Source organism: Ovis aries, chromosome 17 (assembly GCF_016772045.2).
Source record: "Ovis aries strain OAR_USU_Benz2616 breed Rambouillet chromosome 17, ARS-UI_Ramb_v3.0, whole genome shotgun sequence".
Classification (NCBI taxonomy): Eukaryota; Metazoa; Chordata; class Mammalia; order Artiodactyla; family Bovidae; genus Ovis; species Ovis aries.
The window spans coordinates 60,284,163-60,428,341 of record NC_056070.1 but is presented as its reverse complement, the minus strand read 5'-3'; the positions used below and the strand labels follow the sequence as shown (position 1 = coordinate 60,428,341).

The 144,179-nt window shown below is 47.4% G+C and overlaps 1 protein-coding gene, 1 long non-coding RNA gene and 1 other non-coding gene across 4 annotated transcripts; 2 read left to right on the top strand and 1 right to left on the bottom strand.

The window, feature by feature from the left end:
* Nucleotides 1–33,553: 33,553 nt before the first annotated feature.
* TBX5 (T-box transcription factor 5) lies at nucleotides 33,554–122,921 on the bottom strand. Its single transcript, XM_042234655.2, has 9 exons — nucleotides 122,799–122,921; nucleotides 81,175–81,359; nucleotides 79,411–79,505; nucleotides 77,163–77,282; nucleotides 76,174–76,321; nucleotides 72,169–72,321; nucleotides 63,668–63,759; nucleotides 45,685–45,911; nucleotides 33,554–34,586 (listed from the first exon to the last, which is right to left on the bottom strand). Exons 1-9 carry the CDS (start codon nucleotides 122,884–122,886, stop codon nucleotides 34,009–34,011), a joined length of 1,686 nt encoding a protein of 561 aa, XP_042090589.1. The 5' UTR covers nucleotides 122,887–122,921; the 3' UTR covers nucleotides 33,554–34,008.
* LOC132658009 (uncharacterized) lies at nucleotides 82,513–90,408 on the top strand. 2 transcript variants are annotated; one of them, XR_009596903.1, is made up of 3 exons: nucleotides 82,513–82,603; nucleotides 83,398–88,349; nucleotides 89,546–90,408. It is a non-coding gene; the product is annotated as an uncharacterized LOC132658009 (long non-coding RNA). The 2 variants fall into 2 exon arrangements; XR_009596902.1 differs by lacking the exon at nucleotides 82,513–82,603 and having other exon boundaries at nucleotides 83,905–87,092; nucleotides 87,168–88,349; nucleotides 89,546–90,357.
* TRNAG-CCC (transfer RNA glycine (anticodon CCC)) lies at nucleotides 104,871–104,943 on the top strand. The gene has a single exon. It is a non-coding gene; the product is annotated as a tRNA-Gly (tRNA).
* Nucleotides 122,922–144,179: the final 21,258 nt, after the last annotated feature.

The following is a 144,179-nucleotide window of genomic DNA, read 5'->3' as shown; positions in this document are numbered from 1 at the left end:
CTCAGACGGTAAAGAATCTGCCTGCAATGCGGGAGACCCAGGTTTGATCCCTGGGTCAGGAAGTTCACTTGGGGAAGGGAATGGCAACCCACTCCAGTATTCTTGTCTGGGAAATCACATGGACAGAGGAGCCTGGTGGGGTACAGTCCATGGGGTTGCAAAGAGCTGGACACAACTAAAGTGACTTAGCATGCAGATTGTGGTATACAAAGTAGGGTGTCTAGAATAATTCTTTGGGACTTAGGGGAAATATCAGAACTTCTATTTATATTCATTTTTTAGCTCATCCTTCTTATTTCTAATTTTTGCAGATTCTTAGAATATTTATAATATGCTAACTAATATTACATGAATCTCCTGTATACAGATAAGTATGAATATAATCCATCCTCAATATTTTAGACTGGTAAGAATAATAATTTTAAAAGTTTGAAGATGCCTGGTCAGGTCCACAAAGAGTATACTTCTTTGAACATTTGGAGGAAATCTTTATAATGTAAGAACACCTCCTCCAAGCTGACCATTAGTTTTTCCTCTAGTCCCAGACCACCTTTATATGAAAGGGAACTAATCAATGAGCACCTGTTATGTACCAGACATTGTGCTGAGTGTCTTGCTCCTTTACTCTGTGAGGTAAATCATGAACACCCACTTAACAGATGAAGAGGCTGAGGTACAGATACGGAAAGGAACTTACTCAAGTTTCCTTATCTGGTAGAGCATCTGACTTAAACACTGGATTCAAACAGAGAAAACATGAGCTAAGGAAATAATGTCGTGGTCCCCAATTAGTCATTGCTAAGAAAGGCTGCTAGGATGTCTGAAATCGTGGTGTCTTAGCTTTTACCTGCTTTCCTGTCTCATTCCAATTAAACAGCTGGTATGCCCTGTCTTTTACACATGGATGGCAGCTTCTCAGAGGCAAATTCCCAGAATGCAAAATGCAGTCATGCTGGGAATCTCCTGGTAATCCAGTGGTTAGAACTCTGTGCTTCCATTGCAGGGGACATGGGTTCAAACCCTGGTCAGGGAACTAAGATCCCATAGGCTGTATGGTGCTACAGCAGGGAGGAGGTGGGGGGAAGAAAAAGCAACCATGCAGTGAGCTTTTTGTACTTTCTCATCCGTGTCTCGAGGCTTGGAGAAATTAAAGTTATATGCAATCTGTCCTCAACCTCCAGTTCTTCTTCTTGCCTATTTTCTTTTAGAAATAAACTCCCTCCTTCCCCTAAGAGCTAACTCTAGGACAGACACTGAGCTCAAGTTTTTATGTTATTGTTGTTGATTAGTCACTTTGTCCGATTGTTTGTGACCCCATGAGCTGCAGCATGCCAGGCTTCCCTGTCCTTTACCATCACCCAAAGTTTGCTCAAACTCATGTCCCTTGAGTCAGTGATGCCATCCAATCATCTCATCCTCTATTGCCCCCTTCCCCTCTTGCCCTCAATCTTTCCCAGCATCTCCACAGGTGACGAAACAAGTGTTCTGGCTTCCCCGGGCCCTGATAAAGTTTTCTTTGGAACCCATCAGAGTGTGAAGTTTCGGGAAACCAGTGGAGCCAAGGTGCCTAAAGCTGGTGCTGTTCTTTTTAAGTCATAAGTCAAAAGGAGCCTTGAGCAGAAATGTTCTCACCTGCCAGAGAATTGAGTTTGGTTGCCTTCCCCTGCCAAGGATACCTGGAAGCCATCTGGGACCTCTCCAGACGTGGAGAGGTGTGTGTGTGTGTGTGTGTGTGTGAGTGTGTGTGAATATAAGTGTGTGTGAGGGTGTATGTGACAGTGTGTGAACATGTTTGAGAGTATATATGAGGTGTGTGTGTGTATGAGTGTGAGAACATGTGGAGTGTGAGTGCTCATTTGGGTTTAAATGTGAGCGTGTTGAAGGGTTACCATTCACAGTTTGGGGCAGAAGAGATGCCAGAATGCTTGTGAGCACTTCAGAGATACTGTTGGTCTCCAGTGGGCACTAGAACATCTGAGAATATCCTAATGTATGCAGAGCTAGAAATGACAACTGTGGTCATGGTTATATTTTTTAGATGACTTTTAAAATATTTATTTATTTAAATATTTATTGATTTGTTGTGCCAGGCCTTAGCTGTGGCATGTGAAATCTTTTAGCTATAGCATTCAAACTCTTAGTAGCAGCACGTGGGACCTAGTTCCCTGACTAGGAATCGAACCCAGGCCCCCTACATTGGGAGCTCAGCATCTTAGCCACTGAACCACCGGGGAGGTCCATGGTTATCTTTATGCTCTAACCAGAGAAAGATAGCATCGTCCTTGTTGTGAACACCAGCACTGGAGCTGGATGACCCTGAGTTCAGATCCCAGCTCTTTCACTTCCTGAGCTGCAATGGTCTTGCGTAGGTCCCTTCACCTGGGCATTGAATGGACATAAGACCTACTTCACTGGTTGTTGTGGAGATTACATAAGGTCATATGCACAAAGTGCCCTGTGGGGTGCCTGGCATGTAGTAAATGCTCCTTGCATGAAGATTCTTAAAATAATAATAATAAACCTGGGCGCAGGTAAAAGTAGAAAAGGTGCTAGAATAGTAAGGGAAGGAAGAGTAAGGGCTCAGGGTCCACTTGCCAGAGTTAACCACGTGGCCAAGTCTTAAATCAGTGGGACAGGAAGTATACCCCTGACACAGTAAAGCATGGCAAGGGTGCTGTGCTTAGTCACTCAGTCATGTCCGGCTCTTTGTGACCCCATGGACTGTAGCCCACCAGGTTCCTCTGTCCATGGAGATTCTTCAGGCAGGAGTACTGGAGTGGGTTGCCATGCCCTTCTCCAGGGGATCTTCCCAACCCAGGGATCGAACCCAGGTCTCCTGCATTGCAGGCAGATTCTTTACTGTCTGAGCCACCAGGGAAGCCCTGGTTGGGGAAAGGGTGGGGGAAAAAAGAAAGGCTACTAAACAAATAACCTATAACCATGTCTGTAGGTACTACCTCCCTTAATTCTCATGATAGCTGCATGTGATTATATCATTTGATAGGTTTAAAAAAAAAAGACAAAAAGTGAAGCTCAGAGGTTAGCAGTTTGACTAAACCTTGACTAAAGCAATTTCACTGGACTTCACTGTTCCTTAATTTCACATTTCCTTTAGTCCTCCTGCCACGCTTGCACATATTTATTTTTCATGCAAAGAAATGTTTTATGATGCTTCCTCCCAGAAGCTCACCTATAAGCCCACAGCATTTATGTAAATACTTACATGATTAATATTACATGAGCCCTGCTCCTAATTTACTACAAAATCCAAGCTTGTCATCTTCAGAGCTGGGTCTCCCATAAGTAGAAAATTCCACTCAGCAATGAAACAAGTAAATATGAATTTATGTATGTAGTAGATACCGTGGGAAGTCCGCTCTCAGCCCACACCCTTTTTCTGCAAGCTGATGACTTCCTAGAGCAAGCATTTGCAACTCTCCACCCAATAGCTTCCCCTGCCTTAGCTCACAGGGTAGACCAGAAGTCCAGGAGTACCCCTCAGACAATGATAGGCTGGAGTTGCAAGTTACACATGCCAGCTTCTTATCCATCTGGAGAAATGACTCCAAAGCAAGTTCTCTATCACTTCTCAGAGATCCCCCCAGCAGGACTGAGCCTCAGTTTTCTGCAGCAGTAATCTGTTCATGAATGCATTTATATTGACCGCTTTCCTTCAAATTTTTCTACACCCTTACTGGTGCTTTCTGGAATCACCACCACCCCCCCCAAAGCAAAACAAAACAAAATACAAATTACTGGCACTTAGATCTTTATCTGAAGGTCTACTTTGGGACATCTCCACCTAAGTCAACAGATGAATGGTTGGATGGCATCAATGACTCAATAGACATGAATTTGAGCGAACCCAGGAGATAGTGAAGGACAGTGAAGCCTGGCATGCTGCAGTCCACCAGGTCCCAAAAAGTGGGACACAACTGAGCAACTGAACAACAACAACAAAAAAAAAATGTGTTTGGCATTCTCCATCTACTTGCTAACAGCTTGCACTTTTTCATTTATTTATTGCAAAATATTATTACCTTTCCCAGAAAGGGATTACTGAGGCTCTGTTGCAAGCTCTTGATACTGTCAAGAGAAAACTGCACCTTCCAGGACACTGTTCCAGGATACCAGGTTGATTTATTCAGTATGGAAACAAGAGAGAGAGAGGAAGCCATGGGGAAGAGAGTCCAGAACTCTAGCCACAGGGAAAGCTCCTGAACAACTCCTGAACAACTCCCTTCCATTTCTGGCTCAGCTGGGTTTGGGAACATCATCCTTCAGAGCTCTGAAAACTAGACTAAGCACAACCCAGGCGAGGACCCGCTGTCAGGAAATTCCTGGTTCTGCGACTGGGAGGGTGCTCGAGCTTGTTTAGGTTGCTTATCTGCTGGCCCCGTGTTCACCTCTTCCATGGTTCCCCCGACGCCTTTGCCTTCCACGGCGTCACCACCGACTTCAAAGGCTTCTCCACCCTTGGAAGTGACTCTCGGGTGCGTGGGTGGTGGGAAGAGAGAGAGGAAGCGAGACTGCAGCCGCTGGCGGCTTGGCAAGAGAGGAAGACTATTGCAGACGCCAGAACTGCTCCATCCCGCAAAGGGGGCCAAGACGTCAGGGTAAGTTAAGCAAGCACCACCTACCCCCCACCCCCCCGCCACAAGGCCAGGCCTCCCTTTCCTCCACGTAGATCTTAACACTCTGAATTCATCATCCTGACCTGGCAATTTGATAGCTGGAGGGGAAAGTGGGCTCTGAAAACAGCCAACCAGGCTCCAATTAGAATCTAGGGATCAATAGAGAATAACTTCTCTAGGACTCATTGGGATCATCCGTAAAATGGGAAAAGACCGTATGGGCTTCCCTGGTGATCCAGGGGGTGAGAATCCTCCTTAAAATGCAGGGGACATTGCTTTGATCCCTAGTCCAGGAAGATCCCACATGTGGTGGAGCAACTAAGCCCCGTGCACCACAACTACTGAGGCCACGTGCAGCAACTACTGAAGCCCGCAGGCCCTAAGTCTATGCTCCACAACAAGAGAAGCCGCCACAGTGAGAAGCCGGCGCACTGCAACTAGAGAGCGGCCCCAGCTCCCCGCAGCTAGAGAAAGTCCACGCACAGCAACAGAGACCCAGCGCAGCCGTAAATAAGGAAATAAATATTTAAAAAAAAAAACAAAAAACACCTAGGAAATGACTCTCTTTCTTGCCTGATGTTTCGAAGGGCCAAATGAGAAAATGAAAATCATCCAGTGTTCATGACAGGCTAGCACATAGTAGGTGCTGCCTAATTACCAAACTGCATCGCTGCTCCTGTTATTACTACCTCCCCCAAAAGGCCCTTGGCTTATTTCCCTTACTATGCTTAATTCCATTTTTATGTTTTCCTCTGCTTTCCTTGCAAACCAGAATAAGTCATTCATCTTGCTCCCCTCCCAAATCCTTCCTCGCTCAGATATTCTCCTGGGGTTTTCGTAGAGCTACCACCTGGAATTATCCCAGTGGCCCTTATGTGAGGCAATAAGATCTCTCTTTATGAAAAAGACAGCCCCAGGGAAAAAAAAAAAAAAAAAACAGTGGAAGCATTCTAGATGGGCCCCTCAGTCAGCCCAGAACAATATCCCCTCTATTGAGACTGTGTCGTAAATATCTTACTTGCTTATCCTAGACTAGAAAGTCGTGTCCCGGGCCAAGAGATTGCCTTTTTTTTTTCCCCCATTTATTTATGGGGAAGACTTAAAACCTCACTCTTTGGGTCTGTAAAGCCTATTATTGACAGGGAAGATGGGAAGGTTCAACTAAGTTACCTTATCACTCAGTGCCTCAGTTTCCTCATCTGAAAATCTGGCATGATCTACTGTTCCTAATTCTGAGCACTAATCATAAGACAATTAAGAATGATTAATAATTGTAGTAAGAGTAACCGTTCTCAGTTATGAAGGATTTTTTGTGTTCCAGAGAGCTGTGCTAAGTATTTTGCTTCATTCGTGTCCAACCACCCTCTGATTTGGAAGGTATTATTAGCATCCCCATTTCTCAGATGAGGAAATAGGTTCAGACAGGTCACATAACCCTAATCAAAGTAGTAAGAGCTGGAGTCCCTTGGACTGCAAGGAGATCAAACCAGTCAATCCTAAGGGAATTCAGTTCTGAATATTCACTGGAAGAACTGATGCTAAAGCTGAAACTCCAATACTTTGGCCACCCTGATGAGAACAGCCAACTCACTGGGAAAGACCCTGATGCTGGGCAAGATTGAAGGCAAAAGAAGAAGGGGACAGCTGAGGATGAAATGGTTTAGATAGCATCAGCAATTCAGTGGACATGAATCTGAGCAAACTCCGGGAGATCGTGAAGGACAGGGGAGCCTGGCGTGCTGCAGTTCATGGGGTCGCAAAGAGTGGGACACAACTTAGTGACTGAACGACAACAAACAAAGAGCTGGAGCCAGGACTTTAACCTACGTCAACGAGACTCAAACCCTTAATCACCCCCCAACAAGCCACCGCTCAGCACTGTTGCCATAGTGACCAAGGATCCAATAAGAAAACCCACAGAACATCAACAGCACCATTGGGTGGGATGGGGTTTGTCTTTCCCTTCTATTATTTTTATTATAAGATCAGCTTACCCTAGTAACTACCAGCGCCTGCAGCCCAAACAGGCGGTAACCAGGGCTCACTGTGTGTTATCATCAGCCTCACCCAAGAAATAATAATACAACATCTGCGCCTTTCCATGACCTTCCAGTCCCTTGGAGCTATGAGCAAGCTCATTCCTCTATAAAAAGAGAGAAGCCAAATTGGTTTTAAAGCAGCTGTCTTCATTATCTGGAGGCAAGGAAAAGCTTACGGTAGCCCCCTCGGCATCTGGCCCAGTTTGTCTGTTCCTCTGTGAACAACCCCAGAGTGGGTAACTGCCAAGTGAATTCTTTTAAGCCCAGTGGAAGGTGGACACAGGCTGACTCCAGCCTTGGTTTCATGATTGGCATGTCCCCCAAGGTCCGCTGAGCAGCTATAGGCTGACCTCTGGAAGGACCTGCAGACAGAGGTTCAAATACACAGCTGGAAAGAGCTCCCTGGGGCCCAGATTAGATAGATCCAATGCTTTTGATTCTCACTGACTTAGGTTCAAATCCTGGTTCCAGCTTTTACTACTACATAACCTTGATGAGGTTTTTTACAACCTGTCTGAAACTCAAGTTTTCTCATCAGAGAAATGGGGATGCTTACGGGGATGCTCTGCAAGTCAGAGAGTTGGAGGTGAATGAAGCAAATTGCCAAATGCTCTTGGGCTAAGTCAATAAAATTTCTCCGCTTAGTGTGCTCAGCTTGAAACTAGAAGCCTGACTCCTTCATCTTTCTCTCCTATAAGGAGACTGGCCCTTCACACCACTGCCTTCTTCTCAACCGTCAAATATGAACCTGGTTGCCACCTCCTCTGGGAAGCCTTCCCTGATTACCTGACCTAAAGAAGACTCCCCTGGGTGTGCTCTATTACATCACCCAGTTTATTTCTGTTCCACCATGAGAAATTACCTTTTTTGTTTAGTTTTTTGATGGCTTATTGCCAGTGTCCAATAGAGTAAAAGCCACAAGAGGGCAGGTTCCTTTTCTGTCTCATTGACTTCCATGTTTCCAGAATCTAGAACAACAGTTGGCTTGTAAACAAGATTTATTGAATGAATGAATTCAACAAATGAAAAACTGCCTAAATGAGAGATGGGAGATGAGCACTTGTTGCCATTAAGCTGGTGAAGGCAAAGAAAAATTGACAGACCAGCTGTCCTGTGAGTTTCCAGAACCTTCCTTGCTTCCTTACATCCCATCCCTGGCCCTTTTCTCTATCTCTCTGGGATGGTCACTCCTGCAGACTGTGAGCTTTTGGGAACAAGGGCTATTGTTTCCTTTGACTTTTTTAAAAATTTATATATATATATATATATAAGTATAGTAGATTTACAATGTTGTTAGTTTCAGGTGTACAACAAAGTGATTCAGTTGGTTGATGGTGGTGGTGGTTTTGTCGCTAAGTTGCGTCCAGCCCTTGCAACCCCATGGACTGTAGCCCGCCAGGCACCTCTGTCCATCGGACTTCCCAGGCAAGAATATTGGAGTGGGTTGTCATTTCTTTCTCCAGGGGATCTTCCCAACTCAGGGATCAAACCCACGTCTCCTGCACTGACAAGTGGATTCTTCACTGCTGAGCCACCAGGGAGCCCTAGTCAGTTAAACATACATACATATTTTTTTTCAGATTCTTTTCCTTTGTAGTTATTACAAAATATTGAGAGTAGTTCCCTGTGCTGTACAGTAGGTTCTTGTTGGTTATCTATTTTATATATGGTGGTGGTGGTGTTTAGTCATTTAAGTCATGTCTGACTCTTTGAGACCCCATGGACTGTACCCCACCAAGCTTCCTTGTCCATGGGATTTCCCAGGCAAGATTACAGGAATGGGTTGCCACCTCCTCCTCCAGGGATCTCCCTGATCTAGGATCAAATCTGCGTCTCCTGCATTGGCAGGCGGATTCTTTACTGCTGAGCCACCAGGGAAGTCCAATTATGGGGTCGCAAAGGGTCGGACGCGACTGAGTGACTTCACTTTCGCTTTTCAATTTCATGCATTGGAGAAGGACATGGCAACCCACTCCAGTGTTCTCGCCTGGAGAATCCCAAGGACGGTGGAGCCTGGTTGGCTGCCGTCTATGGGGTCACACAGAGTCGGCCATGACTGAAGCGACTTAGCAGCAGCAGCAGAGCATATACGGTCATCCTTTTGGCTTCAGTCCCTAATGCCATCACAAGGCCGGGCACCTCATGAGGTGAGAGCAGGGCTGGCACAACAGACTTTCTGGGTTTAAATCCCATTTCCTCATGCCCTGGAGACCCTGACTTTCTAGCCTGGAATAAGCAAGTAAGATATTTGACTATCTATTCATGCTGTCTAGAGCTCAGCTCTAGTTACAACCCTCTGGAATTTTTTCCTGGATCATTCCAGAAAGTGATTCACTAATCACTCTTTCCAGAGCCACTTCCAGTCTCCATTGTACTGACTCCATGAAGAGCCCTTATCAGGTTACAGTTTCATCCATTTGTTTGTTTAAACCTCTCCTCTACTGATCTATAAAGATATATACAATGCAGCTTTCCAGAAGACTATCCTCTAGATAATAGGAATTAAATATGGATTTATCCAGGCTCACTTCTCCCACTGGCTGATAGGAGCCTGGCCAAGTCGTGCAAAATCTGCTAAAGGAAGCCGTACATCTCTTGTGGAGATGCAAGAGCTTATCTCTTTCAATGGTAACAATGTGTTTGTAAACACTTTCTTATGTGTGCCCTTTGTTGTTGTTGTTGTTATTTAGTCACTAAGTTGTGACAAAGTCACCAGGCTCTTCTGTCCATGGGATTTCCCAGGCAAGAATCCTAGAGTGGGTGGCCATTTCCTTTCCAGGGGGATCTTCCCGACCCGGGGAGTAAACCCATATCTCCTGCATTGCAGGTGGATACCTCCTCGCTGAGCCACCTTAGCCATATTTGGTGTAAATATAATCAGTAGTCATTATTTTATGCCTCATTTGCTGAGTTCATGCTGTGTACCAGCTCCAAAGATGAGCACCTTACCTAGATCATCATCATAATTCCACATGTTATTCAGTTCAGTTCAGTTCAGTCGCTCAGTCGTGTCCAACTCTTTGCGACCCCATGAATCGCAGAACGCCAGGCCTCCCTGTCCATCACCATCTCCCGGAGTTCACTCAGACTCACGTCCATTGAGTCCGTGATGCCATCCAACCACCTCATCCTCTGTCGTCCCCTTCTCCTCCTGCCTCCAATCCCTCCCAACATCAGAGTCTTTTCCAATGAGTCAACTCTTCGCATGAGGTGGCCAAAGTACTGGAGCTTCAGCTTTAGCATCATTCCTTCCAAAGAAATCCCAGGGCTGATCTCCTTCAGAATGGACTGGTTGGATCTCCTTGCAGTCCAAGGGACTCTCAAGAGTCTTCTCCAACACCACAGTTCAAACGCATCAATTCTTCGGCACTCAGCCTTCTTCACAGTCCAACTCTCACATCCATACATGACTACTGGAAAAACCATAGCCTTGACTAGATGGACCTTTGTTGGAAAAGTAATGTCTCTGCTTTTGAATATGCTATCTAGGTTGGTCATAACTTTTCTTCCAAGGAGTAAGCGCCTTTTAATTTCATGGCGGCAGTCACCATCTGCAGTGATTTTGGAGCCCCCAGAAATAAAGTCTGACCCTGTTTCCACTGTTTCCCATCTATTTCCCATGAAGTGATGGGACTGGATGCCATGATCTTCGTTTTCTGAATGTTGAGCTTTAAGCTGACTTTTTCACTCTCCACTTTCACTTTCATCAAGAGGCTTTTTAGTTCCTCTTCACTTTCCGCCATATGATATTAAGATGTAGCTATTACTTATTTCATATGTGAGTGAGCCTAGACTCTCTCAGAGAGGTCAAGTAACTTTCTCAAGTTTACATAGTTCAAGTGGAGCCAGGGCTCTACTTATGTCTAAGACCCTTGACCTTAAGCATTAAACTAGTATTATGCTTATATTCTTGCAATTGAGACAAGCAAAGAAAACCTACTCCTCCCCAGATGGGTACTTGAGGTATAGACAATCACTAGGAAATTCACAAGAAGTCACCGATTTGCCCAAAAGGGCCTAAAGATCAGCTAAGCTCCTGGAAGAGAATATTCTTATTAATTCAGAAAAAGAGAAAGAGGTTTGGAGGGCAGCAAGCCCACAGAACACACAGTATTCCAGAGATGCCTGGCTTCAGACACGTGTGTGAATTAAGCACTTGGCACTGGGTAGACACTGGATGGACGTGAGCTGAAGCGATGGACACCAGTAAGTGCGGAGGGCTCCTGACAGATGTGATATTTCACTTGGGACCATTCGTCCACATGATGAATGTGAGGCAGCCAGGCTGAGCCCCAGGTCCCACTGAAACCAGCAGCCCTGGGAGAAGCGCTCAGCATCCCACAGCCCGCTCTGCATTTGGCTTGGGAGCCGGCTCTCCCAACAGTGACTGGCCCTCCCCCCTCCCTCCACCGCGAGCTCCACCGTGGAACGTTATCAAGTGTTTCCTGACCCAGCAGTAAGTACCTAACATCGCCTGTACTCACCCTGCCCACCCCCTGCCCGCACACCTTGGCTACAATATCCCCTCCTCATAAATCACACAGCCGTATTAACTGTCTCTCAATCAATCTCTTCCAGGTGTGGGCTCAGACAGTCTCTCAAGGCGAGTGTCTCTCCCCTTGAGGCTTAGGCACTAAGAGCCCCTTCGTCTGGGAATAGTTTAAAGCCAGATCGCTTTTCTTCCTTCCCAGGGTCTCTTGGTTCAGACCTGAGGCCCTCAGGATCCACAGACACTGCAGAGAGCCTCAAGAAACCTGGGAGAGGGTCAAATCAACTCATAAGGCATGAGACACTGATCCTTATCAATGCCCAAAGGCTTGGTAAATACAGGCCATTTGATTTTTTTTTTTTTCCACCAGCAAATATTCTACATAGGGAGCTTGAAGGGTAAAGGGATGGGCCTTCCAAACACAATTGTCAATATTAGCTAGTTTGAGAGAATTCACGTTTCCCATGGTCTGCTTCCTTTTGGGACACACAGATGGGTGTGGCAGAGATAATGCTGTGTGTTCAGAAGATGCCATGTCAATCTTTCATTTCCCAGGATCCCCTGTTAGGTTGAGGACATGACTAAGTCCCAGCCAATGGGAGGGAGGTACTGTGCCAGAGTCAGTCATGACACTTCCTGTGCTTTTAGAATCTGCTGCCGTTTCTGTGATCATCCAGGAGACTATATATTTAAGATGGAAAGAGGACTTCCCTGGTGGTCCAGTGGTTAAGAATCCACCTTCCAATGCAGGGGATGCCAGTTTGAGCCCTGGTCTGGGAACTAAGATCCCACAAGCCTTGGGGCAATGAAGCCCATGCGTCACAACTAGAGAGAAGCCCTTGAATTGCAATGAGGAGCCTGTGGGTGGCAACTAAGACCCAACACAGCCAAATAAATAAGTAAATGCTTAAAAAAAAAAAAAAATAAGGAGCCTGGATTCCTGAGTCACCACTCAGAGGAGAATGACCAAAGATGCCTGACCCATATTAGACTCTGATGAAAGTGGAAGTATTAAGCCACTGAGTTTGGAGGGTTTGTTATTGCAGCATTATTACTTAGCCTACCCTGACTAATGCAATTCGATTTAGAAAAGTCAATTAACTTTCAAAATACGAGCGCAACCCACTACGTGTCACCTTCCCTAACTCATCTTCACTTGTAAATGCCACCGATGCTGTGATTGGCAGTAAACCTGGTGGGAAAGGACATGAACTACTGGGGTTATACCCAGGGAACTGCAAGTCAGGCTATTAGCTTGTTACGCAATTAGACTTTAAATTCCATCAGGGAATAAACAATAAAACTGCTCCGGTATATGGACTCCTAGACATGAGTTAGAATGTGGTTTAATTACATGCTAATGTGTGGATCTAGTGAAGGCTTAGTTTTCACCTCCTCATTTGTGAATAGGGATGCTTGTAGCACATCTTGTTGGCTGTGTGCTGCTGTGGTTGCTGTCTATGCCCCCCTCTTCAAGACTATTCACTGGAAAGATTGCAAGCTGATAGCCCTCAGCTGTCAGAAATTGCCTTGTCATGGGACTTCCCTGGAGGTCCAGTGGTTAAGACTTCATCTTCCAATGAGGAGGATGTGGGTGGGGGCTAAGATCCCTCATGCCTTGCAGCCAAAAAATTGAAAACATAAACAACAGAAGCAATATTGTAAGAAATTCAATAAAGACTGGGAAAATGGTCCATATTAAAAAAAAAAAAATTGCCTCATCAGCAGAAAGTTATCTCATCCAAGGTCATAACCTCTTCCTGGGACAGCCCACATCCAATGACAAGTCCATGGAGAAACAGAAAGACCTGACCCCCTTGACCCAACTCAGGACAACTCTGAAGAGCCATCTCAGCTTCAGAGTTTGTGATGGACAAATTATAAGATGGTTTTCTCATCATTTCTGACCCCTGGATCCTCACTTTCTTGTATAATCCTCTCTCCATGAGCATGGGTAGAACATATAACTTGCTTCTAGCAATAGAACATAGCAAAGGTGCCATAAATGTCACTTGTGCGATTACATCACATAAGATTGCAATGTCTGTCTCACTAGCAGACTCACTCCCTTGCTGGCTTGAATGAAGCAAGTGGCCGTGGTGGCGGCGGGGGCGGGGGGGGGGGGGGGGCTCACACAGCCAAGAGCCAAAAGTGTCCTCCTGCCAACAGCCAACAAGAAACTGAAGCCCTCTGTCCTATGACTGCAAGAAACCAAATTCTGCCAGCAGCCACGAGACCTTAGAAATAGATCCTTTCCCAGTTGAGCCTTGAGATGAGAACCAACCCTGTCTGGCATCTTGATTGCAATCAGTTAAGAGACCTTGAATCAGAGGACAAGTGAGGTTGTGTGTGGACTCCTGGTCCATAGAAATGGTGAGATACTAAATGTGTGTTACATTAAGCTGCTAAGTTTGTATGAACACAGGGTTCCCTGTGGGGTTGGCTAAAACCTTCATTAAGACAGCATCACAGTCCAACTCCTCTTTCTGCCCGTCTTGCTTCCTCTCCTTCCTTTCCTCAACTGTCAATACCAAGAGCTCTCCCTCATCTATTTCTGCTTTATTGACTATGCCAAAGTCTTTGACTGTGTGGATCACAATAAACTATGGAAAATTCTGAAAGAGATGGGAATACCAGACCACCTAACCTGCCTCTTGAGAAATCTGTATGCAGGTCAGGAAGCAACAGTTAGAACTGGACATGGAACAACAGACTGGCTCCAAATAGGAAAAGGAGTCCGTCAAGGCTGTATATTGTCACCCTGCTTATTTAACTTCTATGCAGAGTACATCATGAGAAACGCTGGACTGGAAGAAACACAAGCTGGAATCAAGATTGCCGGGAGAAATATCAGTAACCTCAGATATGCAGATGACACTACCCTTATGGCAGAAAGTGAAGAGGAACTAAAAAGCCTCTTGATGGAAGTGAAAGTGGAGAGTGAAAAAGTCAGCTTAAAGCTCAACATTCAGAAAACGAAGATCATGGCATCCAGTCCCATCACTTCATGGGAAGTAGATGGGAAAACAGTGGAAACAGTGTCAGACTTTATTTTTGGGGGCTCCAAAATCACTGCAGATGGTGACTGCCGCCATGAAATTAAGAGACGCTTACTCCTTGGAAGAAAAGTTATGACCAACCTAGATAGTATATTGAAAAGCAGAGACATTACTTTGCCGACTAAGGCCCGTCTAGTCAAGGCTATGGTTTTTCCAGTGGTCATGTATGGATATGAGAGTTGGACTGTGAAGAAGGCTGAGCGTCGAAGAATTGATGCGTTTGAACTGTGGTGTTGGAGAAGACTCTTGAGAGTCCCTTGGACTGCAAAGAGATCCAACCAGTCCATTCTGAAGGAGACCAGCCCTGGGATTTCTTTGGAAGGAATGATGCTAAAGCTGAAGCTCCAGTACTTTGGCCACCTCATGCGAAGAGTTGACTCATTGGAAAAGACTCTGATGTTGGGAGGGTTTGGGGGCAGGAGGAGAAGGGGACGACAGAGGATGAGATGGCTGGATGGCATCACGGACTCAATGGACGTGAGTCTGAGTGAACTCCGGGAGATGGTGATGGACAGGGAGGCCTGGCGTGCTGCGATTCATGGGGTCGCAAAGAGTCGGACACAACTGAGCGACTGAACTGAACTGAATACATTCTAACTAAATCAGTTTAGCTTGCCACTTCATAGGGTAGATTAGAGAATTGAATTAAATTGATGGTGTGATAGCCATGGGAATATACCTCGCAGAGTCCCAACTACAAGGAGAGTAATTGGCCAAGGGTTCCAGCTGCCACACTTTGAAACCCATCACCAGCTGTGCACCAAAGTCACCTTGTCCTTGGGCTGCTTCTCCAAGGACTGAGCACAATGAGATACTAAGGCAGGTGTGTTCCCAGGAGACGTGGGAGTCCTCTGATGGATGACCTTCATTCACAGACTCCTCATTGACCTTGTGGAACCTCATTGGATGCATGGATGAATGTGTATCTACCTAGGTGGATGACTGACAACTTCCTTCCTTACTGCCTGATGTCTTTACACCCAGATCTAATGTCTCTCAAATCCTGGCCCATCGGCTTAAGCTAACACGTGTGGTTGTTTTAAAGACTTTTTATTTTCCCAATGTCAATGGCAACAAGAAACTTGAGACATTTCTGACTTCTTCCCTGATGTACCTGACCTCTCTGTACATGAGAAATGGAGTGAAAATGTACATTTCCTGAATGTTCTTGTTATCCACTGAGACCTTCTCATGGAAAGAATGTGGAAACAAGAGTGCCAGGCTGGGATTTCCTAGGTTTCCATTTAGACCAGTGAGGCAGAAGTTCTGGCCTTCAGCTCTGCTAGCAGTTTTCTTCATAACCTGCACCACCCCCTCCCCCTCTCTAAGGCATTGTTTTCTGTTCTGTCCATGACGAGAATTGAATGCGATTATCTCTGAGGCTCATATCTTTCCTATCATGCTCTGTCATTCACGATATGTTTAGCTGCAAATAACAGACAAACAGAGCTTCCCAGGTGGCTCAGTGGGTAAAGAATCTGCCCGCAATGCAGGAGATGCAGGAGACATGGGTTCGATCCGTGGGCCAGGAAGATCCCCTGGAAGAAAGCATGGCAACCCACTCTGGTATTCTTGCCTGGAACATCCCATGAATAGAGGAGCCTGGCGGGCCGAAGCCCACAGGGTCGCAAAGAGTCAGAAACAACGGAAGCAACTGAGCATGTGTGCCTGCAGCAGACAGATAAAGCATAAGGACATTAGAATATCTTGTGTATTACAATGTCACATAACAGGAAAGCTGAAGGTAAAAGTTTCCAGAGCTGCTGCAGCTGCTCAATAGTTCTATCACATTATTTCAGTTCTTTCTCTTCAGCATATTTGATGTGCTGGCTTTCAGTCTCATCCCTTTGGTCTCATGGTCACATGATAGCTGCCAGAGCACCAAATATCACACTTCACTCCAGTGTCCAAATCAGAGAAGAATGGGTCAACCGCAAGGTGTTTCCTTTTAAAGAGAAGGAAATTTTTTCCTTGAGTCACCCCCAACAGGATCCCTCCTTGATTCTTTAGCTAGAACTGAATCACGTGGCCACTTCTTACTGCAAAGGAAGCTGGGGAAACTAGTACTTGAGCCAAAAAAAAAAAGGGGATTGCCGTGGGCATTTTGCTCCCTTGATCAGGGTAAGAAAAAAAAGCAAGGAACTGACAGTGTCTGCTTGAGAGGCCTCAAAGGTGGGTATCCGGTCATCCATACCCCAATCTACTCATAGAGACAAGGCAGCCAGGCATGAAACAATTTGAGGCCACATGTGGGCACATATCAGAAAACGGGGAAAAACAGAACACCTGAGTGGCTGAATGTGTGTGGGTATTCTGGCAGCTGTTGAGAATGGTGGGGTATGGGGGCGGTTGGCGGGGGGGTCAGGGGTGGCAGTTGGAAGGGAAGGAGCAGGAGGAAAAAGGAGGGGTGAAGGGTACCCTCCTTCCGTAACCACTTTTGCATTTACTGTACTGAAATGCCCCACGCCCCTCTTCACTACAGCCAGAGCGAACTTGGCACAAACCTCCCTGGCTGGAAACCCTGCCATGTCTCTCCATGTTCAAAAGAGTAAAGACCAAATTTGTTAGTGGCATCTTCAAGGCCCCCTGTGACCTGGCCCCTGCTAATTCCCTAAAATTCTCCACCTCTCTTGCCCCCAGGCCCCCTTACTCCAGCCACACTGAATTTTTCTTCCTGTTCCGCGAATTAAGTTCAGTCCCACCTCAGGACCTTTGCACACACTGTTGTTCCCTCTGCCTAGAGAATCATTTCCCCTACTTTTGTTAGCTAACTCCTACCTCTGGAGAAGGAAATGGTAATGCATTCCAGTATTCTTGCCTGGAGAATCCCATGGACAGAGGAGTCTGGTTGTCTATAGTCCATGGGATGGCAAGAGTTGGACTCGACTGAGCAACAACACAACATCAACGACTCCTCCTTAGCTTTCAGACTGAACAAATACCTCCTCAGCACAGCCTTTGCTCCAGTCCCCACATCGTGACATAAATCAACCTCTTCCCCATGTGGTTAATCTGAGTCTGTCTAACTTTTCCACTTCCCAGCACACACTTTTAGCTCCAAGAGAGCAGACATGGTGTCCACATTCCTTAAAGCATTATTCCAAAAGCATAAGGGAGTGAGGAGCTACACTCCATGTGTTTAAATCTCAGCTATTCCACATATCAGCTGTGAGACCTTCCGCGAGTTCCTTAACCTCTCTGTGCCTCCAAATATTTCTTCATGTATATAAGGATAAGAATAAACTCTGCTTCATAAGATTGTCTTAAAGACTAAATGAGTGAATGTACATTAAAAGCTGAGCATGGTGCCTGGCATATTATGTATTAAGTATTGTATTGTATAAGTGTTGTTATTAGCATAACTGGAAATGGGCATCCCCAGTACCCACCTGTGTGCTAGCTGGTACATAGTTAGTGCACAACAAATACTTGTTAAGGAGGGAAATGAATGCTTTTTCATCTCCCTAAGTGAAGTGAGCCTGCCAGTCTCCTCTGTCCAGGGAATTCTCCAGGCAAGAATACTGGAGTGGGTTGCCATGCCCTCCTCCAGGGGATCTTCCCAACCGAGGGATGGAACCCGGATCGCTTGCCTTGCAGGCGGATTCTTTACTGTCTGAGCCACCAAGGAAGCCCTTGCCTCCCTAAAGGCAGAGATAATTATATACCTGTTCATTTCTTTATCTTCATCACTTGGCGCTGGACCGGGCACATAGTAAGTGTGCCAAGTTGTCCCTGCTGCCTCTGGCTGCTGGTTCAAGCCTTTCCCATCTTCCTTCTCGAATCGAGGGGAGGATTTTCAGCTCCTTGTGGTGGGACAGCCTCCCCAGCCCCCTCTCATCTCACCATTTTACCCAGAGATGCAGAACAGCTTTGATCACTGACAGGAGCCTTCTAGGAAGAAAGAGAGGGAAAGAGAGAAATCTGGCAATTTAAGCTCTCTGGACGTGACACTTATTAATAAAATGAGTGGCTGTCAGCCTCTGCTCCAATCTGCTGTCCATTCTCAGGAGGCTCTGGGCAGCCGCAAAGCTGGGAGTGTAGCAAAGGGAGCCAGGGAGAAGCCGCTGCCTCCAGATATAAATGCATAAATAAGCTCAGGCCACAAAAACATCAGACCTCACTGGATTTCAATGGTTTTAAGGGAACACACACCCAAGTTTCTCCTCTGATTTCCTACTGTAATGAAGTTTTACTCCTACAATCATGAATACGTTCTCCTTCTTTAAAAAAGTTAACCTGGTAGGTCAGATCACGTGGACCCTACCCTCATCTTAGTCCATTCGGCATGTCCCAGGAGCAATCCGGGGACTGCATTTAGTGATGTTTGTATCTTTCTAGAACCCATGTGATGCTTTACATACCCACACACTGGTGGTGGTGGTGGTTTAGTCGCTAAGTCGTGTCCAACTCTTGCAACCCCATGGACTATAGCCTGGCTCCTCTGTCCATGGGATTTTCCAGGCAAGAATACTGGAGTGGATTGCATTTCCTTCTCCAGGGAACTTCCCAAGCCGGGAATCGAACTTGGGTCTCCTTTACTGCAGGTGAACTTTTTACAGACTGAGCCACCAGGAAATCCCTTATTTTGCCTGTGTATGTATTATTGATATGTAGGCTTTTCTGGTGGGATAGGTTGATTTGTTTTGATTTGTTTTGTTTTCTGAATGGCACCACCTTGAACCTATGATTCTCCAATAGTTTTTTTTTTTTCATTCAGTGATGTGCCTGGAAATCTTGCCATAGAGGTGCATACATGTCAAGATCATTCTTTCTCACTGTCACATGGCACTTCTAAATGTAGAGAGAGCCCAGTTTATTAAACACTAACTGCATGTTAAAATACCAAGGTGTTTGTGTGTGTTGGTGCAGGGAGCAGGGGGCATCCTTTCTAATACGAATGCCCAGGCCCAGCCCTGGGCAAATGGAATGAGAGTTCTGAAGACAGGATCTAGGTAGCAGAATATTACAACTCCAGCAATTTTAACTTGCAGACAAAGTCAAGATTGATTCATTTGTCTAGTCCCCTATTCATGCATATTTAAGCTATTTCCAAGTCGTTGCTGATTAAAAAAAAAGAAAAAAGCCTGCTGGGCGCTTTGTACATTCCCCCTTATACATTGGTGCTGGTATTTCTCAAGGGCAGGGTTTTTCCACATGGTTGACGTTTGGGGGTGGGCAGTTCTTGGCTGGGGGGCAGGGGCATCTGTCCTGGGCAATGTAGGATGTTCAGCTGCATCCCTAGCCCCCACCCACTAGACGCTGAGGGCACACCCCACACACACATCACGCCAGTCAAACATGTCTCCAGACATTGCTAAATATCCCTCGAGGAGCCAGATCACCCCTGGCTGAGAACAGCTTCTCCAGGGTGGGGGCCCAGAAGGGACATGGCTGGATTTTACAGGACGTGTACCCTTTTTTCTTAGAGTCCATGTGGCTCTAAAATTCCTGCACTAATTCATCATTTCTCATTTTCCAGGAATATCCTGCTGGTCAACATCCTGTCCCCTCATTTCTGTGAGTCTGGACTTGGAATTTGGGCTTGAACCCTGAGCATCTTTCACTTCACACTGCCTTCTGCTGAAGCCCAGAGATCCTATCATGTCTGGAAGACAATTCCAGTGTCTAGAATATGAGCCCAGGAGTTTGGAGTCAAACAGACTATCCAACAAGGGCCAAAAGGAACTGATTTCTTTGTATCTCTCCTTTTCTTCCTTCCTTCCTTCCTCCTTCCCGCCCTTCTTTCCTGCCTTTCTCTTTCTCTTGCGCCCTCCTCCTCTGTCTTTCTTTCTTCTGTTTCTTTCTCCCCCTTCCTTCCTTCCTTTCTTTTTTCCTTTTCTCTTTTAAGGTCATTCTGCCGAGGGGAGGGGAAGACAGTCCGCTCATTCCTTCCCTCCGGCTCAAATTTCCAGCGTGTCCTTTCAGGCTTCTGAAGATCACGGTCTGTGTCCCGGTGGCTCTCTGAGTTTTCTAGGTGATGAAAAGAGTGGACAAGAGGGAGGAAGACATGGAAAGCGGTCCTAAGAAACAAAGAAGCTTCCCAGAGTCTGTGTGCACGTATGCTTGCGTGTGTGCGCACACGCGTATGCGTGTATGTGTGTGCACGCATGCGCGTGTGAGCAAACATTAAATTCACAGGCTGGGAAGGAAGAAGCGGGGGAGATGCAACAGACCCAGCCGGTCGTGTCTCTTTAAGCAAGATAAGCGGCCGGCCCCATCCGTCTCTTTGACACTATCAGCCTGTTGTCTAAAGTACTTACAGCTCGCTCCTTGAGAGGAGTCCTAACTGGGCGATGCTGGGGGAGGGGAGCAAGTGAGCGAGGCACCCTGGGGGCCCAACTTCCCCAAAGAGTACCACACGGCTTGCAAGGTGGGGGAGAGGTCACCCCACCCCACCCCCCACCCCAGGCCAGGCCTGTTTTTAGCTCAGCCCTGAGTGCTAGGGAGATGGTCCCGCCCCGTTCCCAGGGGAACCACTTGAAACTGAAACTTGTCTTTCTCAAGTGGCTGGGGGAGAGTGTGAAACCCAGGAAAGAGAGAGTGAGCAAAAGAGAAAGGCCTTCTGCAGCTGTTCAGAGGGGCCTCGGCCATCCTGCCCCAGGATCCTGTAACAACCCGCCATGGCCCTTACTGCGCTAGGAGGTGGGCGCCTACCTACAAATCTCCCCATCTCAGAGATAAGGAAACCAGGCCCAGAGAGGTTAAGGAACTCACCGAGGGTCACCCAGCTGCTCAGAGGTGTCGGGGGAATCTGAACCTGGATTTCTCTCCATTCCAAAGTTGACTTCTTACTTCTCTAACCAGGGTATTTCTTGCAACTCCTCTGTTATGAGACATCATAACCATGAAGGATTTGTTCTCTGTTCACTCAACAAATACTTTCATTGCCTCCATGTCAGGTTCTGCTGTGTGCTGGCGATAAAGACTTGACCCTGGGGGTCGGGGGGAGGAATCGGGAGGCTGACATATATACATTACTATGTATGAAGTGGTTCCCCAAGTGGCTCAGTAGTAAAGAATCCACCTGCCAGCGCAGGAGACGCAGGAGACTCGGGTTCAGTCCACGGGTTAGGAAGATTCCCGGGAGTGAGAGATGACAACCTGCTCCAGTATTCTTGCCTGGAAAATTCTGTGGACAGAGGAACGCATGAGCCATGTATAAAATAGGGGACTAATAAGAAATGACTGTCTGTGGCGGATTCATGTCAATGTAGGGCAAAACCAATACAGTATTGTAAAGTAAAAAAAATAAAATTAAAAAAAGAGATGCATGTATAACACAGGGCTTTATGTGTGTGCTCAGTTGTGTCCGACTCTTGGCGACCTCATGGACTGTAGTCCGCCAGGCTCCTCTGTCCATGGGATTCTCTGGGCAAGAATCCTGGAGGGGGTTGCCATTTCCTCCTTCAGGGGATCTTCCCGACCCAGGGATCGAACCCACATCTCTTTTGTCTCCCCATTGGCCAGTGGGTTCTTTGCCACTACCACCACCTGGGAAGCTCCGTAGCATAGGAAACTCTACCCAACGCTCTGTGGTGACCTAAATGAGAAGGAAATCCAAAAATACAAGGACATATGTATACATATAGCTGATCCACTTTGCTATGCAACAGAAACTAATATGTTGTAAAGCAACTATACTCCAACTTAAAAAAAAAAAAGACTCGACCCCAACTTACTGATTTCTACAATATATCCCTCAAAATTAAGCCACGTCCACAGAGACCTTAGGAAACGGATTTTACCATTTCAGCCTCTCTGCCACTTAATTTTGTCAAATTGTGATTTGTAGGTTCTGTGGCTCACCCAGGGAACCTAAGAGAGACAGTCCTATAATATTCTCTTGCGGCTCATTTGGTAAATAATCTGCCTGCAATGCAGGAGACCCGGGTTTGATCCTTGGGTCAGGAAGATCTCCTGGAGAAGGAAATGGCAACCCACTCCAGTATGTTTGCCTGAAGAATCCCATGGACAGAGGAGCCGGGTGGGCTACAGTCCATGAGGTCGCAAGAGTCAGACACGACTTGGCGACTAAACCAACCAACATAATATTTGCTATTGGGCTTCATTAATCTTAATGCAGACTCAAGAAAATCACCGAAACAAATTACACAGCATTATGCCATCTTTACAAGAACCCAAGGGAAAACTCCCTCCTGGTTTTTAGCAAACACCTCGATTTGTTTGTCTTTTATGAACTCCGTGGGCTCCTGTAACTAACTCCAGTTCTCTCCTTGTTGCGGCATTTGGAAGCCCGGAGCCAAATCTATTTCTATTAACTGCATGGGATGTTCCAGTTCCGAAAGCTGAGAAGCAAAATATCCTAAAACTTAGTGATGTAAAACAACCCTTACCGATGCTTCTGGATGCTGTGGGTCAGTGATTGAGCCGGGGGACGGCATGAGGCAATCGGCTGAATGACCTGAGGGCTCTTTACTCACATGTCTGGGGCTGGATGCTGGCTGCGGGCTGCCGGCTTCATCTTTCCTCCACGTGGGCTGCTCCTCACTCAGTGTTTCCCACTGAGGTCGTCTGGGCTTCCTCACAGCATGGCAGCTGAGTTTCAAGAGTGAGTGTCCCAGCGCAGGGGCAAGCTAGGCGAAAACCGTATCGCCTCTTATAAACTAGCCTTGGGAGGTCTTCCAGCTCAAGAGGTTATCACTTGTCCCCCTCCCTGGGGCCTGGCCTGTATTTAGCTCAGGCTGGGTGCTGCGGAGCATTTTTCCACTACCGTCACCATATTGTATTTGCCAAAAGTAAGTTCAGCCCGTAATCAAGGGGAGGATCAGATTCCATCTTTTGATGGGAGAGAAGCATCATGGCCCTGGAAGACAGTATGGGACAAAAAATATCGCTGTGGTCACCTTTGGAAAATACAGTCTGCCACGCACTTCCAAATGGAATTCACTGATGTGTGCAGATCACTCTTGGTTTTATTATTTTATTGACTGCCATTTCCTCCTTCAGGGGATCTTCCTGCCCCAGTGATCGAACCCATACCTCTTTTATCTCCTGCATTGGCAGGCAGATTCTTTGCCACTACCACCGCCTGGGAAGCCCCATAACACAGGAAGCTCTCCCACTGCTCTGTGGTGACCTAAATGAGAAGGAAATCCAAAAATAGAAGGAACATATGTATACACAGTCAAAGATCCTGCTTTATATATAATTGTATAATTTATTTACTTTTGGCTGTGCTGGGTCTCGGCCGCTGCGCGGGCTCTCTGGGCGTGGGCTGCCTTTGCTGCAGTGTGTGGTCTTCTCACTGCGGTGGCTTACTCTGGTTGCAATGCACACGCTCTAGATGCACGAGCTGCAGTAGCTGCAGCTCACGGGCTCTGTAGTTGCGGCTTCCAGGCTCTAGAGCACAGGCTCAGTCATTGTGGCTCATGGGCTTAGTTGCTCTATGGCACATGGGATCTTCCCGGATCAGGGATTGAACCGGTGTCTCTGGCACTGGCAGGTGGATTCTTTACCACTGAGCCAGCAGGGAAGCCCAGTCTAAGACTCTTGATGGAAACAGGCAGGAGACAGACAGTGTCTGTCATCAGTGCCAGTTTCTGAGTATTTGTTGTATGCTGAGAGCCATGCAAATAGGTCCTTCATTACGCCTTCACTGCCTTTATTCACAAACATCCTCTTATCAACATTTCACAAGCAGAGGGACTTCCCTGGTGGTCCAGCGGTTGGGAGTCTGCCTCGCAGTGCGGGGAAACTGGCTTGATCCCTGAGTGGGAGGCTAGGATCCCACTAATCCACGGGGTAACTGGGCCCCCCGCACGACCACGAAAGATCTAGAGTGCTGCAACTAAGACCCAGTGAGGCCAAATAAATATTTTAAAAATATTTTACAAGTAGAGAAACCAGAGCACAGGAAATGGAAGATGTTTACCAGATTTGGCATTGTGGAGAAATGCCAGAGGTGGGGTTCCCTTCTGGGCAGCTTGATCAGTGGTCCCATGGAGTCACCCCACCCCAAATGTCTCCATTCTTTAGCTTTGAACCTCATCCCAAGCAAGATCCTGAGATAATACTGGGACACGAGGGTTCTGCAGGATTCAGCTGCCTCCTTCCCGAAATGTCTCCTCCGACCACCAAGTCACCAAGTGTTCTTTTTTTAAAACATGGTCTTTTTTTTTTTTTTTTAATTTGTTTGGCTGCACCAGGTCTTAGATGTGGCGTTCAGGATCTAGTTCTCTGTGCGCATGCATGCTAAGTGTCTTCAGTCATGTCCATCTCTGTGTGACCCTATGGTCGGTAGCCCCCCCAAGCTCCTCTGTCCATGGAATTCTCCAGACAAGAATACTGGAGTGGGTTGCCATGCCCTCCTCCAGGAGATCTTCCCAACCCAGGGATCAAACCCTTGCCTCTTATGTCTCCTGCATTGGCAGGCGGGTTCTTTATCACTAGTGCTACCTGGGAAGCCCATCCAGTTCCCTGAGCAGGGGTCAGACCCAAGCCCCTGCATTGGGAGTGCGGAGTCTTAACCACTAGACCCCTGGGAAGACCCCCCAGGTGTTCTTAAGTGCAACTTTCTCTGAGAAGTAAAAAAGTGTTCATCGACTTCCATGTATATATCAAGATTAACATTCTCTCCAAGTTAGATCAGCCAGCCTGTTGTGAACTGGGGGATTTGACAGGAAGCTTCTGAGCACCCACTTCATGCCAGGCCCTGAGCTAACCCTCAGGAATCGAGACACAGGATGGACATGCAATGTCACACTGGACTGAGGTCCACTGGAGGGCAGGGACTGTGCTATTTTGACTTTGCAGTGAGTACACTGTAAGTGTCCAACATTGGGGATGGAGGAAGTAGAAGTGTTTGTCTATTTCAGCTATGAAAACTTGGCCGAGTGACAGACCCTCTGAGTCTCCATTTGCTCATCTGTAAAATGGGGACTAGAATGATCCCTGCACACCTCCCAGGTCCATTTTGGGAATCTTTTGTAGAGCTCCCTTTTAGCTTTGACTTCTAAAACACTCAACAGTAGGGACTTCCCTGGTGGTCCAGTGGTTAAAACTCTTTGGCTCTTCCAATGAAGGGGGTGCAGGTTCAATCCCTGGTCAGGGAACTAAGGTCCTGAACGCTGCATGCACGATAAAGCCAAAATGTAAAGAAATTAAAAAAACAAAAACAAAAAATACTCAATAGCAAGTGTGGGGCCTAGGCATAATAATCACATAAAATGCTTGAAAAGAAGTGAAAGTGTTAGTCGCTCAGCTATATCCAACTCTTTGAGATCCCAGGCTTCTCAGTCCATGAGATTCTCCAGGCAAGAATACTGGAGTGGGTAGCCATTCCCTTCTCCAGGGGATCTTCCCAACCCAGGGATCGAACCTGGGTATCCCACATTGCAGGCAGGTTCTTTACCATTTGAGCCACCAGAGTGCTTAGCATGTAACAAATCCTCAATAATCAGAGCTGTGAAGCACTCTGGAGCCTAAACTCCAAGCTTAACTGATGTTGATAAGGAGAGGGAAAAAGAGATTGGGTGAAATGAGCCTCCTCTCTTTCCCACCTCTGGAAGTGACAGCCTCGATATAATGCAATGAAGACTGGGCGGGGGGTAGGGGGTGGCAGGCAAAGGTGGGGAGACGGCCTGATGTTTAAAAAACAAATGGAAATCTAAAACTCTTTTTATAAACTCTTAATCCACCAAACCAAAGTTTTGGACCCCATGTCTGAGTCCGTCTACATTGATTGAACAAAACGCTGTCCGTGGCTTGGAGCTGGCAACTTCACTGGGGTGTATCTGGTTGAAGGTACCAGAGGAAAGGTTAAAGTGGAAGCCGGTTTGAAGGACACAAGCAATTAGCTCAACTGACTAGCTGTTGCTTTACCTCTCTCTGCCCACTTAGCCTTGATCGTGTATTTTGATTTTTCCATGTAGGATGTGGCTGGTGAGTCAGGAAGAAAGGAGAGCTTTCGTTATTTGCCCTTTGCTAAGTTCTTGGAAATATCAAGAATACTTGGCCCTCAAGACAAACCCCAGCTCTGGGCCTAAAAGCTCAGTCCAGATATGTTATATATTTATTCAAGGCAGCAATTGGCCAGGAAACGACTATAAAACACACATTTTGAATAAAAGAGGGAGATTTATGGTGCATTTTCGAATCTGAGTCATATCTCCCTGCCTCCCCCAGGCCTGGAGCCCTTAATCACTAACATACCCCCAGCTTGTACATTCGGTGGGCACAGAATTGCTTCCTTCTGGTCCTGTCCCAGTTAAAGATGTGATGGGGATCGTGCTACTTCATCTGACAGTCAGTAAATGAATTGCCAATTCATTCTGAACGGAGATGGGGGCTGGTTTTTACCTCGGGAAGCAAAAAAAAAAAAAAAAAAAAAGTGAGGTCTTTTCATACGTATCTTTGATCAGTCAGGACTTGACAAATTATTTTCCTAGGAATTTCTCTATCCTTAATGCCACAGGGGGGAAAATGGATTTACTCAAAAAGAATAGCTTTTATGTTTCAGAAATTAGAGCAATGTAAAAGCTTTTCTTAGGTTCCTTTATATATCTCTCTGCCCTCTCTTTCTCTCTCTCCCCTTCTTTTTCTGCAAATTTTTTTTTTCCAGGAAAAGAAGGCAGATACCAGATAGATTTGGGAAATGCCACTGGCAATAGCTAAGCTTTTGGCTAGTTATTTCAATTGCATGAAAGTAACAGAAATGAGGCTGACTCCCTGATTACAATTGGTATTAAGAAAGCAAAGTCAAAACTTCTGCCCCAAGTTCCCCTTCTGTACCTGTTTTTCGTTTTTTTTTTTTTTCCCTCCTCTGGATTCCTGTTTTAGGGACAAACTTCAACCTTCAGAATACCTGAAATGTGTTTCAACTATCTCATGCTCATGGTTTAAACATTCACTTACCTGACAGCAGAAGGCTATGTCTATATCAAGGTTTTTATCCACTATGGTACAATCTTTAAAAAAAAAAGTGTTGAAAATATCAGTGGTACAGGGCCGCCATGAACAGTTGGGCAGGCTGTGCACTGCACTACTTCAAATGGGCCCCATTTGGCCAGACTATCAATGTGAATGACCTGCTATGAGGACTGTGCTCTGCTCAGTCTTTATAAGTGGGGGTGGCAGCTTTGAAAAGGAATTCACATTACTGAAGGGAAGCCTGGAGAATCGTAATTATAATAAAGGGACAATCTGGGGGATGTAGATGGAAGAAGCTAAAAAAGAGTTTTATAAGGGACTAAACTGAATGTGCACTAGTAGTTTTGGTCTGTTTACCTCTCCACTCAAGATTCTCTCTTGGAGAGGGAAAGAAAGTGGTGCAATAAGCCTTTTTGGGTCGCATGCTCCCACCCTCTTGTCTAAGAAGAGGAAAGCTCTAGATTAACAGTGTTACTCTCCTAGTGCGGGTCTCCTCCGGGAAGACCCTAAAACAAGGATTTGGGTGCAGTGGTCTACTTGAGTGGAGTGAGACTCGAGATAAGGAAGGGAAAGAAACCAGTGAAGGGTGTGGTAACAAGCAGGTCGAGCTTCCCAGGGGTTGCAGTGGTAAAGAATTCGTCTGCTAGAATTCTTCTGCAAGAGATGCAGGGGACCTGGACTCGATCCTTGGGTCAGGAAGATCCCCTGCAGGAGGAAATGGCAACCCACTCCAGTACTCTTGCCTGAAAAGTCCCACGGACAGAAGAGCCTGGCAGGCCACAGTCCATGGGGTCACAAAGAGTCAGACACGGCTGAGCGACTAAACTATAGCAGGTCACCTCTGTGAGCAAGTGGGACTCAGTCCCCCTGGGGATCCCATAAGAGACTGTAAAAGAGACTCAACGTGGTCCCATCAAAGGGACAAAAAGCTGAGGTACTTACAAGGTAGTACTCTGGTGCTTCATTACTTTTCCCTGGCCAAGCACATGCCTAAGGCCAGAGAAAGACGTCAAAAACAGAGAGACTCAGATGCAGGAAGCTAGACCATCCACCCAATCTGCAAGTAACCGGAGGATGGACCCCGGAGACCGAGCTGGGCACTGACCCAGCCACTTGCTGTGCCCACCAAGACTACACACAGGGCGAATGATATAAACCCTCCCAAAGATTCAGGGTGCAGTCTCCCAAAGAAGGAAGAGCAGATGCAGGGAGGTCACAAAAATACCAAATACCCATCGCACAAGGAATCTAGAACAAATGCAGTGTGTCTGGGTGTTGGCCCCATCTCTGCCATTAAGTAGCCTCTTGGTCTTGGGCAAGTCACTGCCTCCACCCTGGAGATAGCCAGACCTTCGTTTCCTCTTCTCTAAAGATCAGTAGAGTATGAACATCTGACATTTCCAGGGATCTAAACCTCAGGATTAGAAATGGGGCTTCCTGGAAAAGAATCTGAAAGAATAAATACATATAAACTGAATCACGTTGCTATACACCTGAAACCAGCCCAGCATCGTAAAGCAAATTCAATTAAAAATAAATAGCTAAGGGATTTCTTCAGTGGTCTAGTTTGTGCGCTTATGTGTGTGTGTGTATGTGTGTGCTTGTGTATATGTGTTTTTGTCTTATGTGTGTGTGCTTGTGTCTTTGTATATGTGTATATGTGTATGCCCATGTGTGTGTGTGTATGTGTGTGCTTATGTCTGTGTGTGTATGTGCTTGTGTGTATTCATTAACAAGAGGCCAGTTCTCTCAGGACAATAGTTTGACCCAATAAGAGCACCAAGCCTCCAAAATTCAACCCCCAAAAAATGGAGCCAGAGAAATATCCAGATGCCTCCTCATTTCTGCCAAGGAGAACATCCCACACTCAGCAGGCAGCCGCCTTGGGCTGGTACCCAGCTCTGTCACTGCCCACTGTCACCCCTTACAGAATCTCCATCTCTTTATCCTCAAAGCAGATACTGGTGCCTCACCTTCCTCACAAATTCCATTTGGTCAATGACCAAAAAATAAATGTGATTTTGTTTCACTAATTCTATTCCTAATTATAAAGAGAATTCATCTTCATCTCAAAAAATAGAAAATGTCCAAATACACAGGGAAACTTCAAACACCCACAATTCTCATCAGTACCAACAATTCTCATCACTGTTATTATTGCGTTCTACATCCTGGTTTTTCTCCTCTGAGCATGAATGAATGCAGATGTATTTAATAAAACTGAGATGCTGGTGGGCTTGCTACTTGTGACCCATTCTTTCACTCACAATGGATACTGAGCATCTCCTTCAAGTTGTCTTCATAAATGTGCTTCTTAATGGAAAAGCGGTATTGCACTGTCTGCTTGGACATTAATTTATTTACCCAACTCCAGCTGTCTCCAGTTTTGTATGATTAAAGCAATCATAATGAACATCCCAGAAAATAAATATTTGAGCACACCCCAGATTATGACCTTAGGACCAATTCCTTAAAACAGAGTTGTCCAGGTAAATGATCAGCACATTTTTAAGGCTTTGGATATATTTTGCTTGACTCTTCTCCTAAACGGTTTATCTATCTTTGTTCCAGCCAGGAGTTTATGAAATTTCCTATTTTCTCATTAGCAGCGTTATTATTATTATTATTTGGCCATGGCAGGTGGTTTGTGGGATCTTAGTTCCCTGACCGGGGATTAAACACAGGCCCTCAGCAGTGAAAGCTCCATGTCCTAACCGCTGGACCACCAGGAAATTTCCTGTATTGTTATAATTATTATTAAAGTATGCATTTGCTAAGTCAATGAATAAAAAGTTATATATAACTTGCATTTCATGGATCAAAGTCTTTCTTTATTAAGCATGTACTGAGATAGGGACTTAACTGGACATGTCCAGAGATAATTATCTCAAACCTCACAACAGTCCTTTGAAGCAGGTAAAAGAGGTCCTTTTTGTGACCGAGGAAGCCAAGGCTTGGACAAACCTAGGTTCCATGCTGAACTCTGCCACACACACCAGCTGTGTGCTGTTGTGAGTGTTCCCAACCTCTCTGGGCTCATACGAATGGTCAGAGTTTCTGATGGCTCTGGTGCTCCTCTGCCTCATAACTTTAAGTCTCACACTTGAGTGCTCAGTGTCAGACAAGGAAGCCAGAAGGATGCTGTAATCTTTCTCTCCCAAGCACAAAGAAGCCCAACGGCTCACGAATCCTGTCTGTCCTCTGCATCTGCGGTGAGAAACTGGAAAAGACCTTACCACCACCAGTGGGTCCTCAACAGGTAAGAGTATCTATCACACGGGCTGGGACTCCAACACATGCTTGTTGAACAAATGAATAAATGTAGACTCGGTGATTACTATCCATTTATGAACCTGTAGCTCATTCCTCCACCTCCATTTCTGCCTCAGGACCTTTGCACAAGCTGTTCCCACTGCCTGAAAGGTTTCCTTCCCAACTTTTCACGTGGCTAATTCCTACTCATCATTCAGGGCTCAAAAACCGGGGTAGGACTCCATGTTTTATTTCTTTATGACATTTTCACACCGCTTTCATAGTGCTCCCTGCCTTGGCAATTACTAATTAAGAAGATAATTACCTAAGGGCTGTTTCTCTCTGTGAACCATAAACTCCAGGATGACACAACCTCTATCACCTTGTTCACCACTGTATCCTCCGTACTTATCCCTTGTCCAGTCCAGAGCAAGCATCCACGAAAGATATTACAGAAATATAGTAATTTGTGTTGTGTCTTTTTTAATTTTCAAAGTTTTTTTTAATGCGGACCATTTTAAAAAGTCTTTCTTGAATTTGTTACAATGTTGCTTCTGTTTTAAGCTTTGGTTTTTTGGCCATGAGGCATGTGGGATCTTAGCTCCTCGACCAAGGATCAAACCCACATCCCCTGCCTTGGAAGGCAAAGTCTTAACCCCTGGACCACAAGGGAAGTCCCCAGTGTTGTCTTTTGACATCTAAACAATGATAAGACTACATGAATCTTTGGATATGACATCCTTAAACCTACCAATTTAGTATAAAGGCCCTTTATTACCACTGTTTGGAACCCGAAGAGGTCAGTAAGCTTCTGTTATGGAAGGACAGTGCCCCTTTTTTGATTTATGAAGCTTGGACATATTTTTAATGACTCTCCAAAGATGCAACTATTTGAGTGCTGGAGATAGGAGTGTTAACTCAGTATTCTTGTGATGCTCTTGAGAAAGACTAAGACTGCTTATCTTGTGTAGTTGGTTAATTAGTTGGGAAGGTAAGTTTTTCAAGCCCCCTTTATTAACTCATGAGAGTATCTAGAGTACAGTCAGAACTTCTCCAGTAAAACTTAACTCATTCTTTCTCTGTGGGGACAGGAAGGCCATTGACCTAGTTTCTCCATCGTACTTGAGAGAAGCTGAATTGTCATGTCTTTATAATTAATTCACACTTACTGGGAGTTCTCTGCTAGGAAAGGTCCAGGGGGACCCGATTAAATGAATAATTTGGAATCAGCAAGCCAGTTGTTCCTGTTTTAAGGCAATGTGACATATTTGATGGTTCTAAATCATTTGAAAGGTATGGGCACCAAAATTATAAAAATAGAAGAAAAAAAAAATGCAGCACCACTGGCTTTCTGCTCTGTTTTGCCCTGACTTCCCTGGTGGCTCAGATGGTAAAAGCGTCTGCCCACAGTGTGGGAGACTCGGGTTCAATCTCTGGGTCGGGAAGATCTCCTGGAGAAGGAAATGGCAATCCACTCCAGTATTCTTGCCTGGAGAATCCCATGGACGGAGGAACCTGGTAGGCTACAGTCCATGGGGCTGCAAAGAGTCGGACACAACTGAGTGACTTGACTTTGCCCTATAAGTGTCAGGACAAACTCATACATCCTAAATTTATGGGCTTTGAGTAAATATCCACAGAAGGTTCAGAAAGTTACCTGAATTGGGGACCTCCAAAACAAGTCGTTGCAGTAAATTAACTCAAAGAAAGAAATCTTTCAGAAAACCAAGTATTATTAGGTATGGCCAATATCATTTTCTTTTTATCAGTTAGGATTCCTGATTTTTCTTTTCCAGTGCCGACTGAAATTCACTTAAAACAAATATCTCCATTCCAGAAGTCTAAGCCAGTGGTTAAACACATTCAGCTCCATCACGCTTGAATACAGGATTCCAAACACCCCTGAGAACAGCTGGAGAAAGCAGATGGGGCGAAAAATTCACCTGCCAGACAACTTCTCCTTCTGTTTCCTCCACTGAATTTCCTCTCCATTCAGTCCATTGAAAGAACACAGGGGGAAAAAATGGGTGTTCAATCCCTTGTACTTTTTAAAGCACATGGTATTTATTAGGCATTAACTGGCACACAAATATACGAAACGAGTACTTAATTCTCATCCCACCCCGCCCTTAGCAACATAAAAAGACATAATCGCAGAAAGACACTGACATGACAAACGGACTCACACACTCTTACGTACTTGAACATACACAGTCTCACATATTACCCTGTTCTCTTTATTAGGGTCAGTTTAAAACAAAAACAGTAACTTTTTTTAATCATGAAAGCAAAGCACATTTGAAAGGGAAGAAAAAATGCAAACTTGGTTTTGAGTATCAATAAAATTAAAAGCTTTTGGCCAGCTCCCATGCTGGATTCCATTCCAGGTTATTACTTAATTAGAACTCCTATTTATAAATAAATAGTACCAGTAAAATATTACATCTGAAGAACCCTGCAATAATGTTTTACTTACACACTTTTTTTTTTAATACCATTTTCTGCTTTCAATAACCACAGTTTAGGGTCTGCATTTGGTGCTGGTATGATGTCTTTGGAGAATGCTCCTCAGTGAGTAAGTCTGGCTTCTTCTCTAGGGATGGTGGTGTTGCTTTTGTATCCAGTTTCGGTCATCAGTGGCGGTGATGGAGGTTTGGAAGCTGGGGGCTGGCTTTGTTTTTGGTTTTTTTTTTTTGGTTATCAGGACGAATATTTATTTTGGCTTTTTCACAACGCTTGTCAGCACAGAGCTTGCGCCTTGCTTATCACAGTTCTGCCCGCATGTAAACTGGGGCTTTTTAAGTTTTTCAAAGCGAGATTTCCGGTTGGGAAGGTATAGGCCACGTTTCAGCGGGCGGGAAGGACGCGGAGCCGGGGAGACGGGAGGGCAGAGTGAGATAGGACGCCAGATGGAGTCCGGCGTTATCCTGACCCCACTGGTGGGCAGGAGGCAAACCTGGACTCCGTGAGGATGGAGAAGGGAGGCCAAGATCGGAGAGAAGCTGGGACGCAGGAAAGCTCGGCAGAAACATCCCTGGCAGAGGTAGGTAATTTCTTAGTCAGGAGGGAGGGTGGCCAATTTAGGTTTGGGGGGTTGGAGGAGTATTTGAGGGGAACCCCACAAGCACATATCTTGCAACATACTTGCCTCAGACCTCCCCCAGAATAAGGGACTGGGTCCCATTAAGAAAATTGAAAGAAAAAAATATATTATTATTTATTATATAACAACGTCAACATTAACACCAAGACAGGGAAGGACTCCAACTATGCATGAGGATCAAACACTCCAGGAGGCAGGACTTTCTGGAGAACAAAAGAAGAAATCAGGGAGGGTGTCCTGGAGGTGGTGTGATTGTGGCCGGTCGAGGAGGGCAGTGGTCGTGGAGGGGGGCGGGGACTTATCTCTTCTTGTCGTTTTTTAGTTTTGAGACAAAACAAAGTCACATTTTTTGAATTGTGGTTTCAAGCGACTGATTACATCAGTGTCAGGGTGGGGGAGTGGGGGGAGGGGCAGTTCTCAAGTGCAGACGTGAACGCGGGGTGAAATGAGACATCTTGTCCGTGGGGTTCTCCCTGTGGCTGTCTCTCTCTCCCTCTCTCTCTCCCCTCCCTCTGGAAATGGCAGCAGAGGAGCAGGCCTGGCCTTAGCTGTTGTCATTCCACTCTGGAACCATGCTGACTCCATGCACAGCGGAGTGGTACTGATGCGGGGACAGGGTCCTTGATACACCGTGAGAGTACAGAAACTCCGACGCCTGAAGGCTGCCCGGGGACTGGAGGCCAGTCTGAGGCCCACACTGCCTGACCACAGGCTGGTGGGCCACGGAGGTCTGGTGCTGGAACATTCCTTCTCCGAGCTGCGGGGAGCCGTGGTTGGCCATGCCGGCCAGCCGGGGGACCAGGGGCCCCGAGGTGAAGTGGGCGGAGAAGTGCTGATAGGGTAGCCTGTCCATGGGCTGCACGGTGGTGACCGTGCAGCTGCTGTACGAGGACATACTGGGCCAGGCGTTGCAGCTAATGTCCTCCAGGCTGGGCACAGGCTCGCTGGGGGGCGCGGAGCTGGCGTACATGCAGGCCTGCCGCTGGGCTGACTCTGTCCGGTAGGAGGCACCCAGGCCCTGCTGCTGGGGGTAGCCGGAGCGGTAGAAGGGGTCCTCCTCGCTAGGTGATGTCTCCATGTAGGGCTTCTTATAGGGATGGTCTGTGCTGGAACATTCTTCATCTGCAGGAAGACAGGATGACAGACACCCATGAGGCCAGGGACCAGCCACCCCAGAGCTCAAGGCTGAGACAGCCATTTGGCCCAAGGATGGAAGGATTAAGTCTGGAAGATGGTTAGCTCCAACCTCCGTTCTGATCATTAAGGGGGTGGCCTGTCACAGCTAAGACTTTGGGCTACGGAGCCCTGAGCAAACAGTTTGACCTTTCCGAGCCCAGTTTCTTTATTAAAAAATAAATTTCAGTGTATTCCCTCAGTAGAATATTAATGCAATTGTTATAGAAGATGCTTTGTGTAGTTTCTAGTAAGCTGGGGAGACTGAGCTCAGCTTCTTCACCTATAAAATGGAAAGAGTCATAACGGCGCTAGAAAGGGAAGCTCTAATGAAATAGGAAAATATAGCTTAAGTACTTAGTCCAGAGCTTGGTACAAGGAAACGCTCAATAAATGGCAATTATTATTATTCTCTTCCTTCCTTCCCAGCATGTAAATTTCAGGAAGCCAACATATGGTCTGGAGTATCCATCACTATCTTCCCAGAACCTGGGGTGTATACCTGATAACAATAACAACAGCATCAACCATAACAATAAAAACACTACAGTGCTTACTGTCTGTCACTGTTCGGAGTACAGTGTCACCCATTCAATCTCAACAACCCCATGAGGTGGGTTCTCTTAGTATCCTCATGTTACAGATGAGAGAAAGGAGACACACGGAGTTTGAGAAACCTGCCTGTTGCACCGTGGTGACCTGCACAGGAAGTCCAAAAAGGAGGGGACACGTGTGTGTGTGGCCGATTCACTTTGCTGTACAGTAGAAACCAGCACGGCACTGTGAAGTGACTATAAGGAGAAGGGGACGCCAGAAGATGAGATGGCTGGACGGCATCACCGACTCAATGGACATGAATCTGAGCAAACTCTGGGAGATAGGAGGGGACAGGAGGGCCTGGTGTGCTCAATCCACGGAGTCACAAAGAGTCAGACATGACTGAGTGAACGATAACAACAATAAAAAAAAAAACGTGCCCACGGTCCTCTATGGCTGATAAACAGTGGAGCTGGGATTAGAATCCTAGGAATCTGATGATAAAATCCCTGCTCTTCAATCCATGCTAGACATTAAGACATGCAGCAAATACTTCTGCAATGGATGGAACAGTGAGTGGACAGACGGATACATGGATGGAAACTGAAATGAATCCCCAGATCCCTTCCTGACATCTCATGTGAACAAGGACCCAGTTAGGATCGGTGGAGCTGGTAACTGACACGGTAATTGGTACAGTACAATGACTGGGTCACCGTTTCCTCACTGAGCAAGTCACTTCCCTCCTGTGGGCGCTAATTAATCCCTAAGAGAGAGCAATGGAGAGAGAGTTCTGTCTCTAAAAGAGGGTCTTCCTTAACCACTTTGGGGTCACTGACCCCCTTGGGTTCTAACGAAAGTGTTGGGCTCTCTCCTAGGAAAAAAACACTGAAACACAACATTTTGAGAACTGTAGGTATAGACAAAAGTGATGCACACAACTTCAAGGGGCTCAAAGACCCCCTAAGATGCAGACCTCAGTTAAAACACCTAGACATGCATGAGCCTGACTCTGGCCCTTTTACTTAATATCGGCGGGACACTGCCAAGGTATTTGCCATCTCTGGGACTCCTTTTTGACATCTTTGAATCAGAGTCAGCAATACTTACCTCGCTGGGCATTTCAGGCATAATACTGAGCATGGAAATCTCCTGTATCCATCACCCAGGGCAGCTTGTGTTGCCAGGGTAACACCACCTGTGTCCTGGCAGACCCCATCCGTAATAACACACATCCAGGTGTTTCCTTCAGGGGAAGCAGTCCTAGGGAGTTTCTACCGAGGCATAAACCTCACACGGATTCATTCCTTGGCTGGGATTTTACTCCCCAAGCTGGAGATTTTTCTTTCCTCACTTCCGATCTCTCTCTAATGAACAACGCTAAGAAATATGCTGATAATAATTGAGAACTAGACATAGAGAACAGAGTCTTTTCCCAGCTGTGCTGTCGAATGGTGATATGGTCTGGGTAAACCACTCTATCTTTCATGCCTAAACTTTACAATAAAAGAACATACTTGCCTCTTTAAAAAATTTTTTTAAATTTCTATATAAAAAAAGGAAATATGCCATGTTTGGGGTGTGAAGAAAAATGAAACCCTGGGACACTCCCACACCTGTGACCACAATGATGGTTGATGGCAGGACACAGGACTGAATAAGGAAGGAAACAAGAGCTAGAATTTATTGAACACCTACCAAGTGACCTAACTCCAATCTCCCCGTCATTCCTCGAGGTGGCTGTTCTCATTCTCGGCTCTTAGAGGCAGAAACCAAAGCTCAGAGAAGTGACCTGCTCAAGGCCATGCAGCTGGCAGGGAGTGGAGGCTGGAATCAAAGACGTGACTAATTCACTTTGCTGACTGCACCTTGCCTCCAGCTTTCTGGATTTCTATCCAATGCCACTCACTCAGCCTCCCAAGAAATACTGACTGAGCCCTCACCAAGCCCCTACCAGGCGCTGGTCAACTTCTGCGGTCCTGTTCAGAGGACATCCTTGGCCCTCTCCATCCTCCCCCGTCCAGGGGCAAGGGAACGAGGACAGGACCTGCAAGAGCAGGAGGCTGACACTGTGATGCGCAGGTAGTCCTTGGGGGTGAAGCTTCAAGTCAGTCTTTTCCCCGCAGTAAGCCCTACGGCTTAGCACTGGACTATAAGCCAACAGCCCATGCCAAGTAGGGTAGCTTGGATGTGGGTTCCACTCAACACCTCCACTCTCATCGTTCTCCAGGTGATACCCCAAGGTACATCCAAAATCTCCCTGAAACATGTATCTTCACATCCAGGTTGCACCCATCTAATAGCAAGCACTTATTTTCAGCTAAGCTCTTTCTGGGACACATCTGGGACCCACAGGATACTCAAACACTGGTCCCCAAAAATTGAAAAATGCAATCATCATTCTTCCAGGTGTTCTAGCCACATGATGCCAACCATCCAGATGTTTGAAGACATCCAGATGAGCAAGGGTCCATATTTTTCACTTTTCAACCTAGCATTTTGGGGGCATCTTAAGGACACTGCTACACATCACTTATATTTTTTATCCTGGCCACCTCCTCCTTCAATTTCTTCCCTCCACTCTTCCTTCCCTCCACCCCTCAGATCCATAAATCTGAATGTTTCCATTGTTGCTGGAATCATAACCTTTGGGTTTTCCATTTAACCAGGGCGTTCCCCTTTTCAATAATAGAAAGTGCAGCTGCAGGGTACCCTTGGCAAGAGAAAAAAAAAAAAAAAAGGCAAACTAACCAGTCCCAAGTTTCTGATCCCCTTCCAGATTGGTTACAAGTAAAAAAAGGAAGGATAATATGAAAAAGGCCAGAGCCACATTTTGGAAAATCGTAAAATTACACATTCCAAGGCTTAATACTCCAAAGATCTGATGCAGAGTCCTAAGAAAAACTCGATGCTGGGTTATTGACGGAAACAGGACTTAAGCATTCTCCAGTTTCTCTTGATCCTCATCATACTGTAATGAAATTCCAAAGCCAGGATCAGAACTTCATGCTGGTCATGATAAATGCCTGGGATGTAATCTCTGTGTTTATTTTCGTGATGGTTTGGTTTCTATCTTTTTATTGGGAGCCTGATAACTGATCAACAGCAAACACATCTGTCCCAGCTGAGCCCTGCTTATCTTCCACAGTTGGGGGAATGGGCTGCAGTCAAAGGTCAAGTCCTCGATGAGATGAGTCCACGGCTTGCTTTCAGAAAGCTGTATACGGGTGGTCAATTACACTTCAAATGTCCAAAACCCAGCTGAGTCCCTTGGATAACAGTAAAGCTCTTCTTGATTCTGACCACAGATCACCACGCCACACCATGAAAAACCCTAGTGCCTGGCATGTTTCTGGATGTTGTTGATTCTGGATAAAATGGCCTTAATGATGAATCTAGGATACAGATTTTAGGGCACTGAGTTATGTCTCTTGACTCACTGGATATATAACCTTGGGCAAACTTCTAGACCATTCCAATTTCAGTTCTTGTTCGTATTATACATGGGGTGCTACTGTGCTAAGTCACTTCAGTCGTGTCCAACTCTTTGAGACTTCATGGACTGTAGCCCACCAGGCTCCTCTGTCCGTGGGATTTTCCAGGCAAGAATACTGGAGTGGGGTGCCATTCCCTTCTCCAGGGGATCTTCCCAACCCAGGGATCAAATCTGAGTCTCCTGTGGCTCCTGTATCAAAGGCAGATTCTTTACCACTGAACGGTTGGGGAAACCCATTATACATGGGGATGATAGATAAATTTCATGTAGGAATTGAGATAGTAACAGTGCAGTCTAGTTTCTATCTTCCTTGTATTTAAACTAAATATTCCAATCTTATCTGTCCAAGTAATACAATTCTACTCTCTTTCCCCTCTTGGAAGACTGGATAGATGGCTCTGTGAAGGTCGTCCAACACTGGAAGGTACTTGGGTGAACTCCAGAGCTAGGAAACTCACAGAGCTAATTTCAAATCTCTGATCCCATTGAGCAAAGATTGTTACCACTGCCAAATGGGTCACTTCCCTTGCTGATGGAGTTCATTCAGATGAAAGATTGTGGGGGAGTCTTCACAGATAAAGACACTGGAGGCAGACAGATAAAATGCCACTCCTTAGCTGAGTGACCTTTGCCAAGTCAGAAGTAGAACTCTAATTCAGGCCTTATGACTCTGAAGAGTGCTCTTTCTGATAGATGGCCCCAGCCTTTCAGCCTTCAGGAAACCCACTGTGTTCAGAGACTATGAAAAGGTGGTAACCTTGATTCTTTGGATAGATGAATGGATGGATGGATGGATAGATGGATGGACAGATAGATAGATGGAAAGACAGATGGATGAGTGGGTGGATGGATGATGGGTGGATGGATGGATGGACAGATGAATGGATAGATGGATGGACAGATAGATGGAAGGACAGATGGATGAATGGATGGGTAGGTGGATGATTAGATGTATGGATGGACAGACAGATGGTTGGATGGACAGATGGATTGGTGTGTATATGTTTGTCCCCATGTTGTTAGCTCTTAACCTTAAAGTAAAAAGAACTTGGATGGTACTGTGGGAAGATTGGGAATCAAAAGACTCCAGTTCAAATCTCAGATAGCCATTATCCAAAGCCATGGGGTGTACTGACTTGCTTGCTATCAGTCTCCCCCAGTAAGAATACAAGCTTCCTGGGAATAGAGACCTTTGCCACCTCTCTCCCCTTATCTTCAGCATACAGCACAGCGCCCGGTACAAAGTAAGTGTGCCATTAATATTTATTCGATGACTGCAGCCTGGATCGGCCACTCATCAGCCACATAACCTTGGGAATCTATCCCAAGCTCTTATTCCTCTATTTGCCTCCTATTTGCCACAGGGGTAGAAGGCATCTCCTGTGACTCAAAGACTACAGGGAAACTCCAGTGAAGGAAAGAGTGTGGGGTTGCTCTAAAAACCAAGGAGGCTGAGGAAATCCAAAGCCCTTCACGGTACCCAGTTCCACTCCCCTTTCCCTCTCAGTATCCAGTGCGGTAACTGGCTTGGCTAAAACCTTTATTTGGGTCGCCTCTGGTTTCCAGTGGTTGGGGAGGGCTGTCAGGGTGGGAAGGAGAGAGAAAGACAGACAAGTGGTCTCCCAGGCCCGGGTGAACTGGATGTGATTGAGTGGCGTTGATAAAACACTTTCCCAGCTTTTTTAGCTCCTCCCATCAGCAGAGATAGTTTGGAGACAGCTGGGTCCAAACACAAGGGGCCCCCGGCTGGCCTGGTCCTTTGACATTTCACTGGGGCTGCCTTCTGGGCCGGTTGGAAAGGAGACAGACAATGAGGGGAAGTCAGATAGTGGGGCAGGCAGGGGCCGGGGTGGGAGAGAAGCCACCCATGGAGTTATCACTTAACGGGAGTCCCAAACTGGAAGGAAACCTCGGCTGATTCCTTATCGCTTTACAATGGAGGCTGATGATGAATTGCTTTTTGTCGTCTCCGAGGCAGTCAGGCAGGACAGATGGAGCTTGGCTGGAATGTTCTCTGTCCCTAGGAGCTGTCTTTTCTGGGTGAAGGGAGGCAAGAGGGGCAGAGGTTTCTGCAAAGGTAAAATGAACCCTGCACCCCAAGTGCACAGACCTCAGAATGAATCAGGGGGTGGAGCTGCTTACTCACTGGGTGACTCTGTGCCAGTTACTCCATCTCTCTGAGCCTCAGGGTCCACATCTGTCAAAGAGGGGGCAATCCTTCACCTTGTTATCTGCAACCCGTCGCAACGTCCTGACTCCTCTGACATCTCCAGCTCTTCTCCACACTCCTTAGTCTGAGCCATCACCATCTCACACACTTTGGAGCCTATGAACCATCCCTGGCATCAATTCAATCACAGCAAAGGGACTGCCTCCAAACAAAACCAGAATCACATCCTTCATGGATTCAAAGCCCTGCAAAGGCCACCCGTCGGTGTTAAGATAAAATCCGAACCCTTCAAAGTGGCTCACAAGAGCTGGCGTTGTGCCGGTCCCTGCCGTCCTCAGCAGCCTTCTCTCCCATCACTCTTCCTTGCTCTGTGTTCAAACCATGCTGGCCTTATGTCCACTCCCCCAGTGAGAGGGGGCTCCCCATTTTCCAAGGGTCTTCTCTATGCCTGGACACCCACTTGGCTCCCCAATCTCATAGCTGACACCCACTCTCCAGAGACCTCAACCGAAATTCTTCCCCGACACCCCCACTCTAGTCCGATAATCCACTTTGCTGTTTTTTTAAATAACTTTTTAAAAACATTTATTTATTTGGCTGTGTCCGATCTTAGTTACAGCATGATGCCCAGACTCAGCTACCCCATGGCATACAGGATCTCAATTTCCCAACCAGGGATCAAACTCACGTCCCCTGCATTGGAAATGTGGATTCAACCACTGGGCCACCAGACGCACTTTGTGCGTCTCCTTCATAGCATTCGATCGCCACTGCCATCAAACAAGTCAATAACAAGCCATAGTAATGTCTGCATAGTAATGTTTGCAACGGTGTGCATTTCCCAAAGTCAGGGCGGCTGTGAGCTCACCTTCAGTAGAAGACTTATCGGTAGCAGGTTCTCAAGCACATCACCGGGATTATCTCATTTCATCTCGTGACAACCCTGCAGCGTAAGCGCTGTTGTCTCCCCCCATTCTGCAGAAAAGCTGGCTGAGGCTCAGAAAGCCGAAGCAAGTTACCCACCATCATGCTGCTGGGAAGGATCAGCCGCTGGGAGAGACCGCAATGGACCAGCCACCGACTCCAGCTTTCCTGGGGGCCACCTCAAGCCGATTCCAAGTTCATGCAAGGATCCCAGCAAAGCACTATGCGCAGGACAACCACTCCTATTACCCAAAGAGGTTCACAGCCTTGCATTCAAAGCCTTCCTCCTGTATCCTCCAAGAGTGCATTTCCAAGGATGCTGCTATCAATATCGAACCTAAAACAGCACCCTGATTCTTTGTAACTAGGTCTGGCATCAATTTAATTGAAAGAACTCTTTAATTCAAACCTGTGAGCTCTTCATCAGCGAATAGGACCCAGTCTCAAGAGCAGATCTCTAGTGGGACGATGAAATTCGGAGACTGCAGCTCATAAGCAAAGGTAATGGAGGCAGATAGGGTGATGGTTCACAGTCCAGGCAGAGTCTGCAGGCCAGGAGTGGGTTCAAACTCTACCTTCAAGAACCATCAGTTCGGACCTCCCTGGTGGTGCAGAGGTTGAGAGTCCACCTGCCAATGCAGGGGTCACAGGTTCGATCCCTGGTCTGGGAAGATTCCACATGCTGCAGGGCAACTGAGCCCGTGCGCCACAACTACTGAGTCTGTGCGCTAGAGCCTGGGAGCCACGGCTATGGAGCCCGCGTGCTGCATATACGGAAACCCGTGCTCCTTAGAGCCGGTGCTCCCCAGCCAGAGAAGCCACTGCAAAGAGAAGCCCAAGCACCACAGCTAGAGAGCAGCCCACATGCAGCAACGAAGACTCGGTGCAGCCAAAATATGCAAGTAAATAAAAATAAATGAAATATTTTTAAAAGCAGCTTTAAAAAAAAAAAGAACATCAGTGAAGTAAGTCAGAAAGAGTAACACTAATACAGTATATTAACGCATATATATGGAATTTAGAAAGATGGTAACAATGACCCTACATGCTAGACAGCAAAAGAGACACAGATATAAAGAACAGACTTTTGGACTCTGTGGGAGAAGGCAAGGGTGGGATGATTTGAGAGAATAGCGTTGAAACATGTATATTACCATATGTGAAATAGATCACCAGTGCAAGCTCGACGCATGAAACAGGGCACTCAAAGCCAGGGCAGTGGGACAACCTGAGGGATTGGGGAGGGAGGTGGGAGTGGCGTTCAGGATGGGGGACACATGAACACCATGGCTGATTCATGTCAATGCATGGCAAAAACCGCTACAATAGTGTAAAGTGATTAGCTTCCAATTAAAAAACATTAATTAATTAAAAGAAAAAGAAAACCAACCATCAGCTCACAATTTTCCCTCAGGTTCCCTATTTATAAAATTGGTTTATATAACAGTGCCTACTTAATAATGTTCCTGAAAAGGTTAGCCTGGAACCTCGGCAGGGCTCCCTGAAATATAATATAAAACAGCATCTCTGCACCAGCATCTATGCGCTACAGGACATTCTTAACCCCTGCTTGTGCCTGAAAGAGGCATATTGCAGGCATCTGGGCTCCAGCCCATCCAGCAGCGGGCGTGCTGGGAGTCAGGCCAGGGGGCCTGATGGGCTGACGCTGCTCAAGCCTTCCAGATCCAAGGAGTTTGGATGGGCTTCAGGTAAGTCTGGAAAGCCTGGTCTCACCGGGTCAGCTCCCCAGCCCCGTTTGGACCCATGACAGCTCTTCCCTCTTTAAAAACGTGACTTTGGTAAATGTCAAATAGCCAAACCGTGTTCCTTTTCTCAGGTCAAAAAAGAAGGTCCAGGCGCCACTAGACTTTGAAAGGCGTCGTGTTGGCTGATGGGGCTTTGAGATCCAACAGGGAGCACTCTGATGACAGGGCCACAGACCGTCTGGAGCAAAACAGAGCTGGTTTATTAAGTCAACCTAGCGCTTATTTCATAGCCTCTTCACACCCAGCCGAGGAGACAGGTCCAATTGTGGGCTCCAACCTACAGAGGTTTGTTGTGAGATTTAGAGGCACTGACTAAGCAACTTTCCCGTAATCATAAACATGTGAAAATGGCAAAGGTCAGATTTATCTCACTAGTCTGACTCTGAAAATCACAGGCATAAGCAGGAGGTTGCACAGTCCCCTCCCCTTATGTCTGTCTTCCCGAACCTCCACCTAAATGAGCAGCCGTCTCTTTACTTCCTCCTGGGATTTACTTCGCTGCCTCCCATGGGGTGCTCATCAAGCACCAGTTGCTCTCAGGAACTTAGCACCATTTACAAAGTGAGAAAATGATGCCCAGAGAGGCTAGGACACCTGCCTGAGGTCACCCAGGAAGTTGGTGGCAGAGTTGAGACTCAAATCTGTTTCCCCGGCCCCACTGCCCACATCCACACCTTCGATTCTGCCTTGGAAAATGTGCCACCAGAAATTTCCTGCCTTAACTTCCCCTCTGGACTCAGATAGCTTAGGAAGAAGTCATCCATTTCTCATTAGGCAAAGGAAATGATGAGATGTCTCAGACAACAGCCTAGGAGATTTAAAGAGGGGATGCACAGGAAACAAAATCCACCATGATTTTCTTTTCTCCCTCTCTGCCTTTTTTTTTTCTTTCTTTCTTTTTTTTTTTTTTTGTTATTGATCTGGAAAAGAAAGAAGAGCTCAGAATCCACTTGGGTAAAACCTTGCCCAAGGACTAAGTGAAAGTGAAGTCGCTCAGTCGTGTCCGACTCTTTGCGACCCCGTGGACTACAGCCCACCAGGCTCCTCCGTCCATGGGATTCTCCAGGCAAGAATACTGGAGTGGGTTGCCATTTCCTTTTCCAAGGACTAAAGAGCACATCAAATCCCAAGGAGGTTCCCTGGAGTGTAGGCTGTAGGCTTATAATACAACCAAGACTCTGAAAGCATACTCCCTGACTAACCCTGATAACATAAACTTGGCTTTATCCTTTTAGGGTAATATTTCCTTTTCAGCAGCTAAAAAGAATGAGGCTGTTCTAGGGTCATGAAAAGACATCTACAATGTATGCTACTGTAGAGCACAGGGAACTCTACTCAATATTACGTAACAACCTAAATAGGAAAAGAATTTGAAAAAGAATCAAAACATGTATATGTATGACTGATTCACTCTACTGTACACCTTAAAGTCATTAACTATGAAAGTGAAAATCGCTCAGTTGTGTCCAACTCTTTGTGACCCCACGGACTATAGAGTCCATGGAACTCTTCAGGCCAGAATACTGCAGTGGGTAGCCTTTCCCTTCTCCAGGGCATCTTCCCAAATGAGGAACTGAACCCAGGTCTCTCACATTGCAGGCAGATTCTTTACCAGCTGAGTCACCAGGGAAGCCCAAGAATACTGGAGTGGGTAGCCTATCCCTTTTCCAGCAGATCTTCCCGACCCAGGAATTGAACCCTGGTCTCCTGCATTGCAGGTGGATTCTTCACCAGCTGAGCTACCAGGGAAGCCCTTTCATTAACTATATTCCTATATAAAATAAAAAGTTTAAAAAATACAATATATTCTAAAATTTTAAGAAATACAACTTGCGAAACAGGTACAGTATGATATCAACAATTAAAAGTAAAAGCAAAACCCTGTATTTGTGTGCATGTGCAAATGCAAATAAATAGATGCATCTGAACATTTCAAACAAGCTTTCCCCAAGGAAGGGGCTAGAACTTGACAGAGATGTGTCAAAGGAATCCTTTGCTGTACCAGAATGGTTTGACTCTCGTACATTCTCTCAGTCTCTCAGTGCACTGCTTACATTTAAAAAATAAATATACATGTAGTCAGGTGTATTTCCTTTTTTCAAGGGAAAGAAGAAGAAAAGAAAGTGGCCAGGTGGGCAGTGCAGTCGCACTCACCTTTCCTCTTGGTGCAATGGTAAATCTGGCTGTGCTCCTGGGGCAGCGGGTACGGGTTGGGTGGGGGCAGGAGGTCCTGGGAAGGGCCAGACACGCCATTCTCACACTGGTACTGGGACCCCAAGTTGGATGAGGCGGACAGAGCTCGAGGCTCACTGCTGAAAGGACTGTGGTTGGAGGCCACTTTCTGTCTCACTGTGCTCCTGGGAACCACAGGATATTCTTTACTGAAAGAGAGAAGATACAAAATAACATCGATCAGGGGCATGATAGAGATCTTCTCATTGTCTGAACCACAGGGTCAAATAATCCACTGGGAAAAAGAAAATCACAGAATAAGAAACAAAGGGGTCTTTGATGAATGGAGAGATAACGTTATACTCAAGTGCATCCTATGCCATGGACATATACATTTAGTCACCATCTTTTCATGTCTTATACATTAGGCAAGTAGGTTCATGAACAGTTCTATACATATACCAAAAGGTAAATAAGCACCCCCAGCTCAGAATTCCTCCTTTTTAGGAACATGCCAGTTGAAATATTCATGCTATTCTAGATGTCTTTGAATTCCCTAATTCAAATGCTAAAGAGCTGAGAAGTCACTAAGACTTAACTTCTTGGTCTCCATCTTTCCCTAACATTAATCAAGAATGGCAGCTGACCATCTAGGGTAGTCACAGAAGAATCTAGGTCACCCCAATCTGAAGAGTTTGCTGCCTGTGCCTTAGAATTTCCTTTTGAGTTGCTGTACTTGTTGCCTCTGACAATACTTAACTTCTCTGTCCCTTGGTTTCCTACCTGTAAAAAAGGGATAATAAACAAAATCTAGGTTCAAAGGATTGTTGACAGAAGAAATGAGTTAATGCCTGTGAAAGCCTTACAGTGGTGTTTGTCACAACAAATGACAGCCATCAGCAGGACTGTCACAGTTTTGGAGACACAGTGGCGGGGGAGGGGGGCAGGAAGAGGAAAAGAAAGAGGTCAGAGGAGATGGAGAACAGAGCCTGGGATCTAAGGAGAGGCAGGTCCAGAGTCAGGTCTCATCCCCACCACGGGACCACAACCTTTCTAAACCTCAGCTTACGATGCCATATGGATGGACAGCCTTTCTAAACCTCAGCTTACGATGCCATATGGATGACAGCCTTTCTAAACCTCAGCTTACGATGCCATATGGATAACCTCTACCAGGGCACTCAAAATCTGGTCCATCATACTCTCTTTTTTACTATTCTTATGTATGTATTTATTGGCTGTGCCGGGTCTCTGTTGCTGCCTGGGCTTCCTCTAGTTGTGGCGAGCGGGGCTACTCTTTGGTTGCGGTGCGTGGGCTTCTCATCACAGTGGCTTCTCTGGCTGCAGAGGACGGGCTCGAGGTGCGCAGGTCTCAGTAGCTGCAGTGCACGGGCTTAGCTGCTCCACGGCATGTGGAATCCTCCCAGGCCAGGGATCAAACCCATGTCTCCTGCACTGGCGGGTGGATTCTTCACCACTGGACCACCAGGGAAATTCCTGGTCCCTCACACTTTTATGATAGGTCCCCCACATTCCCTTCCCTTTAGCTTTCAGGTATTCCTATTTTTGTCTCCATAAAAGCTCGGGCAGTTCAACAGAAACCTGTCCTGGAAAGGAGGAAAGTGGAGCTGAGTATCACCAAGAGCCCCAAAGGAAACCAGGTGAGTGAAGGAGGGACTGAGTGAGAATTTGCAGAGAAGCTCAAAGGTAAAAGGAAGAACTGACAGAAATATCCAGGGTGTTAAAGAAGAGAACAGTCCAACCCATAACATTCTCACATCCACTAAGGGAAGAAGGCTGCCAGTGTTTGGGATCAGAAAGGATATCTTGCACAAGACAGTAACTAGTACAGCGTGGATACGGTGATCAGGCCAGCTTTTCTGGAAGCCAATATGATATCACCCCCCCCTTTTTTGGGGGGGGGCCACACCAAGCAACTTGCAGGATCTTAGTTCCCAGACCAGGAATTCAGCCCAGGGCCATGGGAGTGAAATCACTGAGTCCTAACCACCTGATCACCAGGGAATTCCTGATAGCGTTCATTTTTTAAATTTTTAATAAAGTGGACCAAGCAATCCTATTACTATGGATTTTCCTAAGAAGGTAAGTATGAGGATTTTTCTCCACTGTATCGTCTATGAAAGTGAAAGTATTCACTTGCTTGGTCACGTCCGACTCTTTGCGACCCCATGGACTGCAGCCCGTCCAGGCTCCTCTGTCCATTGTATTCTCCAGGCAAGAAGACTGGAGTGGGTTGCCATTTCCTTCTCCAGAACCAAGGGAAGACCCTGGAAACAGTCTAAATGTCCTCATTAATGGTTGAGTCAACTTTGACAGAGATAGATGATGGAATATTCATGCAACCTTTGAAAATAATGAGAAGCCTGTTTACGAATAGATTCATAAACCTGTGCAAGATAAATGAAGTTAAAGAGGTAGGATATAACATGACTGAAATTATGAAATAGATCCCAGTGGGTCCCTCCAGAAGCTGGGGTTATGGAAGAACTTTTAGATCAACTTATTACTTTTTTGCAGGCTTTCCTCGTGGCTCAAAGTGGTAAAGAACTCACCTGCCCATGCAGGAGACTCGGGTTCCATCCCTGGGTTGGGAAGATACCCTGGAGAAGGAAATGGCAACCCATTCCAGTATTCTTGCCTAGGAAATCCCATGGACAGAGAAGCCTGGTGGGCTACAGTCCATAGGGTTGCAAAAGAGTTGGACACGACTGAGCTACTAAACAACATTACTTTTTGCACATCTGCCTTGTTTGACTCTTTTTACAGTGAGCATTTATGAGGTTTCTGGAGAAAGAAATGGCAACCCACTCCAGTATTGTTGCCTGGAGAATCCCGTGGACGAGGAGCCTGGCAAGCTACAGTCCATGGGGTCACAAGAGTCAGACATGACTTAGTAACTAAACCACCACCACCATTTATGAAGTTTAGGTGACTATTTCCATGTTGAAAATAATAATTATTACTAATTGTAAATAGAATAGTATATAAACTATTAACATGATTTTAATTACGACAGAGCAGGAGGACTAGTCTAGGAGGGATACATGCAAAATAAAGGAAGTGCATGCAGTCTCCTGGACAACAACATGTGACCCTCCAGGTTCTCCATTCATCCTTCCCATGTCCCCCACCCTCCACCCCACCTTGGGCAACAAAAGGCAATGGAAACAGAAGTAAAATTCACAGGGCAAGATCTTCCTTGGTTGGAAAGCAAAATGAAAATGAAGGAGAAGCTATTCAAAGCTTCCCCCACATTTCTCCCAAGAGAAGTCCCTGGGAGTGAGGAGAACAGAAGAGGATTTGAATCTGATCTCATCATCTGGGGATCCAGAAAAGCTGCTACTTCTGGGGAAATGTCCCTTCTAATTTTTTTTTAGCATTTTTAAAAAGTGCTTCCTTGTCTTTTTTTTTTTTTTTCGGCCCCGCAGCATGTGGGATCTTAGTCCCCAACCAGGGATCGAAGTTTAGCCCCCTGCAGTGGGAGCTCGGGATCCTAACCACTGGACCACCAGGAAAGTCCTGAAACGTCCATTTTTCACTCAATACCTTCCATTGGGTCCTCCACCCCACTGAGCCTGTAGCACCCCTAGTCTAATATCCTTGCTAACTCAGTGAGCGAGGATAAAGGAGGTCACCTAGCTAAGCCTCACCTGCAAAATGGGGAAATAAAGAGATGATCTGGAGAAACCATAGCAGCCAGCCCTGAGTCCCCCAGACACCTTCCCTTCCCTGATCATCCACTCACTGGACTCTGATTTTCATTTGAGTATCTAAGAATCAGGGTATAGTGGAAAGAAAAAAGATATTAGATTCAGGCAAAAGTGCATTCTGTATCAGACCTCTACCATCTTAACAGTTGTGTGATCTTAGACAAGATACTCAATCTCTCTGAGCATCAGTTATCTCTCAAGATCATTAAAATTATCCAAGAACATACTCTAGAAAATGTCTGGCACACAGTAGAAGCTGTCATGACCGCCGTTACAAGATGACTCGCGCTTCCAGCTCATAAAATTTCCCCGGGAGGGAGCCGTGCCATAAGCCTGTCTCCTGAACGTGGAGGTCTCAACTTTGGGGAAAAACTTAGGGGTGTAAACTTGGATTTTCAAAATGATGTCTTTATTTTCAGTAATCCCGGATTGGAATTCAGTCTTTCCTTCTGTGATGGGTGTCGGCAGCAAGCCACAGTTGCGTTAGCAGCCCTAGCGACTGTCATCAACAGAAACAAAATAACTTCCCATCTTGCTGCAGCTGTACAGGTCTCCAGATACCACTTACGCTCATGATGACTTCAAAATTACAGTCATTTTCGATCTGCTACGAGGTCCCCATTACTTAAGACATTTATAAAGTGCATATGTTACTATGTCGCCATTTAGGAAAGAGTTTGATCACTCTGTGTTAATAGAATGGGCTTCCTTGGCAATCAATGCATCTTATTTTACACATTTAATCAGATTCTTCTGAGAAGGGATCCCTAAGCTTCCCCAGACTGCCAGAGGAGCCCAGGGCCCTAACCAGGATAAGAATCCCTCTGTAGAAGAAATATGAATCAGGAAATCCTGAACTTAGCTATGATGTTTGCTCTGAACCAACCATTCTTTACCTTACTCCATTTTAAAATGAATTCTTTGCCTAAATGAGCTTTGCCTTACTCTGAGTAATAACAGCCATGACATTAAGGGGTTTGTGGTGCAAGGTCCTCTGATGCAATTAAAATAAAAATACTTACCTATTCAAAATTTTTAAAAGTACACCTGAAATTATCCCATGTACAAAGAGCAGAATGCCTAGCACATTTTGAATGATGCTGCATTCACCCCCTTCATCCTCTCTGTGACCTTCTGAAGTGGGGACTACTCTTATCCCCATTTTATAGATTAGAAAACCAAGGCCCAAGGAGATGAAATAACTTGCCCAGGGTCCCAGAGTTAGAAAGAGACACCATCAGAATTCTAACCCAACCGTCTCCAAATTACTCCAAATTACTGACCTCTTTCCATTTTTAAAACATAATATGCTATTAGGGGTGCAGGGGTTTGGAGCCTAAGACTCCTCTCTCATTTCACCCACCTCTCAGGGGTGTGACAATCTCCCACTCTGGGCCCCTGCCTTTGTTTGTCATCACAAACCACATCAGAGTAACCAGACAGGGGACAACAGAGTGTCTGCCAAGTTTCCGTGAGGTTACAGACACCCTCATGACACCCTGGGGTCTCCTAGCCCAGAATGCCTGTGGACTGTGTCATTTCAGAACCAGAGCTGGAGCCAAACTGAGCAGCTCCAACTGCTCAGACTCTCCCCCTGGGGCCAGGAGGCTGAAAGGAATGAAATTAGCTTTATAGTTCTCGCTTGGCGGCTGAAGCTACGTAATGGAAAAAAAAAAAAAAAGAAGAAGAAGAAGAAAAATCATTATAATAATAAAACAAAAAAGGTGTCAAATCTTGCTGGCAATTCAATTTAGATCTTGCTTAGTTCGAGTACTGGGCTGTCAGAGATCCAACAGAGAAGGGGAAGTCTCTTTTTAGTTTGATATTCTTAATGGGGATGGTTATTTTTTTTAGTTAAAGAAAATAACTCTTAAAAAATGTTGGCTGAGGGAATTTACAAGAGAATGTATCAATGGACTCCGTGGAATTCTCCCTTCTGGCACTGCCAGATTGCAAAATTACCCTCTGGAAAAGCCAAATCCTGTTTTTGATTACTAACATTCACAGAAGTAGGAAAGGCATATTATCTCAATAACCACTTGTCCCTCTCAGTATGTTTCTCTCTGAGGAGCTTGAAACATCAGTCCCACCATCAACCATACACGTCTCCTCTGGTGTCTGCAATACAACATCCCCAAATCCACCTGGCAGGTGTCAAAATCGAGGCATAGAAGAGCTGAATGACTTCTCTAGTCAGGATGGAGTTACAGAGGCAAAGAGAAGAAAATGGTCCCAATAAACACCATTTGGGATCATTTCTCTTTTTAGGACCACGCCACGTGGCTTGTGGGATCTTAGTTCCCCAACCAGGGATTGAACCCAAGTCCTCAACAGTGAAAACACAGAGTCCTAACCACTGGACCACCAGGAAATTCCCAGGATCATTTTTCCTGGGCTCATCAACGCATGAATCAAAGGAGCTCATGAGTAGCAACACAGCAAAAGCCTCTAAAGTTCCCGTGAGGAGATGACGACCTATTTTCCTCTACATCATTCAAGTATACAGGCAGCATCATTCAAGACTACAGGCAGCAGAGAATTAAAGGGACAGTTGAAAAGCCCTCGAGGGTCTGGGAAGAGAGTAGCAACTGGGGGCTCTTGCTCACCAACATCATCGTTATCAGCATGACCATTCTCACCATCACCACTACCTTCCTCATCCTCATCTTCCTCCTTATCATTTACATTGCCTTTTGGCGCATCCTACTGTTCCAGCCTCTGCTGTTGTTTTTTAATCACTCAGTCACGTCCGACTCTTTTGCAACCCTATGGACTGTAGTCTACCAGGCTCCTCTGTCCATGGGGATTCTCCAGGCAAGAATACTGGAGTGGGTTGCCATTCCCTTCTCCAGGGGCTCTTCCCAACCCAGGGATCGAACCCTCATCTCCTGCATTGCAGGCGGATTCTTTACCACTGAGTCACAGGGGCAGCTCTGCAGCCACTGCACTGGTTGACTTACATGCTTTCCCTCATTTGATCCTGGCGGGAATCCCATTTCATCCATATGATGATATTTACTTTAGAGACAGAGAAAAGAAATGAGACTCAGAGAGGTTGAGCAACTTGTCCCAGATCACCCAGCTAAGAAGAGGTAAAGCTGAGCTGCACCCAGGGTCAGTGCTATTCCAAAAGTTTTCCCAACTCACACTTGATAATAGGCAATCGTTGCCTTCCCATCGCTGCTAGGGCAACATGGCACTTCTGTCACACAGAGCATCTTTGAGGTTACCAGAGTTAGGTATTGGTTTTATCAGGAACATCAACCTCTACCGATCCAACTGTCCAGCATTCCTGCTTTACCAAAAGTCAAATCCCACTGCACCGGCTGACACAGACACAATCTGCCCAGTCTGGACACAGGGACCCGACTACCCCAGTTTACCCTGGGTATCAGGGCCACCAACCAGCTTCTCCCGGCTCCACCGCCCTCTCACATTCTGTTCCACGTGAGCGGATGCAATGAATGACGCCATTGTCGCCGGCTCTGGGTTGTAAAACGTTACAAGGGAATATTGAAATCCACAGCCAAACGGCATCGCAGCCGGCCGCCAGCTAACGAAGGGCCCTGAGAATGTTTTCCACTGCAGCCGACTGAATTGGCCTTTTCACGGCAGCAGGTGGCAGGGGCGCTGGGGTGCTGAGGAGGGGGTGAGTTTCTGTTGTTTTCCCTTATGATGCTTACGCAGTTTCTGGCAGCCTCTCTCCAATCACTAAAGCAGTGCGCTAGGGCAAGGCTGGGGACTGAAGAATCTGTTCTAGCAAGCAAATTCCTCCTCTCGCTAGCACTTTAATATGCGATCAGAATGAAAGAGGACACTCCCCCTGTCCCACGAGAGCCTTCTTGATTTATTAACTTTCTGATACGCTTGGGGAAATGATTCCAATCTAACGTGCGTGGACCCTCAAGGGATGGGGGCAGTTCACCCCAAGCGGGATTTTAGCTCAGCAAATAATAATAGCTCCCATCATTCTCATCTACAAAGTGCTTCGCGACCATTTTGTGACTCAGGTCTCACCCCACCAGCGAGGTGGAGAAAAGCACTGTGAATTCTAGCTGCTCCATCTCTCTGGTCAGGCCAGGGGGGACAGGAAGAAGTGACATGAATTCCCACCATTGATTCTAACAGGGCTGTCTGATGTGAGCAGCACCAAGAACCTCAAAGGCTGGGACTTCCCTGGCGGTCCAGTGATTAAGACTCTGAGCTTCCACTGCAGTGGGCATGGGTTCAATCCTCGGTCAGGGAACTAAGACCCCGCACGCCGCACCGCGTGACCAAAAAAAAAAAAAAGAAAGAACCTCAAAGACAATGCCCTCACTGGACAAGAGCACCCAGCATTCATGATGACTTTGGTGGGTGACCTTGGGGTTCTCATAGTAAATCTCTGCATAACTTCATATCAGGGTTCTCATTTTGAGTTGTGATTCTGAAGTCGGGTTGTATAGATGTGCCTGCCTTTGATGGTACACAGCCAATTTGGCCACTGCAGGGCTGGCTAAGTTCTTCCCTTCGCTGAGCCTCAGTCTCTTGTCTATAAAATGGGAATATCATCCCCTTCTTGGGTGGTCAAACAATACAATGCTTGGAAAGGCTTAGCCTATATTGGAGACATATTGCTCCATAAACCCCAGCTTATAAACCACATGATTATATTTTGAAGCACACATTCTTACCTTGCAAGGGCTTCACCTGATTTATGAATTCCACTCCCCAAGCCATCCCAAATACCAGATCCTTAGAGCTTGTCAGTTTTTCTAAGGAGAAGTCCATACTTGCATCTGCTACTCAAAAGGGGTCTCAGGATCTCTAGTTCTCCCCAGGAGAAAAAAAGCCTTATGCAAAGGGTAAACAGTGTATGGTTTCCTTTATATAAAATTCTCTAACAGACAAACATAACCAACAGTTTTTTTTTTTTAATCACAATATTAATTGTTTCTGTTGGGGAGGTGGAAGAGGAATAACTGGGAAGGGGCATGAGGGAACTCTCTGGGTGAAGGAATGTTTTATATTATGAGAAGGACTTGGGTTTCACAGGTATATGCATTTGTCAAGAAGTGAATGGTGCACTTAAGATCTCTGCATTTCTTAATGTATGTAGACTTTACCTGAAACAGAGGCTCATGAACAAAAATTGAATCCGTGTTAATGGCATGCCAACTGAAGTATACAAGGATGAAAGGTACTCACAAATGCAACTGAGTGTGAAATACATCCAAAAAAAATGGGAAAGGGGAGGGATGCTCAAGAGGGAGGTGATATATGTATAATTATGGCCGATTTGCATTGCTGTATGGCAGAAACCAACACAAACAATGTAAAGCAATTTTATTCCAATTAAAAAGTAAATTAAAAATAATAAGATAGAAATTTAAAAAATAAGATGGTAGATGGATGGATGGATGGATTGGTAAATAGGTAGATTGGTGGATGGATAAATGTATGTATGCATTGACGGATGAACAGATAAATAGATGGATTGGTGGATGGAGAGATAGATCAGTGGATAGATGTGTGATAGAGCAAATATATAGCAAAATATTAATTGTAGAACCAAATCAGTGGGTATATGGGTGGTCTCCATGCAATTCTTCCACGTTTTCTTTATATCTTACATTTTTCATAATACAACACTGGGACACACTCTTGGAACTTCCAATGTTCAGCCAAAGTTGGCCATCAAGTAGAGAAACGGTTTCCTTTTTATAAAACAGCCCAGTCCATGAGCTCCGTTTCCAGAAGCGTCACACATTATTTTCTGCACAACTTTGCTCATTTTGTAGGGCCAAGAAATTATTCAGGTCTGACCAGGGGGCCCCTCCATCAAATAACTTGATAAAGGACAGTTTTTTACCCTCTCCCGAGAGCCGCTGATTCAGAACCTCTAAGGGTGAGACCCAGAAACCTGCTTTTTTCACCAGCCTACCCACCCCCAGCTAATTGTGATGTCTGCCAAAAGTTTAAGAAACAACACTTACGGGGATTTGCCCTCAGACACTGTCCCTGAAGAGCAGGTTCACTGGGGGAGCAGAGGGCTGGGTATGGTGCTGCAGATGAATGATGGACAACCAGGACCAAGATGAGACCTCTCGGGGCAAAACTCCACTCACAACTTAGGCTGGCTTGGCCTCCCAAACATAAAGAGTCTTCTTGTTTTACATAAATTCACACTCTCCTGGGGGAAGCCACAGGCATAGCCAAAAGTACAGCAAGGAGTGGCGAATTAATGTCACCTCCAGAATGTTCGTTGTCCTGGAGATCACATGGCATTAACTGGACATCCCCACGGGTTTCCCTGGTGGCTCAGACAGTAAAGAACCTGCCTGCTAATGCAGGAAACATAAGAGACACGAGTTCGATCCCTGAGTCAGAAAGATCCCCTGGAGGAGGGCATGGCAACCCACTCCAGCATTCCTGCCTAGAAAATCCCCATGGACAGAGGAGCCTGGCAGGCTACAGTCCATGGGGTCGCAAAGAGTCGGACACGACTGAGTGACTAAGTACATCAGCTTTAACCACAAGCATGAGAATACAAGAGCACTGAGCCTTCTTTTTGAAAAATGACCATTTGAAGTTAGGAGCTGAACAGTCATTTAAAATTAGGAAGGCAGGGGCGAAGAGGGGGTGGTTGCTGGAAAAGAAGGGATGGCTCCAGTGCAAGGATTTTAACCTTTTTAAAAAAGGTTAAAAAAAATTTAATATTTATTTATTTATTTGGCTGTGCCAGGTCTTAGTTGAAGTACTCGGGATCTAATTTCCCAACCAGGGATCAAACTCAGGCCTGCTGCACTGGGATCACAGAATCTTAGCCCCTGGACTACCAGGGAAAGCCCTGGATTTTAACCTTTTAAGGATCCCAGACCCTATAAATTCCCCAAAATTGCTTGACATTTTTTCTTCTATTTACATATTGTGAGTTTTTTCAGAGTTCTTGCTTTAATTGGATTTTCCAAAGGGATCTTAGATACTGATTAAGAAGTCTAACCCTCAAGGGGGAAGAGGAGGAGGTGACCTACACTGCAGAGGCAGAGGACAATGGTCTGTTTCTCACATGGATGGACAGAGATGTCCCCAGGCTGGGGCCGACAAAACCTATTTGCTCTACCTGGGACAACCTGGACTCCTGGCTCTCCTATCGGCCCTCTGCTTGCTGTTCTTTTTCAGTCGCTCAGTCGTGTCCAGCTCTTTGTGACCCCATGGACTGCAGCACACCAGGCTTCCCTGTCCTTCACTATCTCCCAGTTTGCTCAAACTCATGTCCATTGAGTTGATGATGCTATCCAAGCATCTCATCCTCTTTCGCCCCCTTCTCCTCCTGCCCTCAATCTTTCCCAGCATCAGGGTCTTTTCCAATGAGTCGGCTCTTCACATCAGGTGGCCAAAGTATTGGAACGTTGGTATCAGTCTTTGCAGGCCAACCAGAGACTCCAGGGTCCCCGGCTCTAGAGATTACTTTCTGCCAAGGAATCGGCAGTCCACAAGAAGACTGAGGAAGAAGAGACAGCCCAATTCTCCCATGAAGAGCTCTGAAGCTGCCACCGCTAGGCGCTGCCCGTCTCCCCATCGTGCTCCACAAATGCTTGTATGCCAGAAAGGCCAGGCATGACTCAGAGCCGCACTATGTGAATTAAAGCAAGAAGTGCCCAAAGAAGCACTTTGCTGCTGCCTGTTCCTATTCTGGGGTTTGTCTTTACAGAAAGACCAGGGGTAGCCAGCCGGGGCAGACAGGTGATTCCTTCTATCCTGAAGATGCTCACCGCCAGGCATCTGCGCCTTAACTGGGTGTCAACCTGGCCTCAGACTTCAAGAGGGAATGGATCCCATCTCCTCCTGACATGAGCCAGGGTCACTCCAGCCCAGGGACAGTGTCAGGCACTCCTAGGCAAGCTGGGGCAGTGTTAAATCACCCAGGCACACTCTCTGACTTCCACCTGTCTAGAGGGAGGCTCTCTGGTTCTCCTGGAATCTGAGCCCATTAGTGAGTCTTGTTCCACCAACAGCAAGTAGCAGAAGTGATGCTACAGGCTCCCAAGGTGTAGTGAGCAAAGGCCCTCTCAAGGTTCTCCAAGGACAGCCGCCACCATGGAGGGAGTCCATGCTAGATGGGCCACATACACATGCTCCAGGGGACCACCCAGATGGGCTCCCAGCCAGAAGCCAGCATTAACGGCGGTCATGGGGGTGTGCCATCTTGGACACCCAGCCTTGTCTGGCCGTCAGATACCTGCAGCCGTCCCCACCAAAACCCGACAGCAATCACACCTGTCCAGAGGCATCCTTCCCAACCCCCAAACCCTGAGCTAAACCCAAGTGCCTCCCTGGGGATTTCCGGCTTCTCCTTGGGCACGGTGACAATGAGCGATGCCTGGCTTTTCCACCCTAAGCAGCATTTAGGGAGCATTCCTGAGCGGGAGTAGGTTGTTAAGTGGACAAAATCTGGAGCACTGTGATGGTCTCTGAGCTCCTCATGGGAGGACGGAGGCTGCTTATACGTCCTCCCCTTGCATGGGCGCAGAGGTGTTGGAAGCAAAGTGCTGGAGCTCTGGCTGTCCTGGATTCAGAGTCTCATGCAGCGATGATGAGCCAGCTCAGAGCCCACAGTTTTGTAGCTGGTAGATGGGAAATTTAGGAGTGGTGTCATTCATTGCATAGCAATAGTAATTAGGACACCCATATTACCTCACCTCATCCATGCCACAGCCCCAGAGGTAGGTGCTATAATTATCTTCCTTTTACAGATGAGGAGATAGAGCTAGGGGAGCCCCAGGGCTCATCGGTGTGCTAACCAGGACCCCAGCTCGAGAGCCTGCTTTAGCATCGGTGAACCCTGCCCCTCGGTGCATGGATTCCCCTTTGCATCCTCAGGACCTGGCACGGAGTAAGCCCTGAAAGAATGGATGTCCGCTGAGGAAGAAAGCAACAGATCCAAAACTGAATAAATAAATGAGTCTCTCTGGGAGGGAGGTTCAGGATGGGAGACACATGTACACGCATGGCTGATTCACGTCAATGTATGGGAAAAACCACTACAATACTGTAATTAGCCTCCAATTAAAATAAATTAATCAAAAAAATAAAAACAAATGAGTCTCCAGGCTGCAGTTTTCTTTTCTGCAAAAGCAGGAAGGTTAAACCAGATGCTGCCTCCCAGGGTCCCTTCTACCGCTAGAATCCCTGCTTCTAGGGACAGTGTGCCCTGTCACGGTGCCACGGGAGCTGACTTTCAGAGATCTTTAGAGTCTGATGCCTCCTCCAGAGCCCCAAACGGGTAGATCCCTGCGCACTCCTCCAATCCAACCCAGAAAGCCCTTCCTCTCAACAAATTCAAATCCCATTCACCAGGACTTCCCTGGTGGTCCACTGGTTAAGAATCCACCTTTCAATGCAGGAGATGTGGGTTCAACCCCCAGTAGGGGAACTAAGATCCTACAAGCCACTCAGCTCAGCCAAAAAAAAAAAAAAAACAACACCTTAGGGAGTCCCCTGGTGGTTCAGTGGTTAAGAATCCACCTTTCAATGCAGGAGATGTGGGTTCGATTCCTGGGAGGGGAACTAAGATCCCCACATGCCTCGGAGCAACTAAGCCCGAGGACCTCAACCAGAGGGAAGCCTGCATGCCACAATGAAGATCCTGCGTGCAGCAACTAAGACCTGTCACAGCTGAAAATAAAAGAGTTAAAAAAATTAAAAAACAAGAGCTAGCGAAAAGAAAAAATCCCATTCATCCCACAAAACCTGACTCCCATCCTCTCGATAAAAGCACCTCCCTGCACTCAGTGGCCCTGTCCTTGGCCCCACGGGGACTTTGACTCCCAGAAGTTCCCATTCAGCTTTGACAGTAAGTGCCTACGCTTTCTCATTAGGGTGAGCATTTAGGTACATCTCCCGAATTTCTGTGATTTGCATATCACCTTGACAATGTTGGCCAAATCTTCATACCAGCTCTACTGCTGTTTAGTTCGTGGGAAGATCCCCTGGAGAAGGAAATGGCAACCCACTCCAGTATTCTTGCCTGGAAAATTCCATGGGCAGAGGAGCCTGGAGGGCTACAGTCCATGGGGTCACAAAGAATATTTTCTCTAAATAATCAGCCTTAGCTTGCCTTCCCTTCTCCCTCCCTCTTTCCTTCTTTTCCTTCTTCCCTTCCTTCCTTCAAACTTAGTCTTGGGGACTTCCCAGGTGGTCCAGGGGTTAAGATTCTGTGTTTTGTGGGCATGAGTTCGATCCCTAGTCACGAAACTAAGATCCCAAATGCAGTGCAGCACAAAGAAATAAGTCAATAAAAGAGAACTTAGTCTTATTCTAAACAATATTGTCTATGAAATCAGCCTGATGTGCCTGGTATCTGTGGGCACGCTCTAAAGTCATCTCATTTGTCACCAGGGGAGGGGGCACTGCAATTTGGGAAATATTGGTTTTTTAGGATAAGATGTTTTTAAGCCACAGATTAACCTTTCCAAATAACCTCGGCACATATTTTAATCAGTCAGCTAGAGACAGGATTTGCAAAATGATTTTATTTTCTTCTTCCTGCTTTCCCTTTGCTCTCCCATTTTCAGAATAAGCAGTTATCGTTTCTGTAACTAGAAACCATACATAAACGTTGGAAAATAACTAAGATACCCTCCACATGTTCCAAACACAGATTGCTGGGTGAAGAGAGGGGAGGAGGGTACGTGCCCAGACATTTGCCAAGCTAATCCAAAAGTTATTTATGTGGGATCACGGCAGAGTTAAGGTTCAGCCCTCCATCACCCCACCCCTCTCCCTCCCTCCGTTCTGATTGTTGGAATTAGAGGAAATTTCATTCCTCCCGCTTTGCTGCCTGAGCCAGCTGTCACCGGGTGTGTGGGGGACAGGAAACAGGATTACAAGATCAACAGTGAGCCCGCCGTTCCAGCCAGGCTGTTATCAGAGCCGTCTCCGGAGAGCCATCTTCCCCACTTGTCACTACCAACTGTGACCTGGGAGTTGGGACCACAGCCCAGACTCAATTCTGAACAAGGGCAAAACTAGGAGTAATGAGTTCTCCCCGACTCGGATCATATTTTGGAGTGTGGACTAGGAACCAAGCATCCTTCAGGCATTCTCTCGTATAGTTCTTACAAGAACCCCTGAAAGGGGAAGCTATCTTTATTTATGCCCATTTTACTGATGAGGATACTGAGGCTCCCTGCAGTAACATCACTTGCCCGAGGTCCCCTGCTGATACATGCTGATACACTGAACCCAGGTTTGTCTGACTCCAAAGCCTACTGGAGCCTCTCTGCTTTGCTCCTTCTGCCCACCAGGGGACAGCTCCAGAGAACTGGATGGATGACCCTGTCCACTCTCCCAGCCTGGAGAGTGGTCAGTCCAACCCTCTTTATTTCCCGATGCAACTCCTCGTGCGGCCACAAAGACACACATGCCCGTGAGGCTGAGAGTTTCAATCCAACGTGTCAATCCCTGACCCCTTACTGAGGACCAATTACCTTTCCTTTCTTTCAACTCCAGGTGCCTAGGTGGGAAGAAGCACACAGCCAATGTGCAATAACCCTCGAGAGCAGTTAGGGTAGACAGCTCAGACCTAAGCAGAGTCCTCTGCCTAAATAGCTCACCAGGCACCTGGTTCAGAGCTGTAGGAAGAGACTCCAGGATTGCTGACATGAGAGCTCTCAAACACCTGTCCGTCCCCCACTGTCTCTGCTTCCATGCCCATCATCTGTCCAACGAGCCTCCGAAGTGTGGGGGCCCGGCCTTATGCAGAAAAGCAGTGAGGGCCCCTAGGAACAGACACATCCGACCAGGCAGTCTGTGGCCAGAAGCAGCTCCCTGGAGGAAGGAACAGCTACAAGGAGAAATACTGACAAGGAGGCTTTAGTGATGGGCAGGAGATGGAAGGGGAGAGGGAAAAGATGGAGCTTAGTTAGATCAACTGTGGTGTTACGGGGCCAAAAACAATGGATAGAAGACAGATTTGGAGGCGCTCCTTCAGCCTGATTGAAAGGGAGAGGGGACATCGGTGAGGACCAAAGCTAGGGGGCGTGGCCAGGCTGGGGAAGGGCGTGGTCAAACACACCAAGGCGTCTGGACCTGACACAGAGGGCAATAGGAGTGTTTGAGGCTGTGAAGAAAAACGTCTTATTTGTGCTGTACAAAGATGTCTTTGGGCTTCCCTGGGTAGCTCAGCTGGTAAAGAATCCGCCTGCAATGCAGGAGACCCCAGTTCCATTCCTAGGTCGGGAGGATCCCTTGGAGAAGGAAATGGCAACCCACTCCAGTGTTCTTGCCTGGAAAATTCCATGGACAGAGGAGACTAGCAGGCTAGAGTACATGGGGTCACAGAGAGTTGGACACGACTGAGCGACTAAGCACAGGGACAAGATGTCTTTGGCAGCTGCCTGGAACATGTCTGAGAGGGGAACAGAGCTGATGTCAGGCCTAAAGAGGTTAGGAGGCTGTGGCAGGTGAGGTTGCTGGTGGAAAGGCAGCCTAGATGGAGAAAGGAGGTGAATTGTGAGACATGATAAGAAGGCAGCATCTCCGAGACCAGGTGACTGGGTAAAATTGAGGGGGCTACTTGCAATACCTTAAACCCATAATCCCACCTGCTCTGGACCTGGTGGAAAGGAGGGAAGAAGTAAGGGATGGAAGAAGCCCTTCAGTCCCCAGCTGCACAGCCTGGACCCCTACCTGCAGGATGACCAAGCTGAGACTGCCCATCAGTGGCTAAGCTGCCCTGACGACAAGATGACCATCGGGACAGGATGGGGTTTAGACACCATATAACAAACACGTGGCTCCCTGAGCCTACAGCTGAAAATAGTTTGGCCTCCTTCACCTTCAAGTGAAGTTTGTTATCAACTTTTCCACCAACCACAGGCTAAATTCAACTCCAACTTCCAAGTGAAGACACATAAAGCCAAAAATGTTTCTAAATAATAATTTAAGGACTTCATTATTTTCACCACATAAAGCATCTTACAAGTCCGCCATCACGAAGGAAACCAGTTATGAATGCAGGAATTCATATGAGTCTGGTGTACCTGTTCCACCGGAAGATAATGACATATTTATTTTTTTAAAGCATGCAAGATTAGATCTGCTAAGCCCGCTATCTGAAAAAGAGTTCTACAGCATGTTATTTCCAAACCCAATGTTTAAACCACAAAGCTGTGGGACCTTTCTCTCCCTCTTCTTCTTGGGTCTCTTGTCCTCCTTTGAATAAGTACATGTGTCCATCTGCCCAACTCTCCCTTTTTGGGGTTTTCCAGAAAGGAAAAGGATAAGCTTCCTAAATGACCTCATTTTATTTTGAAATGCTAAACTCACCAAAATGGGAAGAAAAAAACATTTCTTGGTCAAAAGGAATCAAGATGTATTTCGAATTCTCTTGCCATATGGTAAGTTATTTTGGAACTCTACCAAGAGAATATTTGACAAAATTGGCAATGCTTGTACAATCCTTTCAAATCAGACCAAATTCCCACTATGTCCATTTGCCACAGCCCCTTCTATTCATCATATCAGCGACCAAGACCACAGGATATGTAAAAAGACCGAACAATTTTTATCACCAGCTTCTAATCCACCACCCTTGCCCCATGCCTGGGAGGCCACGTGGTGTCAAGTCTGTATATCACCCCACGGAAATCAAGCCATTAACTCCCCTTTCATTTACCAAGAGCTGTTGCCAAAAGAAAATCATTCATCGGCGGTGACTTATGGGAAGAAACAGAGAGAGGACCTCACTAGAGAGGAAAACAGCAGAGAAAGAGGAGAAAATTGTAGCTTTTGCTCCCTGGGCAGATGGAGAAGGGCAAGTTCCCTCACACACAGTCTTCCCCAAATCTACACGCTCCACAGCATCTGATAGAGGAGACCACACAGAGGGTTTGGTTTACGCTGTAAAAATCCCGCCTGCAACACAGAAGCTGCAGGAGACACAGGTTCAACCCCTGGGTCAGGAAGATCCCTTGGAGGCGGGCACGGCAACCCACGCCAGCATTCTTGGGATCCTGGAGAATCCCATGGACAGAGAAGCCCGGTGGGCGACAGTGAAGTGACTTAGCAAGCACTTGTGCACATAAAGGGTATCAGAAAATGTCCAGCGTGCCAGAGGCTCTTTCTCGTTTCTCTCGATGGCAACAGGGCCCCATTTCTCTGTGCCTGGTCTTCCGGGGCTGCTGGCTCACCTGGGCTATTGAAGGGCAAGGGATGAAGAGAGCAGGGAGCCGAGGATCCCACTTTCTTACCTTTGCATTCTCGACATCCTGTGTAGCTCCATGTCATCGCTGCCCCGGAATCCTTTGGCGAAGGGATTATTCTCAATCTTTAATTGGGTGATCTGTAGGAAGCAGAGAGAGAGAGTTCGGTGTTCACTTGGTTGCTCTGAAACCACCCGGGGACCCAGCTAATGATAAGTGTTATGGAAACACAGTCTCTGGCAACCCAAAGAAGCAAATTAAGCCCGTCACATCAACGAGACCCACCACTGCATTCAAAAGGAGGCTCTGAAAAATGTCCTAGACCAGATTGTCTTTAAAAGCGGGGGGTGGGAAAAAACCTGGTTTCAGTTTGCCCATTAACTGGAGTCATACTCTGCGTCATTCCAGCCGGATTGGCATTTTTGTCTCAATCATAGCATTCTGTGTTTCAAACACAATGCAGGCCTCAACACTTGGTCCACCCCCTTGGAAAACTGTACCATGTTGACACGATGTCAATTTCCTGTAACGTGGCAATCTCCATTGGGAAGGACTTGATTATTGCTCTTGAAAGCCTGCTATGCCTCATTTCACATTCATTTCAAAGTTTTCACAGAGTTTGCTAGTTCCAGTGAAAAGGAGGGTGTCTAATTAAATAAAGACCAACATATAGAATTATAATATATACAAGAGCTACCTAACAGCTCCAAACCTCTTTAATTATATAAGGAAGAAAGAATCCTCTTCTGGGAAATTTGTGTTGCAATGTATAAAACTCAGTGATACAACGGGGTCTTTTGGTTCAAGGTCCATCAACACACATTCTTGAAATCATCAACATATTCTGTTAGTGTGAATATACAGTAGCAGAGCTAGGTAAAAGAGTACACCCTATGAAGTCTGCCAGAAGTATGTCCCCAAAACTGTGTGTGAATTGAATTTTTATATATCAGATCACTTTACAGACACCAAGGCAGTGTTCATCAGAGGTCATTCAAAAAGCACTTCGTCATCATTATCGTACCTATATAGTCTTGGTCTACTAATCTGCTTGATATTTTCATTGAATCAAACCACTTTTTTTTACTTCTGAGTATTTTGTTTGTTGTTGTTTAGTCACTAAGTCGTGTCCGACTCTTTTGCAGCCCCAAGGACTGAAGCCCACCAGGTTCCTCTGTCCATGGGATTTTCCCAGGCAAGAATACTGGAGGGGGTTGTCATTTCCTTCTCCAGGGATCAAACCCACATCTCTTGCATTGACAGGCGGACAATTCTTTACCACTGAGCCACCAGAGAAGCCCAGTATTTTATTTTCAATTTAACTACTGAATCATAATTGCTGATTAAAATTTAAGGTAGTCATAATTATGTTCTGTTTTTACTGTTTTTTATTTATGCTTTCCTATTTTGGGTCTTACTTGGATTGACTGTATGTATTTGTATTATTTCATTCTTTTTCCTCTACTGGCTTCTTAGTGATCCTCTTCTTTTAAAACTTTTTATCTTGTGTTGAGTATCGCCAATTAACAGTGTTATGATAGTTTCAGGTGACCAGAGAAGGCACTCAGCCATACAACACACATGTATCCGTTCTCCCCCAAGCTCCTCTTCCATCCAGGCTGCCATGTAACATTGAGCAGAGTTCCCCGTGCTATACAGTAGGTCCCTGTTGGTTATCCATTTTAAATAGACCACTGTGTACATGCCCCAAATCAAACCACTTTTTATTTAAATCTATTTTATAAATATACTCTATCACTTTTCTACATGTCAAAGTGGAAACATTTGCAAGTCAATAAAAAGACAACAAGTGTGTCAAATTTTCTCTACTGGTACCCTTGCTGCTGCTGCTAAGTCACTTCAGTCGTGTCCGACTCTGTGCGACCCCATAGACGGCAGCCCACCAGGCTTCCCCGTCCCTGGGATTCTCCAGGCAAGAGTACTGGAATGGGTTGCCCCTACAAAGTTCCAAACGGAAGGCCAGCATGCCCTTTGTTGCAAGGGAAAATCCGACACTTTTACAGAAGTATTTAACATAAATCGGTACTGATGTAAGTCTCCCTTTCTCTAGTAGATGAATAGAAAGATAGAACAAGAACAGATTTTTTTCCTATGGTTCCATCATCTTCAGATCCGCACAGAGCCATCTTTTCTACCCCCCAGTAGCATCTTTACAGACTTCGAGAAACCAAGGAGTTGCTTTGAGAAACTAGGCATAATCAATGAATGAACAGATTTGTCCATTTGGGGGCAAGAACGTTCCGTTTTCTGCTAGACATGGTCTTATAGCATTTCCTTCTAACCCCAGGATCTGTCATGAATATAAAATTACTATATATGAGTCCGTGTGCTCACAATAAAAATATATATAAACTTAACATTTGTTAAATGTTATGTGATTCCAACTGTGTGACATTTTGGAAAAGGCAAAACTAGGGAAACAGCAAAAAGAGTAGCAGTTGCCAGGGGTTAGGAGGAAGGGGAACATGAACAAGAGAAGCATAGAGGATTTTTAGGGCAATGAAATGACTTCTGTGGGATACATCACGGTGAAGATGTGTCATTACACATTTGTCTAAACCCACAGAATCTAGAGAATTCCCTGGTGGTCCAGTGGTTAGGACTTGGAGCTTCCGCTGCAGGGGACACAGGTGTGATCCCTGGTCAGGGAAATAAGATCCCATGAGTTGCATGGCACAACCGAAAAAAAAAAACAAAAACCCCAATCTACAACACCAAGAGTGAACTCTAAGGCAAACTACAGACTCTGGGTGACGATGCGTCGATGCAGGTTCATCAGTGGCATCATATGTCCCACTCTGAGGGTGGGAGTGGGGGCGATGCTGTTAGTAGGGGAGGTTGTACATGGTGGGGGGAAGCGGACAGAGGTTATACAAGGCTCTGCTTCCCACTCAACTTTACTATGAACCTGAAACTGTTCCAAAAAAATTAAATCAACTTTAAAACTCTTAAACTACGAGTGGGGATGTCTACGTATACGCATTCCCTTCTCCTTCCTTTTTTTTTTTTTTTTTTAACACAGTAAGCCAGTCCTGTAACTTTCTGACTTCGAATCAACTCTTCAGAGTATATAGAAACATCTGTAAAACCTCTCTGGAAAACAGAAGAGACTGGCACACCACTGTAAATCAACTTTACCTCAATTAAAAAAATTTTTTTTTAAATACAAAATCTCTTTGGGTAACAATTTTGAACATGTGCACTCCTCAACTCAGCCCCATCACCTAGTGGGGCTTTCTTTCTCACACCAGTTTTATGGCAGCAAAATGCAAGCATAAAACCATAAAGCACTTTTAATGGTGAGGGGTGGGAGGGAGAGACTCTCAAAATGTTGAGTAAAAATTAGATCATTTTTAAAAAGGGTGAAGGGAATCCTTATCCCGATTTCTATGCCCTTCACCCACACATCGAGAGACAGAAGCCAGCCCCTGAAAATACTGAGAACAATGAGACAATAGGGGTGGGGCACCTGGGCTGAATTAATGCCTATTCCATGACATCGCTCTTCCACCAAGAGCTCAGAAACACACAAAAAATTACCCAGAGCAAAAAAAAAGAAAAGGGTGGGTTTCAGTATTTTATCATCAAAAATTTTTTGCTCAAAAAAACTGTTTGAAGGAAGCTTAGGTGCAGGTGAAAATGCCTATCTTATTTCATACTAGTCCTCTCATTTACCATAACCCTGTCTATGAAATCCCTTGCACCTCAAACAGAATAACTACTGCCTAATTCTTGTTCTTATACCATACCTCCCAAAAATATGCTGTCAGAGGATGCACACAGCTGGTGAGACATACACTGAGATGTACGGATCTTACCTATCTACGCTGCTCCGTAGATTTGAGGATAGATGGCTATGGTTGTAAGAATTACCCCTGAGAAATCTTAACAGGTAAGCTTAGGGGCCAGTGAAAATGTCTATCTTATTTCATACTAGCCCCCTCATTTACCATAACCCTGTCTATGAAATTCCCTTCCTAACATGGAGCCAGTCACTCACGGGCACACAAACCCATACACCTGGATGTCTGAGTTCTACCCAAAGGCTCCACTGAAATTGACTTCCATGCGTCATACAAATGTACTCCCTCCAAAATCAGCATAAAACCGGATATCCGGGAGAGGGGCCCGAACGGGAGAAAAACAAATATAAATGCCAGGTCCAACCACTGAGACAGAGGTTGTAAAAATTAATGAGAATAATTGTTGTGAATTCTCGCTTTTGGGGGAAAAAAAAAAAAAACCCTCGAGAGGGCCAAAAATCTTAATTATGTCTCTCTATTAGGGGTTCATTTCCTGGTCCCGACCAGAAAGCTCATACCTCATAAATACAGGCTCCATACACAATGATTTAAACAGGAGGAACATGCCTTTTAATGGCAAAGTAAGTTAATATTGAAGGGAGAGACACGCTTGCATACAAAGCCATTGTTGCCTAAGCAGGGAAATGAAATGCCCATGTGACCTTTGTTTTAACACCTAAATATTTCTAGGGATTGCCCTGGGAGCTGCTGACAACTGCGGCGCAAACCTTACAAAAACCTGTTTCACAGAGTGAGTGTCGCTGGGGAAGATTCAAGTGTTTAAATATCTTTTTCAAGCTGTCAACCATCTGGGGAAATAACCCCCAAATCCAGCTTGGGATCACAGCTGGGCTCAGGAAATATGTCGTGTCATTAGGAACCCCATGGTATACAGGTGTGTGATGGCAGTGTAAGAAATGAAGCCTGCCACATACCTGCCTCCACCTGGTACCTGCATGCAAAGATCAGTCTGGAGGCACTAAGCCCTTTGGGCCAAAACTTGGTGGCTCGCATTTTTCCAACCAACTTGATGGACATGAATTTGAGTAAACTCCAGGGGCTAGTGAAGGACAGAGGAGCCTGGAGTACTGCGGTCCATGGGGTAGCAAAGAGTCGGACAGAACTTTGCCATTGAACAACCAAATTTTTCCATATTGTCCTGGCAATTCAATCACATAGACTGCTTTTCTTTCCAAAGCATAATGCCAGGCAAACTGTCCTTGGACTGACAGAACAATCAGGGAATGAACCAATTAGACCACAAAGTAGTTGTAGTTGTGGTTCAACCACAGTAATAAGAGCTTATTTAAAAATCTCAGCTTTTCAGATTCTAAAATAGGATAGGCAAAGAGTTTTCCAGAACCTGCATTTTGGATGGAGTTGCCCTGTTACTGTTAACTGATCAGTTATGAAGTTGATCATGACTCATCATTAACAACCTGTGCTGACTCTGTACCCAGGCTCTGCAGGATTACATGTTCCATGGATTAGCTTATTTTAATCCCCACCACAATAATAACCAAATATATATATATATATATATATATATATATATATATATATATATTTTCTTCTTAGTCCCATTTTACGGATGGGGACAACTGAGTTAAATAATTTGCCCAAGTCAGATAGATTTGAACCCAAGCATCTACCGCCAGATTGTGACACTAACACTTACACGAGGATGAGGACCAGCCCAGGTGGCTTTTACCCACAAAGCCAAGAGTCTCAACATCCTATCCAGGTGGGACAATAAAGTAACAAAACAGAGCCCACAAATCACAGTCAACCCAACTGCCCCGCTTATTTAAGTCACACATCATATATCCACGTGGGGAATGTCTGCAGGGGCCTGAATGCAACTGGAAAAATACACTGCTTTAGACTTCCTCCTGACAAAGAAAATAGGTGTTTTTGGTACTTGATAACTAAAAAGTGGGGAAAACCTCATGCAGGAGAAAGTGTTTTGAAAGTCATCTCCTTGAGTGCTTGAAATCCTTCTTACGGATGCCAGGCTGGCTTAAAAACAAAACAAAACAAAACCCTGTATGTACAGCTCAGCCTGGCTTCTTGGCTCAATCAATGAAGAAAATCAGTAATTCCTGTGCGATCCTCAACTACACCTCTATTCATCACTCAGCTGATCACGGTCCTTATTTCACGACATTAGTCAAAGTGTGATGCTGTATACCTGAAACTCATACAGTACGTGTGTCAATTATATCCCAATAAAACTGGAAGGAAAAAACAAGCAAAAAAAAAAAACCATATATATTCAAATGCATCTTCGGGAACTCATGTTTTGGGACCCATGAGCATTTAGATACACAATCTCCTAGACTGTGTTCAAAACTTAACACATACACACCCCATTGGACAGGCACTCCACACACATAGATGAGCAAATATATACATTGAAGAAGACCTTTCAAAAAAATAAAATCTAAGGGGTGTTGAGTGTGTTCACAAGTAACTACAGTGATAGTTTCATGGACATACACATATGTCAAACAGCTAACTGAATACTTCAAATAGTGTGGTTTATCATGTGACAGTTATGCCTCAACAAAGCTATAAACAGAAAGACTGTGTGGTCCCCCAAATCTACCCACTCCTGAGAACCCCTTAGATCTTTACTATTAATATATAAAGCTTGGGGATTTCCCCCAAAGGATCTGAACACTCATGTGTTTCTTTACCAGGCCACTTTCATATGCCTATCACTTCCTGTCCCCTCTCTCTGGATGAACCTGGGTTTTCCTGGCAGGAAAAAAAAAAGATTCTACATATTTTTGGACCATGTGTCAAGACTAGGAAGCTCTAAGCACACACACACACACACACACACACACACACACACACACATATGGGGAACTGAGCGTTCTGGTTGCTATTTTTTCCATTTTTTTCCCCCTGTAGCCATCACCACAAAGTTAAACATAGGTTTACAGCAGCCATAGAGGAAACAGGTTTCTAACAGCCAGACTCAAATTAGCCTGAAACAGTATAGCACCTTTCAGGGCACTTGACCCTACCATTTTTTTTTTTTCTGTTATTGGTTAAAGTGGGTAGAAATTTTTAAAAAATAATAACATAAAAAGTCCTTCTTTTCCTTTAAAAAGTAATCACATTTAGGGGGTAAGAGGGAGTGGGTTTTCTGCTGAAAGGAAGCTTGCCCAAGGCTTGGGATCCCAAACAGGCCGTGTGGCCTGCAAGGGACCATCCATCACAGCTTGGCTTGGTCACTGACAATCTGAATTTGGAGATTACCCACAGCATTTCGTAACTGCCCTGGCTTCGTTGGGGGTGGGGATTAGCCGACACACAGTCTGCATGAAATGACCTTCAAGGGGTGACTGGAGGCTTTAGGGTGCTAAGCCCATCTCTCACTCTAACCCGGCCTCTCCAGCCTGGCCCCACAGCCTCTGCAGGCTCTCCCAACCCCACTTTTCTCTTGCAGATGGAGGAGGGATGGGAGCTGTAGAGGGGGAGGGCACCCTAGCTCCCTGTCCACCTCTGTAAGTCATCCACAGCACCCGCCCTCACTGATCTCATGTGGACCGCCCCCACCACTTTCCCCTCCCACAGCCCCTAACCCCAAATCACTTCACAATATTCCTAAGAGTCTACCACCCCGGAGGGGAGCAGCGATGCCTCCCCAGCCCCTATATCTTGCCTTTCCCGCTTCCAGATCTTTCCATATCGAGGTTTAGGAATCATTCAGTCCTGCCCTCCCCACGCCAATAATATCCACGCCAATAAAATGAATCCATGGGCACTTGGGTTTCTAAAGAACAGACATGAACAAGTCAAGATGAGCCCTTTCTCCCGAGCAAGAAAATATCTACCCCCTGACCTGCAGTTAGGGAGGCATCTTATTCTAGTATCACTGTCAAGCTTTGAAGGACGAAACTGGGGCCTGAATTTCAAGCAGCGTTGGGGTCTGACGGTGACACAACCCATCTGCGACATCGCACCTCTACACAACACTGCAGCCACCAAAAACAATGAGCTGGCCTTGTGCGTCTCCCCTCACCAGGCTGTGTCTTGGCAGGATCTTATTTAAGTCCCCAGAGCTTCGATTCAGGCAGCTAGTCACACAAGTTGATCAGTTTTTGCTTTTGTTTTAGCAATGCCAGTCTTGCTTGAGTATGTACTTTGGGGTCAGTCATTAACGAAACAAGTAAGAAAGCATCTGGGAAGGTCCAAGCTCAAGGTTTCCAGCAACTCAGCCACCTCCCCTGATGGGAGCTGAAATGCATCCAAAAGGCAAGAGTAGAGGAGGAAAGGACACCGACCCCCTCCCCCCTTCCAACAGAAAAGATGGCCCCAGGCAGGGTGGCACCAGGTTCCCCACCCAAGGGCACCAAGCCTGTCAATGAGGGGACCTTTCTTTTCACTGATCTTTCCACCACTGCAGGCGGATGACTTCTTGTTGCATTTGAGGATAAGTATTGAAACCAGGTGGTCAGCTATGGTTTGACAATTTCCATCTAGTGTGTGGGAGTATGGCTTTCATGCCAAGCCTGTGAATACAGTACAAACAGCTGCAATCCTTAGGCTGCAGCTCTGTTCCTGCTTCAGCCCCCTGGACAGAAGTTGGTGCCCGCTGTAGGGTGGAATAAAGGTGCCCAGAAGGCTTAAGGTTTTAGCAGAAGCCCCCTGCAGATTCATGCAAACAAGCAGGTGACCCCAGGCCTGCTGGTTCCTGGGTCCTGGGCTTACCTTGTGGTTCTGGTAGGAAGTCACCGCAATAAACGCTGTCTCAGGAAAGACGTGGGTACAGAACGCGGTGTTTTTTGAGCCGAATCCATTATTTTCGTCCGCTTTCACGATGTGTAATCTTGGCTGGTATTTGTGCATGGAATTCAGAATAATCTAAAAATAATAAAGAAAATGAGATGGTAAGAAAAATCAAACCCCCTTTGTTTCCATAAAACCCCAATCTCCACCCCAAAGTTACTTTCCTTATACAGACGCTCAAAAAAAGTTCTGATTTTTTTCACTCCTGTTTTTGAAAAGAAGCCAGTGATTTCATTAAAAAGAAACATTTCAAAAAATGACAATTTCCATCTGAAAAAGCCACAGTAATATTCCAGGAATCTACCGAAAGCACACGGGGTAGTAAATCAGAATTCTTAATAAAGTTTGCTTAATAAATTAACTCTCTGCATAGGGCACTTCCCGCCCCCTCCATGCGAGTGAAGCAAGTTTGGGGAATTAGTGCCCCCAAGGAAGTCCGGGCAGTAATTTTGGAATGAAAGGAGAGCAGAAACAAACAAATAAACATACATACAAATAACAACCCCTTCTCCACCCCCCCCCAAAAAAAATTTCAAAGAGTTGCAGGAGAAGAGAGCAAGCATTTCCAGAACTGGAGGAAAAATCACGGGCTTGGTCCTTTGTTTGGGTAATGTGCAAAGGGGAGTCAATGAAGGAGAGACGAAAGTGGTGGGGGAGGGTGTGAGATGGGGGGAGAAAGAGCCCCGCCTAACACCGAACAGGGGCCTGGGTTTCTCCAATTTTACAGCATTTCAGGATCCACCACTGGAATTATCTCCAGACTTGGCCCCAAACAGAACCGGGGCATCCTACTTCGTGGGCAGTATTTTTCTCCTTCCTTTCCACCTTTTCCATGTTTGGGGAGGGGGTCTCAGGGACCAGTGGGGTCTCCCTCTTGTCGCTGTACTACGATTACAACCACCACAGTAAAGACCAAGAGGGGTCTGCAGGCACCACTCTCTCTCTCTGGAGCAGGACCAACCAGAGAAGACGAGCATCCTCACTAATAAAACCGAATGTGTTGTCTGGTTGACGCCTTGCAGTTTGCAGCTGCCGGGAGGCTGGTAATGCTAATGTTTGTCAAAACGTTCTAGAGCTATACCCACCGAATGTGCTAACCGCCACGCTTCCTGAGCTGAAAAATATGGCCTGGTTTTTCCCCAGGATCGCGACACTGAGCGGCAGAGGGAGTCTCAGTGTCTTTGATTATTTGCATGGACGACCCTGGGGCAGGGGGCTTGGGCCAACCCTTGAGACCGGCCTAGAGGAGGGGGAGGGGAGCGCGGCCCGACCCGGTAGGGGGAGGGGCGCAAAAAGCTCGGGACCCCGCGGCTCCCCGACCCCCGGGCCGCGAGGCTCTAATCTCCGGCCGCCGCGGCCCGGCCGCCTCCCCGGCCGATAGCGACGCCGGCCCGGGCGGCGTGGCGACAGAGAGACTCAGCGGGGCCCCGCGGGCCGCCGCAGCCCCCGGCCGGCGCGGCCATCGTCCCGGCTTAGCCAAATTGCTTTGACGGCCGGGGACAGTGTGGAGACATCAGCGCGAGGGCGATCTAATGGCCCTTAATTTCATTAGGGCGGCTTTGGATTCCGAGTCCGGAGTTTAGGATGGGAATGCGTGACAGCTGGGGAGTCCCGAGCCGCTCCTCCGCGGGCTCGGAAAGCCCTGCAACTCGCACGGGCGCCCCGGGCTCGGGCGCGGAGCTGTGCGCGCGCCTTCCCTAGGGGTCTACCCCAGCGCGACCCCAAAGGCACACCCAGGTCCGCAGAGGGAAAGCTAAGGAGATCAAGGATTCACGGAGACTCCCACCAAGGGCTCCTAGCCTCCAGAAGGATGCGGTCCCGGGAAGATGCAGGCAGGTCCTTCACAAAATGGTCCCCTCTCTCTCTGTCGCTTAACCTAAAGCTTCGCTTCCGCATACTTTCCTAAACCTAACAGCCCACGCGCCAACACCCACGCAAGCTGGAGAGTACACCTGGCTTGGATGCACTAGCTGGACCCTGCCGGCAAAATACCCGGTTTAAACGCAAAGGAAGCCCCAGTATTTTGCCCAGAAAATACCCGCTCTGCCCCTTTGCGATCCCTTCCTACAGCATAGATAGGGAATGAACCTTCTTCCTTCTCTCTGCTCTGCCCTAGTGGCCAGTCCAGCCTCACACCAACCACGTGTAGAGCGCAACTGAAGGCATCAGTGAAGAACCTGTGCTCCCCTTCCACCACTGGACACTGTGGGCTCAGGGCATCAGCCCTAAGGCCTCAGGAACCTGGTTTTTCATTTGAACCTTCACAAACCCTCCTTCTTCCTGACCAAATGCATCTGCACATAGGCCCCTCATGTCCCCAAACGGGGGATCATGTGTTTGTTGATCTTCTCTTTAAACAGACAGAGTGGCAGGACCTGGATCGCTTCCGGAATTAGACAGACCTAGCCTCACATCCTCCTTCCCAAATACAAGGTGTGTGTCCTCGGGCAGGCCATCTCCCCTCCCATAAGCTCCCAGTTATAAATGCTGTATTTCCATCCTCCTCTCTAAGCTGCTCTGAGGGTCAAATGCCCTGAGATGGACTAGCCCACTTGTTTGGTGGAATCAGCAAACTAAAGTTTCTGAACTCTGAATTCAGACACTGTGTTCTGTCCTGGTAATCATGTCCAATGAAGAGATTTAGGGACGTTTCCCCCCAAATCCATGTGCTGTTGGTTTTTCTTTGGGGGAAGAGAAAATGATATCCTATAGAGAATCTGCTAGGAGCTACACATTCTCTTGGAAGGCAGGAGACTCTACCTGCAATATCTTGCAGTTTCAGAGGGTTCCCCTGGCCCCTGTCTCTTAGGGTCAATCCAGATTCCAGGTGTAAGAGCCTGATCTGGGCTTGCCCATTCTGGGCGTGGTGGGAGGAGAGGGGAAAGCTGGAAACTGGAACAAACAGATAAACCCGAGAGTGTCAAGCTCAAAGGGGCTTGGGTACCAGAGTTTGCCTCTGGGTGGGTGGGTGGGGGATGGTCTCCCAATCTGTAAAAGAGGAAGCAGAGAGCCTAGGGTCTCCCTTTCATCTAGAACATCCTGATAAGAGGATTTGGAAGGAGGTAGGTAAGGCATCTGCTTCCCTGGTGGCTCAGTGGTAAAGAATCCACCAGCCAATTCAGGAGATGTTGGTTCCATTCCTGGGCTGGGAATATCTCCTGGAGAAGGAAATGGCAATCCACTCCAGTATCCTTGCCTGAGAAATCCCATAGATAGAGGAGCCTGGCAGGCTACAGTCCGTGGGCTCGCAAAGGGCTGAACGCAACTTAGCGTCTGAACAACAACAACAAAAGGTAAGGCATAAGGCTCCCATTATGGTCCAGCCTTTGTGATCTGTGCTGAGTACACACTGAGCTACAGGGCCCATGTTTTCTGTAGGAATGCAACCAGTCCCTAATCACAGATTGGGCTGAACGAACAGGAATTCCAGGCCGGGAATGAACAGCTTTAGTCACCCCACAACCCCCGTCCCTCAGCAAAAGCAGGTGGGCTAGATGCTGGCATCAGAGATGCAGGGTGCGCCCCAGGCCAGGAGAACCGAGGGACTCGATCACCAGCCAGCCAGGAAAGACACACTCCAGAGTGTGGATAACAGAGTGTGGATAACAGTGTGGATAATGGATAACAGGAAGGACTGCCAGGGGCAGATGTCTGAGCAGGAGAGGAGTGGAGAAAGCCAGGAAGAATGAGAAGGTGTGAGAAATAAGAGAAAAGGAAAGAGATGGAAAAGAGGCAAGGAAAGGGAAGAGAAAGAAGGCCAGGTCAAAAAGGTAGAGGGAGAAAGAGGCCAAGGAGGTTGAAATGGAGCAAAGAAAGAAGCATGGGTGGGCACAAGGAGCCAGGAAAAGAAAGTTCTGGAAAAGAGGGAAGGTGAGAAAGAGAGGTGTGGACCTGCTGATACAAGAAAGGGCCGTGGGAGGTACTCACATGCCCAAATGGGTCCAAGTGGTTGTTGGTGAGCTTCAGTTTCTGGAAGGAGACGAGCTGCCGCATCCAATGAGCCCCCGTGGCTGGCGAGTCCGGGTGCACGTAGAGGCGGCCCGGCATGGCGGGTTCCGCTTTGCCCGTCACAGACCTAGACCAAGGAGAGGCGCCACCCGCCTAGACTTAGCGCACCGCGGTGCCGGCTGCTTCACGAGCCGGGCGACGGCTGCTGAATACGAGACAGATCTGGAAATGGCCTGACCCTCCGGTCTTGCTCGGGCACTTACAATGCCAGATGCCCAGAAAGCCTAGAGCCGGTATCCAAGGGAGCGTTCCCCCCCGCCCCACACTCGACGAACTGACTGGCTCCTTCGCCTTCCACCTAATTCCTTCCCCAGCACCAAGGGCTCCGTCTCGAAGCATCTCTCTGCCCACGAACAACTGGCGCATTCTGGAAAGCTTGGATGTGCACAAAAGTCTCGGGGAAAAAAAAAATCCTTGCGGGCTTTCCAAAGGGGCTTCGTCTTCAAGCCTCCGCACTGTTGGCAGCTGGGGGAGCAAAGTACCCAAAGAATGAACCCCTCCTCTCCTGCCTGTTTAACTCAAATACTCCGGATGGATTTTGCAATTTCATAAAACAGGCATGTTCAAAGCAGGTAACTCATAAAAAAATAACTGTTAATGGTTTATGCCCCCTAGAAATAGCTCCAACGCTTGGGAACAATACCCTGTGTAAAGATCCACAAACCCTCCAGTCCAGCAACAGACATCTGCACTTTACTTCCTCTGAGCCTCAGTTTTCCCATCTATAAAATGGGAGCTATTGGCTGCTCTTTCTTTTTCTCAGGGCAGGAGGATGCAGAGCCGTGGGCAGCAAAAACCTCTAGCACACAGTAAGAGCTCAAAACAATGTTTATTGGTTCGGAGGGGAGAGGGAAGTTGGGTTTGCACTGTCCACCCCACCCTCCCCACCCCGCTACTGTGTTGCCTACCATTTATTATCTGCGAACTTGTATCTGTGGTCGTCCGCGGGAACGATGTCCATGAGAAGAATGTACTTCGTTTTGGGATTCAGGCCGGTCACCTTCACTTTGTAACTGGGAAACATCCGCCTAGAAGGGGTGGAGGCGGAGAGACAGAGACAGGGAATTAATGCAAATATTCTGAAGATCGTATGCACAAATTTTAATGAAAAGAATCGACGTATCTTTTAAGAAACGGAGGAGACACAGTGGCCCCTGCTCCGCACTTGCCAAGATCCAGCCCAGGTTTCCCTCCACGTTATGGGGAAGAGAAAGATCCGGAGCTGAGCAAGCAGGCTGGGACTACACCTATCTACGGGAGAAACCAGGAGGAGAGAGCTTCTAGAGACCGGTTTCAAACTAGGCCAGAAAGGGACCCCGCATTTCGATTCTTGCTAAATGCTCCTTTCAGAACCAGACACCTACTCTCTTATTCGGGGGCAGGAAAATGCTTATTAGATTTAAGGGTGAAAAAAAGTGGCCTGCTTCGCCCAGCCAGGTGCTTTGGCCCTTCTGGGCAGAACTGCACGTCACGTGAGCACCCAAGTGGGTGCGCCCTGGGACAGCCCGCGCGTGGGTGCCCACACAAGGTGCGTCCTGGCCCCAGTCCTCTGCCCCCAGGGTATGGCTCAGAGCGTGACCTCTGACACGAATCTCGGCCAGGAATTCATTCATAAATGCTTCACCGCTTCTCCAAGGCGCTGGCACTCTAACGTGCAGAGTCTAAACGTTTTGCCCCTCCGCGAAGAAATTTGGTTTTGGAAGAAGCTGATCTCTGCGCGAGATCGGGTGCTTGGAAGGAGGTTCTGCAGCCCCGAATGCGCCGAGCCCGCTCCCTCTCCGCGTCCAGGCGCACTCCTGGGTCTCCATCCCGCCTCCAATGGAGGCCACCCCGAAAGCCTTCTTCCCAAGGCCGATCGGGATGCAAGAAGCAGTGGCTGGAACCTGGCTCGCCAAGGGATGGCGGGAATGGGTGAGGGAGCCCTCTCCCTCGGGCCTTGGAGCCTCGCCTCGCGGTGTTTATCTGCCCGAGAGAGCGCGCCTGGAGGCGGAGGCGCAGAAGGCTTCGCAGGCCTTTTATAGTTAAATCCGTCGGCTCTGGCTGGGGAGGGGGAAAGGAGGCCCCGGCCGCTCTTTCCTTCCTCGGCGGCGGAATGGGAAGAGGACTTGAGTTCTTTGGTATAAACAGAACGTGCCTCCTAGTTCACTGGGGCCGAGCAGGGGAGCAGACGTTGTTTAATTTCAAATAATAATAAATGTCACTGTTGTCAGTTTATTGCGGGGGGCTTGGGCTGGAGAAGCGGTGGGCGTTTGGAGAGGCGGCTCCATCCGCCCCTTTCACACACTCGGTGGCCTGGGCCTACCGGCTTCTCGGCTTCACACGCGTGCTCCGCGCAGGCCGGGGGCTTTCTGCCCCTTAAGGACGAGGTGGGCCAGTCCAGCATTGCTAGGGCCGTGGCGGGGTACTCCCCGAGCCGGGGCGCACGCCCGCGCACACCCTCTCGCTGGGACACCGAGCACACGACTCTCCTACCCCCTCCCCCAGAAGTCTCGCATTTCTAGCTAAAACTCTGCGAGCTTTTAAAAGGAACTCTGGGGGTAAGTGTCTTGACGAAACTGCCGTGTTTATCGGTGTCTGTATATAGAGCCCGGCAGAGCCCCGGTTCAGTTTCAAAGGCTTCGCCTCTTTTCTATAAACAATGAAAGAGGTAGCGAACACACTCAACGATTCTGAGATTTGGCGATCGGGTGCGACCCTGGAACCGCTCCAAGGTCAGGGAGAATGGGAAGGAGGGTCTGGGCGAGGAATCAAGCTTGAGATCCCATGAAACCCAAAGCCCCCCTCTCATCTTTGTGTGTCTGGGCACCTTTATGTTCTCCCGTGGGCTCTCTCCCATCTCATCTCTCTCTCTCATTACTGATCCATCCAGAGAGCATGGCCTCCCAAGCTCTGGGTCTTCTTATTTAGGAGGTGGAAGAAATGCCCAGTTTCAAGAATCAAATCTTTTAGGTACCTTATTTCCCTTACACTGACGGCGATCCCTGGAGGAATTCTCCATGCCTCTTTAACCACAATAGAGTCAAACAAAATATATTCATATTCCATCTCTCTGTCCCTTCTCTCTTTGTTTATTCTTTCCTTTTTCTGATCTCCCACACCTTTCTTCATCTCGACCACAAGGTCCCTGCGCCTCCTCCACATAGGAGACCATCTCACCTGCCAGCCTTGGTTATGATCATTTCTGTGCCCACTTCGTGGAATTTCAGCCACAGTTCCCTTTCATGGAGAAACACCTTGATCCCTTCCATCCCCTATAGGAGGAGAGAAAAGTCACACAGAGAAGGCCTGGAGACAATGAGCCTTCCCTCCCCACACACCCTGAAAACTTAAAGAGTTTTCTCCTCCTTCCCCTTCAAGCCAGTGGGCTCACAGGCTGAACCACTGTCCCCAGCACTGTCTGAGCTCTGGAGCAGCCCCTGCCCAGGAATTTGTGTGTGTGTGCTCTGTCCAGGAAGGTCTTAACCCCATGGTGCAGATCCGTCTCATTCTAATGCCACCAACATAAGGCTAGAGAAAAAAACCCCCAACCATCAGGGCCTTCCAGAATGTGCATGGGGAGGATGGAGCTGAAGGGGAAAAAAAAAAAAAAGAACCAATCACATTTTAGCCAAGAGGCAGCTAAAAGAAAAAGAAAAAGCCTCAATCTTGAAAAAAAACTCACTCAGGATATTTCAGTGTAGGTACCCAGATGTCCACACAAAAACACACAGATGTGCGAACACTGTATATGTGTGTGTTTAATCTCCCCATGGTGGTGCATATATAGACATAGGTGAAATTTAAAATTTTTAAATTTTTATATATTATAATAGGTTGCCACAGTCCCAAACAAAACTTAAATATCAAATCTCAAATATCTCTATGAATATGCCTCCTAGGCCCTCCTCCCATCCGGCTTCATTCACTTCAAGCTGTTTTGATTATGGGCACAGCGATTTAACATTCCTGACATCAACTACAAGTTTTACAAAACTGATGCATATATATACACATATACATGTCTTCATTTTGCAATAACTTGGAAACGTCTAATAGGTAGATTTGTTTTTTCCTGGAAGAAAACCTCTGAAGTTTCTGAAAATGCGTGCCCACTGCCGCGCTACAAATATAGGGGCATATTTCTGAGATGGGAAGGGCAGAGGAGAGAGGCGATGGAAAAGCGAGGAACGCCATCGAAATCCCAAAGACGGGTTTCAGCTACGTGCAAGTATCTCTCCAGGTCAAGACAACCACTTCCAGCCCTCTGACACCCCATTTAAAAACCATCAAGGTCTACAGAGGACGCCTTGAGCGCCCAGGGCGCCCGGGTGAAGGGCGCAGAGCGAGAGGCGAGGCTTCACGCTCAGCTGGGGCCCAGCTTTCAGCCAGGCGAGCCCGCGGCTCCCCGCGCCCTCCCCGCCCAGCCCTGCGCGCTCCCCGCCGCCCGCCCGGGCCGCGCCAGTTCTCCAGGCCCCGGACGCCAGACAAACGATGCGGCGCGCGGGGCTGGGGCGGCGACGCGGAGGAGGCGGGCGGAGGCGAAGGCTACGGCAGATCTGAAGAGGGGTCAAGCCATCGCTCATGCCGGCCTGAAGCGGCCGCTGACCCGGCCCTTAATGAGGCGTTCAGACCGAGTTTACACCTCGTGCAGCAGGAAAGGAAGAATCTGGACCCTTGTTCGCTGGCTCCAAGATAGCCGGATCTTTGACTTCCCTAACCATTGCCACGGATTCAAAAATCCTATGGCCATAAAGATAGTCGTCACAATACAGCGGGTAGAAATACCCTGGCATTTGGGGAGGCATGACAGAGAAGGGTGGAATTGAATGGGGATAAAAATAAAAGGGTAATTATGGGCATTGCCCCCCCCCTTCCTCCGCCGCCTCAGCTTCTGAAAAGAGGGGCTTTTGCTTCTGAAAAGGGTGCCGAGGCCCTTCTTACCTGCTGGGTGAAAGCCGCCTGCGGGGACGACGGGGACTTGCTGGGGGCCCCTAGCGCGCTCTCGGGTTTGGAGTCACAGGGTAGATCCTTGGCGTCTGGTTCCAGGGGTGTGTGAGCCAGGCCAAAGCCCTCGTCTGCGTCGGCCATGGTGATCCCTGGGCCCTGCGACCGCTCGGGGTCCTGCTCTGAGGATGGGAAGGCCAGCGACAGACAGATGAGAGGGGGGCGCAGAGAGAGAAAAAGAGAAGGTTGGAAGCACAGTTCTGGTGACAGGAGGGGGCAGTTACTAGGCTGGCACTCGCGGTTTCCAGCTCCCAGCACCTCCTTCCCCCGCTGAAGGAGGCTGCAGAAGGTCCCGTTATTCTTAGCATTACTATTACTTTATGACCACGCACATCCTCTTGCGAAAGCCCCGCGTCACAGCGGGAGGAGGCGAGGCCCGCATCTCCGCTGCGCAGGCTCCCCCGCGATAAGCGAGCTGCCCGTCAAATTTGTCTGGACTTCTGGAAGAGCCAATAAAGATAAGGCCTGGGTATTTTTGGAAGCCATTGGGTACGAACCCAAAACAAAACAAAACACAAACCTACTGCCCTTCTGAGAATTTTTTCTCTTCGTCAAATTACAGGAGGCCAGCAGAGCCCTGTTGCTGAAAACTGGCAACAGAAGTATTCCCTGCAGTAGCCAAAATGCCTGAAATAACCCGCCTCTTGCAAAAAATCAAAAACACAGGAGAGGAAAGACCCACAGAAGAGGCCAGGTCCTGAAAATTCACGTTCATCAGTTCCCGGCCTTAAACTTATAAGTCCTTTAACATTAAGAGTCCTCCCTTTTCCCCCAGTCATAAGCAACATGAAAAATAAAAAAGGAGTCAAACAGAAAGGTCGAGAAAGCGGTCGTGCTGCGGTTCGGAAGGAGGCGCGCCCGGGTGCCCGAAGCCAGCGGGGGCCGCCGGCCTCCGGAGCGCGTTCCCCTCGTTTTTCTCGGCTCTCCAGCCCCAGCCGGGCGTTTTGTCGAGCGGCCTGGCCGAGGGGAGCTTCTCTGAGCTTCAGCCGGGCCTGGTTCGCTGGAACTGCAGGCCGAAGCTTGGGGCTGGCGACGCCAAATTGGTTCCCGGCTAAGTCCTGAGCTTCCGGCGTTGAACCCGCCACTGAGATCCGACGCGAGGCGCGGAATTGCCCAGGTTTTACAGGCATGTGAGGTCGGAACACGCAAAATAGCAGCTGCAGAACGGTTCAAGCCCTGAGGAGCCTGCCCCATGCTCTGATCGTCTTCCAATCCCTTCTACGTTCCCAAGTAGGGATTTCCTCCCTCAAAACCCGGGAACGCTGGGAAGGAGGCGCAAGAAATGCCGCCCCCAATTTGAGCAGCCGCTCCAGAGAAAGGCTGGATCCCACTCCCCCGATCTGCCGTGGCCGGAGACCCAGAAATGGTGCGGAGGAGATCGTCTTCTAAGCGCGATTCCCAAGCCGCCTCCTTCACCACGCCCTTGAGGTTCGGGGGAGGCGGTGATGGGAGCCCCGAAGCCTGCTCACAACAAAAGAAAGCGGTGCTGGCGTCCCCACGTGCGCTCCCCTGCACCCGCCGGCCGCGGGGACAATCCCACCCCGAGCCCCGGCCGAGGTCCCGGAGAGCTGGGGGGCTGGTGGGCCCGAACGAGATGCGGTTTGACAGAAGCAGGCCGCGCGTCCTGCAAACCTCCACGCCTCTCCCCCAGCCTCGGATCCGCGCGCCAGGCAGCTCCGGGCCGCGGAAAATCGCTGGCGAGCCAGGCCCTGCAAAATCCCCGGACTAGGCTCTAGAGCCGCCTTGCGTGCCTGCCCGAGCCGCCTCGGCAGGCGGGCTCCCTCCCCAGCCTCCCGGGCCATCGGCGGAACGGTTACCTCGCTCGGTGAAGCCGGTGCATTCACCGCATTCCTTCTGACTCCTAGCAGGGAAGCCGGCGGTGAGGCGGGGGCGCGGGCATGGTGGCTCCGGGGTCTACGGGGAGACTGCTTCCCCGGACCGGCGGCAACCGCTGCCTACAAAGGGAGCACCCACCGCGGGAGCCTCGCCGTAGCGACTGACCACGATCCAACACACACCTCCTGCGCCGTGCGCTCGCTCTCCCTACAGGCTTCCCAGTTGTCAGGCGCCAGCAGGACTCTCAAGAACGCCAAAACAGCAGCCTCTCGGAGCACCCCCAATAGTATAACCTCAGTGCCCGGTTCTCCTTTGCACCCCCAGGGAGGGATAGCTGGGAGACAAGACGGAGCCTGGGAATGGCTGAAGTCCTTGCTGAGCGCCGCTTTCAGGGTTAAAGTTCCGGAATCCGAGGTAAGAGTCTCTCTCTCTCTCTCCCCCTCTCCCTCTCTCAGAAATACAAGCCGACTCAGCTGAGCTCAGTGACGTTGGGCTGCCTTGATGCTTACAGAGTACTGAAATTGCCTATCCAACTAGCTCCCACTGCACGCTGCCTGCCTCTGTCTGTCTCTCTCTTCCTCCCTCCCTCTCTTCCTCCCCCCTCCCTCTCCCATCCCACTCCCTCCCCCAACCACCTTTTCCATTAGATTTCCCGAACACTCAAATCACAACACGAGTCTCAAACCCAGACCTCGAGAGCACCCCCTCCTCTCCACCCCCTTCCCAACCTCCATCCATCTCGGCTTCTCTGAGCGCGGCTCGGTGGCTGCGAAAAATCCTGCACAAATCATCGCAAACTCGCTCGCCTTCTGCCCGGGAAAATAATCTCGGTGTCGCGGGCGGTGCGGAGAACGGGAGTCTGAACGCACCAGGCGTGCACACACCCGCCGAGAGCCTCCTCTGCAGCCTGGCCCGCGTTCTCTCTCTGCCGCTGACCTCAAGACGGGAGAGCTGCCTGACCTCGCCTGGCCCAGCCTGCCGCCGCTAGCCGCCCTGACATCTCCCCCCTCCCCACTCATCACCCCGACTCTCAGCGACTCCGGGGTGAAGGCAGGGTGAAGGTGCATTGGGATGGGGGCCGAGATCAAAGATGCCCAGAAATTACCCTGGGCTCCCATCCGCCCCCACCCCCCACCCCCAGAGCCACCAGACCTCCCTGGCTGGAGGTGTACACAGGCAAGTGCCCAGTTTTATTAAAATAATCAAACAGTCACTGGGGGCTGGCTGGGGTTTTCATCTCCACTGGGCTCCTCTCTCTGCCCTCCCCTTGTCTGAAATGTATTATTTGGAGGGTCGAGTTGAAGAGGTCAATAGAAGCGTAAACAGTCAGTAGGTCTTAGCCTGAGCAGACCCAGCTTGGAAAATCAAGAATTAGTGCTTGGAACAAATGTCAGGGTTCCCGTTTTTATTTCTCCTCTGTATCTCCATCACCCTGATCTTTACTCAGGCTGCGTCTAGAGATTCAGGCCTGCAGGCCAAGGTCTGGAGAGAAGGGTGGAGGGAGGGGAACCACCCTGGAGATCCGAGGCCACCTCAGAAGACCACAGAAGTGTGATCTTCTGTGGCTCCTGGGAACTACAATCCTAGGGCAGGCCTGACGCATCGCTGCAGAATTCCAGAGTGGAGGACTGTCCAACCCTAAAATCGGGGCAACCAGCAAGCAAACCAGCCCCAGCAGTCTCTCGAGTTCTCACTTCACCTTCCAGGGTTGCTTTCAAACAGCCTTCCCCGAGACAGTTTATTTATTTGTGAAAACACCCTCACCCTTCCAAAATGTCAGCTCAGAGGACTTTGGGCTTGCTCAGGGGGCGACCCTCGGCCAAAGATGGAAAACAAACATGGTTTTAGGAAAAGCCGGCATCTAAGCATCTCTGGCAGAAACGAAGGGGAAATCCAGAAAGAGCTCTCCAATCCCTTTAAATTCTTAGAGATTTGTGGATAAAAGAAATTCCCATAAATAATCTGCAGGCCCCTCCCGAGAGGGACAATCTGTACTCTCCCCGAGTAATTGCCTGGCCAGATTTGCTTAGTTTGTGAAGTGCAGATCCTGCGGGCCACCGAGCAAAATTGGGATTTTGAAATCTCAAGAGAGAATCTATGTGTGCCAGGTGACACTGGAAGGCAAAATGAGTGCATTCTTATCTAGATAGCGAAAAATCGGGAGGCTGGGAGAGGAGGCATTCGGCGGGGTCAAGCTGGGCGGTAAACCCAGGGGAAGGTAGGCAGGCCAGTGCTAAGGCAATCCTATACCCCCCACCCCCAAAGGAAAACTCACCTCTAAAAATCCTGCCTCTTCTTTCCAGCGCAGAAGCGGGGAGTGACGCCTCGCTGGGAAGGGTGTGTTCAGGTGGAGAGTTTGGAAAGGAACCCCCGCCAAGAGAGACCCCTTTTAGGCCAAGCCTTCTTCCAGCGTCTGTCAAGGGTAGTAAGGTACCTCCCAGCTCGAAGCTGGTTTGTGGTCCTCGACAAATTAAATATTACTGTTTATTACCAGGCATACCCCAATAAAATAAAGAGGCGACCAGGCGATACGGACTATCTCACCAGCCGCTGCACCTATAGGACGTGGAGACGTCACGAGTCACGCAACCGGCCCGCGCGCTGTCACGCTCGATTGGGGGGCAGCGGCGGGATGTTGATTTCTCGAATCCTCGACTTCCCCTACGACTCCCGCCAGGGGTCTGCGCAACCACAAGTCCCAGACGCCTGGGCCAGGGGAAAAATAAAGAAATAAACAAATCCAACTCTCTGGGGAAATGGGGGTGGCGGACATCATCCCCAAATAGAACTAAGATCGATTTTCTTAGGGAGGGAGGAGGGGAGCTTTGGGCGAAGGGAGGTGAGAATCCCACCTCAGCCCAAAGATTAGAAAGAAATCGAGTTGGGGGGGAGGGAGGTCAGGAATCGAGGTCTCCTGAAGGAGGTTAAGAGAATCTTTTTTTTTTTTTTTTTCTTCTAATTTTCTCAGGAAGAGCTTTCAGCATTGGCGTTTGAGGCGCCTCTATAGCTGGTTAAGTTTGGGACGCGATAACTTGGTGCCCTCTTGCAGACGTGCATAGAAGCAATTACTGGGTTATCGCGGAGAGGAAAAGAGACAGAGACGTTAGGACGAAGAGTCGTCCCCAGTGTTTCTGGCTGAGAAAAAGCCGCATTCTGCAAACCTCCTTTAGCTGGGTCTGGGGATGCAGCTAGTCCCAGCGTAGCCCGGCGGGGGCGGGGTGCGATTGGGTGGTGGAGGAGGGGGGTGGAGAAGGGTGATTTCTGTAGAGAAAAATTGCAGTGCCGGATCCTGTAGAAGGACGAGGCGCTCTATTTTGTTTTGTAATAACGATCATCATTATTATTGGTCTCATCAGTGGGCATAACTTCTAAGCAGCCCCATGGTGGATGCGCATAAGCCTTTGCGCGCAGCTGGTTCAGGGGCGAAACGTACCCCCATAGACGTCCCCGGCGGCGCCGAGAGGAGAGGTAGGCCTACCCGACTCGGAGCGATCGAGCGTCCGACCTTCCGGAAAGGGTAAGTTCCCCGCCGAGGGGCTCCGAGGGGGCCCGAACTTCGGAATCTGGGCTCTCCCCCCGGCTTCGGGATTCGAGACTGGGTTTCCGCGCGCGGCCAGCCCCCAGGGCTTTTCGAAGCATGGCCTGGCTCCAGGCCTCGTCCATCTGGGGCTGGAGCGGCAGCAAAATGTGCAGGAAGGCAGTCGACCGAGCAGCCTCAGGAGCTAAGGTCAGGCCCGCGGAGAAAGCGACCAGTGGTTTCCAGCGCCGGACGCGGGCGCCCCGGCCAGTCTGGCCGCAGACTCTGCTGCTTCCAGCAAACAGAACCTGCGTGCCTTTTCTCCGTCAGGCCGCAAAAACTTTCCCGAGCATCTCTTTCATTTCCCAAATTATTAAGTTATCTTTTACCCAATGCAAGGCCCTTTGGGTGCAGCCTTTGCGCCCGCGGATGCCCAAGAGCGCAACCCGAAATTCTTCGCCCAAAACCTGGAGACGGGTTCCCTTCTGACCTCTGGGCCGAGGTGAGCCGGAAACGGAGGCCTGGGCCCCAAAGGGGAAAGCGAAACTCCGAGCTGAGTGAGCTCTTTTCCGTTTAGTTCCTTTCTCTCGCATCCCCAGCGCGGGCCCCGCAATCACCCGGACCAACTCACAAAAGACTCCGCAGGCTCACCTTCCGAACCCGCTGTCCCAGAGGGGCCTGAGGCCGCACCACGGATAGAATAAACCGAAGACCTCAACTAGAGTTGAGAAGCTCCATTCTTTCCCCAATCACTGGACAGTTAACTGGAAAGAGAGACTTGGAGATACAACCTTCCTCCCTTCTTTCTGAGGACTGAGGCTTTTCCCGAACCGCCCCCAGCTCGGTTTTCTCCCGAAATGTGTTTTCCTCGTTTTGCAAAATTCCTGCCCAGATTTTAATATTGCCATGCCTAGGAGAACAGAGCTTCCCAGTTTAAAAATCGAAAACAATAAAACCAGGGCGTCCGCTGTGAATCTTTTTCCTTCACTCTTGCCTTCTACTTTTAAGAAAGCCGCATCCCGAACCACAGTATTTCTTCCCTCCCCGAAGAGAACTCGCTTAAGAATTCACTGCGTTTCCGTTTCTCCCCCGACGTGTCCCCGCCTGACTCGGATCTCTATGGAAGGCAGAAAGTAGGCAGAAGTGCGGATAGGGCTGGGAAAATTAGTAAGAATTGTAACAACAGTGGAAATGATGGCAAAAGTTAACTTTGACCAACTCGTTTTGAAAAAAAAAAAAGGGTCAGACTGAGGGTGGGAAAATCTCTCCTTTCTCAGGGGGTCACTTTGCCTGCTGCCTACTTAAATCTGGCTTTATTATGTTTTTTCCAGGACTTTAGTGTAGTCCTTCCCAATGTCTTCTTTGGTTCTCGGTGTCCTGCTTTTTGACCGGAAGTATTCGGGAACACTAACGGTTATTATTTCAGAATATCCAGTATTCTCCAATATTTCCACCAAGAATTAGCACCGCTACTTACTTTACTAATTAGGCATGTTGATGTCCTTTCTTGTGCTTTGGAACTATCCTTCCCTACCCCTCAAATTTGGGGAATGAAACCCCTCCCCAAGACCACCACCATCCCCTTCAGGTTAATGAAATAAATGGCTGTGGGAACATCGTTCTAGAGACTCAGCGGAGCCATCGGTGCTGGAGATTCCCAAGCTCCGAAGGATCGGAGAAAGCAGTATTACACTTAGGATGCAAAGGAGCCCCAGATCTTGCCCCCTCTGGTTTGACAAGTCCACAGTGGAAGAGAAGGGTGAGTCTTGAACTGAGAAAGCCTGGAACAACCCCCCTCCCCAGCCCCATTCCGTAGGCTGCTCTGAGCCTGAAAACTTCAACTGTATCTGCAGCCCAGAACATGCAGAAAGGCCTCTGCATTTAGCCACCAGGTCTGTAGTCAGAATGTCCCCACAGCCCCCAGAAGTGGTGGCGGGGGAACAGACTATGTTCCAGGGCTCCGGCTCTGTGAAGATAGAGATTCGGGGTAATACCTCCAGGTCTGGGAGGCAGGCAGTGGGGTAGGGGGGCTGTCTGGATAGCCCCCTCCCTCGACTGGAGGGTGCAATGGAAACTTGGGAGCTTGCTGCTCTCCGGGGCTCTGGAAAGACAAATTTTCTTTGGCAAAAGGAACGGTGTCGCGCTGTCGACGCGGCAGACTATTTTTCTTGTTTCCTCACAAGGAGGGAGGGGGCAGGAAAGAAAGCAAGAAAGAAAGGGAAATTAAATCCACACGTGTTAAGCTTGCTCAAAGGGCCAAATTCAAAACCAGAGACAAAACCCTGGAGTCCTCCAGTGCTGGCAGCCCGAGGGGCCTCTTTCCAGGCAGCCCCGGCCTCCTGGAGCCCAGTGTCCCCACCAGAGAGAATTCGATCCTATGTTTCATAAAGCATTTTATTTAAGGGGGAAGGGACATGGTTTCTCTCTGTCTACTTGCGTAGAGGCAGAACATGTAGCAGAAAAAAGAGAGATGGCCTGTTGTAAGAATAATTAACTCCTTTAAGAAAGCCCAGCTTGCCATCTCCCAGTCAACCCAGTGATTCAGGTCATCGACGCCCTATGGCCAAAGTGAGGCAGGCCAATGATATGGGAGATCCCTAAATTCTTATCAAGCCTTGGGCTTACTTGTTTTAAGAGAAACTTAAAGGCTGTTTTATGTACTGGGAACAGCCAAGTTCATTTGCGGACCTTAAGCCTCCTCTTCTCTTTCGGGGAGAAACTTCCGGAAAAGGAGCTGTGCAGGGGTAGAAGGGGGTGGAGGATGGAGAAGGCCACCCCGCCTGGAGCTGCGAGTGAAAACTCTAGTAATGACCTTGAGGAGGTGAAGGGAGGCGGCGGGGCGGGGCGGGGGGGGGGGGGCGTTGAGAATGACGAGGGCGGCCAAACCCCAAACTGGAAGGATCCGTCACCAAAACGATTGCTTGGTCGAGACCTCTAATTTTTCTTCCCTTTCAGCTCGGGCCGCTGCGGGTATCCTCTGGCCTCCTGGTGCTGGGTTTCTGGCTTCTGGGGGCAGCCCAGACAGAAGGGTCCGGAAGTAGGGACCCTGAACATCTCACTCCCCCGTCACAGCCACAATCACATCCGGAAAACACTGGGGTGAAACCGACGGAGGCCGGCCGTGGGGTGCGACTGACAGGTTCTTAGTGGAAAAGTTCCCGGCAATTGTTTCCGCAAGGGCCCTGGGTTTCCTGGTCGCCATGGCAACGCCGGAGTTCCCCCCGCGTGCGCTCTCGACCACCGGGCGCCCGGAGGACAATCGCCGCGCACTATGGCCGCGCGCTCTGAGGCCTGCAAGGCGCTTCCGCCCTTTGGTCTGGGCTTTCCGGAGGCTCTTCTGTTGATTCAACACGGCAGGGATTGAAAAACTCCTCTCCTTTTTTAAACGGGGGAGAAAATCTAGGATTTCCTAGAATCTCTGCAGGGTCGGTTGTAGGGGGGGGCTCTCCAGCAAAAGCTCCCACTTTTGAACTGAGAGCAATGACTTCCGAGACGCGCGCCCACGCATCGAGTTGGATGCATCTATCCAAGCCCGCATCCAGAACATCTCCGCGGGGGAGGGGGGCTGGGCTTTGAGGAATCGAGGGTCTCTTAACATTCACTGGTCATCCCCATCAGCACCCGAGGTTCCCCACGTTCTTTCCAGGTAACCCTTTCTCCTGCCTGGAATAAGGTCTCCTAAGAAGGAGAGACGTGGGGAAGCATTAATGTTTGCAAGATCTTAAGAAAAAATAATAAACTATACTCCTTTTTAAAGGAGAAAAATATTCTATTGTGGATGTACTATAAAGAGCATTAAATAATATTTGGAGGTTGCAGTCAGTGCTTTCTCAAAACTGCTGGCAAGGGAAATGCCTCTCCTTGGTGGGGCGGTGGATGGACAATAACAGGGCAGCTTTTCTGTTCTCCTTTCTGAGGCAGCAAGCTCTCAGAAAGAACTGAGGTGCTGACCAGCTTGGATAGCCGGGCTTGGCAGGATGGAGGGAGCCAGAAAAGGGTTGGCCTCTGGAGGAGGTCAGTTCCTGCTCTGGGTCCGTCTTGCCCTCCCTTGTTTCACTCTCTGCTGTGAATCTCATTCATCTCCTAGCTGTTCAGGAAAGCCAAAACTTCTCTCCATTTCCAGAGGGGCAGAGATTGTCCCCCAAAGCTCTTGGCTGGCCTTGCAGGGTCCCTACCCACTTTTACCCCATCTGAGTCTGGAATACAGCCTGCAAGAGTTCCCTTAGCACACCTGAAACCCCATCTTCTTTCCTCCCCAGCATTTTCCATTCATATTTTCAGAAGAGTCCTGCTCCCGTCCACACAGTCACCAGGAGAAAAGCTCAAATAGCCATTCAAGTCATTAGTACCAGAGGTGCCATCAGAGCTAACGTTCATGGCAGGCCAGGGGCTCTTGTAACATGGTCTCACTAGTTCAGCTCCTTCTAAATAGCTCCATGAGACGGTGGCTCCTGGCCAGTGGCACTCCTGTGGAGACCTGAACCCAGGCACTCAGACTCCAGAAGCCAGGAGCTCCTCTTTCACGAGACAAGCCAGGGAAAGGGAGGGAACAGGAAAGGTCTCTTGGATGGTGGGAGGTGGGGTGCAAAGAGCACTTTGTAAGCATCTAACAAGCAGTCAGGCAGTTGCTCCCTGACTTGTGGGAGAAAGGCTTGGATCTCTTTCTGTGTCACTGTCTCCCCTCCCCCACTCTCAGGGAGGAGGCAGAGGGACTCAGAAGAGAGCTTTTGGGCACACAGCCCCAGGTCCCCAAGCATTTCGCAGGATGAGGGGAGCTGGGAGAGGAAGATGGGACTCCCCTGCCGCCTCCTCTCCAAACCTCAGCGTCCTGTTCCCTGGCCCATATTCCTCACAGTTTCAAGCCAGGACGCTCTGTCTCCTGCAGGGAGAGAAACAGGGTGGGTAGGATGGAGGGGGAGAGGAGACGTGCCTGGCTCCATTTTTGGAAACACGTAATGAAGCTCCAGGAGGGTAGGGAGAGTCACACAGCCTGTGCTGGAAATTTCACCCGGCTCCCTGCTCATCCCTAGGCTTCCCACGTTTAGGTACAGCCCGAGAAGGGACCTCAGCCGCTTCTCCAGGGAACAGCGAGGTGGTGCTTGGAAGTACAGGCTCAGCTGGCTGAAGGTAGAGCCAGCCTAGGGTCCCCCAAACGCTCCACACTCCCTCAGGATAGAGACAGTGTGCCAGTGGTGAGTCTCAGGGAAGTTCTGGACCTCTTAGGGGCCTGGGACCTGGGATCCAGAGGAGCCTGTGCCTGGCATCAATCCTACAGCCTCCCCAGTCGTGCCTGCCTCACCTTCCCACTTCTAGACCCTTCTTCCTGCCGCCTGTTTGCCCAACAGCATGCCTCTCCCCAGCTGGCTCCGGGCGCAGCACTGGCTGCCACGAATCCAAGTTAGGAAGGAAAGGACTTCTCTAGAAATGGGGCAACTCTGAGATCCAATGAGATCCAAGCCCCACGACAGTACCCCAAGGGAGGCGCAAGTGGTCTTCAGTTTCCAGATTCCTCTCTGGACCTGCCAGCCGCCATGCCTGGCTGCTAGCCGATGCCTCCCACCTCCATGCAAAATGCTCATTCTGTTCGGTTGCCCTGTCTCCAGGATCCCCGATAACTCCCATGCACCCCCACTTCCAGGGCCGTGGTGGACCAGACACCAGCTGTGTTGTTTGCATTTTCTCCCAGCCCTCTCCCATGCCAGTTCTCCAATAACAGCTGCCCCAAGGAGGAGAGTTACCAGCTCCTGGTGCCTCTGAGGGAGTGTCCAGGACCCCAGGAGTGGGTGCCTGACCCCACAACACCCAAATCTGTGCACAGGCAAGGGCTGGTCCTAGCTCATCCCCCAACTTCCTCCCCAGTTTCCATCTTGTAACAAAGCTGGAGTTGCTACTCCCCACCTGGAGAGGTGGGCTGTCTGTCTCCTCGGCTAAAGAGGACAGTATCTTTAAATGTCTCTAAGTGGCAGTGTGTCACGTGAGGGACCACGTGTGCCTCTCTGCTGTTGTGTTAGTCTGTGTGTGTGTGTCGTTGTGTGGCCTTCCTGGAGAGAGCACTGCACACACACACACACACATATATTTTTGTGCACCTCCTTATGTGAAAACACTCTCGAGTATCCAGCGTTGGGGTCCTGAGTGTGTGTGGCGTAAGCTGGTGTGAGTCTGTGTGTCCTTTTGGAATGCCCTGTGTGTATGTGTGTGTATATAGCCTGCAGGGCAGTCACCACCCAAACATCATCGTGGGGCAATTGGTGTCCTGGGCTCATAACCCAGTGTTCAGCTACCCTCCTTTTTTTATGGGCCACTTTTATGATTATTTTTACCAACGGCTCCAAGCGGAGGTCTGTGCGCCTGGGCCTCCTGGAAGGCAGTCACAACTCAGCCATTCAGCCGGGAGGCCAAAGGGGCTGTATACAGGCAGCCTGGGCCACTGGAGTCTATATTTGGAAACAAATTCCACAGTCACTTCCTGGGAACTGGGCAGAAGTGGAGGGGAGTGGAGGGGACAGTGTGGTAAATGAAATCCCCTCCCAACCCTTCCCCCGACCCTGGGGCTCCAGGGAAGCCCCCCCATCCCGACTCCTGGCAGGTTGGAAATGTCAGGTGTGACACCGTGCTGGATGCACACCTGGACAGGAGGCGGGCCGGTCACTGCCTCTGCAGGCAGGGTTCAGGAGGTGGGGAGTTGATACACAAGCATGCCCCGCCCACTGGCCCACAGCACGTGCACACAAACACACCCTGCCCGCCCCTCCACCATGGGCACATGCGCCCTGCACACACCGCCAGGGACTGCCCCAGCCCCAGAAGGAAGAGGCTGCTACTGCTGCTAAGTCGCTTCAGTCGTGTCCAACTCTGTGCAAACCCACAGACGGCAGCCCACCAGGCTCTGCCGTCCCTGGGATTCTCCAGGCAAGAGCGCTGGAGTGGGTTGCCATTGCCTTCTCCAATGCATGAAAGTGAAAAGTGAAAGGGAAGTCGCTCAGTCGTGTCCAACTCGTAGTGACCCCGTGGACCACAGCCCACCAGGCTCCTCCGTCCATGGGATTTTCCAGGCAAGAGTACTTGAGTGGGGTGCCATTGCCTTCTCCGATAAGGAAGAGGAGGTGACTCTAAATCCTAACCATGTTTCCTTCTCAGAAGTTGGTTCTAAGAAATCAGGTGTTACTGTCTGGCTGCCCACCCCCAGATGCCCCCTGGAAGTGGCCTTTACCTTGTCCCCCAAGGCCATGGAGAAGGGGACAACAGAGAACAAGATGGTTGGATGGCATCACCGACTCAGTGGACCTGAGTTTGAGCAAACTCCTGGAGATGGTGAAGGACAGGGAAGCCTGGTGTGCTATAGTCCATGGGGTCAAAAAGAGTTGGACATGACTGAGCAACTGAACTGAACTGAATGAAGGACAGGAAAGCCTAGTGTGCTACCGTCCATGGGGTCACAAAGAGTCAGACACGACTGAGCGGCTGAACAATGACCAAGGCCGTGGTCCCAGTGGGCTTGCTCCAGGGTGGATCCCGGTCCACCCAGGGTCACAGCCACTCGCAGCCAATCCGCCTGGAGTCCAGGTGGGGTACAGCACTTACCTGGGCTAGTGAGCTCCCACTTCCAGCAGCCCCGCCTGGAAAGCAGCGAGGTTTCTGGCCACTTCTGCCCCACGGTGCTGGAGGGAGCTGACATGCCTATGCCTGGGGTCCTGGCCCCTGGCTGATACCACTCATGGCCCTCTGACCCTGAGGGGTCAAGCAACAAAATGCCCCAGATCCAGCCACTTGGGAGTCACTTGGAGCATACACAGCCACACACGACCACCCACTGCATGTATAGGAGCAGCAGCTGTGTCACACAAACACACACACACTCAGTCAGGCAGTCACTCCCTACACATCTTGGTGCAGCATTTTGCTTTTTTTTTTTTTTCCTGCACACAGCAGTGACCTAACCCACCATCATACATTCACACACATGCACACATACAGACACACCGATTCTGTCACACAAATACACAGACACACTCCTATTCCTCAGTCTCACATCAGCTCCCCCAGGCACATACACATCTGTTCAGTCACACACACACTCTCATGCTCATTGTCATACAAAGACACACATTCACACAGGATCAGACACACACAGACACACAATCATGGTTGTGCACACACCAGGTTCACACTTGCACATATGTGCACCTTAATTCAATCACAAGCGGTCACACTGGCCCACGGTCATGGACAGAAAGTCACACAATTATAATCCTTCACCCAGAGTCACACACCAGTCCATGTGTGTATACATGCACACACACACATGCCTTCACACCCCCCACACACATGCCTTCACACCATCATCCTCACATCCACTCACCCATGATTTGTACTCCGTCAGTGTGTTCACGCCCACCCTGGACGCCAAGTCTCCTCTCCTGTAGCCTGCCCACTGTGCCATCAGGGTAGGCTGTCCCTGACCAGCCAGGCAGAAGACACTAGGTGGGCGCGATCAGGGCTCATTACCGAGGTAATACCTTCTCTAGAGAGAAGCCCTTGATTCAGCATCCCTCTGCAGACAGGAATCACCAGATCGGGGAGGAGGATGCTGGGGAGCGGGGGTGGCTTGCAGCAGGCAGGGAGAAGCCTCCTCCGGGTCCACTCTCAGCACCGCAGCCCTCTCCTCCCAAGCGGCCTGTCAACCCCCCTCCAAACACCTGGAACTCTGACATAGACCCATCTAGAGGGCGGGACCCAAGGGAGCCCTCAGTGACAACTAGCCCATCTCTTCGATTTTACATGTGGAGAAGCTGAGGGCTAGAGGCACCAAGATTAGGGAGGAAACTGACAAATTCCCTAAGGATTTCTGAAGCGGAGCTAGGACTGGGCCCCCATCTGCTCCTTGTGGAAACCACACTGCAAGATTACTGGACACCCCACCACCAACAACCACCACGACTGCCGTCACCGCCCTACTGGTCTGATCCAGGCCCCAAGGAGGCCTGAGCCACCAGCCTGTAGGTAAAAATGAGGCGTCAGCTCAGGTCCCATTCCTGCGGCTAACTCTCCAAAGTAAATACCTAGCAACAAGGGCAGCTCAAAGAATTTGTGATAAAAATCCCAACTCCTGGGCTTTCCTTGTGGTCCAGTGATTAAGATTCTGTGCTTCCACTGTAGGGGACATGTGTTTCATCCCTGGTCAGGGAACAAAGACCCTGCAAGCCATGCCGCATGGCTTAAAAAAAAAAAAAAAAAAAAAGGTTCTTTGGGAATTCCCTGGTAGTCCAGTGGTTAGGACGCCATGCTCTCACTGCCAAGGGCACAGGTTCGATCCCTGCTCTGGGGCCTAAGATCCCACAAGCCTCTCAGTGCAACCCAAAAAGAAAAAAAAAAAAAAAGTCATTTCTGTATTTTTAAGGCAAGTCCTTTCTCTGCTCCTCCTGCCCCATCTCCTGCCCCCTTTCTGCCACCACATTCTATCCACCTCCTTCTCAGTTCTTCATTTGCACCAACCTCCATTCCCACCCCAGGGCCTTTGCACATGCCATTGCGTCTGCTCCCAGCTCTCCTCATGATGTCTCCTCCTATCGTCTTTGCTACATGCTTGTTAATCATCTGCCTCCACCATAGGCTCTAAACTACCGAGGACAGAGATCATGACTGCCTTATTCAACACAGCATCCATCCCTTTTTACATAGTCTGTGCTAGATGAATGTCGATTGAAGATATTGTAACAGATGCATTCAGACCCAAGACATAGACAAAGCCTATGTAAGGAACCGATAAAATGCAGAAGACACACAGGTCTATAGGACTCTCCCCGCTCCCTGCAATAAGAATAGAAGACTGAAGGGTAACGAGTTGGGAGGGAAGAAAGCCTCCCCACAGCATGTTTTCAGCTCTCAGGGTGGCCTCCTCTCTGCCTACTGCACGTGCCCCCACCCCTGACTATCCCTGCCTTGTCCTCTGGCCTGTCTTCAGTGCCCCCTTCCGTCTGTTCCCAGGAGCCTGGACAAGGAGCCAGCAGATAAGTGAAAGTGGTATTTTTATAGGCTGATAAAAACCATGCTTATCTAGAAAGCTCTGTCCCATCTCCCCAAGTGTCCCTAATTGGCCATTTGCCCAATGCCCTCTCCACTGAGGCTGCAGGCACTCTCCTCTCTTGCCTCCGCTCCATCCCCCTCTGCCCTTCCCCCCCTCCTGGGGGAAGGGAGGGGGAAACCTTGGCCAGAAGGATTTTGGAGGGAGGTGAGAGGACGTGGGGGAGGGGGGTAGTGAGGGAGGGGGTCTCACTTCTCCAAGTGGGTTTGCTGTGCCACTATTTAATGGTGCCAACTATATTAAATTCTATATTCTTGCAGCCTCTTAAATCCGTTTACGGCCCATGCTAGACCCTGAGCTGTAATAATAATAAAAATAAAAGAAAGGATTTATGCGCCCTGGGTGTGGACCCGTCACTGGCAGGAAAAAAAAAAAAAGCTGTTTCTAGCTGATCTTGCTGGCCCGTTGCCCACTGCCTGACCTCCTGTTTTGCCCTGGGTAGAGGCTCCCAGGAGCCAGAGGAGGAGGAGAACTGGGCTCCCAGTGAGATGGGGAGATTCAGGGAGCTGAGAGAAAAATCAGCTGACAAGGCACATTTGCTGGGCTTTTTTTCAACCCAAATTTTCTAGGCTAGTCTCTCCACTTCTCTCTTTTAGGTTCATGGAGAAGGACACTTGTATTATATTTTTATTTCTTGTATTCAATTATATTCAGAGCAAATCTAGACCCAAACTGTGACCAGGAAGTGAGGAGAGTACAGATACCTGGGGTAGAAAAGGCCTGGAGAGGAAGCTGGGTGTGCGGGTTGCTTAGCTCCCAGGCTTCACCGAAGGCTCAAATGCTGACCCTGCCACTTCCTGGTGGTGGACCAACCAAACAAGTCTCTTCACCGCTCTCAGCCTCAGTTTCCTGATCTCTACAATGGGACTCATAAGAATACCAGCCTCAGATAGCCCCTCTGAGAGAAGAAGATACGATTTAGTGTATGTCAAGCATCTGGCAGGGGCTTCAAGTAGCGCTTGGTGAATGCACTGTTCTGAAGAAGGCCAGTCCTTTCTAGAAGAGAGGAGGCAGGCTTCAGTGAAGGTGCAGCCTGGGATAGAAACAGGAGTAGAGAGAAAAGGATGCAGCCCAGCCTCAAGAGCCATATGTGTAGCTGGTCTGCTGGAAAGCATTAGTACCACTAATTAGCAGAGACCACTGGCCCTAGTGTCTGCTTGAGGAGAAGGGAGTGACTCTCCTTTGCAATTTCATTATCATCAGACAGGGGTCCTCCCTAGACTGGTGGTGCTTAAGAACTTAAGTTGTAACCACTGACTTCCAGGTCTGATTCCCATAAGATACGTCCATTCTGGGGCAGGAAATGTATAATTGTTGTCCCCCAGCTCCCAAGCCATCAAGAAATGCTCATGGAGTGAATAGCTGAAAGACTAAATGGAGGGACTTCCCAGGTGGTTCAGTGGGAACTAAGATGTTGCGTTCCCAATGCAGGGGGCTTGGGTTCAATCCCTGGTCAGGGAACTTCATCCCATATGCTGCAACTAAGACCCAGTGCAGCCAAAATAATCAAGCAATTAATTAATTTTAATCAATTAACTAAAATTTAAATTTTTAATTCAATTTTAAGATTAAATTAATTTAATTAATTAGTTAATTAAAATTTTGTAAGAAAAAATAAACATTCTTGTTGTAAGCCACTGGTGTTAATAGTTCTTTGTTACATAGCCCTATCACAGCAGTAGGTAGCTGATACAAGGTCTTGTGCCAAATCCACCCCAACTATTCCCACATTCCAGTTTTGAAGAAAAGTTGTTTTACTGCAACTAAACCTGGGACTGTCAAATAAATAAAATAAATTAAAAAAAATTTTTTAGAAAGAAATGGCATTCATTTAAAATTTCCAATTACAAATTTTCAGGCTTGGGCTTTCATTTCAAGGGTTGGTTATTTAAAGCATGAGAAATAGATTGGTGCTTCTGGCTTCAACCCGTGGAAACTAGAGCAGACAAGGAATCAGGGAGCACTTCTGTTAAGTCAGGTCTACACTGAAGCAATTTCCTGGTTCATGTGGAACACATAGGTCTGGGTTTAATGAGGCAGGGTGAGTGAGCTTCTTCTGAGAAACGCTAAGGCAGGTTATTCCACAGCCCAAATTATCAGGCCAGAGTAGACAGCATTCACTCGCTCCTCTGTGTACAGCATCCTGATACCCCAGAGGCAACAACCCCTGCTTCAATTACCCAAGATATCACTAATTAGCATATTCCATCCCCCAGCTACAGCGATTGGTTCAACAATGAGCATGTGTCCAAATCCTATCCAATTAGAGACTACTGTGGGACTTTGGCCAGAAATACTGAGAAATGAGGGTCTCTGGCTATATAGCACAGGGATCTATATTCAATGTCTTGCAATAACCTATAATGGAAAGTAATCCGGAAGATAATTTATATATTAGTCGCTCAGTCATGTCCGACTCTTTGAGACCCCATGGACTGTAGCCCACCAGGCTCCTCTGTCCCTGGGATTCTCCAAGCAAGAATACTAGAGTGGGCCCATATATGTGTGTGTGTGTGTGTGTGTGTGTGTGTATAACTGAACCAATTTTCTGGACGCCTGAAACATTGCAAATCAAGTACACTTCAATTAAAAAAAAAAAAAAGAAGAAGGTCTCTGTTTACTGGACTTAGAATTTTAAGGATAGAATGCCTAGCACTGCTAACCATCTTGCTTCACCAGGGGAAATCCTGCCCAAAATGACAAGCTCCTGACATTGCTAAGACTCAGTGTTCCCACATGTAAAAAGAGATAATAATCGTGTCCCCCCTTAGAATTATTAGGAGAGTTTGAATGAGATAATACATGAAAAGCTACCAGGCAAGTGATCTGTAAATGTTAACTATTGTGGTGAATCTGGTGTAATCATTGGCCTAAATCTGTATCTGATATTTAACTTGTAACTAAAAATAAACAGATCTATATAATGATGCTTTCCATCTATACATGGATGCCAGTAAACAGACTATATGGCATCTACTTCCAGATGAGCTAGTACAATTCCAAGCTGGTCTCTCCAAGCAGAGGGAATCCTAACTTTTAATCAGGCACGTCCTTTGACTTGCTCTAGTGAAAGAGAAATTTGAAATGAGCCACCCTGAACTCTCCTTGGTCACCAGAGGCACAGATGTGGCCACTGCAGAAACGACTGTCTGCAGAGGGTCAGGTGAGTTTGGTTAGGTTTATTCGCAGGGTCATCCTCAGTGTCTCCCACTCCTCCAGGGCTGTGTTTATTTCCTAGGGTGGCTATAACAAAGTACCCTAGACTGAGTGGCTTATACAACAGAAATGTATTATGTCAGAGTCCTGCAGCCAGTCTAGGAGATGACGCTTGTCAAGCAAGAAACATCACCCTAAATTTCTGCCTTGGATCACTCGACTCAAGGCTCTAGGGAAAGGAGGGGCATGTCTCTTTGAAAACAGGAAGCTTCCGGATGAGACATCAGCTCGTGCTGTGTTCCCAAGGAAGTATCTGTCCCATGGCAGTGAATGAAGCTAAGATGGCAAAATGTCTCCAGCAGCTCAACACCCAAAGCAAAGGCGGTGTTGGTTCAAACACCTGGAGAGATCTGGGGATCGTTTTTAGGACAACACAGCTGCAGGCTGTCACGGTTCAGTTTTCCCACTGCCCACTCACCCCTGCCCCCATAGCTCATCAAGTAGCCATGTCTTGATTTACATAAAGAGACGTGGAGTGAATGTGTTGACTCATCTGCCAGATCTCAGTAATGGACCTGGAGCAACTTGCATTTCAATAAAGGAAGGTGTTTGCACAGCCTGTATGGATCACAAGGACAACATCCTCTTTTCACAAGAATGTTAGTCTCCACTTATTTATATCAAAAGCCTTATTTCCCCTTCCACACCCCTAAAAAGGAAAAGCAAACCATTGGGGGCTGTAATATACCACGAGACCTCCAGGAAGTTTTTAAACTAGGGGATGATCTTGCTCAGAGTTGACTTACAGGTTCTCTCCCACTGGATCAAAGAATGGTCCAGGAACTTCCCTGGTTGTCTAGTGGCTAAGACTCCATACTCTCAATACAGGGGACCCAGGTTCTATCCCTGGTTGGAAAACTAGATTCCACATGCCACAACTAAGAGTTCCCCCATGCTGCAACTAAGAAATAAATTTTCCATGCTGCCAAATAAAAAGATTAGTTTAATAGAAAGTCTTAAAAAAAAAAAAAAAAGTGGTCCAGGGCTTTCCTGGTGGCTCAGTGGCAAAAAAAATCCATCTGTCAAAACAGGAGACCCGGGTTCAAGTCCTTGGTTCAGGAAGATCCCACAGGCAGCTAAGCCCGTGCACAACTACTGAGCTTGGCTCTAGAGCCCGGGAGCCGCAAGTACTGAAGATGGGGGTCCTGGAGCCTGTGCTCCGCAGCAAGGGAAGCCACTGCAATGAGGAACCTGCAAACCGCAACTAAGAATAGCCCCCACTCACCGCAACCAGAGAAAAGCCCGCGCAGCAATGGAGACCCAGCACAACCTAAATAAATATAGAAAATTGTATTTTAAAAAATGGTCGAAAAGTCAAGGTGGCTGACTTAAGGGTTGGGAAATCTGAACTAAGCCCTTTCATCTCTCTGGCCACATCTTGGCTGGAAGTCATTACCATCTGGATCTCGGTGAGCAGAGGGTCGGGCAAGTGGTCACTCATACCAGCCACAGTCCAGTTCTCACATCTCAGCAGCCCTGGGGACTTGCTTTCATTCTTGTGCCAACCATGGATTCTGGGACACAGCTGAATGGCCTGTGAAAGGCATTAGTGGACTTGCGTGACCGTGGGTAAGTTACTAAACTTCTTTAAGCCTCATTTTCCTCTTCAGTGAAATGGACCTACTCATACCTCCCTTCTAGGATTGCTGAGAGGATTAAGTAAGATATTCATGTTTATCACTTAGCACACAACCGACAGAGGGCCAGCAGATGTGTTGAGAATCATCCTTCTTCCTCTCTGTGGTCCATGTGTAGAACTGAGAAAGCTTGTTTCCTTTAACCCACAACAAAGCATTCAAGCCTTTTAATGGAAAGCAAAAAAACAAAGCCAGTCCTCAGCAGATTATTTCTCAAGTGATGAGACTGTGAACACCCACCTTGTAGGGAGATGTCGAGGATTATAAGTAAGGCTTGGGGAGTGCCTGGCACACCATGTGGAGAGAAGCACTAAGGGAGGAAATTGAGTGTAATTTCAAGCCGAAATGGTGAATCAGATCAAGGCACCCACGAGACTACATTTGCTAAGCTTTAGCCACTGCTGTTCCCTTTACATCCCACTTCAGCTCAAATGTTGGCTCTTAGTTAATGCTCCAGGCGTCTAAAGCTGAGACCATCTTTTCCATCCATTTCTCTGGACCAGCTGGAAGAGATTTGAGCTATTCCTGAAATTCATGTAATACTCTAACCCCATCTTATTCCAACCTCCAGGGCTATCAAGCAGGGGTTTGTGATTTCAATAGACATTGGCAGAGTGTCTATTGTGTGCCCAGAATGATTCTTCATGCTGAAGTTGAAACGGTGACCAAAATCAGTAAACATCTCTGCCCTCAAGAAGCTCAGATTCTAATGTTAGGCTGCTCAACCACAAATGAAAAAGGGCTTGGACAACTCTGTATCAGTTGCATCCTCCCTTGGTTTTCTCTCCAGTGTTAATCTGGAAAGGATCATGTGGGTCTTTACTTGCAAATAAAGGGTGAAATCTATTTATAACCACTATTATCAGGACCATGTTATTCACTCAGTCATGTCCGACTCTTTGCAATCCTAGGGACTGTAACCCATCAGGCTCCTCTGTCCATTGAATTCTCCAGGCAAGAATACTGGAGTGGGTTGCCTTTCCCTTCTCTAGGGGATCTTCCCAACCCAGGGATTGAACTCAGTCTCCTGCATTTCAGGCAGATTCTTTACCGTCTAAGCCACCAGACGGAATCTGTCCACATGGAGAGGTGAATAGAGATACCGATACACAAACACAAAGCTTGAGATACAGAAAAGGATTTGAGTATGGCCATTGTAGCAGGCATTTTACTAAATGTGCCACTTACTTTAACTAAATTTTATCTTCACAACAATGTATGAAATGGATACTGTTATGGTTTCCTGTCTATGGATAAGAATATATATATGGAACATATATAGAGAGAGAGGGAGAAGGTAAGCACTGGTTAGTTATAAACCCAGAGCATCCAGTAACTACTGTCTTGGAAAACCTGATCTGGTAATGAGTCCAACAAAGAGAAACAGAGGCAAAAGACAAGAGACATCGTTGAGGTCCTTGATACACACGTGCCTGAAGCTGACACACCCCTAGACTTTCCAATGCAATGAGCCAATAAAATCCTCTCCTTCTAATTTTCTTCTCACTTAAGCCACTTTGAGTTATGCTTTGGTCATCTGAGGGGACTAAGTTGAGAACTGCATGGGTCCTGACAATTACTGCCATGTTCTATGACCACTAGGTTGCAGGCACTTGGCTTGGCAACAGGCGTATGACAATAAATATGATCCAATTCCTACTCTCAATGGTCCCATCACAGTCTAATAAGAAGATGAACATAAAACAGTTACTATACAAGGCCTTCCGATTTTTCCTCAAGCTCTCCTCCTTGCTTGAAATAGCCTCTCTTTTTTTCTACCTACCTATCCAAATTCTCATCTCATTCTGGCTTAGACGGGCCAGCCCAAGTTGACACTCCTTCATGAGTCTTCATCGACCACTGATTCCAGAAGGATCAAACCATCAGACATCCCTGGTATTTGACACTGCATACCCTATCCTGCCAACTTCATTCTCAGCTCATGTGGGTAAAATATATAGACACTGACTGGTAATCATAATTAAGAAGTGTTTTGGAATTCACTAAATCATATAAGTAGTCTAGTTGGTGATTGGAAGGGCATGTGGTAATGAGGGTAGGGGGTTAATGGCATTTGCCAAGAGAGTAGCTGATAAAAGATTTTCAGATGAACATGAATTTCTCAGGCCTGAGAAACCATTAGAAACATCTGACAACATTAACGGCATCTTGAACCGTGAATCTGAGCCAGAAGCTATTTCGAACAGTTCAGCCTGATTAAAAATGACTGCATTTCACCAAATCCTAAAATCTTTACCTAAAAATTATGTTGAGTTACACTCACTGGGGATTAGTCACCCTTCTTGTGTGATAATCACATTTGTAGATGACAACATTTCTGCGAATTTGCCAAGAAGGCAGTGCTTCAACCCACTTTCCACTATTATTTTTTGTGGTTTGTGTGTCATCATCTTGGATCTAAATAAAGCCTCAATCCATGCCTGTACATGGCTAATCACCAGGACTGTAAAAGGGAGACTGCCATGAACAGACAGTCTATATGCTTTATATTATTAGTCTGCTCAGCTTGCCATAGCAAAGTACCACAGACTGGCGTGGGTGTGGGGTGCTTAAACAGCAGAAACTGAAATGGAAATCACAGTTCTGGAGGCTGGAAGTCCAAGATCTGGGTTTCTTCTGAGCCCTTCCTTTGCTTTTAGGTGGCCGAGCTCTCCCTGGGTCCTCTCACGGTCTTCCCTCCATGTTTTCGCATGTGCCCTAATCTCTGCTTCTATGGGGACCCCGGTCAGAATGGACTAGGGCTCACCTGTAGGACCTCATTTTGCCTTAATTACTTCTTTAAAAGACTTGTCTCCAGATATAGTTACATGCTGAGGGACCAGAGGTTAAAAATCCAACATATGAGTTTTTAAAGGACACAATTCAGCCTATAACATACTTTTACTTACCTGTTGAGGACAGTTGAATGTGCCAGGCACTTGTTCAGCAAACACTTAACATGCCTATTTAATTCTCACAATAACCCCATAGAGATGACATGATTATCCCCATTTTACTGATGGGGAAAACTGAGGCTCAAAATGTAACTTGGACAAACTCACACAGCTGCTAAATGTTAAAGCCGGGATTTCATTTAGGTCTGACTGACACCAAATCCTTTGTTTTCAACCATCACCCTCTGGCCATTCCTGTGGTGATTTTAACTGTAACCAGATAAACTTTAGGAAAACAGGTTAATATTTCTACAGTCATTTTCATGAGCATTATTTTTTAAAAAGACTAACCCACTATACTCACGTTGCTTAGAATGAGCCCAGAGTGGATATTCAGGTCTGCTGCTAAGTCACTTCTAGAAAAGTGAATAAAAAAGAAAATAGGGACTTCCCTGGTGGTCCAGTGGTTAAGACTCTGCACCCCCAGTGCAGGGGGCCCAGGTTCGATCCCTAGTCAGGGAATTAGATCCCCCATGCCGTAAATAAGAGTTTGCATGCAACAACTAAGATCCAGTGCAGCCAAATACATAAGTAAAGAAATTACTATTTTTTAAAAAATAGAATTGAGAGAGCTTAGATACAGCAAAAATCATGACGTGAGTTTGATAAGCACTAAATCTAAGGAAGGAAAGATTTTCATAACATATAAATGCACACAAACTCAGGACCAAGTCCCCACACCATGCCTCGTCAGCTTGACACCCGTACACAACTCCTTAAACCACACTTAATCTCCAAATAATGACATCAACAAAGCAGGACTTCTGCCTGACATGATACAACTACCCTACACACTGCAGATAGCAGGCTCCCTCTCGCCCCACCCGAGGATGCGAGTGTGCGTGCTAAGTCACTTCTGTCACGTTCAACTCTGTGCAACCCGATGGACCATAGCCCACCAGGCTCCTCTGTCCATGACATTCTCTAGGTAAGAACACCGGAGTGTATTGCCATTTCCTTACCCTACTTGAGGATATAAACCCCCTTTTCTTTCTTTGAGGAATGCCCAGTCTCCATTCTTCCCCTAGCTAATTTACACAAATAAAACACATCTATTTCTTCATTGACTTGCTTCCAATCTCTCTCTTTCTTTCTGCCTCTCTCTCTCTCTTTCTCTCTCCAACCAGGTTCTTCCCATACCATCCTTGGAAAACCAAGCCAGCCAGTATACCCTTGGTGGTGGTGGTTTAGTTGCTAAGTTATGTCCAACTCTTGACACCCCATGGACTGTGGCCCACCGGGTTCCTCCATCCAGGGATTTCCCAGGTCAGAATACTGGAGTGGGTTGCCATCTCCTTCTCCAGGGGATCCTCCTGACCCAAGGATCGAACTTGTGTCTCCTGCGTGGCAGGCAGACTCTTTACCACCTGAGCCATCAGGGAAGACCAGTGTTCCATTAGGGCTTGGCTGAAAGAGTACTTTGGACCCTGGTTCAGTTTCTTTCTGATTTTCTCCCTTCCCCAGAGGAGATGTTGCATTGCTTCCTGGCAACCAGCAGCAATCAGCGTCTTTCATCAGTTCTTTCACTATGGATTCTGGGGCTTTATTAGCAAATGAAAATGGCCCGAGTCCAACTGACATCAGTGGGGTCTCGGCTAGGAGCGGGGCTGGAGCATTTCCGGTAGGCTCCAGCCTCAGACAAACCAGTTTGAAGAGAAGCCAGTTGGCTACCAGTGAGCTATTTTTGACATAAAAAGAAGCTGAATTTAGCTGATAACTGATTGAAGAAATTTCAAACACAACTGGTTGGGGTTATAACATCTTGGCAGCAGTGGTAGAGAGACAAAGGCAAGACAATGAATTTGGTCAGGCAAGATGTTTTGCAAACAACTAATTAAATCCCATCAAGCAACCAATTGTTTGCAAAACAATGGTTGGATAGAGTTCTATCTCTGTATTTTCCTCTCCCTCTCATCTTTTTACTACCTAAGATAGTTTATGTAGAAAAACAAAGTCTTTGCATTTTCATGAATCTGAAGTTGGCACAGTAATTAGAAAAATTCCCTAGCACACCATTAAAATATGTTCCCTTATCTCCTACAGAAAACCAATTTCAAAAGTTAAGTTATACTTTTTTTCTGAAATACTTTGGATAGGTAGACAATAGAAAAAAAAAAAATCATTTCTAGATGCCCAGGCAAATCTAAAGGTACAGAAAACAATATCTTGAAAATCTTTTATTTTCAATAATTCATAAAGAAATCACCTTTGCCCACCCACCTTTGTTTCTCCATAGCAACCTTATGTTGCAAGGGTAAAAAGTATAATTATTTTTTCCTTGAGATCTGGAGAACTAGACACCCAGAAAGGTCGAGTAATCTGCCTAGGGTAACACAGCAGTCACCAACTGCCTCAGAGTGTCCCAATTCTATATTTCAAGGATCTGCTTCATTTTGCCCCCTCTGGGTTGTCTGCTGTGGTTTGATATAAAAATTTAACAGGTTCCTATTGCTGATTAAAAATTGTCCAATTTGGGCCTAAAAGTCATTTAACTTTGGAAAGTGTATCCTTGATTAGACTATACCACCAACAATGGTATAGTCTAATGCAGCAGTAATATTCTTACTATTATCATGGCTACTAGTTACAGAGTGTTTACCATGTATAGGTCTTTTAATTACCACCGCAACTTTTACAAGCTAGCTCTTACGTCCCCGTTTTATTATACAAAGGAAGAAAGTGAAGCTTGGTAAAGCAAAGGCTGCCTGAGATCACGTATACAAGCATGACACTGAAAACATTTAGTGGGATTTCCTGGTGGTCCAGTGGTTAAGACTCTCCACTGCCAAAGCAGAGGGCTCAGGTTCAATCCCTGGTCAGGGAATTAAGATCCTACACGCCATGTGGTGTGGCCAAAAAGAAATGTTTTTTATGTACACTGAACTCAGCAGTGTACATATTTTAAATCCCCCAAAGTGTTTTGGGTATCTAATCGATAGAAACTCTTGAGCACAGAATAATAACTGGTATATAAGAAACAGCAGATAAGATGTTCACTGTATCATTGTTTATAGTGGTGAAAAAGGGAAACAATCTACATACCCATCAACAGAGATGGGTAACTAGTAACTTAACCCTGTATGCCTTAGTTTTCTTGTCTGGATAATGAGAATAACAGTAGCAACTATCTCGGCAGTCCAATGGTAAAGACTTTGCACTCGATGGTCACAGGTTTGATCCCTGGTCAGGGAACTAAGATTTTGCTTGCTTAATGACATGGCCAAAATCAAACAGACAATAGCAGCTATCTCATAGGTATAAGGATAAAGTGAATTCATTATAGAAAATGCTTAGAACAGTGCTTGGTACATGGAGAGTGGTATGCATGGGTTAGCCTCAATTTATTAGTCTAGAATGAATTGTTATGTAGCAACCAAAGGGAATTAAATATATTTATATAATATTCTCAAGTAGGTCACATCTCTATTTAGCAATATAAATTAAACTCAGAAATTAACATTGAGTGAAAGAAGCAACTCAGAAAACTGTATGCAGAGTATGAGGCTCATGCAAATTCAAAAAGTACCAACCACATTTCTGTACTGCTTTTGGAGAAGTGCATATTTTATAGAAATATAAAAATGTGGACTGCTAGGCTTCACCAAAATTACGATAGTGATTACCTTTAAGAAAAGGAAGAAATATGGAGATGAGATCAGAAAAGGGAAAAGCACTTCAACTTAATAATATTTCACTTCTGTTAGTAAAAAAAAAAAAAGAGAGATTTGAAACAGATATGACCACATGTTAATATGTGAAGTTCTTTTTCTGGGTGTTAAGTACACAGGAATTAGATCTATTAATCTATGCACTATGTATTTAAAGACTTTTTTCCAAGTGCAAAGAAAAAGCACATAGAGTTTTTGTTTATGTTGCTATGAGAAGCTTGCACTCAGCATATCTGTGATCTCGCTGTCCTCCTATGTTTTTGGCTTCTTTCCTGGAAGGCTGGAGGGATGGATTTGACTTACTAATAACCAAGAAAGAAAAAAGCATAATTTACCATCCAACTATATGATGAGCTTTGCAAAGAACTATGAAATTGTTTACAAAACACATCTCCAGGGAGGAACCCAGCACTCATTATTTATCTCCATAAGGTACAGAGACTTCCAGCCACACCCTAAACCACAGACCTGGCCTGAGAAAGCCCTCCGCTGCCAACCTGCCAATTCTCCCGAAAGAATACAGAGGGAATACCATCTTCCTATGGCCACACAGAAAACCCTGGTGCAGAAGCAGCAGTCAACTTAAGTAAACAGTGTTAGAACCCACTTATGAAAGGGAACGAATTTTTATCCAGAAGAATTAATTTAAAAAGTCAGTCGTTGATAGTAGGTATTGTTGTTGCTCTGTAGTCACTAAGTCGAGTCTGGCTTGTTTGCAACCCCAGGCTCATTTAGCCTTCCAGACTCATTGGTCCATGGGATTATAGTGTGTGCTACAGCCTTAAATTTATTTAAATTTAAATTTGTAAATGTCACTCTACTTTTTAATATGACCACAAACATTATCAAGTTTAATACAAATTTCACTGCTTAGTGAAGCCGACCCACATCCAAAGCAACCAGATTCTGGGTTCAGGCATTACCTATCAACTTTTGATAACACACACATACACACACACACATCTGAGGAACAGAAATCTCAGTTATATTTTGTAAACCCAACCCTCATCTCTCTATTTGTAAGAAGCCCGAATTAGAGATCTTTAGCATCATTCCCTTTTTCAAACATTGCAAATTGTAAGATAGTTGTTCTGATGGTAGAAACTTAATTCCTCACTTATTTTTCCAGCAATGGTCTGGATGAATAATTTGTTACTCACTCTAATATTTAAAGCTAATATTCATTGCATGTTTTCTTTGAGGCAGGCAAAATCCCAGATGCTTAGCATGTTTTGTCACATTTACTCCTCAGAGGAAACCTTTAAGGCAGGAAACCTTTAAGGCAGGTAACCACCCCATTTTACAGATGAGAAAACCAAGGCAGAGAAGTTAAGGAGCTTGCTCAAAGTCCCGAAACAAGAGTCTCAGCCCAGTATGTGAATCCAGGCACCTGGGCTCTCACACAGTAGACTATGGCTATACATTGAGTCTAAAAGTTTCAATTAAGAAGAAATTAATTATGCATAGATTATGTCCAGAAAATATACAAGGAGCCACTGTTGGGATTGCCCCGGAAGAAGGAAACCAAAAATCTGTAGAAGCAGCTGAGATGGAGACAGATTTGCACCATGTCACTTCTGAAACAGGGTTTGAATTGAATTTTTATAATATGCACACATATACAGAACTGACACACCTTAGCATTTTGGATGTACAGCGGGCACCTTGGATATCCGAGGTGCTCAAGTGCTATTTGCTGACTTGGCTGTGAGTTAGTCCCAGCAGCCAATAAATAGGATTCCTGGTATCTTCCTGGGGCGTTGCTCTGGTAGCAAAGGAATGCATTTGAAGTTGAAAGGCATCACACGCAGAAGCCCAGTCCTCAGATAAGAGGAAGTTTGGTAACTGCCCCAGCTCCTATGTTAAAGGACTCCCCACAGGAACCCTAGCTCTGCATCCGGATCTTAACCGAGCAATTTTCCAAAACCATATTCTCACACCCCATTACCTTTCAGGGCTTAGAGCTGGCTCCAGGAATGAAGACCAGCTAGGATTTATGGGAATGGCTGTAGGAGCTGGAGCAAGACAGGAGTTGGGACCAAATCCTTTTGAAGCCCCGAGTCCATGGACAGGCTTCCTGTGAAGAAGGGCTGAGGGATGTGCCTGACCTACTTCTGTCACCACGTTCAAGTCCATCTCTCAGTGCCATCTGCTACCATGTGGTCTGGCCAACGATCTTTGGATTTACATTGGAACCTAGTTGACCTGCCTTGGTCTGGACCTATTTGTTCTCTTTCAGGTATTTTATTTGCACTCATCCACTTTTGAGTGGTAGAGCATGGTGTGAGAATCCTGGGACAGGACAGGAAGTAGAGGAGTTAGAAAAAGGAAAAAAAGTTGACCAAGAGGAGGATGCTGAAGTGGAGATCAGTTAAATTGCAGTTATTTGGTTTAGGAAACAGGCTCTCTGGGATAGAAAGCATCTTACCAAGTGTATGGCCTTGAGCAGGAGATGTGCCTCTAAGAGCCTCAGTTTACCCACCTGTAAAATGGGTTTGAGTGTGCTTCTATGGGAGAACTGATGTGAGGATGAAATGAGATGTTTTGGAAGTGGGTTGGCCCAGCCTCTGTGCATGGTGAGTGCTCATTAGGTGGTGACTAGGATTCTGGAAGAGAAAGGAGGACAGAAGAAAGTGATACCGGGGCTGCTGGGAAAATGACCACATGGACAACAACCACTTCCTTTAATTTTTTCAATTCATTTAAAAATTATTTGGGGGGGACTTCACTGGCAGTCCAGTGGTTAAGACTTCGCCATCCAATGCAGGGGGCATGGGTACAAACCCTGGTCAGGGAACTAAGATCCCACATGCCACGGGGCACAGCCAAAAACTAAAAATAAATAAGAAGAGCAATAAAATACTTTAAAAAATTATTTTGGCACAAACATGCAAAAGGCAAAACGACTGAAAGAGTAGGAAATAGTATACAGTGAAAGTAAATTTTCCTCCCTTAACACCAGTTAGCCTCTGGGAGTAACTATGGTGACAGGGTTCTACATGCCTTTCTGTAGAACCTGTGCTGTGCCGCACTTAGTAGCTGAGTCTGGTCCAACTCTTTTTTTTTTTTTTTTTTTAAGGCTTAAAATGTATTTTAATAAGTTCATGTTGCATTATTTCATTTCTCAGAAAAACTTCAAAGGTATTAGGGACAAATCAAACATGGTACACCAATAAAAAAAAATGCACAGCATAACTACCTAAGATAGGCAAAGCTAAGAGCTACCGTCTGACATTCAGCATACAGCAACCCTGTCCTCAAGATTGTACCAGGCCTATCAAGAAAAGCTGTGAATGGCAACATCACAGACACAAAAGGGCCATTTCTGGGTTGTCCTTACCCAAGAAAAAGATGGAGGCAAGTTTAACACAAGATTTTTTAAAGATACACTAAATGAAAATCTCTAAGAGAAAATGTCTTCCTTGGGAGCTGAAAGGGTAAGATATGGGACATAACAGAACCATATGTATGTTGCCTGTGACCTCTGTGGACATGTGCCTGAATTCCCACCTGGGAGTGATTGGAACAGTGGGGCCAAGGTCATTGGGGGATGTTTGGTTTTTGTGGTATATGTGGCAGGATCTCTGGGGTAAGACAGTGCATTAAGTCGTGTCCAATTCTTGTGACCCCATGGACTGTAGCCTGCCAGGCTCCTCTGTCTACAGGATTCTCCAGGCAAGGACACTGGAGTGGGTTGCCATTTCCTTCTCCTGGTCCAATTCTTTGCAACCCCATAGACTGTAGCCCACTAGGCTCCTCTGTCCAAGGGGATTCTCCAGGCAAGAATACTGGAGTGGGTTGCCATGTCCTCCTTCAGGTCTGTAGAGCCTACAAACACCCAATTGTAGACACTACACACATGCAATTGTGTTTTTTCTGGCACACTGTAGCATCCTTTACAAACCCTTCTGTCCTTTGGTTTTAATCATTTTTTACTTACCTCTCAGAGATCTTTTCTTATCTGTACATACAGAAAGCCCTCCATCTTTTTTCTAACAGTATAACATTTTGATATTCTTTTTACCACCCTTAGTTTAACCAGATCCCTATTGATATCTATCAAGTCATTTACCCACTTCTCCTATTACAGCAGCGCTGTATTGACTATCCCTAGAGGTACATCATTTTGCATGTGTGTGATTACACCGGTAATGATCCTTCCCCAGTAGGATCAAGACCTCGGGGAAGAAAATGGCTAGGTTAAAGGGTTGTGCTCTCTTATTTTTAATGGGTCTACCAAACTGCCCCTGTATTGGTTGTAACCATGTACCCGCTCCCCACCAATGTTTCCCTCACCTTCATTAGCACTGCGAGTTAATTACATGTTTTCATCTTTACCAGTCTTCTTATAGGTTTCTAGCTTCATGAATACTAGGCAATCAATGATTAAAAAAAAAAAAAAATAGAACTCATCAGCTAGCTAGCTGCTCAGGTCATTCCAGAAAGTCAGACTTACAGAGCATGTGCTCAGGAAAATGAACAGGGATGCTGCTACCAGCATTACTGTCCTTGAAGCCAACCTCCTTAATTGACGTGCAGGGGCACCCATGTCTCCCCATTCTTAGAAGCACAAGTCCCCAGGGAACCTCTCCCTGCATGAGGCTGCGATTACCCTGGTATTGCCACTGGCCCAGAGATGTCAACATTTTCTCCCTGTCTGGTCTGAATTGCAGGTTGAATTTAAGGCCTGGGAGGAAATGACCTCTTATTAATAAAGAAGCTTTGGAAAGGTGGGTGGGATGGTCAGACGTTAATATTCTCATCACTTAGGGGAAGGGGCCAGAGTGTAGAATTCTTACACTCTTTGTCAAACCAAAGGAGTCACACGGTTGGAAGATGAATGTTGGTGACTCTGAACAGCATATTAGGGAACATGAAGGTTTTCATTCAGGCATATTTATGGGGTTTATATTTACCTAATAAATATAACAATGGATGAACAGCTGTTGAGAACAGGGAGACCTGGGCTCAGAGGGGAGGGAAAAAAAAAAAAAATCTCACACCGAGGAAGGGAGTTAGGTGGTCTCAGAAAGATTTTAACATTGGGTGGTTTGTTTGCCTTCTTGAAATTCTTGCTAACTCTTGGCAAGGTTTTCTCCTGGTTCTCAGATCACACAAAAATGGGAATCCAATGGGCAGCCCAGATCTCGGTGTGTACATTTGCCTGATAACACACACGGTGGACTGCTGATAGCTGGATATATACATATTTTTTTTTTACTGCGTCCAAGTGGACAGTCCCGTTGCCTATGGAACGTTTGAGTTCTTATTAATCCTCCAGCCCCCTTCTCCTCTACAGTACACTGGGTCCTGGAGAGGTTGGTGCTAACCAAACGCCAGGGCTTCTGGGGGCTGTTATTTAAGTGTCTGCTTCCCTGCTTCTGCTTTTCTCCAGGCCAATGGGACCTGCTTTAGTAGGATTTCTTGTAATCAAGAAAGTGTAAGGGCAACTGCTGCGCATTCCAAGTCTCCAAGAAGTGGAGAACCTAAGTACAAAGGAAAAAGGAGGGAAGAGGGGAGAGTAATTTTTTTTAAAGAGGAAAGCATGAGGAACAAAAGGAAATGCAAAAACAGTTTAATTAATGAAAAAGACTTTACAAAGAAAGGGGAGTGTGGAAATACCTCTAAGGTGAGGACAAAAAGAAGGGAAAGAAAAAAAGAAAGCTGACAGGAGGGAGACAGGGAGCGACTGGGAGGAGAGAAGAGGGGAAAGGAAGGGGGAAAAAAAAGATAAGACCTGGAGGAGAAAAGAAAGAAGAGATCCAGAAAAAGCTAAGTGATGAGAAGTGAAGTCAAAACAGCCCTGTAACTGAGATGTTGCCGAAATAGTCTCCAACGCGCTCCACTTTTGTAGTCGAAGAGGCATCTAAAGGAGAGTTTGCCCACCGCTAGGCATAAAAATGTATCTTCGATTAAACCTAATTTTAGCAAGCCGGCGCTAAAAGGCATCTCCTGCGAGTGGGCCGGGGAGGCAGGGCCCCAGTTCCCGCGGTTCTGGCTGCGAGGCCTGAGGGCCTTGGGCGCCGGTGATCTGCCTGGCCTCTTCCTCTCCGGCTGGTGAGGCCACCCGGTATGGGACACCGTCTTTTCCAGCACCCGGGGGCTCGGGCTGCCGCGCCTGGGGATGGAGTCCGCGAACGCCCAGGACGCATTGGCTCGCGCCGCGCCGGGCTCGGAATCAGCTTGGAACCCACAAACCCGCCTTTCTCCAGCGACCGCGCTTAGGCCTCTTTACAACACAAACCTATAATTTACACATTTTGATGCCGCCTGTAATTTCACCCTCCGAGCTTCGATGTCATAAAACTCGTGGGGCCGGGCAAAGGGACCCCCCACCCCAACCCCCGCAAGGCACCCGCTCTCCCAGAAGTTCCCTGCGCTGCTACAAATAATCGCATGGAAAGCGGCCAAGAATAACTAGAAAATAAACGCAGCTCCTCGAGCCTCTGGGAGCAGGCCTTAGTAGGTCCCTCCCCGTCGTCTCACCTGGCTCTCGGACCCCGGGGAGGCAGGGAGACTGTTCCGAGGGATCGGGGCTCACAGCCCTACCCGTCACCCTAGAACCATTCCTGGACCTCGGTTCAAAACTGGTGACCCGCTGCCTGGCCTTTGTCCCCGCCGTCTTTCCTAGCGAGGAAACTGTCTGACTTCTGACCTCTGTCCGAGGGAAAAAAAAAAAAAAAAGAACCACAACAACAAAGAACCAACGCAGACCACAGAGAGTTTTTCCCTCTAAACTCTGGGCTTTTCCCCGAGAAGATAACAGGCCTGGCCCTCGCTCGCCTCTTAACAGCCTGAGGTCTGCGCGTGTGCCCTAGTTTGTGTGTGTATAATGAAGTGTATACGCGCTAACACGCGTACAAATAATTGTGTGTGCCCCAAGACAATTCTGTCCACAGAGATAATAGAAATATCCATGCCAGAAAGTGCAGAAAACATAGGCGAATGATTAAGGATGTGAGAATAATTCCATGCCCACGCGCTGACGCTCTCGGATCTGGGGTGCATAAGTACCTCTATAGGGGTATGATTCTTTGGGCAAATTGTTCAGTGTGCCAGCGATTTGGTGTTCTCGCCATGCTTCTACCGCCGCAAACAGTTGTGCGGGTGCCTTTAGAGGCCAAAGAAAAGATTCCCCCAAATCATTTCTCGATGCTGGTCAGAGAGAACATTCGCGGGACTGGCCACGTCCGGAGAAGCCGCGCGTAAAAGAAAAACATAGCCTTGCTTCCAACCTTGTCATCTCCAAGCAGTTTCTACCGGCTCCCGGCGCGGATGGAAAAGCAGAAAGTGGAAAGAACGGGTTGGTATATTTTCAGGTCCTCTCTTGGCCGCCCCCAAGCTTCACCGAGGTCGGCGAGATCCCGGCAGCGGCGGGGGTTTGCATAGCAGTGCCTCGCACTCAGACACAGATTCCCTCCGACGCACCGTCTCCATGGTGCCCGAGGGCTACTGGGTGCCACCCAGAATGACCGGACGCAGCCAACGATTCCCGGCGTCCGGGAGCCTCCTGAAACCTTGCCCAGGCGGGATGCAGCCGGCTCAGAGCAGCGCCACGCGGTGAAAGCGAAAGTTCCTGCGTTTTGCCAAGCTTCGTGCGCGCGCGCTGCTAAACCCCAGCTGGCAACCGCTGGAGAAAAGGTGGGAGAGCAAGCCCAAGTGTCCCCTACGGGCACTGCAATGGCGAAGCACGTCCTGGCTAAGGCAGTCCGTCCCTCCCAGTGCGCACACGTGTGCCCAGGATTATAATACAATATAACACATCGTAATATCGGATATTATACCGCGTTTACCTTCCATTAGGATGTGTATATTGTGTTAGGCTTGCTTATGTGTTTGTTACGACGTGCTGTGATATTGTATCTCTCAATCTCACTGCCATGTGCCAGGCACCTACTTGTTTGATCTGCACAACCACCCCCGAGGCAGGACTCACTTCTACTGCGCAGGGGAGGCACCGAGAGCATAAGGCAGCTCCTCAGAGTTACCCAGCTAGAAAAGGGCAGGGCTTGGATTGGAACCCATCGCTTAGCACTTGGCAGGGGGAAGCAGACATCCACCCATACAGCTGAAGCAGGAAGATTCCCCACACCACACACTGTTGTTTCTGGAATAGCCCATCAGGATATATTTATTTTATTATGTTGGCACCATCTGGCCAGGATGTGCACTGCCAGCGAGCCCTCTGCAAACCTCCAGCTGAGAACTCAGCCATCAGACCTGACTGTGGTCTGGCTATTCCCTCCTCCTGCCCCCTTTCCTTGGCTGGTTCCTCCTAACAGCCGTGTGAAGGAGGCGTTCTTATCGTCGTTATCCTGGTTCACAGATGAGAAGGAATTCAGAGAGGTTAAATAGCTTGCGCACAGTCACTTAGCCAGTAAGGAGAGTGATACAGTTCAGGTATTCAGACTGTAGAACCCTGGATTTTGATAACTGCATTCCCAATCCCACACGGAGGTATTTCAGCTTAATTGGAGTTAGTAGGTAGGTGGGGAACAACTGGTTGGAAACAGATTCTAGTTTAGGGTTTGGGAGCTGGGAATATCCTTGGGATGCAATAAAATCTCAGCAACTTCTAAGGGGATGGCGATCTATGAACGCTGACTATAAAGTCTCTAGAACCCCAGTAATGGTCCAGGGCCACATCTGTATCTTGGTTAAACTTCACAGGCTTCCTGCAGACAGTGAGGCAGTGGATAACCCCTTACCACATAATAACCTTCCCTCCTCTTTGTGTGCTGCTGGCTGGGGCAAGGGGGACAACCATAGACAAAGTTTAATCCCCTCTTTCCAGCTGCAAAAGTCAAGGGACCACTGTGCCCTCAAAAATGTCCCCCTACAACTGGAGGACAGTAACCAACTCCAATCCTCAAGGAGCCCCAGAGGACAGGACTTCAAAAAGTCTCGGCTTTCAGACTTTCCTGTTTCCAAGCAGAGATCTACAACTTTGAGATGAATGAAGACCCAGTGCCCCCAGACTGCTCCACCCCCTGCACCCCAGTGTGATGTCGGGTTTTCCTTTCCAACTATTCAAATTGTTGGGGAACCCCTGTGCTTTGCTAGTATAGACCCAGCCTCTATCCTTGGGCTCCGTCAGGGGTACAGAGCTGCCAAAGAACCCCTCTCGCCTAAGGGAGGCCCTCCAGGAAACGGAAGAATCAGAAATTGGCGCCTGGGCTGCTGCAAAGCCATATCTGCTCTGGGTGAGATCTGACCATCTTTTCCCGAAGCTGAAAAACTGACCACATTGTCCCATACCCTGAGCCGACGCTCCCACTGCCCACTCGCCTCCTCTGGGTTTGAGGAGCTCTAGGCTGCTAAGTGCAGGGAGAAAGTTGTTGAAAACAAACACACACTTACAGGGGGAGGGGTTTGTTTGTCTTTTGCCTTTCAAGATAAAAGTTGTCTCTACATCTTCCTTGAAAGAACAGAGGCAAAAAGAACTCAGAAAATTATTTTGAGATTTTGGGCTTAGCTTGCCCTCTCCCATATACACTTAATCATCTCAGTTGTTAGGGAAAATTTAGAGAACTAATTTCTGGACAGCCAGAAGGAGCGCTTTAATTTTCTACATCTGTGTGTACAAGGGGTGGGGGGTTGTGTGTGGTGTGTGGGGAGGGGGGTGGTACCTCCATTTGGAAAACCTGGCTTTGAGGCTTTTTCTTAGGTCAAGAGAGTACCCTGAAACCCCAACGAGCTCTGAGAAGAGGTCAGGATGAACCCTCCTCATCAGCCTCCACACCGCATTCATTTTTCTCTCCCTCCATCCCACCCTCAGGGAGCCCTGGAAATTTGGCAAAGGAAAACATTCTTCTCGAAGCATCTGGAAAAGTCAGGAGACTGTGTAATCTTCAGAGTCATAGCCGGAGGAAGGGACCGTTCACTCTTGCTAATACAATCTGGACAGTTGTCCCCATAAGAACAGTTTTGGATCCCCTGGCAAAATCAGTAAATTCTGGAAGACTCAGGGTAACATCTGGATACTTGGCAATTTCGCCGGGATAGTTCAAGAGACATAGGGTAGGGGAACTTGTAGATTTCTAGCCACAGTAAAAAAAAAAATTTTTGTGGCGGGGGTTGTGTTTCGTTTTGTTTTAATTCAAAGAGCGCGGTTTGAGCTGGAAAGTCTGCCTCGGCCACATTGGAGAGGCACTGAGAACGTGGTCCTAGCGAACACTTTTTCTCAGAGGCCAAGGTGCACCCTACCCCCCATCCCCGGGGAGAGAGGGGCGTAAATCCCTGTCTCCAAGGAGGCCGAAGGAGGGGAGGTCACTCAGAAAAGAAGGTCGCTGGGCGCAAGCGGAGAACATTTGCCCGTGCGCACCAAGAAAAGATGACATAAGTGGCGGAGACGAGAGCTGCCCGGCCTAAATAAAGGGTCCTCCTGAAGCGTGGGCCGGAGGGATTGCCTCACACTTCGGAATCGGGCCCAGACACGTTTAGAACTGTTTTGCTGGACGCCTGCCCCGCTAGGGCGACAGCGGCAGCCGGCGGCCTGGGCGAAGCTGTGCTTCGGGTCACAAGCTGGCGCTCAGCGGCGGCCACAGAGGCGTCCTCCGTGGAGGAGAATGTCTCTAGCCTTTGCGGGGTTTTCTTTTTCTTTTTCTTTTTTCCTTGGCGACTTCCACGTTTGCGTGCCTCGTGGGGGCGGGATTCTGTCTGCAGAACGCCCCAGCCGTGGCCAGAAAGGCGTTAAGGAAATGCGCAGGCTAGAGTTTGGCACCAAATTAGACACTGTCCCTCTCAACGGTCTCTACTAGTGATCAGTGGGCTGGGGGGTAGGACGGATAGCTCTCCCGGTCACAGCTGGGTCCCCAGGGTTCAGAACGGAGATCGAAACTAATGGGCGATTTATTGAATCAATGAATGAATCCAGAAATCAGACTTTCAATCTCTAAGTGTATCCTAATTCCCTCCCTCCCAGAGACCACGTCCCTTCTGTAGAATAAAAGGGCAGTCTTGTGGGCCCTGCCAGGCTCTCACAACTCAGTCCTAACAAGTGAAAACCACAAAAACATCTGCCACTCATTGACCACCTACGCTTTTCATCGAGCTTTATATTCATTTATTGGGGGGTAGGTGCTGGTTATGTTCCCATTTTACAGACGAGCAAACTGGAGCTCACACAGGCTAATTAATTCGGGCCTAGTCCCTGCAGGTCTTTGATGCCAGTGTGAGTCTTTTGCTCTGAATGTCGGCATCGCTCCAGGGTACAATACGTGCGGGGGTCCTGGGCCACCCATTTCTTCAGCTTGCTACAGTTTTACACAAGTCCTTCCAACCACTTGGAGGGTCCACTTCTCCCCTAGCTGAATGTCTGAAGCTGAACAGTGCAGTCAGACTATGCCTGGAAACTTGAAGGAGCCGTAACTAGCTCTAAATGTCCGGATCAGGCCTGGGACCCATAGCTGCTTGGGCATTCGTGTTCCTTCTCCATTGCGAGAAAGGAAAGGTTTGCCTTCGATTCTGACCAAGGCCGCGCTTAAATATGCTCCTCAAAATTTCTAGCGCCTCTAACAATCTAGAATGTCTGCAGGTAACGGTCGAAAGGGTCCTGAGAAAGGTCATCCCAGGGGCGGATATGACCGATCTGAGCTCCTGTGCCTCCGCGCTGTGCGCCCCACCAGCGTCTTTACGCACAGGCACAATTGCGCCCGGCGCATACGCGCAAACCAGGGTCCAGCCGACTGGTCTCCAATCCCGCCAGACTTCGGCCACGGCACGCTAGTCCACGTAATGAATGGAGAGAGAAGAGAAGGGGCGGGGAGGGAGAGGACATTGGGAAGGGGGTGAAATATCTTGGAAATAATACACCGAGAGAAGGAAATATGGACGACAGTTTATCAGCGCCCCCGCCCCCATTGCCCGCATGTTTAAAACCCATAAGTAATTTTAGATTGTGTCTTCAGTTAATATATCTCTCTCCCTTTCCCGCGGGCTGACAGGGAAGCGCCGGGGCTGCAAGATGTCTGCAGAAAAAGGGTCTTTAAGAGTTTCCACATTGTTTAGCTACACAAACGTGTTTGTGGTTCCAGAGGCCCCCTCCCCTCCCCCACCCGCCTCCGAATCTCATTTCACTTTATGACTCCAATTGTTTGAGGATGCCCGCGCCACATAAATCCTGCTTCGAGATTAATCTCTCTGCTCTCTTGCGCTGGGCGCAGTGATTTTTTTTTTTTTTTTTGAGTTCTTTAAAAGAGGGCGCCGGGCGGAGATTTATTAACAAGGAAAAATAGTTTATTTTTATAGTCGACCTCGGAAAGGTGGGGGTGGGAGTGGGCCGGGGCAGGGGAGTCGTTCAGATGGATAAACAATGAGGCTAAAGGGGCCTGGGTGTTAAAGACCACTTCAGCTGGCCGTGGGCTGGCAACTTGAACTTTTTTTCCTAGCGACCTGCAACTTGGATGTGGGTACGGAGCCAGGAGTGCGCGAAATCGCGCCAGTAGTTGCGCCTTGTGCCCTTGGATTGTGTCTGTGTCTACACGTGTGTGGATGAGTATCCCTGGGACAAGCCTCTTCAGAGAGAACGTGCTCCGAGGGGGACCCCAAATCTGCCTTTCTCTTCCAGTTAAAATGAAGGTTCTTAACATCATTACACGGGTGACGGTCAGAAATCTGTGGAACACTGGATACTATTGGCAAACTCATGTGTTTGCCAACAAAAAACATTGGTCTTTTTCTGGAGAAAACTCAGGTTCCATTAGTTTCTTGGTGGATCCAAAAGGTAAAAGAATCCTCTAATTAAGGAAAGAGCTAAGCTAGGTCTTTCACTTTCCCATTCTGATGACAGCTGCTCACTCCACCCGAGTTTTTTCCTTCAAACCAGGTTAGCTTGCTCCATTAAAGGGTATCAATGACCAGAAGCCACCTCCTTAATCGCATGTTGGAGGCGACTTGGCCATGTAGTGTACTCATGACACTCAGGATTCTTAAAGCTTTAGATTAAGATCCAAGGAGCCTGAGCTTTGCTTCCAGCTTCTAACTGGCTGTCTGACCCTGAGCCAGCAGCAAAGCTTCTCTGAGCCTCAGTTTCCCTTTAAACTTTTGGAAAAGACATATTTTTTTTGGATTGTGCATGTGTGCCCCGGTGCGGACCAATCTGTGTCATCTCTTTAACAATAAACTGATTTTGAAGGTATATATAGGAGAACACAAAATCTATAATGTTCCACCTTGCATCCTGAATAAGACTTGGAGCTCTTGATGGGGAAGGATGGTTCTTAACTTTTGGGGGTCTGTGAATCCCACTGAGAAGCAGATAAAAGGATGGACTTCCTCCGCATCATGAAAGAAACAGGGGTGGGGGTGGGGGAGGAAGCATTCAAATAGGCGATTCTGCATACAATTTTTCGGGGTCCCTGGGCAGGTGAAAGTCCCTGGCTTAAAGCGAAGAGACGGAGCGTAAACACTGACCAGTGCCCTAGGGAGGGACCCCAGGACGCCACGGGGCTTGGGGGCCACGTGAGCTGACTCTCCGGAGCCTCAGAGCAGAGCGGGCCAGCAAAGCAGGGTGAGAGGGTGAGAGGAGTTCGCCCGCCCCTCCTTTGATTCGCGGACTCGGGCGCAGCCGGAGACCGCCCGGCACCGCGGCGTCTGTCTGTCTGCGCGTCTGCCCGCGGGTCTCCGGCTGTCCCGAGTGAACTCGACACGCTCCGGGAGCGCGCGGCTGGCCCCATGCGAGGGCGAGCCTTGATGACCACGCGCTGGGGACCAGGCTTTGCCTGCGATCTCCCAGGGACCCAGTCCCGAGCGACTTGTTTACGATGCTGGACTTAGAGGCTTGGGGATGCGCTTGGTTGAAGTCTGGCACCCGTAGCGGCGGATCTCTGCCTCCCGCCGCCATTCCTCCCAAACTTCTTTCCCCGGGTCTGGGGACACCTGCTCAGAGCAGAAGAAGCAGGCCAGGGTTCTACCTGTTTATTCCCTTCGGACCTTCCTTCCGGGGCCCACTCATCCCAGAGCCGACTGACTCCCAACACAGTGCCCAAATTTCCGAATAATAACTGAACCCCCAAATATGTTCTTTTCTATTTTATAAGGATCTTACAAATCATCTTACTATTAATAAACTCCAGTAACCCACTTAGTCGCGGTTAGAATGTCTCCTTTCAAGATGAAGGGGCCGGACCCAGAGAGGTTAAGCAGTCAGCCCAATAGTGCACAGTAAAAAGTGGAGAACCTGGATTGAAACCCAGGGCTTCAGATCCCCAAATCCCTGTCATTTTCTATGCACCAGGATTAGCCTCTACTTTAGGGCCCGTCACCCCCAAATCACAGGTACCCCAAAATGCATGCTGGCGCACAACTGAACAGCATCAGCACCTGAACCCAGGCGTCTTTGACCAGCTGTGGGAAAGCACATCCGAGGTCGGGTACCCCAAGCAGGCGCCCTCTTACTGACAACTTGGGGTGCACAGCGTGCGTCCCAGTACTGTCGCTCCTGTCCCTGCGTTCATGCCACCCCCACACTGAAGTCCAGGTGCTCAGAGGTTGCACCGGCCCCTGGCATCCCCGCTTGTGCTCTCAACCCACTCCCTCCCCAGCTCTCCCGTGCCCATAAAGGGCCAGCATTTCACTGGCCCGTAGCGAACACTGCCCAGAAGCCGAGGCGCACCCGTCCCGTCCCTCCCCACCCACCTGGTGCCTTACCTGGCTGCCGGTGGGTGGACGAAGGTCCGCGCGCGGAGTCTAGAAGCTGGTGCCCGAGCACCGCGCCACAGATCGCTCCATGAAGCATCCCCTGGCCTCCAGCCGCGTTTCCGGTTTCCAGCGCGGGGCGCCCCCGGAGTGGGCCCGATAAGCTATCGGCGGGCCGGGCCTAGGAGGGGCGCTCAGCGGCGAGCCCGGGCACCTCAGGCCGGCTCCCGGCTCCCGGCCCGGCTGCCTGCCAGCTGCCGCTCCGGACAGCAGCGAGATGCCTGCCGAGGTGTTTCTGGTTACAATCACCTCACACACAGGCCTGCATTCCGCCCCCCACCCCCCCCTCGCCCCCCTCATCCTTACCATTAGGTCTGAAGTCACACCTTCTCCTGGGGACTGGGGAGCTTTGCCGGGGTGGGGGCGATGAGTGTCTGAGTACTGGGCCAAGGTTGTTAATCTATAGAGCCCCAGCAGGTCCGTAAAAAGGAGTATTTTTGGTGGTCAGAAAATCAGCATTGGATAGATATATCACCTCCCTCTATCCACTGGGAGTTAATTTCCAACCAGTTTATCCAGGATTGCTGTGTGTTCCTGATTTTCTGCAAGGGCTGAGTCTTACTGTGTTGTGGATTGATTTCTTTTCTTTGGGTGAAAACGGGCAGTTTGGGTGCTAGGAGAGGACTCTCAGGAGGAAGCTAATGTTGGGTCTTAATGATGATGATGGTGGTGGTGGTGGTGGTGTTATAGTAGCTACAGTTATTGAACACTTTTGTGTTTTAACCCTTCAAAAAAAAATGCCTACAAGGTGGGAACTCTTAATCTCCCCATTTTGCAGATGGACCATTGGAGGTTTCAATAAGTGACGTCTTAGAGTCACTCAACTGTAGGAAGGCCAGCCCCACGTGGCCCTCACTGTGGCTCATGCAAGCACACAGAATGCTCTCGACAAAAGTCTGTTGGGGAGTCTGACCCTTGATGGAGGGAGAGGTTACTTTCACTAACTTGTCTTGGGGAACCAGCTTGTCACCTGAAGGACAAGCGTCAGATCTCAAAAGGCACCATGTCATTTCCTCCCCACCCTATGAAATGATTCCTGCCCTGGAGACGAGTTCCAAACAGAATGGCCCTTGACTCACCCTGGGAGTGGGGTACGGAGGAGTCCAGCCTGACTCGCTATCAATATAGAATGGAGGCTGGTGCTTTCCCCAGCTCCGGTAAGAATTGAAAGCAGACTACTCGGGTTTCTCTGCTTAGCCCAGTGTCCCAAGGGTGAAAACGTAGTCCTCAGACACCCCAATCCAGGCTGAGAGTCTTGTGTGTATTGGGTCAGGCCTGGGGGCTGGGGCTTCAGCCGTGCCTCTGGGGTCACTCCAGGCCCTGTTGAACCTCCTCCCATCTGGAGAACAGGGCTGCCCAGCATCCATCGAGCAATTAACCTCACCCACCCACTCCCTACCAGTTTCTTTAAAATAAATGTGACAAACGTGAGCCTAATGATCTGCGGGGGAAGATCTATATGCTTCAGGATCATAACACATGGCTCCCTCCCTCCCCAGTCGGTAGAGCAGGCAGCCCTACTTCAAAGAACAGCCGGTGGGTGACATTACAGGGGTTTCCTGGCCTTCAGGAAACAAACAATCAACCAGGGTCTTTGTGGGCACAGCAACAGCCACAGACAGGAAAACTAAGGATGATGGTGATGATGGTGGTGAGGGTGATGATGGTGATGGGACCATTTATTGGCCACACGTGCCAAGTTGATGCTAAGAGGTTTGCACACTCTGAACTGTTCTTTACAACAACCTGGCAAGGCAAACAGCCCCATCACCCCGTTTTACAGCTGACATCTAGTGAAGTCACGTACCCCATCTTCACAGCTAGTAGAGCAGGATTCAAACCAGGGCCACGAGGCTTTAAATAATATTAATGACAACAACCACCACCACAATAACAACAGATTTTTTAAATGAATGCACGTAAGTGCAATAGAAAAATGTCTAACAGAAGAGTCTGATATGGAATGGCCCCTCACTAGTCCTCCTCCGGTTTCTCTCCCCACCTCTGCCAGTGTCCAGATTCGTGTTTTACATACCTTTTTATATTCTGCCCCCTTTTGAATCGCAAATTGAGCTCTCAATGGAAACTGCTCTTAACTTTGCATTTTTATCTTTGCTCGACTTAATGAAGCATTTGAAAGGTATGGGTTTTTCATCACTAATCACAAGACGCTCCCCTCCCTCCCCAAAGGAGATTTGGCAACTGAACAACAACAACAAAGGGTAGGGTTGCTGTCCTGGGGGTGGTGCAGGGTCAAGTTTTGCTCAGGGTCATTTTAGCTGCTTAGGACAGAAATGGAGGCAGGGAGAGAGAGAACGAGGATAAGAAGCTCAGACAGCTCTTACATTCCAATCAGAGATAGCACATGTCCCAGGGACAAAACACGCTCATCCGCCCTTGGCACGGGGGTGTCACCAGACTGGCGTTTCAGAGCTGGAGGTTTTCAAAGCCTTAAATGGTCTCCCTGTGGTCACTCTCCGTTTTGTGCGGAGGGGCAGGCTTTCAGGATGGAGGGCTGGGCGACATCGGACCCGCCGGACAAACAGGAACCCGGGGATGAGATGAGGCTCTTCTATTTTTGGTCCTGGCTCCCCGTGTGGTCTTCCCTGCCAGGGAGCAGTCAAGTTTAAGGGATCATCCCGTCAATCCCATTCCTCACCCCCATCCCGCCCCCCAAGAGTCACCACATAACTTTTATAAATTTCCCTTGTATTTGTTTTCCCCAAACGGTATTTGTGTTTATAAACACAGAGCATCCTCTTGACAAACTGCAATGTGAAGGTTTCTAGGATGTCTCCTGCAGGGACAGGCGGGCAGGTCCTGTAGAATCTGTTCAAGTGGGGTGGCCAGAACACGAGGTGGGGTGAGCAGCTCGGTGAAGGGTTCTTGGACCCACAGGATCTCCTTCTTAGAATAATAATGACCAACGGTCTCTGCTGCCTCTCACTGCCTCCTTCCCCGCAGCTTCTAGCAAAAAGACTAATCACCCCCATCCCTGTTCTCTTGGTCTCTTCCATTTCCCACCTTCTTTCAATCCCATCTTCTCTTTCCCTGTCCCTGCATGATCCATCCTTCCCTGCCTCCTTCCCTTCCTTCCTCCTTCCTTTCTTCTTAATCTGTCGTTCTCTCTTCCCACTACACCCATCACCGTTTCTCATCCCCTCTTTTCCTCTCTCCTCAGAGCTCTCTTATTTAGGGAAGGAAATTTACAGTGAGAACTACAGGCCAAGTCTCTGGGCCCTTCAAAGTCGGGGGCCTCAGGGAACTGATTTTAACTGAAACAGCAAGCTTTCTTTGACAATACTGGGGGGACTGTAAATGAAAACAACCCTCTTGGAGGTGCTTTGGCAGGTGGCAGTTTATTTTTAAAAGTGCACACAATGACTGTTCCACTTCTGGAAAAGTTTTCTAAACAAGCCCCCAAAAGGGCTTCCCTGGTGGCCCAGCAGTAAAGAATCTGCCTGCCAATGCAGGAGACATGGGTTCAATCCCCGGTCCATGAAGATAACTACATGCCGAGGGTCACCTGAGCCCAGGTGCCACAACAACCGAGCCTGTGCTCTAGAGCCCGGGAGCTGCAGCTCCTGAAGCCTGCATCCCCCGGAGCCCGTGCTGCACAACAAGAGAAGCCACCACAGTGAGAGGTCAGCGTGCCACATCTGGAGAAAAGCCTGCAGGAGCAATGGAGACCCAGCACAGTAAAAAAAAAATTAAGTAAGTAAAATTATTATTTTTTAAAAAAGAAGTCCCCAAAAATATGGATAAGTATTTTTATATAAAAATGTCCATAACTATGAAACATGCAATAACACACAAAAAATTGAGAATTTAGATGTGCCAAAATGGGAGACTGGTAAAATGATGTTTTAGCTATAGGTGGAATACTACATAGTCACTAAAACCCAATTTTATGGGAGGAAAGTAGATTTAAAGTAGTATATATTTTAAGGATTCCATTTTCTTTATGTGTATGCATCTCTGTGTGTGTGTGTGTGTTAGTGAAGTCGCTCAGTCGTGTCCGACTCTTTGCGACCCTATGGACTGTAGCCCATAAGGCTCCTCCATCCATGGAATTTTCTAGGCAAGAGTACTGGAGTGGGTTGCCATTTCCTTCTCCAGGGGATCTTCCTGACCTGGGGATCGAACCTGGGTCTCCCACATTGCAGGCAGATGCTTTACCATCTGAGCCACCAGGGAACTTTTAAAACAATGCTGTGTATACATCAAGAAGTTAATACTGGGAGGCAGAAACACAGAGTTTGAAGGGTTTGAAAGGTCGATGTTTGAAGCTGGATAATAAGTAGGATGGATAGACAACAAGGTCCTACTGTATAGCACAGGGAACTATATTCAATATCCTTTAATAAACCATAATGGAAAAGAATATATATATATGAATAACTGAGTCATTTTGCTGTACAGAAGAAATTAATTCAGCACTGTAAATCAAATTGACATCAATAAAATTAAGTATATAGATATGAAGGTGAATAATGAAATCGCCATGTTTCATTGTACCATCCTTCCTCCTTCTGCGTACGTTCGAAGCTCTTCCATAACAAAATATTAATACTTTCAACGTTTACAGTGATGCATGGCTCTTCCGCTGGCCAAGAGAAAAAGATCTAGAGAGTTCAAGTCCATGTCCCTTTCAAGGCTCTTGCTTTAGAGCTCCCCAGAGGCTTTCTTTGCCCTTGCAGCCATGGTTCTGGATTCCAGGGGTTCATAAACCCAGATGACACCCTGTTCCTCCTGAGCGGGGCCACAGTGAGTAAGTGGGGTGTGTTCCCTGCTCAGATTTCCAGTTCCGATAATGAGCTGCCTAGGACGAGTCAGCAAGAACAGCAACTCTGGAGAAATCAATTAGGTGGGTTTGCAATGAGAGGTTGTTCCAAGGGGCCCGGAGCTAATGTAGACAGCCTCGTCGAAAAGGGGAATGAGAAAGAGGGCCTTTTAGGCCTGGGGGACATTTGGTTGCTATTATGAATGAACAAATCCAGCGAAGCTGAAACAGGAAAATGGCAAAACTGGGCATCTCAGTGGGCTGGAGAGAGGCCCAATGACCCTGGGGCTAAGTAATTCCAAATGGTCTTTGAAACTTTCTGACAGTGGGGCCACTGAGACCTGGGGGCCATGGGGAAGGGGAGCCAGAGGTCCCATTACAAAGGGGCTGAGGTTCGGGGCCCTGAGCCATTTTAGAGAAGGTTAATTATTGCCCTCCCTTGCCAAAATCCTTAAAGGAACCATCAGAAGTAGGTGTTCTTATCCACGACTAGCCTGCAGAAAACCTGCAGGCTGGCTTCGGAGAGAAGGGAGAAGTCGAAACTTGTCACAGCTGGACACAGAACCTGTTGGTTCAGTCTTCAGGAACGCAGCCTGTAGTCCCCGGGGCGGGCCTTGCATGGATTCTGCATGGCCAGCTCCTCTGCAGCGCCTAGAACTCACAGGCACGGGTAACTCCTTGATGGGTGAATAAACAAATCAATGAACTCATGAACACTTCTTTGGCCTCACGCCCAACAGCTCCACTTTTATGGCATTACTGCCCCAAGAGGGTGTCTGGGGTCATCTGCTACCCTGTCGTCCATTGATGGGTCCCGAACACTGAATCCCGAGCTCCAGCCTAACCATACCAATCAGAACCTCTGACCTGTAGCGTCGGCAATTTTAATACTTACCCGGATCATTCACATGGTCACTCACAATGACAGCGCTGCTGCAGGCATACCTGCCACTCACTCCGAGAAGAAGCTCCTAAAGGCACATAAGTCCTGCAAAGTGACGTCATCAGAAATACTATTATGACCTTTTGTGTTTCTTACAGGTAAGTATCACAGGTAGATATTATACCTACCATTTGTTTCACATTCATCCTGTGTCAGGGACTTCCCTGGTGGTCCAGTGGTTAAGACTCCTCGCTTTCAGGGGCAGTTGTTTGATCTCTGGTTGGGTAACTAAGATCCCACATGGCCTGTGCCTGGCCGAAAAAAAAAAAAGAAAAAGAAAAAAAAATAGGGAGACTGCTTATCATGTGTCAGACACTGTGTCAAGAAGAATTGTGTATGTATTATTTCATTTACTCCTGAAACAATCCCTTCAAGTAGTTAGTAAACTTGTTTTGCAGGAGAGGAACCATTGCCTAAGGAAGTGAAATGATTTGCCCAAAGCCACAAACCTTTCAACAATATCAATGGCAACAGTAATAACAGTAATAACTTAACCCAAGTCTCCTGTGTTCTCCTACATTGCAGGCAGATTCTTTACCCACTGAGCCGTCAGGGAAGCCAAGTATGAGATGAGTGAGTGAAAGTCGTTGAGTCGTATTCGACTCTTTGCAACCCCACAGGCTATATAGCCCATGGGATTCTCCAGGCCAGAATACTGAAGAGGGTAGCCTTTTCTTTCTCCAGCGGATCTTCCCAACCCAGGGATCAAACCCAGGTCTCCCACACTGCAGGCAGATTCTTCACCAACTGAGCCACAAGGGAAGCCCAAGAATACTGGAGGGGGTAGCCAATCCCTTCTCCAGCGGATCTTCCCGACCCAGAAATCAAACTGGGGTCTCCTGTGTTGCAGCGGGATTCTTTACCCGCTGAGCCATCAGAGAAGCCGACTAAGAGATGACCCCACCATAATTCAAGGCTAATATCCAGAATGTTATTGAGGGCTTCCTGGGAGGCAGACAATATGCTGAGTACCGATTTATTTTTTGGCTGCACTGCGTGGCTTATGGGATTTTAGTTCCCCGACCAGGGATTGAACCCAGGCCCTTGGCAATGAGAACTCAGAGTCCTAACTCCTGGACCACAGCAGAATTTCCTAAGAATTGATTTTTCAATTTTTTTTTTCATTTAATCCATGTCATGTAACTTTACATGGATTATTTAATTTCCTTCTCAAAATTCTATAAGGTATGGATCATTATAATCCCTGTTTTACAGCTGAGGAGACTGAGGCCGAGAGAGACCCACTCCCCACGGCCACAGAGCAAAGAAGCCGTGATGGTGGGATCTGACTCCTAAAAACTCCAGGAGGGGATGAGTTGTTTCCACTGATTCCAGAACTGTCTACCCATTCTCTCCTCATGGCTAGATATTTTTAAGCCTTAGACCGGTTTTGAGTCTAGTAGAATGTGGAAATAAGCTCCAAGTCTTCTGAGGAGTAGAGCTGGTATAGAACAAAAGTTAGGCATTGTGGACGTTAGCCTTGAATTATGGTGGGGTCATCTCTTACTTGGCTTCCCCGATAGCTCAGCAGGTAAAGAATCTGCCTGCAATGCAGGAGACACAGGTGACTTGGGTTCAGTCCCTGGGTTAAGAAGATCCTCTGGAGGAGGAAATGGCAACCCACTCCAGCATTCTCGCCTGGAAAATCCCATGGACAGAGGAATCTGGTGGGCTACAGTCCATGGGGTCCCACAGAGTCAGACCCAATTGAGCGACTAAGCACGCACAACTCTCACTCAGTTTACCCACCTGCTAAATGGGGAGATTGGCAAGGGCTAAACAGGAGAGTCAAGGAACCACTAAGGGAAAGTGAAATGGACCAAGAGTGAAGAACTGGGGTCCTGGGACTTCCCTGGTGGTCCAGCGCTTAAGGATCCCCGCTTCTATCCTGGGTCAGGGAGCTAAGATGCCACGTGCCTCCTGGCCAAAATACCAAAACATACAAAACAGAAGCAGTATTGTACCAAATTCAATTAAGACTTTAAAAATGGTCCACATCAAAAATATCTTTTAAAAAAAATAAGTAAAAAAAATTGGGGTTCTGATCCCAGAGCTGACCCCAATTTATCATGTCCAGGGTGACCCCTCCCCCTCCCTGGGCCTCAGTTTCCACGACTGTACCATCACTCTAAGACCCTATGTTCCTGAACCCCGCCTTTCCTGACCTTCCAGTTCAGGGTATCTATGAGCCCTTTCTGCTAGCTCAGAAGCTCAACTCTTACAGAAAGAAAAAAGCATATATATATATATGAGTCTGAAGACCAAAAATGCCACAAAGTGGAAGTGGAAGTTTTCCCAGTCATTAAAAAGGGAAAATCAGCCTCCCTAAGAAAACAAATTCTCCTCTCACTGTAAGTGCGGGTTATCAATCGGAATTCTGATGACTTTGGGGCCGACAATTTTAACAACCACTTAAGTCTCACCCTGCTCCTTTTATCTGAGTGCTACACAAACATTGTTAAACACACAAGCTGAGGCCAGGGAAAATGGTATCATCTTGGAGTGGAGAAGACCCCGGGAACTGAGGTGTCCACAGGCCCCTCCCTACCACTCTTCCATCCACAGGCCTAATCAATGGCCTGGCTCGACTTAGATTTAATAAGTCTGGACTCTTGCACTTTTGACCTAGCTGGTAGATAACAATTCCTTTAGCTGAGCCTCGGGTTATTAGGCATGAAGAGTCCATTTGATAAATAGATGACATTTTATTTATCTAAATTTCTGGAGGAAGGGTGTTTATTTTAAAAGAAAGGAATGTCATTTATAAATAATTTATTTGCCCAGTCTGAGTTAAAACATTGAGTCTATTGGAGGAAAAAAATAACTCAGAAGGATCTCTGACACGTTATTGACTTAAAAAACAAAATTAAAAAAAAAAAAAAACAAAACAAAACCCGAGCTCTTGATACCTGGGTTCTTCTCATTCTTTTTAGTCTCCTTAACGCCTAATTGAGTGGCATTTTGATTCATTGCTCTATTTTGCGTGGAATCTCATGGTTGAAAATGACTTTCTTGTTTGTCATGGTGTAATTCTGCAACGATTTTTTGATTCGACAGTGGTAGAAACAACCAATCATTCCCATCATTAAGGATGGGTTAAAACAAGGATACATCTGCAAAATGAAACATGCCTGGCATCCCTGATGGTGTAGAACTTTATTCATTACTTTTCTCTCAGTCTCCATCTCTCTCTTACACGTGGGTACACACACATCACTAAGTTTAAAAAAAGGTTACAAAATAGTTTGTGACTTTGTGAATTTGCACAGCCATGCATCTACAAGGTTTTTTTTTGTTTTTGTTTTTGTTTTTTTTGGCTGCACTGCATGGCAAGTAGGATTTTAGTTCCCTGACCAGGGATCAAACCCCTGCCCCCTGTACTGGAAGCTTGGAGTCTTAACTGCTGGACCCCCAGGGAAGTCCATACAAGGGATTTTAAATATCCAGTTGTAGGGAAGTGGTTAGATAAATCATGATTTAATCCCAAGAGTGGAATACTATATGGCCATTAAAAGGAGGAAAAAGGAACTCCATTTCTGAGATATATTACTAAAGAAAAAGCTAAGGTTCATAGCAGCGGGTCTAGAATATGTGTAGAAAAGGAGAAAGGTACCAAAGGAAGTGATGACTTTGGTTGCTCGGGGGTGGGGAATGGAGTTGTAGGGACAAATGTAGGAGGCAAGCTTTTACTCCTTATGCTTCTGTAGCTTTGAACATGGGAACCATGTGAGTATTTGCCTTTTAAAAATAAGTGAAAATAATTAAATTGTTTAAAATAGTCAAAGAATACCTGTGACTCTCTAAGCAGAGTAACATGCTTAAAATGACATTTAAACTTTTAGAGTTAGTCACCTCCTTGGTTTGTGGATGTTTTTACACATTTCCTCTTTTGCTTTCCACATTTTCTGATATTTCTGAAATGCACATTAAAAAGAGCTCTTCTGTATGTTTTTTTTTTTTTTTAAAAAAAGGAAGGAAGAAAATGAATTTCCCGTCTTTACTCTCAATGGCAAGGATTCCTTTATATATGTATTAAATATCTCTGAAGTCATCATTGTAAAAATGACTGGGGGTGGTGGGGGACATGGAAAAAGACTAATAAAAAGAGGCTTATGGGCATTTGGGTGGGATGAGAAGGACTTCCAGATGTATGGAAGCCAGATTTGAAAAGAGGGTGAGGAGGCCCTAGACCAGGATGGAGTGTGATGGACTTCAGAAATTTATGGCTGCCCTGAACCTTCATGCTAAGGGACCCCAAATGCCCAGCACTCATAATGATTACCCTGTGGAAAACGGAGAGAGGGGAGAGGAAGTCAGGATCCCCTTTTAACGAAGGAGAAATTTGAATGCTGCATAGGGCTCCTCAAAGGCCACTGAGGATCAGAGAGAACAGATTCTGAGTTAAGCCCCTTCCTTTGCAATGATAAAGATGGCAAGAAGACGGGACTTCCCTTGCGGCCCAGTGGCTAAGCCTCTGAGCTCCCAATGCAGGGGGCCGGGGTTTGATCCCTGATCAGGGAACCAGAGCCCACATGATGCAACTAAGACTCCATGCAGCCAAATAAATAAATAATCTTCTTTTAAAAAATGACAAGAAGAATGTCTAATTGCAATCAAGGGCTCATTCCACGCCCGCCACTGGGCAAAACACTCTAGTGTCTTTATCTTGTTTAACCCCATGGATTGTGGGGAGGATTGAACAAGACAACACCCTTTGGGCTGTGGACAGCCTTGGAACTGACCATGGTTAAGCTCTATCCTGTCTTGTCAGTAGGCTGGATCTAAGAGGTAACTGGTCGTCTATGTATAGTGACATTGTTCGTGACTGTCCCTGTCTGTTTCTGTCACATCTTCGTTTCCAGCGTGCTGGTTGAACTTGCAAAGGCCAGCAGTTGAAATTCTTTGGCAGGAACTGTCTCTAGCCACTGGAGCCTGCTCGGCTGGCTCACAAGCAAACTGAAATTGTCAGAGAATTAATGTCCCGCCTTCCTCGCCCCTGGGTGGGTTACTCTTGGGTGTGTGGTATACACTGATTCCCACAATTCCCCAGTGGAATTAAGCCCCAAAGCCCACCCAGGAAACTTGCTTGACTAGGTACCCTGTACTGCCATCTGCCTCCCTTCCCTGCCTCGCTTTCCCATGCTCCTCCAGGTTTTCCTAAGATCATCTCCCAAAGTAACTCCTTGTACTGGAAACTTTGTCTCAGGATCAGCTTCTGGGGACTCTGCCTAAGACATACTCCCTACCTACTGTAACCCACGCTGCGGTTTAGCCGTTCAGTCACACCCGACTCTTTGCGAACCCATGGACTGCAGCCCTCCAGCTCCTCCATCCATGGGCTTCTCCAGGCAAGAATGCTGGAGCTGGTTGCCATTTCCTTCTCCAAGGGATCTTCCTGACCCAGGGATCGAACCCAGGTCTCCTGCATGGCAGGCAGATTCTTTACTGACTGAGTCTGCAGGGGTGCCCATGCTGTGCCCTTTCGAAAACTACCCACCCTCTGCTGCTTCCTCTCCCATCAGTAGGGCCTTGGATGGGTTTCAAACCTCATTCACATCTCTTATCTCAATTGAACTTCCCCTGATTCTGTGAGACAGATATGCAGGGCTTCTCACTGGACCCTCCTTTTATGAATAAGAAAATTGAGAATCAGAGATGTGGTATCATTTCCTCGAGAACACACACAGCTCAGACGGGGCAGAGCTCAAATCTCAGGCTTTTGATTCTCTCCCTCACCTCTAGACCATGATACTAGCCTACCTCCTCCTTCTCTCATAAGAATATCTTGTATTTATGTATCAGTGTATACATTTTTCTGGATAATAGCTTTTTAAATGAATGAATGAATGACTTTTGGCTGCACTGGGTCTTCGTGGCTGCTCAGGCTTTCTCTAGTTATTGCGGGCGGGGGCTACTCTCCAGTTGCCATGTGCAGGCTTCTCATCGAGGTGGCTTCTCTTGGGAAGCACGGGCTCTCAGGCACGCGGGCACAGTAGGGTGGTGCACGGGCTTAGCTGCCCCGCGGTACATGTAATCTTCCCAGACCAGGGATCAAATCCATGTTCCCTGCATTGGCAGGCAGACTCCTAAGCACTGGACCACCAGGGAAATCCCTGGATAACATCTGATTGAAACTTCATGACAGCTCTGTATTTTATTATTATCATTTATGGGTGAAGAATTTGAGACTCGCAGAGGTCAAGCCATTTATCTAAGAATGGCCATTTGTCTGTCACCTGGCTAGTGAGAGGTCTTTGGACTTCTGGTTCAAGTCCTCATCCAGGCTACCTGCATGCTCTTCTCACTTGTCTACCTTATGGATCAGGCAGAGGCAACTGTGGACACAGGAGAACATCACAGGAGCCCAGAAGCTAAATCGGTTTTTGGAAGAGTCTTTAACAGTAAGCTGGTCCATCTCACTTAGAGGACAACTTGAACCTAAGGAAAAAGATCTCAAGAGAACCTTGCTCCAGACTCAGTATATTTTATGGCAGAGGACTGGCCAAAGTTCAGAACTGGGCTCAGTCCTCAACTGTTGATTCTCTAGTCTGTCTTGAAGGGAGATAAGAAGGTGTTTGGGTTCTGGGGGAGGGGATCACCATAAGAACCAACCACAGTGAATTCATAATAGTGTGGGAAAAGCAAGGGTCAGGCCGCCCTGGTGACTGCTCATAATACAATGATGTTGACCCCTTATTGTGATCCATCCTGTGATGTGATAGCTCCTCTTACTAACCTGGTTATCCCGAGCAGTAATTGGTTGAGGAATGGACCTGTGACACAGTTCTGGCCAATGACATATAAGAAGTTTGCTAGAGGGAAGGGGGCTAGTTTCCAAAGACCGCCCCCCCGACCACCAATAAACCAGACTTCCCAGTATTCATGCCTTTGTGTTGTCTCCCCCACCCCTTGAACTTGGGCTGGCCCTAAGATGGAATTTTGATTCACAAATATAGTGACAGTGATGCTGTGTGACTTCTGAGGCTTGATCATAAGAAGCCTTGTAGCTGCAACCTAGATCTCCTGTTCCAGAGGAAGCCAGCTGCCTTGTGAGGTGTCTGACTACGCTGAGACTGCCATGCTGTGAGGAAGCCCAAGTGAATTGCATGGAAGGGATGGATGCATGTAACGAGAAAGACGCCTGGCCATCCATCTTCCAGCTGCTTAATCCTCCCAGCAGAAGCACTAGACAAGAAGCTATCTTGGACCCTGAGCTCAGCTGTCATTCGAATGACGACAACCCCAGCTGTCATCTTACTGCTGTCATCTCAAGAGACCTGCCCCCCCCCACCCACAAATGACAACTGCCCTGCTGAACCCAGTCAACTCAAAGAACCATGAGAGAGAACTTCTGGGGAAAGCTGTCTTGCTGTGAAGAGATAGAAAGATGTCCCCACCTTCTTTTCCCTGGGACGTGTCAGGTCTAGATGTAGCCAACTAGGACACAAGAGATGTCATTGTTGAAGGCAAGGACCACACACAAAGGATAGCAGAGTGAGGAGAAGGAAAGAATCTGAACCCCTGATGGCACTGTGGCACTGCTGGGTCAACCCAGCCCTGAAACCCACTCTACCTTGGACTTCCTATTGAGCAAAATCATGTCTTCACTGTTGGCACCAGTTTAGGCTTTCTGTTATTTGCATTAAAAGCTTCCTAATTCATCTCTAGAGTAGGGAAGTTGATCTGGGCTAGGAGGCAGTAGAAGAGAGAGGTTAAGTGCAGTCCACGTGTGTTTCAACACAGGTTCTGCTACTTCTTCGGCTTCCCTGGTGGCTTAGATGATAAAGAATCTGCCTGCAATGCAGAAGACCTGGGTTCGATCCCTGGGTTAGGAAGACCCCCTGGAGAAGGGAATGGCAACCCATTCCAATATTCTTGCCTGGAGAATTCCATGGACAGAGGAGCCTGGCAGGCTACAGAGGATCCCTGGCATGGGATCACAAAGAGTCAGACGCGACAGAGAGACTAACACTTCCCTTCTGCTACTTCTTAGCTTGTGGCCTTGGCAAGCCTCTTAACTTCCCTCTGAGCCTTCTCTTCCTCATCTTTAAGGTGGGGGAAATAATTCTGCCCACCTCTTGGAGTTGCGATAAACAGTCAATGAACAAATGTATGTAAAAGACTTATGCCAGATGACTGACCCATAGGAGACATGTGGGTTCGTAAGCCATGACTACCACCAAGGCACACTTTGAACAGTTCTTGAGTGCCCTGTACCTGTCACCATCTGACATTCCCCCAAAACGGGATGGCTTGGCACCTGCCCCAGAGAACATTAGACGGAAGGTCTTCCCAGAGCCCCACATATTCCCATCACTGTCCTGGACTTCCAGAGGTCTAGGGCCCAGCATGACACATCAGGACCCCAGATGCTTGCTCTCAGCACACCTGCTTGTTCACTGGCTCTGGGGAAAAATTTGCTTTGAAGTTGGCCTGTCACACCACCTGCTCCCAACCGGTTTGAGATTGAAGTTTAAAACCAAACCAAAGTTTCTTCCCCTTCTCCTTAATGTTCCTCAATAAACAGGAGCTCACATTCATTGCACCGGCAGAGGGGCAGGTGAGAAGGGAGACTTGGAGATGTTCACCAGGCTTCGTTTAATCAGAACCAGTGATGGCTTTCCTGCAAGCATACTGCCCTGCTGCTGCTAAGTTGCTTCAGTCGTATCCGACTGTGCGACCCCATAGACGGCAGCCCACCTGACTCCCCCGTCCCTGGGATTCTCCAGGCAAGAGCACTGGAGTGGGGTGCCGTTTCCTTCTCCAATGCATGAAAGTGAAAAGTGAGAGTGAAGTCGCTCAGTTGTGTCTGATTCTTCGCAACCCCATGGACTGCAGCCCACCAGGCTCCTCCATCCATGGGATTTTCCAGGCAAGAGTACTGGAGTGGGGGGCCATTGCCTTCTCCATACTGCCCTAAGCTGTTGCAATTAAATGGATGCGGCATTCATACAGAGGCAGAAGCAATATTTGAAGGCCTTATTGGGGGAAGGGGAAATTGAGCAATCATTTGAGAAGGTCTCAGGTGTTTTGTGTCTGAAAGCAGGTACCCCCAGATCTGAAAGCAGATCCCCAACTGGATCCTAAGATTTAAGAGTTAGGAGTAGAAGAGGGAAAAGCCAGAGCTGATGATGAAACTTGGCATGTGCTCATCCTAGGGTATCTGTTTTTATGAGCAGCATCTGGATTCACTGACATCCCTGCTGTATCTGTTGTTAAATATTTTGAAAACTGCTCGTGGGAAAAAGTCTTTTCAAAGACATCAGCAATCTTCTGTCTTTGAAAATGGAAACTTTGATTTGACTTTGGGCTTTGGGAGAGAGAGATCACCAAAATGGGTGAGAAAAGGGATCTTGCTGGGTGCGATTAAGCTGGAGCTGTGTTTTTTAAATTAATTTTATAATTGAAGTATAATTGCTTTACAATGTTGTATTAGTTTGGAGCTGTGCTTTTAAGGTCACTAACCTCTGGGCTAATAGAGGTGTGTTCATGTTACAAAGTAACTGAGCTGTCCCATTGTCCTGTAGGGAGGGATGTTTTTGAGGAGAAAATTATATGTTTGAGAATTGCCTGCAAAGGATGAGGATGGATAGAAAGCAATGAAAAGTGCTACAGTAGGAAGGTGGGTTACTCTGGGATCAAGCAGCGTTGCCTGCAGGCCCAGGTAACAAAATATGGCATAGAACTGGGGGAAGGACCGCCCCCCTCCCCGACCAGCCACCTCTGCTCACACACCATGTGACCTTGGGAAAGCGGAAAGAGGATTATCTCGTTATTGACCACTTTCCCAGGAGCCCCTTTCATCAGAGCAATGGTGGCGTCATCTCAGGACAGAGGTGTCCTTCCCAACCAAGGGAAGACGTGCATAGTTTGGAGTTTGTATTAGATAAATTGGTGTGTGAGCAATCTGCTTTTTTGGTACCCTCAGCAATACTTGGTATCCATCAAGAACTTGTACAGTTGCAAGGGACAGAAATTAAACTCCAGTTGGCTTAGCCCAGAAGGAATTTATTAGCTCAGAAAATTGGAAAGTCCAGAGATTTCCCTGGTGGTCCAGTGGTTAGGACTCAGTGCTTTCACTTCCAGGGCCCGGGTTCATTCTCTGGTTGGGGAACTAAGATCCCGCAAACCACACAGTGAGGAAAAAAAAAAAAAAAAGTGAGAAGTCCAGGAATAGTAATGGCTTCAGGCACAGCTTGACTCAGGGCCTCAAATGATATGGTCAGGTGTTTTTGCTTTCCCTGTCTCATAAAACATGAAAAGTGAGAGATGCGGATTCAGGCAGTGATGATCAGTGGATACGATCATTAGAGGAAAGGCTGATGAGGAAATTTGCAATGAAGAGTTCAGGCTGTCATCGCCTGTATTCCCTGATCAACTGAAGCATTCAGTTAACAGTGGGACAACCAGACATTGTGAGGCCTCTGTGATGGATTCTTATGAAAAGCTCGAATCTGAATCTACTTAAGCTTTGTGTTAGTTTGGACTCCCCCTGAAGCAACCCTAAGATGAAAATTCAAGTACACATAATAAATTTTGGAAGTATTCCCTGGAAATGCTAGTAGTGGAATGAGAAAATGAGACAAGGAAGGGAAGACAGCCAGTAAAAGCTGAGTTATCTAACAAGTTACCACTGTGGGTGATTAGAGCTTAACCCTGGAACCCTCAACCCAGGAAATCTGCAAGCCAGTGTAAACTAGTCCTTCAGAGTCATCCCACCCAAGGGATGGGATATAGGAGTACTTATAGAGCAGTTCTTATAAGTCACTGGTTAAAGGATATTCCTGGGGGTGTAGGGAGATTTGAATCTCTAGCACTTCTGATCAGTGGATCCTGGTAACTGAGACAATATCCAGGTACAGAAATGCCAAAACTGTCAGTTCATCCTGAAATGATACAGGCAAGAGGACAGGCAGGGGGCCCAAATTCTACTACGAGTCTTTAAAGCTCTCTGGTATTTACAAGAAACACAAGGGATGGGAAACAAGTTAAATGATACCATGGGAACATTACCTAATGAGAAAGGGGTAAATTCTCCAAAAAGACTAGCAATCCTCAACATGTATGCACCTAACAACAGAGACTCAAAACACACAAGGCAAAACCTGTAAACCTGCAAGGAGGAAAAAAAAAAAAACACATATCCAATACACATCCAAAAATACACATCCAATATTACAGTTGGAGAATTCAGCACCCCCTATCAGTAACTGACAGACTGAGCTGGCAGAAAATCATTACAGCATGATCAGTCAACTGGATATAATTGACATCTATAGACTATTTCATCCAACAACAGCATAAAATACACTCTTCTCAAGCTCACTGGCAACATTCACCAAGACAGACCATATTCTGGGTCATAAAACACACCTTAACAACATAAAAGAATAGAAGCCATATAGTGTATGCTCTTAGACCAGGATGGAATTAAACTGGAAATCAGTAACAAAAAGATAATTAGAAACTCCCCCAGATACTTGGAGATTAAAAACATTAAGTAACACATTAATAGCCTAATAGCCTAATAGATTAATCTAATAATAGATTAAACAACACTTCTAGATAACACATGAGTCAAAGAAGTCTTAAGAGAAATGTAAAAAGATTTCAACTAAACAAAAATTAAAATACAACTTTTCAAAATGTGTGGGATGCCGGGAAAGCAGTGCTTAGAGAAAAATTTATAGAACTGAGTGTACCTTTTAGAAAAGAAGAGCGCTCTGATATCAATAATCTAAGGTTCCACCTTAGGAAACTAGAAAAAAAGAGAAGGATAAATCTAAAGTCGGCAGAAGAAAATTTTAATCAATGAAATTAAAAACAGAAAATCAACAGAGAAAATACATGAACCTAAATGACACCCAGGAAGCAGGCAGTCAAGTCTAGAATGTGGGACATTATCTATGACTTGTTTCTGCAACAAGTCAGTGGCATGAAAAAGATGCTGGGGACTGTCCTACATGAAAAGACAGCTTAAAGGTGCACCAACCAAACACAATGTATGTACTCGTTCAGACCCTAATTAGAACAAGACAACCATAAAAGAGTTTCTAAAGACAATCAGGAAAATTTGATCCTAACCTGAGTATTAGATGATGGCAAACAATTACTGTCAAGTTTGTTAATGTGATGATAGCCCTGAAGTCACGTAAGAAAAACACCCATGTTATTAAGAAATGCCCGTGAAAATAAGGCTGAAATAACACAATGGCTGGGATTTCTTTTACAATTCTTGGGACTTGCCCAATGGTCTGATGGCTAAGACTCCATACTCCCAATACAGGGGACCTGGGTTCGATTCCTGGTCAGGGAACTAGATCTTGAATGTTACAACGAAGATCCCACAGGCCACAACTAAGGCACAGTGCAGCCAGATAAACAAATAAGTATCTATAAAAAATAAAAAATAAAATTCCTCAATGACTATTTTAAATAAAACCAAGGTCTAACCCTGCCCTTCCTTCTCCTTATCTTAATCCTAGACCTGTCAGAGCCTGCATTTCTTTAACATTTAAATAAAATTTAAAATCATTTTAAGTTTTGGCACTAATTTTCATATTTTAAAATATTGCAGTAAATAGATACATGTATACGTTTGGCTGAGTCCTTTCTCTGTTCAGCTGAAACTATCACAAGAGTTGCTTGCTAATAGGCTATAACACAACACGAAACAAAAAGTTTTTTAAAAAATTTAAAAACTCAATTGTATTCTATACACAGAAATAAACACGTGGAAGTTGGACAATACTGCATTAAAATACTATTTATCCTGATTACTGAGTTTGGGGGGCAGCCCCTTAAATTCTGTGGGAGGGAAGCATCGGTCCTATCACTGTACCTCATTCAAGTCACTCTGTTCCTTGCCTGGGGGATGCCCTGCCTGGGGGTAACCAGAGCCGGTCACTGTTTCCCAGATAATTACCTACGGAAGGGTTTCCCACCTTCCACTCTCACCGCATCTACATATTTTACACCCTCTTCCAACGTTTAAGGAGCCGCAATGGGGGACAGAGTCCAAGTTTAGGACAGGGTGGCTTGTGGTTAATTAGGAGCCTGGCCAAGTGGGAACACGCTATTTACAATCCCTGCCTTGATTGGCAGATCCACACTCTCAGGCTGCCTGGAGTCTCATTAGTGTTTTTAAAGCAGCTTTAAATTAGCCAACCCAAGTGCTTGTCGCCTGTTCACATTGCCTTCTTACTTTCACCCGCTTCTAAAGGAGTGCAAGCCTCAGTCTCCCACCGCTGCCCCCATCCCTAGGTGGACACCTTGTGGAGTTTCTGGGGTCGTTTCTCTGTCTGGTTCCAGCAGGAAACAAAGACAAGATTTGAGTCTTTGTCTGACTGTGCACACACGCGACGGTCCCTGGCTCTTAGGCGCAAGAATCCTTGTTCAATGCATAGAGTTCTACTTCACACGCTCCTCAAACCCTCTTGGAAATGAATAAAATGTCACATTTGGAAGAGCCCTGAAGAATAACTGATTCCCAGGCTTCTAAACTCTTTTTATGAGGTACACAATGGAAGCTCTAACTTCAGGGGGATCTGGGGTTAAACTCCAGCTCCAGTTGCTGTGGGTCTTTAGTGACTTAACCTCTCTGAGTCTGAGTCAAATAGAAATAAAAATTATTTGGGCCTAATAGGGTTGTTGGGCTTCCCTGCTGGCTCAGACAGTCAAGAATCTGCCTGTAGGGCAAGAGGCTCAGGTTCAATCCCTGGGTCAGGAAGATCCTCTGGAGAAGGGAATGGCTGCCCACACCAGTATTCTTGCCTGGAGAATTCCATGGACAGAGGGCTCTGGCAGGCTATATAGTCCATGGGGTCACAAAGAGTTGGACATGACTGAGCGACTAACACTTTCAGTTTTCAATAGGGTTGTTGTGACAGTAAGTGAGATGTCTGTGATGTGCTTAGCATAATCCTTGGAACAAAGTAAATGCTTAATACATGCTGGCTGCAACAATTATCTGAAGGGTTACCTATACATCTTTGAGAATCTCCAAAAAGCTATGCAAGACCCTTCAGGAAAATATGCATAAAATATTTGCATTCCTTTACATAAAAAAGAATTAAGTATGTTTTTAAAAATTAATCCATACAGATATGTTACACTGTTATTATGAAATGTATTTTATGAAATATTCAGTATTATGAAACAACATATCTTATGAAAAAGAAAGAATAATAAAAATCCTATATGAGTATAGAGTAACACAATTTAATAGACAATGTGAAAAACAGAAGGAAAGCATTCATTTCCTACCTCGTATCTGAGAAGCGGTTCCCAGCATCTCCTCCATCAAGGACTGTTCATGACTCATTTGTTGCTGTTCACTCGCTAAGTCATGTCCAGCTCTTTGCGACCCCATGGACTGTAGCCCGTCAGGCTCTTCTGTTCATGGGATTTTCCATGCAAAAATACAGGAGTGGTTTGCTGTTTCCTTCTCCAGGGGATCTTCCCGGCCCAGGGACCAAAGCCGAGTCTCCTGCACTGGCAGGCAGGTTCTTAACCACTAAGCCACCAGGGAAGCCCTCGTTCACAGCTTTCATTCTTGCCAAGACAAGAGAGGCCATGAGAGATGCACATTGTTATCCTGCTTCACTTACTAAAATATAGTCAGTTCTTTCCCACGTTGTCACATAGACTTCCTATGTATTCAACTGAAAAATCACTGTTTTGTTCTGATTATGGAGTTGATATGTGCACCATGGGTAAGCAAATTGAAAAATCATCTCTCAAAAACTAAACCCTGGAGATAAGCATTGAGAGACTGATGTTTATCCTGGAATGGCTCAGTGCAGATACTATACATACATGCTGAGCTTGGTGGGGTTTCTAAGAGAGATGGTTCATCACATGGCTGGAGGTAGGACCCTCCACACCTGGGTTTGCCTCCTGGCTCCATCAAGTCCTCCAGTGACCTTGAGCATCCTTTTAATGTCTCCAAGCCTCATTGCCTCATCTAGAAAGTGGGACAAGCAATAATACCTAGCCTGAAGAATTGTTGCAAACATTAAATAAACTGATGCATGTGTAGCTGTAAACAAAATGTTTCTCCATCTTGGCACTATTGACATTCTGACTGGAGAATTCTTTGATGGTGGAGACTGGGGCAGGGGGGAATGTCCTGTGCATTGTAGGTTTTTATTATTATTATTATGGCTGTGCTGGGTCTTCATTGTAGCGCATGTGTGAGCTACATGATCTTAGTTCCCCCACCAGGGGATTGAACCTGAGTCCCCTGCACTGGAAGGTGGATTCTTAACTACTGGACCACCAGGGAACCCCCTAAGATGTTTAATAGCATCCCAGCCTCTACCTACTAGATGCCAAGAGCATCCCTCCAGCACCTCCACCAGTGATGCCAATCAGAAGTCTCCAGACACAAGCACATCCACCCTCACAGTTAGTGCTCAGTAAACTCCTCTCCTTTATATAATATTATCATCATTGCTGAACCTTAAAACATTCCATTGCTCAATTAGGACAAAAATACAAACCTACTGGTATTTTAACCGGCTGAGAAGGAATTCTTTTTCGTATTCACAGCCCTTCCAGAACAACTCCTCAGTTTAACCTCAGACACAAACTTTTCCCTATAAGA

What these genes read in the sequence shown, in the direction of transcription:
- TBX5 (XM_042234655.2), bottom strand. Translation starts at nt 122,886, where the DNA reads ATGCTTCATGGAGCGATCTGTGGCGCGGTGCTCGGGCACCAGCTTCTA. An exon ending in AGGCGGCTTTCACCCAGCAG is followed by an intron (nt 79,506 to 81,174) that starts GTAAGAAGGGCC and finishes CTCCTCCTATAG; the next exon opens with GGGATGGAAGGGATCAAGGT. An exon ending in CTTCCTACCAGAACCACAAG is followed by an intron (nt 63,760 to 72,168) that starts GTAAGCCCAGGA and finishes TGCTTCCTACAG; the next exon opens with ATCACCCAATTAAAGATTGA.